This window comes from Pseudophryne corroboree, chromosome 3, assembly GCF_028390025.1.
Source record: "Pseudophryne corroboree isolate aPseCor3 chromosome 3, aPseCor3.hap2, whole genome shotgun sequence".
NCBI classification, from domain to species: Eukaryota; Metazoa; Chordata; class Amphibia; order Anura; family Myobatrachidae; genus Pseudophryne; species Pseudophryne corroboree.
In genome coordinates, this window is record NC_086446.1 from 44,748,984 (window position 1) to 44,888,239 (window position 139,256).

Below are 139,256 nucleotides of genomic sequence, written 5' to 3' on the forward strand. Positions count from 1 at the left end.
CAACCCTACAGAAGTGTTGTTTCCTTTATAGCAGCTTAATATATCAATATCGCCAAAAAAGTGCCCCCCCTCTCTGTTTTTTTACCCTGTTTCTGTAGTGCAGTGCAGGGGAGAGTCCTGGGAGCCTTCCTCGCAGCGGAGCTGTGCAGGAAAATGGCGCTGTGTGCTGAGGAGATAGGCCCCGCCCCCTATTTCGGCGGGCTCTTCTCCCGGTGTTTGTGAGACCTGGCAGGGGTTAAATACATCCATATAGCCCCAGGGGCTATATGTGATGTATTTTTAGCCAGAACAAGGTATTATCATTGCTGCCCAGGGCGCCCCCCCCCCCCAGCGCCCTGCACCCTCAGTGACCGCTGGTGTGAAGTGTGCTGACAACAATGGCGCACAGCTGCAGTGCTGTGCGCTACCTCATGAAGACTGAAAAGTCTTCTGCCGCCGGTTTCTGGACCTCTTCACTTTTCGGCATCTGCAAGGGGGTCGGCGGCGCGGCTCCGGGACCGGACTCCATGGCTGGGCCTGTGTTCGATCCCTCTGGAGCTAATGGTGTCCAGTAGCCTAAGAAGCCAATCCATCCTGCACGCAGGTGAGTTCACTTCTTCTCCCCTAAGTCCCTCGTTGCAGTGAGCCTGTTGCCAGCAGGACTCACTGAAAATAAAAAAATAAGAATTTACTCACCGGTAATTCTATTTCTCGTAGTCCGTAGTGGATGCTGGGAACTCCGTAAGGACCATGGGGAATAGCGGGCTCCGAAGGAGGCTGGGCACTCTAGAAAGATCTTAGACCACCTGGTGTGCACTGGCTCCTCCCACTATGACCCTCCTCCAAGCCTCAGTTAGGTACTGTGCCCGGACGAGCGTACACAATAAGGAAGGATTTTGAATCCCGGGTAAGACTCATACCAGCCACACCAATCACACCGTACAATTCGTGATATGAAACACAGTTAACAGTATGAAACAATAGAGCCTCTCAACAGATGGCTCAACAATAACCCGATTTAGTTAACAATAACTATGTACAAGTATTGCAGATAAACCGCACTTGGGATGGGCGCCCAGCATCCACTACGGACTACGAGAAATAGAATTACCGGTGAGTAAATTCTTATTTTCTCTAACGTCCTAGTGGATGCTGGGAACTCCGTAAGGACCATGGGGATTATACCAAAGCTCCCAAACGGGCGGGAGAGTGCGGATGACTCTGCAGCACTGAATGAGAGAACTCCAGGTCCTCCTCAGCCAGGGTATCAAATTTGTAGAATTTTGCAAACGTGTTTGCCCCTGACCAAGTAGCTGCTCGGCAAAGTTGTAAAGCCGAGACCCCTCGGGCAGCCGCCCAAGATGAGCCCACCTTCCTTGTGGAATGGGCATTGACAGATTTTGGCTGTGGCAGGCCTGCCACAGTATGTGCAAGCTGAATTGTACTACAAATCCAACGAGCAATAGTCTGCTTAGAAGCAGGAGCACCCAGCTTGTTAGGTGCATATAGGATAAACAGCGAGTCAGATTTTCTGACTCTAGCCGTTCTGGAAACATATATTTTCAGTGCCCTGACAACGTCTAGCAACTTGGGAGTCCTCCAAGTCCCTAGTAGCCTAGGCACCACAATAGGCTGGTTCAGGTGAAACGCTGACACCACCTTTGGGAGAAACTGGGGACGAGTCCTCAATTCTGCCCTATCCATATGGAAAATCAAATAAGGGCTTTTACAAGACAAAGCCGCCAACTTTGATACTCGCCTGGCAGAAGCCAAGGCCAATAACATAACCACCTTCCACGTGAGATATTTCAGATCCACGGTTTTTAGTGGTTCAAACCAATGTGATTTTAAGAAACTCAACACCACGTTGAGATCCCAAGGTGCCACAGGAGGCACAAACGGGGGCTGACTCTGCAGCACTCCTTTTATAAATGTCTGAACTTCAGGTACTGAAGCTAGTTCTTTTTGAAAGAAATTCGACAGAACCGAGATCTGTACCTTAATGGAACCCAATTTAAGGCCCATAGTCACTCCTGCTTGCAGGAAATGCAGAAATCGACCTAGTTGAAATTCCTCTGTTGGGGCCCTTTCGGCCTCACACCATGTAACATATTTTCGCCATATGCGGTGATAATGAGTTGCTGTAACCTCTTTCCTGGCTTTAGTAAGCGTAGGAATGACTTCCTCCGGAATGCCCTTTTCCTTCAGGATCCGGCGTTCAACCGCCATGCCGACAAACGCAGCCGCGGTAAGTCTTGGAACAGACAGGGCCCCTGCTGCCGCAGGTCCTGTCTGAGTGGCAGAGGCCATGGGTCCTCTGATATAAATTCTTGAAGTTCTGGGTACCAAGCTCTTCTTGGCCATCCACGAGTATCGTTCTTACTCCTCGCCTTCTTATTATTCTCAGTACCTTTGGTATGAGAGGCAGAGGGGAGAACACATAAACCGACTGGTACACCCACGGTGTTACCAGAGCGTCCATAGCTATCGCCTGAGGGTCCCTTGACCCGATGCAATATCTTTTATAGCTTTTTGTTGAGGCGGGACGCCATCATGTCCACCTGTGGCCTTTCCCAATGGTGTACAATCCTATTGGAAGACTTCTGGAGGAAGTCCCCATTCTCCCGGGTGGAGGTCGTGTCTGTTGAGAAGATCTGCTTCCCAGTTGTCCACTCCGGGAATGAACACTGCTGACAGTGCTAACACATGATTTTCCGCCTATCGGAGAATCCTTGTGGCTTCTGCCATCGCCATCCTGCTTCTTGTGCCGCCCCTGTTGGTTTACATGGGCGACTGCCGTGATGTTGTCTGATTGGATCAGTACCGGCTGGTTTTGAAGCAGAGGCCTTGCCGGCCTCAGGGCATTGTAAATGGCCCTCAGGTCCAGAATATTTATGTGTAGGGAAATAACCTGACTTGACCAAAGTCCCTGGAAATTTCTTCCCTGTGTGACTGCCTCCCAGCCTCAAAGGCTGGAATCCATGGTCACTAGGACCTAGTCCTGTATGCCGAACCTGCGGCCCTCTTGAAGATGGGCACTCTGCAGCCACCACAGTAGAGATACCCTGGTCCTTGGAGACAGGGTTATCAGCCTATGCATCGGAAGATGCGATCCGGACCACTTGTCCAACAGGTCCCTCTGAAAAGTTCTTGTATGGAACCTGCCTAATGGGATTGCTTCGTAGGAAGCTACCATTTTTCCCAGGACTCGCGTGCAATGATGCACCGTTACCTATTTTGGCTTCAGGAGGTCTCTGACTAGAGATGACAACTCCTTGGCTTTCTCCTTCGGGAGAAACACTATTTCTGGTTTATGTCCAGAACCATCCCCAGGAACAGTAGACGTGTCATAGGAACCAGCTGTGACTTTGGACTGTTTAGAATCCAACCATGCTGTTGTAGCACTTTCCAAAATAGTGCTACCCCGACTACCAACTGCTCCTTGGACCTCGCCCTTATAACGAGATTGTCCAAGTACGGGATAATTACAACTCCCTTTTTTTGAAGGAGTATCAACATTTCGGCCATTACCTTGATAAAACACCCTCGGTGCCATGTACAGTCCAAACGGCAGTGTCTGGACTTGGTAATGGTAATCCTGTACCACAAATCTGAGGTACTCCTGGCGAGGATGGTAAATGGGGACATGCAGGTAAGCATCCTTGATGTCCCAGGATACCATGTAATCCCCCTCGTCCAGGCTTGGAATAACCGCCCTGAGCGATTCCATCTTGAACTTGAATTTTTGTGTTCAAGGATTTTAAATATAAAATGGGTCACACCGAACCATGCGGTTTCGGTACCCCAACCCGTGTGGAATAGTAACCCCGTCCTTGTTGAAGTAGGGGCACCTTGAGTATTACCTGCTGGGAATACCGCTTATTAATTGCCTCTAGCACAGCCTCCCTGCCTGAGGGAGTTGTCAGCAAGGCATATTTTAGGAAACGGCTGGGGGGAGACATCTCGAATTCCAGCTTGTACCCCTGAAATACTACTTGAAAGAAACAGGGATCCACCTGTGAGCGAGCCCACTAATTGCTGAAATTTTTGAGACGGCCCCCCACCGTACCTGGCTACACCTGTGGAGCACCCGCGTCATGGTGTGGCCTCACAGGAGGCGGGGGAAGAATCTTGATTCTGGGAACAGGCTGACTGGTGCAGCTTTTTTCCCTCTACCCTTGTCTCTGTACAGAAAGGAAGCGCCATTTGTTTCTGAAGCCGAAAGGACTGTCTTGAGAGGACACAAAAGGGAGAGCGACCACAGGAGGGTCGTCACCCAGAGAAGGCTTACTTGGTGGCGCACTCTTTTTTATATATGAATCTGAGATATTATAAAATTAAAACTTAGCATTTATTACGATTAATTAAGAAAAAAGGTCAAATAAATATTCAATCAAAACAGGTTAGTCCAGATTGACTTTTAACGACACTGAGTCATAGCACGGCTGTTACGCGGTATGTACCTATCATATCATGTGAGTAAATAGGATCTCACAGTAGATAGATTAATGACATAACCTCGTATCTGCTAATGTGACCTTAATAGAATAAAAAATTACAAAATTACAGACGTTTCTTGTGATAATTTCGTAATATTAATCATTAACTATATAGCAAGAGCAGCCCATCCAAGGTTACTGCTAGCATATAATAGTTGTGGAAATGTGAAACAAAAAGTGAAAAATGTTGATTTAATGATTAATACGGGTAGCCAAAAGGTATCAGGAGATTTCTCTCAGTAAATATTAGAATCTCATACTGAAGGCTTATACCCGATAAACGGCAACTGTTAAATCTACTGTCGTGCATCCCCTTTAGTGGGAGGCGGTAGTAGTCCTCCAAGAGGGCAGGAATGGTACGGATGCACACTTCAAAATTCTATAGTATTTAGAATAACATATTAGTGCATCAAGGAATGGTCAATTTATAAACCGTATCCCAATTGATTGAGTAGTCTGATAAGTCGCACCTAATGTGTCAGATATTCATCAGTGGAAAGCAACATTGGCCTCTTCCCTTCATACAAGAAGACAGCTCTTATTCTTATACGTGTTCCTTTTCAGGCATACGACAATTGATATAGCAGAGGACAGAAATTGTTCTTCATATAATGTGATAATATCCCATGACAACATGCACATACAAATTAATTCATTATATATACGGCATAAAGATCACAGTCCCATAGTAATTTCATCAACCATGGTAACATGATATACATGAAAGGATCATCAGGCCGATAGCTGTCTAATATTCAATACCCACATGTAGCAGTATTTAGCATGAAACAACAATAAATATTATGTCTGACGATGACAACAATGTATCATAGTGTGGTGTACCTTGTTGCTAAGCAGTAGGCTGCTAAATCATGTGGGTGATTATAACGTGAAAGAAAAAGCACTTCCCGGTAATGACAGACTGGTTCCCCTTTCTGCTGTCGTCTCATGTGCAAATGAATGCAGTGAATGAGGCCGATGAGAGTTCGGGGTACATCTGATACCGGGATGGAAAAAAGAAGTGCGAGTAGCTTCTGCTGTCCCGAAAGGGGCCCCTACTTCCCTGTTATGCCACCACAGTGCAGGGACCGCAGGGGGACTATTCTGGATGAGAGAGCTGCTCTGAAATGAAGAGGCATGTATAAGCTACCATTCCTGTGTGCACGGACAGAAGCAGAGAGCCGCTCACGTGACCAGACGCCGGGTCGGGCTGAGGATTCCACGCCCCCGGAAACTGTATACGTCTGGTATGCCGATGACGTACGTTTCACTAAGGCTTGTTCACATCGGACTGTACCTTTGTCTGTGAGGAAACCTGAGGTAAAATTATTTCTTCCCAGCAGTTGCTGTGGATACGAGGTCCCAGAGACCATCCCCAAATAATTCCTCACCCTTATAAGGCTCTCTATGCGCTTTTTAAGTCAGCATCACCTGTCCAGTGACAGGTCTCTAATACCCTCCTGACAGAATGGACATTACATTTATTTTGGATGCCAGCCGGCAAAATATCCCTCTGTGCATCCCCCATATATAAGACGACGTCTTTAATATGTTTTTATGTTTGCCAACTAGTATCCCTGTTTGACAGGGTCACCGACCACGCTGCAGCAGCACTATCTGCAGGTCTCAGTCTAGTACCTGAGTGTGTAAATACAGACTTCAGGATAGCCTCCTGTTTTTTATCAACAGGTACCTATTAAAGTGGCCGTATCCTAAGACGGCAGTGCCACCTTTTTTGACAAACGTGTGAGCGCCTTATCCACCCTAGGGGATATCTCCCAGCGTAACTTATCCACCTGGCGGGAAAGGGTACGCCATCAGTAACTTTTTATAAATTACCAGTTTCTTAACGGGGGAACCCACGCTTTCACACACTTCATTTATTCATCTGATGGGGGAACAAAACACTGCCTGTTTTTTCTCCCCAAACCTAAAACCCATTTTTAGAGGTGCTTGGGTTAAAGTCAGAAATGTATAACACATTTTTTATTGCCGGGATCACGTCACGGATGTTCCTAGTGGATTGTGTATATGTCTCCACCTTGTCGACACTGGAGTCAGACTCCGTGTCGACATCTGTGTCTGCCATCTGAGAGAGCGGGCGTTTTTGAGCCCCTGATGGCCTTTGAGACGCCTGGGCAGGCGCGGGCTGCGAAGCCGGCTGTCCCACAGCTGTTACGTCATCCACCCTTTTATGTAAGGAGTTGACACTGTCGGTTAATACCTTTCACCTATCCATCCACTCTGGTGTCGGCCCCACAGGGGGCGACATCACATATATCGGCCTCTGTTCTGTCACCATATAAGCCTCCTCATTCAACATGTCGACACAGCCGTACCGACACACCGCAGACACACAGGGAATGCTCTAAACGAGGACAGGACCCACAAAAGCCCTTTGGGGGGACAGAGTAAGAGTATGCCAGCACACACCAGAGCGCTATATATATACAGGGACTAACTGAGTTATGTCCCTAATAGCTGCTTTTTATATAATATACTGTATACAGTGCCAATTTGAATGCCCCCCCTCTCTTTTCCCTCTTACTGTACTGTAGAATTGCAGGGAAGAGCCAGGGAGCTTCCTTCCAGCCGAGCTGTGAGGGAAAAATGGCGCCAGTGTGCTGAGGAGATAGGCTCCGCCCCTTTTTCGCGGCCTATTCTCCCGTTTTTTATGGAATTCTGGCAGGGGTATTTACCTCATATATAGCCCCTGGGGCCATATATTGAGGTATTTTAGCCAGCCAAGGTGTTTTTATTGCTGCCTCAGGGCGCCCCCCCCAGCGCCCTGCACCCTCAGTGACCGGAGTGTGAAGTGTGTGAGAGGAGCAATGGCGCACAGCTGCAGTGCTGTGCGCTACCTTGGTGAAGACAGAGTCTTCATGCCGCCGATTTTCCGGACCATCTTCTTGCTTCTGGCTCTGTAAGGGGGACGGCGGCGCGGCTCCGGGACCGAACATCAAGGCTGGGCCTGCGGTCGATCCCTCTGGAGCTGATGGTGTCCAGTAGCCTAAGAAGCCCAATCCGGCTGCAAGCAGGCGAGTTCGCTTCTTCTCCCCTTAGTCCCTCGCTGCAGTGAGCCTGTTGCCAGCAGGTCTCACTGAAAATAACAAATTCTAAGACTATAACTTTCTAAGAGCTCAGGAGAGCCCCTAGTGTGCATCCAACCTCGGCCAGGCACGAAATCTAACTGAGGCTTGGAGGAGGGTCATAGTGGGAGGAGCCAGTGCACACCAGGTGGTCTAAGATCTTTCTAGAGTGCCCAGCCTCCTTCGGAGCCCGCTATTCCCCATGGTCCTTACGGAGTTCCCAGCATCCACTAGGACGTTAGAGAAACCTAATAACTTTTTCTAAGCAGCTCTTTAGGAGAGCCACCTAGATTGCACCCTGCTCGGACGGGCACAAAAACCTAACTGAGGCTTGGAGGAGGGTCATAGGGGGAGGAGCCAGTGCACACCACCTAGTCCTAAAGCTTTTATTTTTGTGCCCTGTCTCCTGCGGAGCCGCTAATCCCCATGGTCCTGACGGAGTCCCAGCATCCACTAGGACGTCAGAGAAAACAGGTTAACCTGAACTCAACAAGCAGTCACATAATGATCTGCAAACCGTTAAGCAAAAATCAAGGAGGAAACAGCGCTGGGCGGGCGTCCAGTGGCCCCTGTGGAATCGGAGAAAGGGATTTATCGGTAAGTACCAAATTCCTGATTTCTCCTTTATCCACTAGGGGCCACTGGAGCGCAGTTACAATGGGGACATCCCAGAGCTCCCAAAACGGGAAGCCAGCGCCAGGAGAAGAACCACCTTCCAGGTGAGATATTTTATCACCACTGATTCCAGGGGCTCAAACAATGAAGACTGCAGAAAAGAGAGGACCAGATTGAGGTCCCATGGCGCTGTCGGAGGGCGGAAGGGAGGCTGTATTCGAAGAACCCCTTGAAAGAAAGTCTGAACTTCAGGCAGCAAGGCTAACTTTTTTTGGAAGAAAACCGAAAGAGCAGAGACCTGCACCTTTAGTGAACCCAGTCTTAGGCCTGCTGAAAAACTCGCCTGCAAAAAACGGAGAAGTCGGGCTAAGCTAAACACGGAAGGAGAAAATTCTCGATGTGCACACCAGGCTACATAAGCCTTCCAAATGCGGTAGTAGTGAGAAGATGTGACTGACTTTCTAGCCCGAAGCATAGTAGGGATAACTGTGCGAGGAATCCCCTTCCTTTTCAAGATGGCTTTCTCAACAACCACGCCGTCAAACGTAGCCTGCGTAAGTCTGGATAAAGAAAAGGACCCTGTTGTAGAAGATCGTCTCGTAGTTGCAGGGGCCAAGGCTCGGCCACTGACAACATGTGTAGGGTGGAGTACCAAACCCTGCGTGGCCAATCCGGAGCCACCAGGAGGACCAGAGCATTTTCTCTCTTGATGCGCTGCAGAACCCTCGGCAACAGCGGGAAAGGAGGAAAGAGGTAAACGAACCGGAAATTCCAAGGAGCCGTGAGGGCATCCACTCCCGCCGCCGCCGAGTCCCTTGTCCGAGAGTAATAAAGAGGCAACTGATGGTTTCGGCGGGACGCCATGAGGTCGATCTGTGGTTTTCCCCACCGGCGTACCAGTTGCCAAAACACCTGGGGATGTAGTGACCACTCTCCCGGTGCATGTCCTGTCGGCTTAGATAATCGGTTCCCAATTGTCCACTCCCGGAATGAATATCGCCGAGAAGGACAGAGCATACTTCTCCGCCCAGAGAAGGATGTTGGTGACCTCCCTCATCGCCGCACGGCTGCGAGTGCCGCCCTGACGGTTGATGTATGCCACCGTCGTGGCGTTGTCGGACTGAACTCTGACCGCTCGACCGCGCAGTAGGTGATGTGCCTGAAGCAAGGCATTGTACACCGCCCTTAGTTCGAGAATGTTTATGGGGAGAGCGGATTCGTGGATTGACCAGCGCCCCTGAAACCGATGTTCCAGGGTCACTGCCCCCCAGCCTCGCAGACTGGCGTCCGTGGTGAGGAGAGTCCAATCCCATACACCGAACCGTCTTCCTTCCAACAGATGTGTCGACTGGAGCCACCAGAGCAGCGACCACCGTGCCTTTGGAGATAGCGTCAACCGCTGATGAAGGAACAGATGAGATCCTGACCACTGATGTAGAAGACACAGCTGAAACGGTCGAGAGAGGAAGCAACCGTATGGAAGAGCTTCGAATGCTGCTACCATCTTTCCCAGAAGGCGAATGCACAGATACACTGACACCCGACGGTGCCGAAGAACCGACCTTACCAGTGTCTGCAGAGACAGGATCTTGTCCTGAGGAAGGAAAACCCTCTGACGGACCGTGTCGAGAATCATCCCCAGAAACAACAGCCGTTGTGAGGGGCATAAGTGAGACTTCGGGAAATTCAGGATCCACCCGTGTCGAATCAGAAGATCCTGCGTCATCCGGATATTCTGAAGTAACCGTTCTGCCGAGCTTGCTTTTATTAGCAGATCGTCCAGATAGGGAACAATCGTCACACCCTGCTTCCGAAGTAGGGCCATCATGACCGCCATGACCTTTGTGAACACTCTGGGAGCAGAAGAAAGACCGAAAGGAAGGGCCTGGGACTGTAAATGAGCGTCCTGTATTGTGAACCGGAGAAAAGCCTGATGAGGAGGCCAAATGGGAACATGTAAGTATGCATCCTTGATGTCTAAGGATGCCAGAAACTCGTTTTTTTCCAACCCCGCAATAACAGACTGGAGGGACTCCATCTTAAACTTGAATACCCTCAAATACGGATTGAGATCTTTCAAGTTCAGGATTGGCCTGACCGAGCCGTCCGGCTTCGGTACTAGAAACAGGCTTGAGTAATAGCCCTGTTTCCGATGATGAGAGGGAACAGGGATCACCACCCTTGCGGATAGAAGCTTCTGGACCGCTGCCTGTAAGGCAACCCCTCAATTGTCGGAAACTGGCAAACCCATGGTAAAAAAACGCTGGGGCGGTTGTTCCTGAAAATCGAGCTTGTAACCCCAAGTGATTAGATCCCGGACCCAAGCGTCTGGGCAGGACTGTACCCAGACCTCCTTGAAATCCCACAGACGAGCTCCCACCCTGTGATCTCCCAGGTGGGAGGGAAGCCCGTCATGCGGTGGTAGTGGCAGAGGACTTAACCTCTGGCTGGGCTGGGGCTGCGGAACCTCTACCCCTACCGCCGCCTCTACCTCTATGGCCACGGAAGGCAGAAGCTCCACCCCTGGCCTCGAAACCTGGAAGGGGCACGAAAGGATCAAAATGAGGGACCCCTATATGGTCTGCGAGTGGCTGGAGCAGCAGAAGGAAGATAAGTCGACTTACCACCGGTGGCCTGAGAGATCCAGGCATCCAGATCCTTACCAAACAGAACCTCACCCGTAAAGGGCAAAGCTTCTGCCGCCCTTTTGGATTCCGTATCCGCTTGCCACTGCCGGAGCCAGAGAGCTCTGTGGGCCGCAATTGCTAAAGCGGAAATTCTAGCTCCGAGAATACCTATGTCCTTGGACGCTTCGCAAAGATAAAGGGCTGATTCACGGATGTGTTCTGCCAACTCTATCAATTGATCCGCCGGCAATTCGTCACGAATTCCAGAGGACAAATGCTCCGCCCAAGCTTCGATCGCCTTGTTGACCCAACAACCTACCTGCGCCGGGCGATGTAATACCCCTGCCGCAGAGTAAATATTCTTTAAGGTAGATTCCAACTTCCTATTTGACGCCTCCTTAAGCGAAGTCGCTCCCGGAACCGGTAGGACCGTCTTTTTGGACACATGAGACACCGAAGGATCCACAATCGGAGAGGTCTCATAACGTGTCCTGCTATCTGCGGGAAAAGGATAGGAAGACAACAGTTTTCTTGATACCTGAAATTTTGAGTCTGGATGTTTCCAGGCTGCCGTTATGAGCGCATCCAGCTCCTACGAAACTGGAAAGGTCACCGGCAGGCATTGGTTGGTGCCAAACCTTGAAGGGCGTAAGGCGTCCTGCTCCGTCTCCTCCACCTGTAATACTGAGCGAACAGCAGTAATAAGAGCCTCTATACCCTGAGCTACTGGTTCAAAGTCCCCGTATACCTGATCGTCATCAGTATCCTGTATATCTACATCCTGTATATCCTGTACATCTAACCCCGCCTCATCTAATTGAGGCATATCATCGTCAAAGTCCTGCAACACAGAGGCTAGCAATCTCTTTTTAGAAGCCTGTTGAGGGGGCCTAAAAGGACGGAGCTTGGGAAGGGATTACCGCCCTAGAGAGCCCTTCTACTGACTTTGCCAATGATACAGCCCAAGCAGGTTCTGGCTCCGGTAACGGGACAGGCTGTCGGACCCGGGTCGCCTCCCTATCTTCCCGAGAGGCCTTCAGTTCCCCAGTCAGCAGGGACATAACCTCTGTGAGTTGTGTCGTCCATGCCGGGGTGCTCTGGGGTTCTGAGGAGGGCTGAGTAGATGGCTCTGACTCCTCACATAAAACATTAACCTGTTTTTGTGTTGCCTTGGAGCCTTTACTGGCCATGGCAGCACCTAACACTGTGACCCTCCCCCACAGGAAAACAGCAATAGGCAGAAGGGGAGGGAGGGGGGAAAGTAGGGAAAAATGCAGCCACAGCAGCCTGATCTGTCCTGCACGATACTGTGCAGTGAGAGGCTGTAAAAACGATCTAGGTGTCCCCCAGTGCCCCCCTTCCCCACTGTAACTGTCTCACTGTTCACAGGTCCGTGGCGCTCCTCCGTCCCGCGCTGCAGCAAAGGAAATGGCCGGCAGCACAGCGCGGGACTAAGCTCCGCCCCCCTCCACAAAGGCGCCAAATTTAAACATGCTTTGCGCCTCTTGCAGGATCCCCGTAGCGGCTCTGTGAGCCGCGCTGAGCGGGGATCCTAGCGGAGAGGGGGGCGAGCGGGCGGGCGGGAGCGCGAGACAAGTTTCTTTAAAATAAATAAATAAAAAATAACCAGAGTAACCTTCAAGCCCCCCTGCCACCTTTGATTAAACACTGTAGAGGGGGGAAGAGGGGGAAGGGGGAGAGGTAGCACACACTCAACTTTGCAGCGTGTGGTGGAGTGGCCCCGACACACGCCGCACGCAGCGGTGTCCGGCCACGTAAACTTACCGCTGCCGTGCTGCCGGAATCTTCTGCCGATGGAGCGGCCACAACACGCGCCGCACGCAGCGGTGTCCGGCCGGCTCCGGAGAGCTCAGTGTCTCCTTCAGCCGAGGCCCATCCCGAGCCACACGCAGCTGCGATGGGACCCCGCCGGCAGCCTCCCGCGGTGCAGACTGGCAGTGGCAGAGCTGCCAGTCTGTGTGTGCAAGTAAGAGAAAATAAAGAAAAAAAAACAAATTCTTCATAGAAGACCCAAGTGAACCAGCACCCTTGGGCACAAATTAAAGACTGGCTTGGACGGGAGATAGTAGGGGAGGAGCTAGCCACAGTGTTAGAATTTTAAAGTGCCAGCTCCCAATTACTGACTACTATTTCCCCATTGTAACTGCGCTCCAGTGGCCCCTAGTGGATGAAGGAGAAACAATAGTAATTGGTAGTAGGGATGGTGTAATGGTTAGAATTACTGCCTCACAGCACTGAGGTCATGGGTTCGATACCCACCACGGCCCTATATGTGTAGAGTTTGTATAATCTATACGTCAGGGCGGTAACCAAAGTAGTACATGTACCCAGACTGTCCGGCCCTGCACGCAATGCCGGTGAGAGCTGTAGCGATGCCCGCTGTTATGTAACAGGCGGCAGCACTGTCCGGCTAGTGAGCATGTGAAGGGAATTAGCCCCGCCCCCTGAAGGAGGAGTTCCCCTGGTCCATGCTCAAGACCTGTGCACAGTGTCGCAGCAACGCATGGGGAATATCAGTGGAGGTGCCCGCCACGAATCACACAGCGGGCAGGGAGACTATGGCTGGAGACATATGGTGGACAGCCAAACCTTGCAAGATCACGAGTTCCCCCAATATAATGATTGGCAGAGAGAGCTATATACTGTAGCTGTTATACCAATAATGGGCCGACAAATGTAGTCAGCACTCACTTCTGATGAAGGATTTATCAATCTGAAACGCGTTAAGCATTTGGTGGCGGTGACTTTTGTGGGGTGTCCATTCTTCAAATTTGCCCGTGGGAACGCTGGTGGAACCTATCCTAAAGGACAATCCAGGATGGTTTTGGAGGCTGGAAGAAGCCTTTGTGTGGTGATAAGCTTATGTTTTTATGTGAGTGTGATGTACTGAATAAATAGTTTTTTTCACTTTTGACAATATTACACTATGGTCCCTTTATCTCCATTTGTTTTTGAGATTCATCTACATCAGGAGGACTGTCTGTAAAGGATACTAAAAGAGGTGCTTTTGAAGAAAGATATATTAGCCAAAACCTTTATAAAGTGATTATCTTCTTAAAAAGGAAGTCAGATCTAGTAACTTTTTCCTGAGAAGATTTGGAGACTGTTTTTTGCACCAGTGTGGATTTGTTTTTTAAATGTTTATGTTACTTCTGGGGAGAAAGTGAGGCCTCCCGTTTTTTCCATAGGCTGCATCTAACTGTGGTTGCGCATAGGAAAGTGTATTTTATTCTGTATTATTTTCCCAGTGATTCCATTTCTCTGATATAGTGCAGGGAGGTAGTAGTGTAGGGTATAGAGGGGTAAGGTATGTAGTGTAGGGTATAGAGGGGTCAGTAATGTAGGGTGTAGAGGGGTAAGTAATTTAGTGTAGGGTATAGAGGGGTCAGGGATGTAGCGTAGAGTATAGAGAGGTTAGGGATGTAGTGTAGGGTATAGAGCAGCGTTTTTCAACCGCTGTTCCGCGGCACACTAGTGTGCCGCGGGCGGTTCTCAAATGTGCCGCCAGAGATGCCCATTGTCACCTCACTCGGGCAGCGCTGGGATCTCCTGAGTTGCCCCGACACAGCCCGGTTCGTGACCTGTAGAGATGCAGCGTGACTTCATAGGTCACGCACGTCTCCTTCCCCTCCGTCTGCCTCTGCCGAGTTACTTCCTGCTCATCGCTGCTGCTCCCTGCTCCCTGGCAGACACTCGCGCTGCTGGCGTTGGAATAGCTGCTGTAGGGGGTCAGTATTTTTATTTTATTACATTAGGGGCCAATATTTGTAATTGCTGTGGGGGTCAATAAGTATCATTAGTGTGGGGGCCAATGTGTGCCATTACTGTGGGGGCCAATGTGTGCCATTACTGTGAGGGTCAGTGCATTTGTTTTATTAATGTGGGGGCATAATGTGTAATTGCTGTGGGGGTCAATAAGTATCATTACTGTGGGGGCCAATGTGTGCCATTACTGTGGGGGCCAATGTGTGCCATTACTGTGAGGGCCAGTGCATTTGTTTTATTAATGTGGGGGCATAATGTGTAATTACTGTGGGGACAGAGTGTTTAAATGCTGTAGGGGAAATGTGTTTTATTACTGCAAGTGGGCCAGTGCATGTAATATATCTTGATATTTGTTATTATATATTTTTGATGGTGTGCCTCAGCATTTTGAAATCTTGTTTAGTGTGCCGCGACTTTAAAAAGGTTGAAAATCACTGGTATAGAGGGTCAGTAACGTAGGGTGTAGAGGGGTCAGTGATGTAGTGTAGGGTATAGAGGGTCAGTAATGTAGGGTGTAGAGGGGTCAGTAATGTAGTGTAGGGTATAAAGGGGTCAGTGATGTAGTGTAGGGTATAGAGGGGTTAGGGATAAAGCGTAGGGTGTAGAGGGGTCAGGGATGTAGCTTAGGGTATAGAGGGGTCAGAAATGTAGGGTGTAGAGGGGTCAGTAATGTAGTGTAGGGTATAGAGGGTCAGGGATGTAGCATAGGGTATAGAGGGGTCAGGGATGTAGTGTAGGGTATAGAGGGGTAAGGGATGTAACGTAGGGTATAGAGGGGTCAGGGATGTAGTGTAGGGTATAGAGGGGTCAGGGATGTAGTGTAGGGTATAGAGGGGTCAGGGATGTAGTGTAGGGTGTAGAGAGGTCAGTAATGTAGCGTAGGGTATAGAGGGGTCAGTGATGTAGTGTAGGGTATAGAGGGGTCAGTAATGTAGCGTAAGGTATAGAGGGGTCAGGGATGTAGCGTAGGGTATAGAGGGGTCAGGGATGTAGTGTAGGGTATAGAGGGGTCAGTGATGTAGTGTAAGGTATAGAGGGGTCAGGGATGTAGCGTAGGGTATAGAGGAGTCAGTAATGTAGTGTAGGGTATAGAGGGGTCAGTAATGTAGTGTAGGGTATAGAGGAGTCAGGGATGTAGTGTAGGGTATAGAGGGGTCAGGGATGTAGCGTAAGGTATAGAGGGGTCAGGGATGTATCGTAGGGTATAGAGGGGTCAGTGATGTAGCTTAGGGTATAGAGGGGTCAGAAATGTAGGGTGTAGAGGGGTCAGTAATGTAGTGTAGGGTATAGAGGGGTCAGGGATGTAGTGTAGGGTATAGAGGATTAAGGGATGTAGCGTAGGGTATAGAGGGGTCAGTGATGTAGCTTAGGGTATAGAGGGGTCAGAAATGTAGGCTGTAGAGGGGTCAGTAATGTAGTGTAGGGTATAGAGGGGTCAGGGATGTAGCGTAGGGTATAGAGGGGTCAGGGATGTAGCGTAGGGTATAGAGGGGTCAGGGATGTAGCGTAGGGTATAGAGGGGTCAGAAATGAACGTTATGGTAAGAACTTACCGTTGATAACGTGATTTCTCTTATGTCCACAGGTATCCACAGGATAACATTGGGATATTGTCGAGCGACAGCGAAAATGGCACCAACACGGTCACGAGCTTTCTGGCCTCCCAGGATGCATTGGGGCCTCCACTATATAGTCCCGCCCACTGACTCAGTCAGATCAGTTCTTTCCACAGCGATTATAGGCAGGAACATTAGGTAGAGACCTGTACAGGCGATAAGAACACACATGCACACCCTTCCATACAAGAAGGAAGAGGTTTTTAGTGTTTGTCTAGATCCTCAAATCAGATGCGTCCGGGTGGGATCCCTGTGGATACCTGTGGACATAAGAGAAATCACGTTATCAACGGTAAGTTCTTACCATAACGTTCATTTCTCTGGCTGGGTCCACAGGATTATCCACAGGATAACATTGGGATTCCCAAAGCCATTTTAGTGGTGGGGACGCTCCTGATTGCACAGGAGGACCTTTCGCCCGAAGTCTGCGTCATGAGAGGCAAAAGTATCCAAGGCATAATGTCTGATGAATGTGTTTATGGAAGACCATGTGGCTGCCTTACATATCTGTTCTACTGATGCACCCTGTTGTGCTGCCCAAGAAGGACCTACCTTACGTGTAGAGTGTGCAGAGACATTAGCCGGAATAGGGAGATCTGCATGAGAATGTCATGACTAAGGTTTTTGTGAACCCGGTGCTAGCGAAGTCTGCGCGGGCGACTGGAGGACTACACGAATACCACCACTGACCTGGTTTTGGAAGTGTTGTGGACTCGGGGTCTCTTCCGGTGACTGGGAAGAGGAACCGCGGCAGAGATGGCCGAATCCAGGTTCTCCTCATGCAGGATGAGGTCGGCAGACAGGAAGCACGTGTGGGCGCTGAAGGTCTCCTGAAAGACAGAACTGGAAAGGCGCTGATGAATCAGTGAAGAATAACAGGTACAACTGTGCTAAAGGGCACGGGGTGCTTGGGGACACTGAGGTGCTTGGAGACACTGAGGTGCTTGGAGACACTGAGGTGCTTGGAGACACTGAGGTACTTGGAGACACTGAGGTACTTGGAGACACTGAGGTACTTGGAGACACTGAGGTGCGTAGAGGCACTGAGGTGCGTAGAGGCACTGAGGTGCGTAGAGGCACTGAGGTGCGTAGAGACACTGAGGTACTTGGAGACACTGAGGTACTTGGAGACACTGAGGTACGTAGAGGCACTGAGGTGCGTAGAGGCACTGAGGTGCGTAGAGGCACTGAGGTGCGTGAAGACACTGGGGTGCGTAGAGACACTGGAGTGCGTAGAGACACTGGGGTGCTGAGGCACGGAGGCACGGAGGTGCTGGAAGCACGGAGGTACTGAGGCACGGAGGTGCTGAGGCACGGAGGCACGGAGGTGCTGAGGCACGGAGATGCTGAGTCACGGAGATGCTGGAAGCACGGAGGCACGGAGGTGCTGGAAGCACGGAGGTACTGAGGCACGGAGGTGCTGAGGCACGGAGATGCTGAGTCACGGAGGTGCTGGAAGCACGGAGGCACGGAGGTGCTGGAAGCACGGAGGTACTGAGGCACGGAGGTCCTGAGGCACGGAGGTACTGAGGTGCTGAGGCACGGAGATGCTGAGTCACGGAGGTGCTGGAAGCACGGAGGCACGGAGGTGTTGGAAGCACGGAAGTACTGAGCTCTGGAGATCCCAACTACAACAGTAGTAAAACTGAAACACGACAGCTGTGGTTTTCAGTGGAGAACATGGAATTCAGTACTGTGCCTTTAAGACGAAACATTGCAGCTGTGCCTTTACATTGAGACTCAGGGAAATGGTGAAATCAAATGGCAACACACAAGTAACCATACAGGAACAAGGGAACAGAGTTTCCACAGGAACTTAGGTACAATGGTTACCTTAAGGGAGCTCAGCATAAAGACTCTCACAAGGCTGTATGTGACACGAGGAACTGGCCCAGATTCCAACTCAGCCTCCTGATTTATACTTCCTGGTCCTTGATGATTGGTGGGCAGGATTAGGTGATGTCACTGTCATGTGACTACTCTAGCCAAGGCTGTGATGTAGAATGAGGCCTAGCAGGCCAAGAGAACACTGAAGCCTGGACTTCTGCAAAACACAGGATGCTTGCTTTTAGATTACTGAATTCAGCCTCACACAGGAGATCACCACAGGTGGAGCTGATTACCTCTCAGGCAGAGAACTCAGGAAACTCAGTGCTGACAAGCTGTTTAACTCCGTGAGTGAAAAGACACAGGATCCAGGACAGAAAGCAGGGGTAAGTCACCAAATATGAGAATTACAGTCAAGATTGTGACAGTATCCCCCTCTTCGAGGGTGGACTCCGGACACCCATCTAATCTTAGGGGAACTTGAGAAATTCATACAGAAGAATTTAGGACCTTCGTTGATGCCTCTTCTTCTTATGGGAACGTTTGGTTTTGACCAAGGACCGCGGGATCTCCTGTAAAGAAAAACCTTCCTTAGAAAACATGGAGGCTCCCAAGAAAGGAGTAGCATCATGGACTGGATCAAATTCAGAGTCTGAGTCCAAGTCTAATGGAAGATATGAATCTCCCATAGATACACAGTTTGCAGATGAAAATGAGGTGCACTGGAGATTTAAATTCTCTGGGCTAGGAGAGACTCCAACATGAGCAATTTTAATGGTCGGATTCTTACTGAAGGAGATTCTTAGATTATCCCTGGGAGGACAGCACAAACTTCCTTCTGCATTCCCTTTAGAGCCTGATTTCTTTACCGAGTCAGATTCCATAGGTTTAGGACCAAATTCTTTAACCACAGCATTACTAAAATTCTGTAAGTCATGGAACACAGGATCATTACTCTCAAAAAGCATGTTGGCCCACTCCAAAGCTCTTCCTCTGAATGCCAGGAACAGATATCGAGTAACGTTGGAAGGAGTTACTGCACCTAAAGGATCAGACTCCATCCGAGACAGAAATTGTTCAACCAAAGCGGCATATTGCAGTAAATCTCCATCGAAGTAAATAGGTGGTAAACCATCAGACGAAAGCTTAGAGGCTGAAACTGGAGAAATCTTTGACTGGACGAGTAGGACTGGATTGGATCCGGGGATGCTTGAATTGGCTGGAACCAAAGGAGACTGACCAGGCTGGTCCTGGAGTAACACTGGACCGGCTGGAACCGGAACGAACTGGCCAAGCTGGGCCTGGAGTATTGCTGGACCGGCTGGAACCGGGACGGACTGACCAGGCTGGGCCTGGAGTATTGCTGGACCGGCTGGAACCGGGACGGACTGAGTCCTTTCTTCACGGGGCTGAACCAAGGCAGGAGCCCCCACTTCACGGGGCTGGGCTGAGGCAAGAGCCCCCACTTCACGGGGCTGGGCTGAGGCAAGAGCCCCCACTTCACGGGGCTGGGCTGCGCTCTGAAGGCTCTCTGGCTGGGCAGCGCTCTGAAGGCTCTCTGGCTGGGCAGCGCTCTGAAGGCTCTCTGGCTGGGCAGCGCTCTGAAGGCTCTCTGGCTGGGCAGCGCTCTGAAGGCTCTCTGGCTGGGCAGCACTCTGTAGACCCTCTGGCTGGGCAGCACTCTGTAGACCCTCTGGCTGGGCAGCACTCTGTAGACCCTCTGGCTCTGGACCCTCGGATCCCCTTCCTGGGGCTGTACCCTCGGAACCCCCTCCTGGGGCTGGACCCTCTGAAGAACCCCCTCCTGGGGCTGTGCCCTCTGAAGAACCCCCTCCTGGGGCTGGACGCTCTGAACCCCTCACTGGGGCTGGACGCTCTGAACCCCTCACTGGGGCTGGACGCTCTGAACCCCTCACTGGGGCTGGACGCTCTGAAGAACCCCTTCTTGGGGCTGGACACTCTGAAGAACCCCTTCTTGGGGCTGGACACTCTGAAGACGCCCCCCCTGGGGCTGAAGACACGGACGCCCCCCCTGGGGCTGGACACTCTGAAGACGCCCCTCCTGGGGCTAGACACTTTGAAGACGCCCCTCCTGGGGCTGGACACTTTGAAGACGCCCCTCCTGGGGCTAGACACTCTGAAGACGCCCCTCCTGGGGCTGGACACTCTGAAGACGCCCCTCCTGGGGCTGGACACTCTGAAGACGCCCCTCCTGGGGCTGGACACTCTGAAGACGCCCCTCCTGGGGCTGGACACTCTGAAGACGCCCCTCCTGGGGCTGGACACTCTGAAGACGCCCCTCCTGGGGCTGGACACTCTGAAGACGCCCCTCCTGGGGCTGGACACTCTGAAGACGCCCCTCCTGGGGCTGAAGACACGGACGCCCCCCCTGGGGCTGGACACTCTGACTCCTCTGTGACTCTAAATGGCTTGAATATTCTTCTCTGGACACCCAACTTGGGATAAGGTCTTTTAATCACCGGACCCCAGTCATAAATTTGAGTCTCTTTCCGAGTAGCCATCTTGATACCCCCGTCAGCAGTAGCAGGATCGGCTACTGTGGATGACTTGTAGACATGAGCACTGTGATACTGCGATTTGTCACCATTCCCTGGCTTGCGAAGAATGCAGTCTTTAACAAAATGACCGGAATTTCCACAGTAAAGACAGAGGTGTAGCTCCCTACGCCGCTGACGTTCAGCTTCAGAGAGCTTGGGCCGTGGATAGCTCTGATGAACAACTTTTCCTTGCACAGAGGAAGAGACTCTATTAACTGGTTGGGACAAAACAGGATCAACAACGTTGGTAGTATTCCTGAGGAGATCAGGCATTACAGAGAGAATACTAGGCAAAAGTTCTTGTAACTGTAATAACATCTGGTAGAATATCTGCAGTTGGTCAGGAGTCTTAGAGCAGAAGGTCAGAGAATCTCTGGAGAAAGAATTCCGCTGCAGACACTGTGCTAATTGATGCTGAGTCGACTCCAGACCTTCCAAGCGTCCTGCAATATTGCTTAGGAGGTCCTGCGTCAGACAAACACTTTCGGCCGGGTCCATGGGGCCAGTTCCTACTGTCATGACTAAGGTTTTTGTGAACCCGGTGCTAGCGAAGTCTGCGCGGGCGACTGGAGGACTACACGAATACCACCACTGACCTGGTTTTGGAAGTGTTGTGGACTCGGGGTCTCTTCCGGTGACTGGGAAGAGGAACCGCGGCAGAGATGGCCGAATCCAGGTTCTCCTCATGCAGGATGAGGTCGGCAGACAGGAAGCACGTGTGGGCGCTGAAGGTCTCCTGAAAGACAGAACTGGAAAGGCGCTGATGAATCAGTGAAGAATAACAGGTACAACTGTGCTAAAGGGCACGGGGTGCTTGGGGACACTGAGGTGCTTGGAGACACTGAGGTGCTTGGAGACACTGAGGTGCTTGGAGACACTGAGGTACTTGGAGACACTGAGGTACTTGGAGACACTGAGGTACTTGGAGACACTGAGGTACTTGGAGACACTGAGGTGCGTAGAGGCACTGAGGTGCGTAGAGGCACTGAGGTGCTTAGAGGCACTGAGGTGCGTAGAGACACTGAGGTACTTGGAGACACTGAGGTACTTGGAGACACTGAGGTACGTAGAGGCACTGAGGTGCGTAGAGGCACTGAGGTGCGTAGAGGCACTGAGGTGCGTGAAGACACTGGGGTGCGTAGAGACACTGGAGTGCGTAGAGACACTGGGGTGCTGAGGCACGGAGGCACGGAGGTGCTGGAAGCACGGAGGTACTGAGGCACGGAGGTGCTGAGGCACGGAGGCACGGAGGTGCTGAGGCACGGAGATGCTGAGTCACGGAGATGCTGGAAGCACGGAGGCACGGAGGTGCTGGAAGCACGGAGGTACTGAGGCACGGAGGTGCTGAGGCACGGAGATGCTGAGTCACGGAGGTGCTGGAAGCACGGAGGCACGGAGGTGCTGGAAGCACGGAGGTACTGAGGCACGGAGGTCCTGAGGCACGGAGGTACTGAGGTGCTGAGGCACGGAGATGCTGAGTCACGGAGGTGCTGGAAGCACGGAGGCACGGAGGTGTTGGAAGCACGGAAGTACTGAGCTCTGGAGATCCCAACTACAACAGTAGTAAAACTGAAACACGACAGCTGTGGTTTTCAGTGGAGAACATGGAATTCAGTACTGTGCCTTTAAGACGAAACATTGCAGCTGTGCCTTTACATTGAGACTCAGGGAAATGGTGAAATCAAATGGCAACACACAAGTAACCATACAGGAACAAGGGAACAGAGTTTCCACAGGAACTTAGGTACAATGGTTACCTTAAGGGAGCTCAGCATAAAGACTCTCACAAGGCTGTATGTGACACGAGGAACTGGCCCAGATTCCAACTCAGCCTCCTGATTTATACTTCCTGGTCCTTGATGATTGGTGGGCAGGATTAGGTGATGTCACTGTCATGTGACTACTCTAGCCAAGGCTGTGATGTAGAATGAGGCCTAGCAGGCCAAGAGAACACTGAAGCCTGGACTTCTGCAAAACACAGGATGCTTGCTTTTAGATTACTGAATTCAGCCTCACACAGGAGATCACCACAGGTGGAGCTGATTACCTCTCAGGCAGAGAACTCAGGAAACTCAGTGCTGACAAGCTGTTTAACTCCGTGAGTGAAAAGACACAGGATCCAGGACAGAAAGCAGGGGTAAGTCACCAAATATGAGAATTACAGTCAAGATTGTGACAGAGAATAAGCTTCAGATATTACCATTCGGAGCCATCTCGCCAGCGTCTGTATACTAGCAGGCCAACCTCTCCTATGGAATCCGTAGAGGATGAAGAGTGAATCTGTTTTCCTGATGGCACTAGTACGATCTATGTAGATTTTTAAAGACCGGACCACGTCCAGTGACGCTTCTCCCGCAGATAGTCCCGATACCTGAAAAGCTGGGACTACAATCTCTTCATTCAGGTGAAACTTTGACACCACCTTTGGAAGATAACTAGATCTCGTTCTGAGAACTGCTCTGTCTGGAAAAAAAACTTAGGAAAGGAGACTTACATGATAATGCTCCTAAATCTGACACTCTTCTGGCTGACGCCATTGCCAGTAAAAAAAGAACTTTAACCGTTAACCACTTAAGATCTGCTCTCTCAAGTGGTTCAAACGAAGGACCCTGGAGAAATTTAAGAACTAAATTCAAATCCCAGGGAGCTGCAGGAGGAACAAATGGAGGTTGAATATGTACTACTCCTTGGAAAAAAATACATACATCCTGTAGGTCAGCAATCTTCTGCTGAAACCATACAGTCAACGCTGAGACTTGCACCCTCAAGGAAGCAACCTTCAACCCCTTATCCAATCCTGCCTGCAGAAAATCCAAAATTCTAGCTACTTTAAAGGCTCTTGGATTGTAATTTTTTCCAGAACACCAATGAATATAGGCTTGCCATATTCTATGATATACACGGTCCGAAGAAGGCTTTCTTGCTCTAAGCATGGTTTGGATTACTTGCTTTGAAAATCCTTTAGCCTCTAAGATAGAGGTTTCAACAGCCACGCCGTCAAAGACAGGCGATCCAGATGACTGTGACAACAAGGACCCTGCATTAACAGATATGGACGTTGAGGGAGCAGTATCGGTGCTTCCACGGATATTCTCCACAGATCTGTGTACCAATGCCTTCTTGGCCAAGCTGGAGCTATTAGAATGATTGCTCCTTTTGCCTGTTTTATCTTTCTCACTACTCTGGGTAACAGAGATATTGGAGGGAACAGATATGCCAGCTGAAACCTCCACTCTACTGACAGTGCGTCTACCAGGACTGCTCCTGGGTCCCTTGTTCTTGATCCGTACCTCGGAACTTTGTTGTTTAGACGAGATGCCATAAGGTCTATCTCCGGTAGACCCCATCTGTTCACCAGTGTCTGAAACACTTCTGGGTGTAGTGCCCATTCGGTTTCCTGAATGGTGTGCCGACTGAGAAAATCCGCTTCCCAATTTAGTACACCCGGGACAAATACTGCTGACAATGCTGGGAGATGGAGTTCTGCCCACTTTAGAATGGGAGTTACTTCCTCCATCAGACTCTCGCTGTGAGTCCCTCCTTGATGATTTAGGTATGCTACTGCCGTCGCATTGTCTGAGCGGATCTGGACTGGTCTTCCTTGTAGATTGTCCTTTGCCTGAACTAGGGCCAAGTAAATGGCTCTTATTTCTAACAGATTTATCGGCAGGCGACTTTCCCTTGCGGTCCATTTTCCCTGGAACCATAGGCTTCAGAGTACCGCCCCCCAACCTTGCAGGCTGGCATCTGTCGTCAGGACTTGCCACTCTTTTATCCAAAAGGGTCTCCCCTTGTTTAAATGGTCTGTCTGTAGCCACCATGCTAGAGACCTTTTTACATTTACTGGAATCTTTATCATCTGCTTCTTTATTGTTTGATGATTTCCGTTCCATTTGGTCAAAATGAGATGCTGCAATGGTCTGGAGTGGAATTGCGCATATTCCACCATGTCGAACGTTGATACCATCAGACCCAACAGTCGCATTGCTGCATGGACTGACATTGTCTGGGCTTGCAACGCTTCCTGAGCCATGACCTGCACCTTGACTATTTTCTTCTCTGGTAAGAGAACTCTCTGTAGGTCTGAATCCAATATGGCTCCCAAATGAACCATCCGCTGTGATGGATTCAGGGACGACTTCTCCCAATTTATGAGCCACCCGTGTCTCTGTAAACAAACTATCGTCTGTTGGAGATGGCTCAACAGTAAATCTTGCGACTGTGCTAAGATTAATAGGTCGTCTAGGTATGGGAATATCCTTATCCCTTGTCTGCGCAGACAAGCTGCCATAACCACCATGATCTTGGTAAACACCCTGGGTGCTGTAGCTAGCCCGAAGGGCAGAGCTTGGAACTGGAAGTGTTCCTTGAGGATGGCAAACCTGAGGTAACACTGATGTGATAGTGCTATAGGCACATGTAGGTAAGCATCCCGCACATCCAGAGATACCATATAGTCTCCCGGTTCCATAGCCAACATTATGGAGCGTAACGTCTCCATGTGGAACTTCGGGATCCATATGTAATTGTTCAACATCTTCAGATTTAGAATTGGTCGATATGACCCATTTGGTTTCTGGATTAGAAACAGATTGGAGTAATACCCCTGTCCCTTTTGTGATGGAGGTACTGGGACAATCACACCTGACTGCAGTAATTTTTGGACTGCTTCTTGCAGGGCATTGGCCTTCGACTCTATACGAGACGGGCTGGTGCAAAAAAATCTTTGAGGAGGCTGCCTCCTGAATGGGAACCCCCCACTGCTTCTTACCCCTGGATTTAAACTGGGGTTGTTTAGGCTCCTCTTTACCTTTCGCTTTGCTTTGCCAGCGAAATGAGCGAAATTTTAAACCCTTGGACTTAGGGTTGTAGGTAGCCGGAAATCTGACCTTCTTCGATTCAGCCTCTGACTCTAGGATATCCGATAAAGGTTTTCCAAATAATATATTACCCATGAAAGGCAATGCTTCCAATTCCTTCTTGGACACCGCATCTGCCTTCCAGGTCCGTAGCCAGACTGCTCTGCGAGCGACTACTGCCAGGGCTGAAGCTTTAGAAGCAACAGTGCCTACATCAATGGCTGCTTCTTCTAAATACTGGGCAGATTGTCTTAAACGGCAAAGACGATCCTCTTGCTCCCTAGTAGGAGAGGGGATGTCATTCTCTAGTTCCTCTATCCATTCGCCCATTGCCTTTGCTACCCAGGCCGAAGCCATAGCAGGTCTTACCACTGCACCCACAAGAGAAAAAATATTTTTCAATAGGCTCTCTACCCTCCAGTCTGTGACATCATTCAAAGAGGTAGATGACAGTGGCAAAGCAGATTTGTGCACGAGTCGCAGAACATGTGCATCTACTTTTGGAGGAACTTCTCTCTTCGAACAATCTCCAGCAGGAAATGGATAATAAGAATCCCATCTCCTAGGAATCTTATACTTTTTACCGGGCGCTGCCCAAGACTCATCCATCATTTCCGTCAACTCCTCTGACGCTGGAAATTCAGCTTTCACTGACTTTGTTCGTTTGAATACAGGTGCTTTTGCTTTTAACGCTGTCTTGGCTGGTTCTTCCAGAGAAAGCACAGCCTTTACTGCATTAATGAGTTCAGCTACATCATCTGAACTAAAGCTCTGCGACTGATCATCATACGGAGTTGAATCTATTGTTTCCGCATCATCATCCGATGTATCCTCTTGTGTAGTCTGCCATACAGACGTATCTGTTTTAGTCTTACCTACCCCTTGGTTGCTTGTAGAGGCTACTGGAACCAAACCATAGGAAGGGAGCTGCATGTATGGGTTCATAGTGTAACCTAACCCCTGAGGTGGTGCTACTGGAGCTAACCTGTCCGCTATTGAAGACAGAGTCTTTGCGAACATATTCCATGGTGGCTCTACTGGAGGTTGAACTAACTCCTGTTTTTTACTTCGCTGAAAAGCGAAACAGTTTGCACACAAACCCTCATAAGTGACCAATTGAATCATATCAATTACCCCTGACTTACAAGATAAGCATGTTAGGGCTGTAGGAGTGCTTGACAAATTCTCCTCATCACTTTTGCCGCTCACAGACATTTTTTCTGATATTGACTACACAATTTTGTGACTGAACCACACCCTATAATCAGTATATAGAGGTGAAATCAATCTGACCACAATGCACCTGATTTGAGGGTCAGAACAGGACTGACATTACACAGAAAAGTCAGCACACATACTAGCAGTCAGTCACATGTTAATGCATTAGACATTGTCATATGAGAATACAACCTCCATAATAACTTATACATAAGTAGGAAATTTGTACTTCTGTTTAACTGGTTCTTTTTCAACATAACATGCAGAAAACACAGTAATATACAGGTCTCATATGCAATAGGTACTAAAAATTAACAGTGCACACTAAGAAGTAGAAGGAATTTTTAGTACTGTATACCCTGCCTCCAGGGAGCGGGATACAGGGAGACTCACCACACTTCCATATCCAAGCAAAGACGCTCGAAAGACGCTGAGTGGATCCAGACGCTACTGGTGTACACTGCCGCTCTTGGTAACTGATAACGGACACGGACGCTCACCAACGGACACGGACGCTGAGCGACTCCACGTGCATGCAGACACTAAAGGCCTGCGACTCGGTCTGGGCGGGTTTATATCCAGTGTACACAACCGCAGCGTCTAAGCTGCGACCGAGTACCCTCGTGGTAGCGTCTGAGCCGGAAGTGAGGTCATTCAGTTCATGAAACGAGAGACCCGCGGGAACTGGCCATGAACTCGGAGGAGGGACGGCCAGGAGAGCGTCTGAAACCCCCTGTTGACTTAAACTCCCAGGATCGCGGCCTCACCTAGTCCTGGCGCCTATGATCCCCGGAGCGTAGCGCTGTCACACTCGAGATGTTCGGTGCATCAACACGCTGTTTGTAGTCTCCACCAAATCAGCGTAGCTGTGTCCTGACCCCTCTAGTAAGAGGAAGTCCATATACTCACTGTCTCCCCATGCTCCGGCCACAGCCTGGTACCGTCTGCTGGACCTGCTAGAACATCCGACACAGACGCCCGTCGAGACAGCACTGTACCGCGAAGGTAAGCGTTGTTGCGACCCGGTGGGGAGTTGTTGGAGCGACTCTTTCTAATACACGTTTAAGACGCTGTTAAGAGAAGTCGCTCAAACAAAAACAGTAAGTCTATAAAAATAAAGTAATGAAAACTTGAGGCTGCTTTCACAGCAGCCCTGTGACCATACGGCTTCCTGCCGCACCAAGCAAAAAACTGATCTGGCTGAGTCAGTGGGCGGGACTATATAGTGGAGGCCCCAATGCATCCTGGGAGGCCAGAAAGCTTGTGACCGTGTTGGTGCCATTTTCGCTGTCGCTCGACAATATCCCAATGTTATCCTGTGGATAATCCTGTGGACCCAGCCAGAGAAATGTAGGGTGTAGAGGGGTCAGTGATGTAGTGTAGGGTGTAGAGTGGTCAGTGATGTAGTGTAGGGTGTAGAGGGGTCAGGGATGTAGAGTAGGGTATAGAGGGGTCAGTAATGCAGTGATGGGGATAGAGGGGTCACTGTATGGTCTCCTCTCCCCTATATAATAATACCACATATCAGTGTGTGCCGGGAGCTTTGTTATTCCCCCTCATATATCACTGTACGTTCCCCTATACAATAATTTTACCACCTATCAGTGTGTGCCGGGGGCTGTGTTATTACCCCTCATATACCACTGTACAGTTCCCTCTCCCCTATATAATAATACCACATATCAGCGTGTGCCGGAGGCTATTTTATTCCCCTCATATATCACTGTACGGTCCCCTCCCCCCTATATAATAATAATACCACATATCAGTGTGTGCTGGGAGCTGTGTTATTTCCCTCATATATCACTGTACGGTCCCCTCCCCCCTATATAATAATAATACCACATATCAGTGTGTGCTAGGAGCTGTGTTATTCCCCTCATATATCACTGTACGGTCCCCGCTCCCCTATATAATAATACCACATATCAGTGTGTGCCGGGAGCTGTGTTATTCCCCTCATACATCACTGTACGGTCCCCTCTCCCCTATATAATAATACCACATATCAGTGTGTGCCGGGAGCTGTGTTATTCCCCCTCATATATCACTGTACGGTCCCCTCTCCCCTATATAATAATACCACATATCAGTGTGTGCCGGGGGCTGTGTTATTCCCCCTCATATATCACTGTACAGCCCCCTCTCCCCTATATAATACCACATATCAGTGTGTGCCGGAGGCTGTGTTATTCCCCTCATATATCACTGTACGGTCCCTTCTCCCCTATATAATAATACCACATATCAGTGTGTGCCGGGAGCTGTGTTATTCCCCCTCATATATCACTGTACGGTCCCCTCTCTCCTATATAATAATACCACATATCAGTGTGTGCTGGGAGCTGTGTTATTCCCCTCATATATCACTGTACGGTCACCTCTCCCCTATATAATAATACCACATATCAGTGTGTGCCGGGGGCTGTGTTATTCCCCCTCATATATCACTGTACGGTCCCCTCTCTCCTATATAATAATACCACATATCAGTGTGTGCTGGGAGCTGTGTTATTCCCCTCATATATCACTGTACGGTCACCTCTCCCCTATATAATAATACCACGTATCAGTGTGTGCTGGGAGCTGTGTTATTCCCCTCATATATCACTGTACGGTCACCTCTCCCCTATATAATAATACCACATATCAGTGTGTGCTGGGAGCTGTGTTATTCCCCTCATATATCACTGTACGGTCACCTCTCCCCTATATAATAATACCACGTATCAGTGTGTGCTGGGAGCTGTGTTATTCCCCTCATATATCACTGTACGGTCACCTCTCCCCTATATAATAATACCACATATCAGTGTGTGCTGGGAGCTGTGTTATTCCCCTCATATATCACTGTACGGTGCCCTCTCCCCTATATAATAATAATACCACATATCAGTGTGTGCAGGGAGCTGTGTTATTCCCCTCATATATCACTGTACGGTCCCCTCTCCCCTATATAATAATACCACATATCAATATGTGCTGGGAGCTGTGTTATTCCCCTCATATATCACTGTACGGTGCCCTCTCCCCTATATAATAATAATACCACATATCAGTGTGTGCAGGGAGCTGTGTTATTCCCCTCATATATCACTGTACGGACCCCTCTCCCCCACATAATAATAATAGCATATGGAATAAGTTACCTCTTAAAGAGAATCTCCTCAATGGCGGCTGAGGACTCCCTAACTCCGCCCCCTCTGCTAGAGGATATGGCACCCTATCATGTATTAGAGACTATAGGAAAATGGCCGCCGCACATATGAGGACACTGATAGTAGGTACTGTTGGTTACTCTAGTGATGTACTGTGTGATGCAGCTGCCGCTAATCTACATGACGTTCGGAGTATTATCTGCCGCCTGATTGGCTTCTCGGTTCGTCAATCACAGCACTGCACGGGATGGGGCTATAGCTATGGCCATAGTGAGAGTGGGTGGGAGGAGCCGTCGAGACAGGTGTGAGCTACGATTGGCCGATGTGGGGTGAGCGGGAGGGGACAGCTGCGGGGTGGGTGTGTCAGTAGGATAATAGGAGGCAGAGCAGCAGGGACAGTAACCATGGCTACAGAGTGACGCTGAAGAGGCCCCGCCCCTCCCCATAGTAACACTGGCTGTCATGTGACTAATGAGGGATATATAATAATCTCCTGACTGTATTAGTAACAGGTACTAATGTGCTGCTCTGTCCCCAATATGTCCCCCCGGGCAGTGTCCTGTGTTATTACATATCAGCTGTGGCTTATACTGCAGCCTGTGGTGTCACCTCACTGTACCACAGGGGGAGGGGCCTGTGGTGTCACCTCACTGTACCGCAGGGGGAGCGGCCTGTGGTGTCACCTCACTGTACCGCAGGAGGAGCGGCCTGTGGTGTCACTTTACTGTACCGCAGGGGGAGCGGCCTGTGGTGTCACCTCACTGTACCGCAGGGGGAGCGGCCTGTGGTGTCACCTCACTGTACCGCAGGGGGAGCAGCCAGTGGTGTCACCTTACTGTCCCGCAGGGGGAGTGGCCTGTGGTGTCACCTTACTGTACCACAGGGGGAATGGTCTGTGGTGTCACCTTAGTGTACCGCAGGGGGAGCAGCCAGTGGTGTCACCTGACTGTACCGCAGAGAGAGCGGCCTTTGGTGTCACCTTACTCTACCGCAGGGGTTGGGGCCTGTGGTGTCACCTTAGTGTACCACAGGGGGAGCAGTCAGTGGTGTCACCTAACTGTACTGCAGTGGGAGCGGCCTGCGGTGTCACCTCACTGTACCGCAGGAGGAGCAGCCTGCGGTGTCACCTCACTATACCGCAGGAGGAGCAGCCTGTGGTGTCACCTTACTGTACTGTCCCCTCTCTTCATCTTAGTGCCAACTCCTCTTCAGAGGGTACAAAACAAAGGGGTCATCTGGAAGTGAGGGCAATTTGGGCCACAGAAAGACGTCATCTGGCACTAGCAACACAACATGTAACTGTTATTGCCAGTGGACAGTCCTTTAGAAATTGAGGGAGTCATCACCCAGTGTCTGCATTTACTAGAATTGTATTGAACATCTCACATTCCGGTTGTCTTTATAGGAAGAGGCACTTAATATGAACGCGAATATATGCTTGCAAACTTCATACCTCCCAACTATCCCAATTCCAGTGGGACAGTCCCATTTTTCTGGGCCATTGTGTCACGCTGACGGGGGAGAGGTTGGAGAGGAGCAGCGGAGAATAGATGACAGGTGTATGCCCCTGTCTTCCACAGGCACTATGCCAATTCCGGGGAAAGCCTGGCGAAAATGGGGGAGCAGATCTCCGTCTTGGCATTCCGATAGAAACCACGCCCCATTGCCGCTAAGCCAGCCCCTTCCTTTCGGGAGGGAGCATTTGCATCCAAGCCTTCGCCTCATTGTGCATGCGCATGGCATCTATACACAGTGAAGGGAAGGCTTGGGGCAGGGCAGCATGTCTGTAAGTGCTGGGTATGCACCCATGTGTGACGGCAACAGTTGGGGGCAACCCAACCATGCCCCCTTATAGAAAGCGTAAGACCCCTGTTCACATTCTGACGCGCTGGCCTCAACCTAGCAGAAACACTAAAGAACCCATGATTATACTGCTATTCCATATAGAAATAGATTATTGCAAACTATACAACTGGTAGTTATGCCAAGAGTACGGGCCCAAAATATTAATCAAATGCGCTCTAAGCTTTCTTTTCTGTAAAAATAGGATTTTAATACTTACCGGTAAATCCTTTTCTCTTAGTCCATAGAGGATGCGGGGGATGCTTCAAGAACCATGGGGTATAGATGGGATCCGCAGGAGACATGGGCACTTTAAGACTATGAATGGGTGTGAACTGGCTCCTCCCTCTATGCCCCTCCTCCAGACTCCAGTTTAATTAATTGTGCCCAGGTAGATGGACATTTCGAGGAAAGAATTTATTGTTAAACCACGGTGAGCATCTTACCAGCTCACACCTCCAGTATGCCGCAGAACGTGGCATTCAATAGAACACCAGCCAACGGCATGAAGAATATGCAGCAATATGCTGACATAAAAAAACTATAAAACGAACCTGTGTGTAAACACAACCAATAACAGCATAACGCATGTCACGTCATGAATAACGTCAGCAACAGGCTGACTTAAACGCAACACACCATGTGTGTAACCATACCCAATAACTGCAGATACAGTACGCCACTGCTGTTATGTTGTCTGACTGAATCAAGATGGGCAGACCGCGAAGAAGATGTTCCGCTTGCCGAAGGCCGTTGTAAATGGCCCTTAATTCGAGAATGTTTATGTGCAGACAAGCTTCCTGGCTTGACCATTTTCCCCCTGTGTGACTGCTCCCCAGCCTCGGAGACTCGCATCCGTGGTCACCAGGATCCAATCCTGGATCCCGAACCTGCGTCCCTCTAGGAGGTGAGAACTGTGCAGCCACCACAGGAGAGAGATTCTGGTCCTGAAAGATAGGATTATTTTCTGGTGCAAGTGCAGGTGAGACCCGGACCACATGTCCAACTGGTCCCGCTAAAAAACCACTCTGGCATTCAACCTGCTCACCGAATGGCCTCGTAGGCCGCAACCATCTTTTTCATCAACGGAACTTATTGATGGATTGACACTGTTGCAGATCTGACCCGACTCTGAATCCTCAGAGCTTTTTCCACTGGAAGAAACAAACTCTCAACAGTTCTGTAACTAACATTATTCCCAACGCCGACAACCGCTTCGTTGGGATCCACAGTGATTCTGGCAAGTTCAGGAGCCAACCACTTTGTTGAAGAACTGTCAGGGAGAAAGCAACGTTTTGCACCACTTGGTTCTTGACCTCGCCGAACTCAGGAGAGCTTCCCAGTACAGAATATTAATGACACTTTTACTATCGAAGGAAAACCATCATACCGCCATCACTCCGGTGAATTGGTAATGACAATCCTGAATAGCAAACCCAGGTAAGCCTAATGTGGAAGAAACTGCACTTAGACCCTCTTTCTCCTTTTACAGATTGGAGATCCCTGCCCTGAGAGAATCCATCTTGTAGTTCAACTTCTTAAGTAGAAATTTTTGGGATTTTAGATATAGGATTGTTCTGACCGAGCCGTCCGGCCTCAGAAGCACGAAAAAGCTTAAAAAACAGCTCTTTTTTTTGTGTGTGACTGGGACAGCAGGACAATGACCTGATCCTGACCCAACTCTTGTATGGCGTTGCATACTACCTCCCCGTCCAGAGGAGAATCCGTAAGGTCTATTTGAAAAAACAGTGAGGGGAATCATCTGGAAACTCCAGTACGTCCCCCTTGGGACTCTATTCTCAAACTCACTGGTCCATGTCCGTACCAGGACTGACTGAAGAGTATTAGACGTGGTCCCACCGGTGTGGGCTCCTGCAAGATAGACCCAGCGTCATGCGGTGGATGTGGCAGAAACAGAGGATGATTTCTGCTTCTGCGAACTTGAAAAGGCTGCTGACCTCTTACCTTTTCACCTTCCTCTACCTGCAAATAAAGGGAAAACCGTATCCATCCGGTCGAAATGACTGCATCCTACAAAAATGCGCCACCAACCATTGTGCGGGAACATACAGTAGACTTACCAGTGGTATCTGCCGAGATTAACTTAGCAGGCCATCCCAAAACCAGGTTTCACCTTCACGGGAAGAGACTCCAGTTCTTCTCGGAGTCAGCCTCAGCATTCCATTGGTGAATCCACAACGTCCTCCTAGTCGAGACGCCATGGAATTGGCCCGCGAACCCAAGAGTCGTATATCTCTTGTAATCGCACGGCAGTATACTGCAATATGTAGACATGACTCAACTTAAGGAGTACCCTGCATATAACTACTCCCCCATGTGCATGTAATGCTAGTATAATCAGCGTACATGCAGACACATAATTAGAGTATTACATATTTTCCTGTATACGATCCTTTGTGACAGGGCCCCGTGCAGAACAGGGGGTGACTCTCACTTTATTCTATCCATGAAAAGGAATAACTTTACCTCAGCATTCATTATACATTTTTTTATATATATACACCTTTAAATGCACCTATACACACATATATCCATATATATATACATATATCCTTTTGTCAGGAACAGCAGGGTCCCTAGTGACGTTAATACGTTCTAATGTGTATGAAACATGTACCGAATGCCGATTTTGTGGATCTAATCAGGAAACATTATGGTCGACATAAGAAACATTATTCGAGTCGATCTCAGGGAGTAGTAACTGGGCAAAATAACATTTATGCGATCCCGAGGGGTCTGAGGGAAATCTATTCTATGAATGACTCCCTCCATAAATATTATCACGTCTGTGATCGTGCCACAGACCAATGTAACCTTACTATACATACATATCCATATAGGTATAGCTCTTTCTGATATGCATCACATTATCATGCCAATTTCCACCCAGTCAGATATTGTTGGTGATGACGGGGTCACCCCCCCACGTCTGTGTCTCCCATATAGTTTTCTCTTGGGAAAAATATACCTCTACTGACATGTTGACATTTATTTACATGTACCAAGTACCATTAGGAGTCGACAGCGCCAACATAGTCATTCCATTTGTGGCAGAGCACTCAGCCTCAGATATGCCGACACACGTGTACCAAACACCCACCGACATTACACTGGCTATCAGGGATAGACCCCAGTACATTCTGTCAGGGAAACACAGAAGGAATTTACCAGCTCATTTCCACAGCACTTATAATATAGTGTGCTTTTATGTTTAACTTATATTGCACTAAACAACTGTGCCCCCCCCCCCCCCCTCTCCCCACCTCGGTTTTCACTCTGATCTGTACAGCAGTGCTTTGGAAGGACCAGTGTCTCTGTGAGGAGAAAAAGGCACTGAAATGAGCTGTGAGGGGGAAGCCCCGCCCCCTTAATGGGGCGCTTCAGCCCCGCTATTACTTACATATATTTCTGCTGCGGGGTACACTGGGCTCCACAAGGATTGGACAATGGGGTGCAGAATAGGATCTTGATCCGAGGCACAAACAGGCTCAAAGCTTTGACTGTTGCCAGAATGCACAGCGCCGCCTCCTATATTACCCCGCCTCCCAGCACAGGAGCTCAGTTTTGTAATTTGGTGCTACAGTAAGCAGGCACTGAACAGAGGGGCTGCTTCAAGCAGCCCTAAGAAAAGCTTTTTATGAGGTAAAAAGTGAAGACTTCAAGGGCAGCAGCGGTAGTAAATGTCTTGTGACGTTCACTGCTGCAGCTCCAGCTCTCCCCAGCGGCGCTGTACACTCCCGAGCCCTTGTTGCCGGGTACCTACAGCGGAGGCTCCGGTTTTCTTCACGTTAGACACACACGGCTGGGGCTCTCCAGGATCGCGTGGCCGCGATTTGGGAGGTAATAAATGGGTCCCGCTTGCGGACCCGGTCTTTATCGCGATCCGGCGTGGTCAGTGGGAGGCGGGCTGCGCGCGCTGGCAGTAGACACTGTGGCAGTACAGGCGATCCCACTAGATCACCAGGGCATGGGCGCAGGTCAGGTTTTCTCTCTAAACCAATTGTTATATCGCCCACAGTACCCGGTGGTTTTTCCAGCAGAGGGGATAAGGCTTAGACCTGAAGCCCATCCCCCAGCCCCAGGGCGCCATTTCTAGCAAGTGTTGCCGCCCTGGAGCTGCATATCTGTCTTTTCCTCACTTCCTGTCAGTGTCTGTGGCGCCATTATCCCTCTGCTCACTGTTCCTGGGACTGCTTGGGCAAATTCTCCTATGTAAAGCTGCCTTGTTGTCAGCGCTGTGCCTTTACATGACACTTAAGTATTCTACCTGCCTTTTTAGACAGTGATAGTTAAGAAAGAGTGCACTTAGGCGGTAATTCCAAGTTGATCGCAGCAGGAAATTTTTTAGCAGTTGGGCAAAACCATGGTGGTCATTCCGAGTTGTTCGCTCGCAAGCTGCTTTTAGCAGCTTTGCACACGCTAAGCCGCTGCCTACTGGGAGTGAATCTTAGCTTCTTAAAATTGCGAACGAAAGATTCTCAAAATTGCGATTATACACCTCTTAGCAGTTTCAGAGTAGCTCGAGACTTACTCGGCATCTGCGATCAGTTCAGTGCTTGTCGTTCCTGGTTTGACGTCACAAACACACCCAGCGTTCGCCCAGACACTCCTCCGTTTCTCCAGCCACTCCCGCGTTTTTCCCAGAAACGGTAGCGTTTTTTCCCACACGCCCATAAAACGTCCAGTTTCCGCCCAGAAACACCCACTTCCTGTCAATCACACTACGATCGCCTGAACGAAGAAAAAGCCGTGAGTAAAATACCTAACTTCTTAGCAAATTTACTTGGCGCAGTCCGAACATTGCGCATGCGCACTAAGCGGAAAATCGCTGCGATGCGAAGAAATTTACAGAGAGAACAACTCGGAATGACCACCATGGTTTTGCCCAATTGCTAACAGAATTCCTGCTGCGATCAACTTGGAATTACCCCCTTAGTCAGGGTTTCCTAGTACAATTACCCTGTGATATACATCCAGTTCTTACTGTGTAGTGTTATATCTATTGACTATATAGCTGTGTAAGCTAGTACAGTACAGTATTATTGTTAGTAATAACCTCTGCATTGTACAAACTGTGACTTTCTGTGTGTGCATTTGATAGCTGAGTGGTGCCCATTTCGTGTCTTTCACTCAACCTGCTATCCCTATGGGGGTCATTCCGAGTTGTTCGCTTGTTGCCGATTTTCGCAACGGAGCGATTAAGGCAAAAATGTGCATGCGCATGGTACGCAGTGCGAATGCGCTAAGTATTTTAGCACAAAACTTAGTAGATTTACTCACGTCCGAACAAAGAATTTTCATCGTTGAAGTGATCGGAGTGTGATTGACAGGAAGTGGGTGTTTCTGGGCCGAAACTGTCCGTTTTCTGGGTGTGCGGAAAAATGCAGGTGTGTCAGGGAAAAACGCGGGAATGTCTGGAGAAACGGGGAAGTGGCTGGCGAACGCTGGGCGTGTGTGTGACCTCAAACCAGGAACGAAACGGCCTGAGCTGATCGCAATCTGGCCCTCATTCCGAGTTGTTCGCTCTGTAATTTTCTTTGCATCGCAGCGATTTTCCGCTAATTGTGCATGCGCAATGTTCGCACTGCGACTGCGCCAAGTAAATTTGCTATGCAGTTAGGTATTTTACGGCATTACGAGGTTTTTTCTTCGTTCTGGTGATCGTAATGTGATTGACAGGAAGTGGGTGTTTCTGGGCGGAAACTGGCCATTTTATGGGTGTGTGCGGAAAAAACGCTACCGTTTCTGGGAAAAACGCGGGAGTGTCTGAAAAAACGGGGGAGTGTCTGGGCGAACGCTGGGTGTGTTTGTGACGTCAAACCAGGAACGAAACTGACTGAACTGATCGCAGTTGCCGAGTAAGTGTGGAGCTACTCAGAAACTGCTAAGAAGTGTCTATTCGCAATTCCGCTAATCTTTCGTTCGCAATTTTACTATGCTAAGATTCACTCCCAGTAGGCGGCGGCTTAGCGTGTGCAAAGCTGCTAAAAGCAGCTAGCGAGCGAACAACTCAAAATGACCACCTCTGTGAGTAGGTCTGGAGCTACTCAGAAACTGCTAAGAATTTTCTATTCGCAATTCTGCTAATCTTTCGTTCGCTATTCTGCTAAGCTAAGATACACTCCCAGAGGGCGGCGGCCTAGCGTGTGCAATGCTGCTAAAATCTGCTAGTGAGCGAATAACTCGGAATGAGCCCCTATATTCTATAACTTGAGGGGGCTTGGTGCATCAGGTGTTATCTAATATAGGTTTTTCACAAAGATATACTGTATTACGTACTTTTCTCTGTGATTTAGTCACTATATCTCTCCTTTATCTCTGCTGGTGCTGACTACACTGCGCAGGGGTTTGGGTTTAGAGGTATAGTGCTGCTGATAATTGTACTGTGTTACCTCATACTGCAAGTTATATCATGTCTGCTTCTGAGGCTAACGGTTCTGGGGCTGAACACACTGCCGGTGTTGCTGACGCCACAGAGACATATGAGGAGAATATAGCAGCTGTGGGCTCTGGTTCTGGGGGATCCTTGCCCCCCCAGTGGGACTGTGGTAACAGAGGCACATACTGAACCTCCGTGGGCCGCTTTTTCCACGCTTCTGCATACGCTAGTTCATAAACTAACTCCCCCTATGGGACCCCCAATGCCGGTACAACCGTATATGTGGTCCCTGAAGCTAACCCGCCGTGGGCGGACAATTTATCTGCTCAATTAAAGACGTTGAACCAGTCCTTGACTACTAAAAAGTCTGACCAACGCTCGCCTAAGTCCAAGAGGTCCTCTAAACGAGCGCTTGTCTCCTCACAATCCACTGCTGTCACTGACACCTCGTCTGATGAAGACGGTAACATATACTGACCCCTCAGGTTATGACTCAGATACGGCTGATGGGGAGGGTAGTTCACATGTGGGTGTTCCTGATCTTGTGGAGGCTATTAAGTTAATTCTGCAGATTACGGATGATCCTGAGCCATCCGTCCCTCCTAAGAAACCAGATAGGTTCTAGCGTCAGAAGGTGGTTAAGCAAGTTTTACCTAACTCTGACCACCTAGTGGATATACGTCAGGAACCCTGGGAAAACCCGGGTACGAAGTTTGTGCCTCAAAAGAAGATGCTGGCTCGCTATCCCCTCGCGCCAGAGCTGTCTAAAAATTGGGAAACGCCTCCTCCAGTGGACTCACATGTGGCTAGGATGGTGGTTTCCTCAGCTCTACCTGTCCCTACCGTCACGTCTCTAAAAGAGCCTACGGATAAACGTGTGGAGGGTTGTCTGAAAGCGATTTACACCCTCACGGGTGCTGCACAAAGACCCACTATTGCAGCTACATGGGCTGCAGAGGCTATTGAAGCATGGGCCTTGGAGTTAGAAGCTGAAATCTCTTCTGACCATGCTAGACAATGCTTGTCATATACTGACACAGCTTCTCGCTATATTAAAGAGGCGGCTTCTGATGCCGGTATCCTAGCAGCCAAGGCCTCTACTACGTCAGTCCTGGCTCGCCGAATATTGTGTCTGAGATCCTTTTCTGTGGATCTGGACTCTAGAAAAACCCTGGAGGTACTCCCTTTCAAGGGAGATATTCTGTTTGGGGAGGACTTAAATAAGATTGTGGCTGACTTGGCTACTGCCAAAACTGCCTGTCTGCCTAATACCGCTCCTCCTGTGTCGAAGGCTAAAGGTACATCCTTTCGCCCCTTTCGTCCTTCAGGTAAAACAAATGGTCAGGCGTACCATAAGCAGGCCCGCACTTCCAAGCCTGGTAAGCCGAAGCCCAAAAGAGCCTGGGCTGCCCATCAGCCAGCTGCCAAGACCGATAAGCCTGCCGCATGACGGGGCGGGCCTCCCCCTGGGGGATCCCAGGGTGGGGGGCCGGCTTCTAGGGTATACCCAGGAATGGTTGAAGACCACTTCAGATGCCTGGGTACGGGAAGTCGTCACTCGAGGTTACGCCATAGCCTTCAAAAACCGACCCCCTCATCGATTTTGCCAGACAGACGTCCCTTTGGACCAGACCAAGGCAAAAACTCTACACTCGGTGGTACAGACCCTCCTGGATACAGGAGTCATCGTACAGGTGCCTCTTGCTCAGAGGGGTCGGGGGTACTATTCTCTGCTGTTTCTAGTCCCGAAACCGAATGGGTCCTCCCGGCCCATTCTCAACCTCAAGGCATTGAACAGGTATGGAAACCTTTCGCTCTATAGTTCTGGCCTTGGAACCTGGGGACTACATGGTCTCCCTGGACATACAGGATGCTTACCTGCATATTCCTATAGCGGTGTCACATCAACAATACCTGAGGTTCGCTATTGGCAACCTACTTTACCAGTTTCGGGCGTTACCTTTTGGCTTAACAACGGCTCCGCGAGTCTTCACCAAAATTATGGCGGTGATGACGGTGGTACTCCGCCGTCAAGGGGTCAGGATACTGCCGTCTCTGGACGACTTGTTAATCCTGGTAAATTCCCCAGATCTTCTCCTGCGTCATCTGGATATGACGGTCCGGTTTCTACAAGCCCACGGGTGGCTCATCAACTGGAAGAAATCCTCCCTGGTCCCTGCTCAGAGCATGGTGCACCTGGGAGCGTTGTTGGACACTCACAACCAGAGGTTGTTCTTGTCTCAGGAGAAAGTCCTGAAGATTCAGGACAAGATTCGTTGCTTCCTTTCTCGTCCGCAAGTGTCGATACATTCGACACTGGTATCAGCATTCGACATGGTTGAGTATGCTCAATTCCATTCTCGCCCCCTCCAGAGGCTGATTCTAGCCAAGTGGGACGGCCTGCCTCACCATATCAGATCTCAAATGATCTTTTTGACTCCGAAGGTCTGTCTGTCGCTACACTGGTGGCTCCGGGACCAACAATTATGCAGGGGTCGTCCCTTCTGGATATACAACTGGGTCCTGTTGACGACAGAGGCCAGTCTAAGAGGTTGGGGTGCGGTGCTGGAGCAACACTCCCTTCAGGGTCGGTGGACCAAGGAGGAATCTCTCCTCTCGATCAACATTCTGGAATTGCGGGCGGTCTTCAATGCTTTGAACCTGGCCCAGCATTTAATTCAGAACCGTCCTGTTTAAGTACAGTCGGACAACGCCACCACAGTGGCTTACATAAATCATCAAGGCGGCACTCTAAGCCGTTTGGCAATGAAGGAAGTCTCACGGATTCTTCGTTGGGCGGAACGCCATCTACCGGCTATATCGGCAATATTCATTCCGGGAGTCCTGAATTGGGAAGCGGACTTTCTCAGTCGTCAGGACGTGCATGCCGGCGAGTGGGGCCTCGATCCAGAAGTGTTTCAACTCCTCGTGGAAAAGTGGGGTCTTCCAGATGTGGATCTGATGGCGTCTCGACACAATCACAAGGTTCCGGTTTTCGGAGCAAGGACAAGGGATCCTCAAGCAGCATTCGTGGCTGCGCTGGCGGTACCGTGGAGGTTTCGGTTGCCGTATGTGTTCCCTCCAGTGTCACTCCTGCCCAGGGTAATTTGGAAGTTCAAGCAAGAAAAAGGAAATCTGCTTCTCATAGCTCCAGCGTGGCCCAGACGGCACTGGTTCTCAGACCTGCAGGGCCTATCGTCAGAGCGTCCAATTCTACTTCCACAACGCCCAGACCTCCTCGTTCAGGGCCCCTGTGTCTACCAGGACCTAGCCCGGCTGTCTTTGACGGCGTGGCTCTTGAAGCTTCCGTCTTAAGGGCTAAGGGTTTTTCTGAAGAGGTCATTAAAACTATGTTGCTGGCCCGGAAACCGGCTTCTGCTCGGATTTACCATAGGGTCTGGCATTCCTACTTTGTTTGGTGCGCATCTAACAATCATGACGCTTTCAAGTTTAGTACAGCCGAGCTTTTGGCTTTTCTGCAGAAAGGCCTAGAGTTGGGCCTGCGTCTGGCCTCCCTCAAGGTTCATATTTCTGCCTTGTCGGTGTGGTTTCAGAGAAAAATTGTGACTTTGCCTGATGTTCATACTTTCACTCAGGGTGTGTTGCGTATCCAACCTCCCTATGTCCCGCCTGTGGCTCCTTGGGACTTGTCGGTGGTTTTGGAGACGTTGCAGGAGCCTCCGTTTGAACCCCTTGGTTCAGCTGACCTTAAGTGGCTTTCCCTTAAGGTGGTGTTCTTGCTGGCTATTGCCTCTGCTAGAAGAGTATCGGATCTGGGTGCCTTGTCTTGTAGTTCCCCATATCTGATTTTTCACCGTGATCGGACGGTTCTTAGGACTTGTCCCGGATATTTACCTAAGGTGGTTTTTTCGTTTCACCTTAATCAGGGAATTGTGGTTCCGGCCTTTGTCTCTCCTGATTTGTCTCCCAAAGAGCGGTCTTTGGATGTGGTACGGGCTCTCCGTATCTATGTGAAGAGAACTGCTTCTATCCGAAAATCTGATTCTCTCTTTGTTTTGTTTGGATTTCACAAACGTGACTGGCCTGCTCACAAGCAGACCCTGGCCAGATGGATTAGAATGGTGATTGCACATGCTTATGTGAAGGCTGGTCTCTCTGCTCCTGATCACATTAAGGCCCATTCTACTCGGTCTGTTGGACCTTCTTGGGCGGCCCAACGTGGTGCGACCCTTGAACAATTGTGCAAGGCGGCTACATGGTCTTCCGGGAACACGTTCATAAGGTTCTATGCCTTCGATACTGCCGCTTCCCAGGATGCTTCCTTTGGACGCCGGGTTCTTGTGCCCACTACAGTCCGTCCCCTCCCATAAGGAACTGCTTTAGGATATCCCCATTGTCCAATCCTTGTGGAGCTCAGTGTACCCCGCAGCAGAAAACGAGTTTTATGATAAGAACTTACCTTTGTTAAAAAACTCTTTCTGCAATGTACACTGGGCTCCACAAGGCGCCCACCCTGACGCACTTAGCTTCTTTTGGTTGCTATGGCATTAGCCGCTGACACTTCTCTTGTCGTGATGTGGCTACTAACTGTTGTCGTCTTTTTTCCTGCTACTGCATTGGGCTGGTTAACTAAAAACTGAGCTCCTGTGCTGGGAGGCGGGGTGATATACGAGGCGGCGCTGTGCATCTTGGGAACAGTCAAAGCTTTGAGCCTGTTGGTGCCTCGGATCAAGATCCTATTCTACACCCCATTGTCATTTGTGGAGCCCAGTGTACCTCGCAGAAAGAGTTTTAACAAAGGTAAGTTCTTACCATAAAACTCATTTTATACTGGCGGGGGTTAAATATAGTGCCTAGACACTTATATACTCGATTGCCAGTCTCTGCTGAGAATTTATATGCTGCCCAGGGCGCCCCCCGCACCCTGCACCCTACAGTGCCTGTGTGTGTGGGAGCATAGCGCACAGCGTGGCCGTTGTGCGGTACCTCAAAGCCGTCCCTGAAGTCTTCTGATCTTCTTCTACTCACCCGTCTTCTGACTTCTGGCTCTGCAAGGGGGGTGACGGCGCGGCTCCGGGAACGAGCATCTAGGCGTACCTAGCGATCAGACCCTCTGGAGCTAATGGTGTCCAGAAGCCTAAGAAGCAGGGCCTTGAAACTCACAGAAGTAGGTCTGCTTCTCTCCCCTCAGTCCCACGATGCAGGGAGCCTGTTGCCAGCATGTCTCCCTGAAAATAAAAAACCTAACAAAAAAGTCTTTTTTAGAGAAACTCAGGAGAGCTCCCGTGTGTGTGACCAGTCTCACTGGTCTAAACTGGAGTCTGGAGGAGGGGCATAAAGGGAGGAGCCAGTTCACACCCCTTTTAAAGTCTTAAAGTGCCCATGTCTCCTGCGGATCCCGTCTATACCCTATGGTTCTTGAAGTGTCCCCAGCATCCTCAAGGACGTATGAGAAATATAATTTATTCCACAATCCATAGGGTGCCAAAATCTATATTCACTTACCAAATAATTTAGGTTAGTGTTGGCTCTGAATAGGGCATATAGTAAATGGGTTGGGTATGTGTGACCGGCGGTCGGTCAGGATACCTCCGCCGGTATCAAGGCAGCAGAACGCCGGCGGGGGGAGAGCGCAACAAGCCCCTTGTGGGCCCGATGGCAAACACAGGTCCTATCACCACTGTATCGGTGTCGTGGACACCCACAAGTGGGAATAGTCCCTGCTACTCGGCATGCCGACTGTGGGGAGTCTCAGGGGGCAGTGCTGTGATCGGCGGTCACATGACTACATCCTTAGTAAATTGTGGGGGGTTTATAATTTGGGAATTTACATACCGGACTATTTCCCTGAGATGTATGTATGGGGGGAGGGCATATATTAATATCTTATTAATCTTATCACATAAAAGCATAATAAGGTGATCTATCAGTACCTCCCAAATACCCCTTTAACATCTCCAATGTCGGATCCCAACTGGGAATTGGAAACGGGTCCTTACCAGGTGTGATCCAGCATTGGACCTTAACAGCAGGCTTTGGCAGGAACACTGGGCAGAGAAACGCGTTGAGTAATACAGAGGAGGGACTCCTGGAGTTTGTAGTCCCACTGGTGATGCTGATCTAGCCTGACCCAACACATCTCTCTACAAGGTTCAGGCACCTATTCTTGAATATTCACCGGCCCCCAGCATTGCCGCTCCTGCGGCATGCTGCACAGCGGTTTACGGAGGTATATGCACTGCCGCACTAACCCTGAAATACTCACCGGCTCCCAGCACTGCCGGTCTTGCTGTATACCATCTACTGGAGCACCTGCCGAGTTGGGCAGATGTTACCATCTTCAGTCCTGTGAGCCGCGGTCTCTGACAGTATTGCCCCAGCCGCATGACATCAGGCGGCAACACGGCATCTGCTGAATTGAGCTGACACCTTGTTCCCAAATCGTGAAGCGTGAGCCAGTGAATGAAATTCTTTTTACAAGATATACGGGCTGTGCATGCATCTAGTATTAACTGGAGAAGACCGATCACCAGCTACATGGACACAGCGTTGAGACTGACTGACTGTGTACTAAGAGTCTCCGCTTTCAACTACCAGTAGTGGTAACTATACCTGAGTATTCACTCATAATTTGACTACCAGAGCTTTTAGTAATATAGATTAATTGCTGACACAACAAGCGAACATTGTTTTTAATATAACTATTTATTATTGCAACTGTTTCTTAATTTTGTTTTTGTTGATTATTTTTTAATTTTATTTGTGCAATATACAGTTTTTTTATGTATGCAGTATTAAGCGCAACCTAGTACAATGTATATTTTGATACTCTCAATCGGAAGAGGCTTGCTACCTCTTCACTAGGTGGCTGCTGATCTGCTGTTGTTAATTTACACCTGGACACACAGCGCCTACAAACCTTAGTTTTTTAAAAGGGGCTCTGCCTGGAGTAATGCGTAAAGTGGGCTCTACCTGGAGTAATGCGTGAAAGGGGGCTCTACCTGGAGTAATGCGTAACAGGGGCTCTACCTGGAGTAATGCGTAACAGGGGCTCTACCTGGAGTAATGCGTAAAGGGGGCTCTACCAGGAGTAATGCGTAAAGGGGGCTCTACCTGGAGTAATGCGTAACAGGGGCTCTACCTGGAGTAATGCGTAACAGGGGCTCTACCTGGAGTAATGCGTAACATGGGCTCTACCTGGAGTAATGCGTAAAGGGGGCTCTACCAGGAGTAATGCGTAACAGGGGGCTCTACCTGGAGTAATGCGTAACAGGGGCTCTACCTGGAGTAATGCGTAAAGGGGGCTCTACCTGGAGTAATGCGTAACAGGGGCTCTACCTGGAGTAATGCGTAACAGGGGCTCTACCTGGAGTAATGCGTAAAGGGGGCTCTACCTGGAGTAATGCGTAACAGCGGCTCTACCTGGAGTAATGCGTAAAGGGGGCTCTACCTGGAGTAATGCGTAACAGGGGCTCTGCGTAACAGGGGCTCTACCTGGAGTAATGCGTAACAGGGGCTCTACCTGGAGTAATGCATAAAGGGGGCTCTACCAGGAGTAATGCGTAACAGGGAGCTCTACCTGGAGTAATGCGTAACAGGGGGCTCTACCTGGAGTAATGCGTAACAGGGGGCTCTACCTGGAGTAATGCGTAACAGGGGCTCTACCTGGAGTAATGCATAACAGGGGCTCTACCTGGAGTAATGCGTAACAGGGGCTCTGCGTAACAGGGGCTCTACCTGGAGTAATGCGTAACAGGGGCTCTACCTGGAGTAATGCGTAAAGGGGGCTCTACCAGGAGTAATGCGTAACAGGGGGCTCTACCTGGAGTAATGCGTAAAGGGGGCTCTACCTGGAGTAATGCGTAACAGGGGCTCTACCTGGAGTAATGCGTAACAGGGGCTCTACCTGGAGTAATGCGTAAAGGGGGCTCTACCTGGAGTAATGCGTAACAGCGGCTCTACCTGGAGTAATGCGTAAAGGGGGCTCTACCTGGAGTAATGCGTAACAGGGGCTCTGCGTAACAGGGGCTCTACCTGGAGTAATGCGTAACAGGGGCTCTACCTGGAGTAATGCGTAAAGGGGGCTCTACCAGGAGTAATGCGTAACAGGGAGCTCTACCTGGAGTAATGCGTAACAGGGGGCTCTACCTGGAGTAATGCGTAACAGGGGGCTCTACCTGGAGTAATGCGTAACAGGGGTTCTACCTGGAGTAATGCATAACAGGGGCTCTACCTGGAGTAATGCGTAACAGGGGCTCTGCGTAACAGGGGCTCTACCTGGAGTAATGCGTAACAGGGGCTCTACCTGGAGTAATGCGTAACAGGGGGCTCTACCTGGAGTAATGCGTAACAGGGGCTCTACCTGGAGTAATGCGTAACAGGGGCTCTACCTGGAGTAATGCGTAACAGGGGCTCTACCTGGAGTAATGCGTAACAGGGGCTCTACCTGGAGTAAGTGTAAAACGAGATTTATGGTAAGAACTTGCCGTTGTTAAATCTCTTTCTGCGAGGTACACTGGGCTCCACAGGGAATGAAATTGGGGTGTAGAGTAGGAACTTGATCCGAGCACCAACAGGCTAAAAGCTTTGACTGTTCCCAGAATGTATAGCGCCGCCTCCTCTACAACCCCTGCATTCACAGGAGAGAAATGCTACCAGTGGAGTACCCCAGGGATCTGTACTTGGACCAGTGCTTTTTAATATCTTTATTGGTGACATAGCAAATGGCATTAAAGGGAAAGCATGCCTTTTTACAGATGACACAAAGGTATGCAACAGGGTAGACACACCAGGTGGGGTAAAACAAATGATTGTGGATGTAGGTAGACTAGAGGAATGGTCAAGAGTCTGGCAATTACAGTTTAATGCCAAAAAATGCAAAATCATGCACTTGGGTCTCAAAAATCCTAAAGCTAAATATAGTATTAATGGCACTATACTGGAAACTACTGAGGAGGAAAGGGATCTAGGAGTCACTATTTCAGATGACTTAAAAGCAGGTAAGCAATGTAACAAGGCAATGAGGAAGGCCAGTCAGATGCTTGGCTGCATTGGGAGAGGAATCAGCAGCAGAAAGAAAGAAGTAATAATGCCACTGTATAGGTCATTGGTACGGCCTCATCTAGAATACTGTATTCAGTTCTGGAGGTCATATCTTCAAAAGGATATTAATTAGAGATGAGCGGATTCGGTTTTACTCGGTTTTACTCGGTTCTCAAAACGACATCTTATTGGCTCACGGATGTCACGTGTTTTGGATAGCCAATAAGATTCGGTTTTGAGAACCGAGTAAAACCGAATCCGCTCATCTCTAATATTAATACATTAGAAACTGTACAAAGGAGGGCAACTAAAATGGTGCATGGCCTACATCACAAAACATACCCAGAAAGACTAAGAAATCTCAATATGTATAGTTTGGAGCAGAGAAGGGAAAGGGGCGACATGATAGAAACTTTCAAATATATGAAGGGTTTTAACAAAGTCCAGGAGGGAAACATTCTCCAAATGAAGAGAAGCAATAGGACACGAGGACATGCACTGAGACTGGAGGGGGGGAGGTTCAGGGGAAATTTGCGGAAAAATTATTTCACAGAAAGGGAAGTGGAATAGCCTCCCATCAGAGGTGGTAGAGGCTAAGACAGTAGAGCAATTTAAACATGCATGGGATAGACATAAGGATATCCTTACAAAGAAATAAGGATCAAATAAGCTTAGAGATAAAAATAATATAAAAAAAAAAAAAGGGGCAGACTAGATGGACCAAGTGGTTCTTACCTGCTGACAAATTCTATGTTTCTATGTTTCTAACCCCGCCTCCGTGCACAGGAGCTCAGTTTTTGTTAACCAGTCCAATGCAGTAGCAGGCAAAAGAGACAACTGTTAGTAGCCACATACACCACACTCTCACGACAGGAGAAAGTGTCAGCGGCTAATGCCAAACCAACCCAAAGAAGCTAAGTGCGTCAGGGTGGGCGCCCTGTGAAGCCCAGTGTACCTCGCAGAAAGAGATTTAACAACGGTAAAGTTCTTACCATAAATCTCGTTTTCTGCTGCGGGGTACACTGGGCTCCACAGGGAATAACATCGGGGATGTCTTAAAGCAGTTCCTTATGGGAGGGGACGCACTGTAGCGTGCACAAGAACCCAGCGTCCAAAGGAAGCATCCTGGGAGGCGGAAGTATCGAAGGCATAGAACCTTATGAATGTGTTCACTGAGGACCACGTAGCCGCCTTGCACAATTGTTCAAGGGTCGCACCACGGCGGGCCGCCCAAGAAACTCCAACAGACCGAGTAGAATGGGCCTTAATAGTAGCAGGAGCTGGAATCCATCTGGCCAGGGTCTGCTTGTGAGCAGGCCAGCCATGTTTGTAAAAACCAAACAGTACAAAGAGAGAATCCGACTTCTGAAGGGAAGCAGTTCTCTTCACATAGATACGGAGAGCCCGTACCACATCCAAAGACCGCTCTTTGGAAGACAATTCAGGAGAGGCAAAGGCCGGAACCACAATCTCCTGATTAAGGTGGCAAGAAGACACCACCTTAGGTAAATACCCGGGATGTGTTCTAAGAACTGCCCGATCACGGTGAAAAATCATATATGGTGACCTACAAGACAAGGCACCCAAATCCGACACCCGTCTAGCAGAGGCAATAGTCAACAGAAACAACACTTAAGAGAAAGCCACTTAAGGTCTGCAGATTCAAGAGGCTCAAATGGAGACCCTTGCAACGCCTCCAGAACCACCGACAAGTCCCAAGGAGCCACAGGCGGGACATAAGGAGGTTGAATCCGCAACACACCCTGAGTGAACGTATGCACATCAGGTAAGGTTGCGATATTTCTCTGAAACCAAACCGACCAGGCAGAAATATGAACCTTGATGGAGGCCAGACGAAGGCCAAAGTCCAGGCCCTGTTGTATGAAGGCCAAAAGTTTGGCCGTACTAAACTTGTAAACGTCATGATTGTTAGATGCGCACCAAGTAAAGTAAACATTCCAGACCCTATGGTAAATCCGAGCAGAAGCCGGCTTACAGGCCTTCAACATGGTTTGAATGCTCGCCTCAGAAAATCCTTTGGCCCTCAAGAGGAAAGCTTCAAGAGCCACGCCGTCAAAGCCAACCGGGCTAAATCCTGATATACACAAGGGCCCTGAACGAGGAGATCTGGGTGCTGTGGAATTAGAAGGGGATGCTCTATCGAGAGACCCTGAAGGTCTGAGAACCAATGCCGTCTGGGCCACGCGGGAGTGATCAGAATTAGGATTCCCCCTTCTTGCTTGAACTTCCTTATTACTCTGGGCAGGAGTGACACCGGAGGGAACACGTACGGCAGCCAAAAGTTCCACGGAATTGCCAGAGCATCCACGAACGCTGCTTGAGGATCCCTTGTCAGGAATTGGTACTACTGTATTTTGTGATCACGCACCTTTCCCATGAAGCCATGCCCCTATATTGTTGGTGCACGCCTTAGGTGTACATTGTCCCTATTTTAAATATATGGGGATAGGGGCACCAATTCTGGCTCTGTTTGGGTAATCTAGTCATGTGGTATATTCCCCACTCACACATATGTTTTTAATAAATCCTTTCTAATATTAGGTTATATGGTATATTTTACTTTACACCCTCTACTTATTTATGATATGACTGCCTTCTGCATAATTAAATTAGTAACTGTTTTAGACTGCGGTTGGATTAATACACGTTTGCTCACCCGTGCTGCCTAACATAATCAAGGAGGTATAAATAGGACAGCCTGGAGCGACACCTCCTGACATAGGTGTAGGTTATTCTACATGGAAACGCGTTGAGCCTATATTGGACACTATGCAATACTGGACTTAATACCACTGACCACCTTAAATCCGGACCAACTTATACCTGAGAGGAGACAATAATTGGAGTCCTAGGAGATTACAATTCCACCTGCAGCTTGTGAACAACTGCCTTGCATCAGGAATATATGGGCGTATAGTTCAATATACCGGAGATTTTTTTATCCATATGTGGAATTATATTGGCATCACCTCATAGAGGGACTACATTTATCTAATCCTCCCACATATTATGAGGAATTTTAATTGCTTGGTACACAATATACCGGACAATAAGACATCAGAGTTTAGTGTTACTCTCCAGTAGTGTCCCTTTATCAGTAGATATTTATATATGTTTTTATATATTCGATGTATTAAAACTTAGTTAGATTCCAACCGTAGTCCATTCTTTTGTAAATTCATCCAGAAACTCCAAGCGCCGTTTTCTCCCCAATACCAAATATATTCTGATAGGAGCCTCACACACTCCCGAAACAACTGCTAATAGCTGCACCAAATTCAGTCTATTCTTTCTATTGGTACGGCTCTGATTATCATGCGTGTACTGGCAGTATTCACATATTTATCAAGGGGCCCAGATCATACACTCTTTAATGGGTAGCCAAGCCTCTGTGTTGGCTGGCCTCACCCCCTCTGGAGACATGGTCACACCCTTAAGCATGTGCCCCTACCACTACATTCCCCCCGTGGGTCCTTCATGCCCCACTCCAGCACTGCTTAAACGCATTGGTACTCTACTGATTTTCTCTCTCATTTTCATGCACAGCGATCAGTGAGTAAGATATCTCTATTGTATTTCGTTTCTTTGGTACCATGAATCAGAAATCATATTAAAAATTCTCAAGTTGAAGGTTTAAATATATCATTTTCTGAGCCATACTAATTTGTGTGTGTGAATATTACAGTAAAGTTGACACCTTGAAAAATACGTTGTATAAATTATTTTATTCATAGTAAGCTGATCACATTAAAGGTCATTGCACGGCATAATAGAAAGGTTTCACCGAATAAAATACAAAAACATTTATGTTCGTGTCCCACATTACTAAAAAGTTCACAAGATTTGGCACCGTTGTAGTCGTAACATTATAGTATAATAGGTGGGGAAGCATCAACATAACAGGAGAAACCTAGTAGCACAACACAATGATAACATAATTCTGCACAAAACATCTTATTAACACTTTTTTTAGATTTTTGCCGTTAACCCCACCAGCTTCACCTTACTCTATCACTTTCCTCTCTCTGCTGCTCCTTGGTAACACTACTGCACAGATCAACATCTTCACCTTCAGAGTTTTCCAAGGATGACCACGGGTAACGTACAACAAAAGGGAAAAGAAAGATGCACTTAGGAACGGACCAACAGCTAGAACTCACCGTTCTAAACCATAGGAGCTGTTATAATGTAAAAAGAAGAGGACGTGCTGACTACGGAGTCATTTGCTAGTGGAGTATTCTAAACTATGATTCCTAAACTACAGCAATGCGATGTGCATAAATGTCTCTAGTTTCACATTCACTTTACAAAAGCTACCATTACTTATCACATATATATATATACCCCACGACGGATACTTTCTCATTGACTGAAAATCTAAATAGTTCTTATCATTTGTTTGAATTACACAAATCCACCAGTGAAAAAAGCATGGTCTATAACAGGAGCATCCAAACTTTTTCCTTGGACGGCCATATATAAAAAATAAGATTTTACTTACCGATAAATCTATTTCTCGTAGTCCGTAGTGGATGCTGGGACTCCGTAAGGACCATGGGGGATATAGCGGCTCCGCAGGAGACAGGGCACAAAATAAAAGCTTAAGGATCAGGTGGTGTGCACTGGCTCCTCCCCCTATGACCCTCCTCCAAGCCTCAGTTAGGATACTGTGCCCGGACGAGCGTACATAATAAGGAAGGATATTGAATCCCGGGTAAGACTCATACCAGCCACACCAATCACACCGTACAACTTGTGATCTGAACCCAGTTAACAGTATGATAAACGCAAAGGAGCCTCTGAAAAGATGGCTCACAACAATAATAACCCGAATTTTTGTAACAATAACTATATACAAGTATTGCAGACAATCCGCACTAGGGATGGGCGCCCAGCATCCACTACGGACTACGAGAAATAGATTTATCGGTAAGTAAAATCTTATTTTCTCTGACGTCCTAGTGGATGCTGGGACTCCGTAAGGACCATGGGGATTATACCAAAGCTCCCAAACGGGCGGGAGAGTGCGGATGACTCTGCAGCACCGAATGAGAGAACTCCAGGTCCTCCTCAGCCAGGGTATCAAATTTGTAGAATTTAGCAAACGTGTTTGCCCCTGACCAAGTAGCTGCTCGGCAAAGTTGTAAAGCCGAGACCCCTCGGGCAGCCGCCCAAGATGAGCCCACCTTCCTTGTGGAATGGGCTTTTACTGATTTTGGCTGTGGCAATCCTGCCACAGAATGTGCAAGCTGAATTGTACTACAAATCCAACGAGCAATCGTCTGCTTAGAAGCAGGAGCACCCAGCTTGTTGGGTGCATACAGGATAAACAGCGAGTCAGATTTTCTGACTCCAGCCGTCCTGGAAACATATATTTTCAAGGCCCTGACAACGTCAAGCAACTTAGAGTCCACTAAGTCCCTGGTAGCCGCAGGTACCACAATAGGTTGGTTCATGTGAAATGCAGAAACCACCTTAGGTAGAAATTGAGGACGAGTCCTCAATTCCGCCCTGTCAGAATGAAATATCAAGTAAGGGCTTTTATATGATAAAGCCGCCAATTCTGACACACGCCTGGCTGAAGCCAAGGCTAACAGCATCGACACCTTCCATGTGAGATATTTTAAGTCCACAGTGGAAAGTGGTTCAAACCAATGTGACTTTAGAAAACTCAACACCACATTGAGATCCCAAGGTGCCACTGGAGGCACAAAAGGAGGCTGTATGTGCAGCACCCCTTTAACAAATGTCTGAACTTCAGGTACTGAAGCCAGTTCTTTCTGGAAGAAAATCGACAGGGCCGAAATTTGAACCTTAATGGACCCTAATTTTAGGCCCATAGACAGTCCTGTTTGCAGGAAATGAAGGAAACGACCCAGTTGAAATTCCTCTGTAGGGGCCTTCTTGGCCTCACACCACGCAACATATTTACGCCAAATGCGGTGATAATGTTTTGCGGTTACGTCCTTCCTGGCTTTGACCAGAGTAGGGATGACTTCTTCTGGAATGCCTTTTTCCCTCAGGATCCGGCGTTCAACCGCCATGCCGTCAAACGCAGCCGCGGTAAGTCTTGGAACAGACAAGGCCCCTGCAGTAGCAGGTCCTTTCTTAGAGGTAGAGGCCACGGTTCGTCCGTGAGCATCTCTTGAAGTTCCGGGTACCAAGTCCGTCTTGGCCAATCCGGAACCACGAGTATAGTTCTTACTCCTCTCCTTCTTATGATTCTCAGTACTTTTGGTATGAGAGGCAGAGGAGGGAACACATACACTGACTGGTACACCCACGGCGTTACCAGAGCGTCCACTGCTATTGCCTGAGGGTCCCTTGACCTGGCGCAATATCTGTCCCGTTTTTTGTTTAGACGTGACGCCATCATGTCCACCTTTGGTTTTTCCCAACGGTTTACAATCAGGTGGAAGACTTCTGGGTGAAGTCCCCACTCTCCCGGGTGAAGGTCGTGTCTGCTGAGGAAGTCTGCTTCCCAGTTGTCCACTCCCGGAATGAATACTGCTGACAGTGCTATCACATGATTTTCCGCCCAGCGAAGAATCCTTGCAGCTTCTGCCATTGCCCTCCTGCTTCTCGTGCCGCCCTGTCTGTTTACGTGGGCGACTGACGTGATGTTGTCCGATTGGATCAACACCGCCTGACCCTGAAGCAGAGGTTTTGCTTGACTTAGGGCATTGTAAATGGCCCTTAGTTCCAGAATGTTTATATGAAGAGACGTTTCCAAGCTTGACCACAGGCCCTGGAAATTCCTTCCCTGTGTGACTGCTCCCCAGCCTCTCAGGCTGGCATCCGTGGTTACCAGGATCCAATCCTGAATGCCAAATCTGCGGCCCTCTAGTAGATGAGCACTCTGCAGCCACCACAGGAGAGACACCCTTGTCCTTGGCGACAGGGTTATCCGCTGATGCATCTGCAGATGCGATCCGGACCATTTGTCCAGTAGATCCCACTGAAATGTTCTTGCATGGAATCTTCCGAATGGAATCGCTTCGTAAGAAGCCACCATTTTCCCCAGGACCCTCGTGCACTGATGCACTGAGACCTGTCCTGGTTTTAGGAGGTTCCTGACTAGCTCGGATAACTCCCTGGCCTTCTCCTCCGGGAGAAACACCTTCTTCTGGACTGTGTCCAGAATCATTCCTAGGAACAGTAGACGTGTCGTTGGAATCAGCTGCGATTTTGGAATATTTAGAATCCACCCGTGCTGACGTAACACTACCTGAGATAGTGCTACTCCGACTTCTAACTGTTCCCTGGATCTTGCCCTTATCAGGAGATCGTCCAAGTAAGGGATAATTGAAATGCCTTTTCTTCGTAGAAGAATCATCATTTCGGCCATTACCTTGGTAAAGACCCGAGGTGCCGTGGACAATCCAAACGGCAGCGTCTGAAACTGATAATGACAGTTTAGTACTACAAACCTGAGGTACCCTTGGTGAGAAGGGTATATCGGGACGTGGAGATAAGCATCTTTGATGTCCAGAGACACCATATAGTCCCCTTCTTCCAGGTTCGCTATCACTGCTCTGAGTGACTCCATCTTGAATTTGAACCTTTTTATGTAAGTGTTCAAGGATTTCAGATTTAAAATTGGTCTCACCGAGCCGTCCGGCTTCGGTACCACAAACAGCGTGGAATAATACCCCTTTCCTTGTTGCAGGAGGGGTACCTTGATTATCTCCTGCTGGGAATACAGCTTGTGAATGGCTTCTAGAACTGCCTCCCTGTCGGAGGGAGACTTTGGTAAAGCAGACTTCAGGAAACGATGAGGGGGAAACGCCTCGAATTCCAGTTTGTACCCCTGCGATACTACCTGTAGAATCCAGGGATCCACTTGCGAGTGAGCCCACTGCGCGTTGAAATTTTTGAGACGGGCCCCCACCATATCTGAGTCTGCTTGTAAAGCCCCAGCGTCATGCTGAAGACTTGGCAGAAACAGGGGAGGGCTTCTGCTCTTGGGAAGCGGCTGCATGGTGCAGTCTTTTTCCTCTTCCTCTGCCCCGGGGCAGAAAGGAGTGGCCTTTTGCTCGCTTGTACTTATGGGAACGAAAGGACTGAGATTGAAAAGACGGTGTCTTTTTCTGCTGATGTGGAGTGACCTGGGGTAAAAAGGTGGATTTTCCAGCCGTTGCCGTGGCCACCAGGTCCGATAGACCAGCCCCAAATAACTCCTCCCCTTTATACGGCAATACTTCCATGTGCCGTTTGGAATCCGCATCCCCTGACCACTGTCGCGTCCACAACGCTCTTCTGGCAGAGATGGACATAGCACTTACTCTTGATGCCAGGGTGCAAATATCCCTCTGTGCATCACGCATATATAATAATGCATCCTTTAAATGTTCTATAGTTAACAAAATATTGTCCCTATCCAGGGTATCAATATTCTCAGTCAGGGAATCCGACCATGCGACTCCAGCACTGCACATCCAGGCTGAGGCGATTGCTGGTCGCAGTATAACACCAGTATGTGTGTATATACTTTTTAGGATATTTTCCAGCCTTCTATCAGCTGGTTCTTTGAGGGTAGCCGTATCAGGAGACGGTAACGCTACTTGTTTAGATAAACGTGTGAGCGCCTTATCTACCCTAGGGGGTGTTTCCCAACGCGCCCTAACCTCTGGCGGGAAAGGATATAATGCTAATAATTTTTTAGAAATTAGCTGTTTTTTATCGGGAGAAACCCACGCTTTTTCACACACCTCATTTATTTCCTCTGACTCAGGAAAAAATATTGGTAGTTTTTTCTCACCCCACATAATACCCTTCTTTGTGGTACTTGTAGTGTCAGAAAGGTTCAATGCCTCTTTCATTGCCGTGATCATGTAACGTGTGGCCCTACTGGACATTACGTTTGTCTCGTCACCGTCGACACTAGACTCAGTATCTGTGTCAGGGTCTGTGTCGACCCACTGAGGTAACGGGCGTTTTAGCGCCCCTGACGGTGTCTGAGACGCCTGGACAGGCACTAACTGATTTGCCGGCTGTCTCATGTCGTCAACAGTTTTTTGCAAATTGCTGACATTATCACTTAATTGTTTAAATACAATCATCCAGTCAGGTGTCGACTCCCTAGGGGGTGACATCACCAACGCAGGCAACTGCTCCGCCTCCACATAATTTTCCTCCTCATACATGTCGACACACGCGTACCGACACACAGCACACACACACCGGGAATGCTCTGATAGAGGACAGGACCCCACTTAGCCCTTTGGAGAGACAGAGGGAGAGTCTGCCAGCACACACCCAGCGCTATATATATATACAGGGATAACCTTATATAAGTGTTATTCCCTTATAGCTGCTGTTAATTATTGTTATTTGCTGCCAACAATGCCCCCCCTTCTCTTTTTTACCCTGATTCTGAAGCAGGACTGCAGGGGAGAGTCAGGGAGCCGTCCTTCCAGCGGAGCTGTGAGGGAAAATGGCGCTTGTGTGCTGAGGAGATAGGCTCCGCCCCTTCACGACGTCCTTATCTCCCGCTTTTTTGTGTAAAATGGCAGGGGATTAAAATACATCCATATAGCCCAGGAGCTATATGTGATGTATTCTGTTTTGCCACCTAAGGTATTCTGTTATATTGCGTCTCAGGGCGCTCCCCCCCCAGCGCCCTGCACCCTCAGTGACCGGAGTGTGAAGTGTGCTGAGAGCAATGGCGCACAGCTGCGGTGCTGTGCGCTACCTTAGTCTGAAGACAGGATGTCTTCTGCCGCCGATTTCACCGGACCTCTTCGTCTCTTCTGGCTCTGTAAGGGGGACGGCGGCGCGGCTCCGGTGACCCATCCAGGCTGAACCTGTGATCGTCCCTCTGGAGCTAGTGTCCAGTAGCCTAAGAAACCCGATCCACTCTGCACTCAGGTGAGTCCGTTTCTTCTCCCCTTAGTCCCACGATGCAGTGAGCCTGTTGCCAGCAGTACTCACTGAAAATAAAAAAACCTAACTAAACTTTTATTCTAAGCAGCTCAGGAGAGCCACCTAGATTGCACCCTTCTCGGCCGGGCACAAAAATCTAACTGAGGCTTGGAGGAGGGTCATAGGGGGAGGAGCCAGTGCACACCACCTGATCCTTAAGCTTTTATTTTGTGCCCTGTCTCCTGCGGAGCCGCTATATCCCCCATGGTCCTTACGGAGTCCCAGCATCCACTAGGACGTCAGAGAAAATGCCTTTGAACAGAGGTTGAGTACTGGCCTTGAAAATGGGGAAAGCTTTGCAAAAGTCTAGAACTCTGGAATTGTTACTAGTTTTTTACTGATTAAAAAAAAAAAACACTGACATGACTGAACTTTCAGATAACCCCACCTTTACCCTGCATCAAGACCCTCCTGTAAAACATGAACAGTTGTGCCAATGTGAAGGTCAAAGTGGGGACCTTCATCCATTCACACCAGGCCACATAAGATTTCCATACTCTGTGATACCTTTTGGCTGATGCAGGCCACCTAACATTCATTGTGGTCTTTTTCAACTTATCTGAATACATTTTGGATCTGAGTAACCAAGCTGTCATAACTAGATGCGGTAATGCTGATTGTAGGAATCTCCCCTGGATTAAGGGACCAGGCCATGCAAGAGCCTGCCACCTGCACAGCAGATCCAAATTCCCAAACCCTTTATGGCCAGTCTAAAGCAACAAGAATGACGTACCCTTTACCTTTTCCATGACCTTCTGCAGCATGGTAAATGAGGGGATAATCCCAAAAGACCATCACTACCTCAACTAATACCAACTCCGGATCTCTTATCCTGGTACAGTAATGTCTTACTTTGAAGTTCAATGTGGACACTATCATATTAATATCTGGTTGAACCCATTTGTCCACTATCTGTTGGAAAACATCCGGATGGAGTGATCATTCCCCCAAATGTAGGTTCTGTCTGCTGAGATAGTCCAATGCCCAATGCTCACCTCGGGAAAATACAAAGCGGCGAGAGACCGCACATTCCTCTCCACTCATAGGATGATCCTTGATGTCTCTGTGGCCTGGGCAATCTTGGTATCCCCTGATGGTTCAAATATGCTATTATAATAGCAATGTCTAAATTAACTTAGACTGTCTGACCCTTTATGTAGACTTGAGGAACTGGTCTATGTAAAGGGAATTTCGGGCACTGAAGACCAGCCTAAAGTTTCAGAACATGGATATGGAGTAAGGACTCTTCGAGAAACCACCTGCCCTGAAACATGTAATGTCATTCTGACATTACAAAAGAATGACCTGTTAGGTTGCTACAACAGTGAACAGAATGAAATACAGATTACAGATGAAGATGGGACCTGTATCTTCTGCATAAAATCTTTATCTGTAACTTCTGAGAGTGAAATTGGGCAAAATGATTTGCCTGATAAGTGAAGACCATCTTGCCCAATGCCTTTATGCAATAAAGTACCAACACGTCTCTATTTCAGGAGCTATGTTACCATTTTTTTGTAGGAAGGGAATCTTGTTTCTAGAAGGAAAACCCCTCATGAGTCTGATTTTGAACAGTTTGCCCAGGAAAATCCAGAACTAGACTTGATTATTTAATTTTAAACAATATATTACCCAACCATGGGAAACCAACTCTTCGTTCTGTTAATCTGACATGATCTAACAGAATCTCTGGAGTAACTACTTTTATTAAACCTTAGCAAGGCCTCCATCACCTTGGTAAAGACTCTGAATGCAGTGGCCCAAAAGACCCGTCTGGCTTCTGACCAAGGAAAAGGTTTCAATAAAATATCACACCTCTCTGCCGGCAGGCACTGGGACAATTCCTGCTGAAACTTCTAAATTGCCTCTTGTAAAGCCAGACACTTTCTTGGATCAAGTGAACTGGTAGAAGATCTATAATATAAACCTATGTAACTATACCTCTTACCAAGTCTCTGAAGTGGATTCTAACCACTTGTCCATGAAACATAACAGATGAGCTTTTACCAAGGGCTTCTCCTGATGGGCTACCTTCTCACGATGTCTAATATCTGTGTGTTGGTCTGCGGCCGGTTTGGCTGTCTGACTAAACTGGCATGCCGCAACTTCGGTATACTAAAGTTCAGGGCTTGAAAAGAACATAATTGATCAGCTAAAGGCTCCATAGAAAAATGGAGGGAAAGAACTCACCCACTCACCCCCTATTAGCCAAAGAGGAAAGAATAAAACGTAAAAATCTCCCAAATTCTTAACAAGCTGGAGTACTACTCAGAACACTAGCTTTACTCATCACAAAAAAAAAACTTAGGCACCAAAAACTGGTGTCGGTAGGACAGGTTGCATATGAGGAGGAGGAGCTTGAGTCCCTTGATTGGAGCTGGTTGTACCCCTGTCCCAACTTATTAAATCTTCTTTACTTGCTGCAAATAAGACCACAGTCAAAACAAATTAATTCCTTGGCTTTGGCCAAAATGTTGTGAAGAGATATAACAGATACCGACATCTAACAGAATAAGTAGATTGCAATAACATCCATACATGTACATTCTGTTCCAGTCTTACGTCGATGGCGAAAATTTCCCCTATGTCTGTGTATGGCAACGACTTGAATTTTGAATTGTCCTCTATATTGAATAGGTGAGGATAATATACCTTTGAGAATACACTCCGTACTTTAATTGCAAATTATAATATCAATGCTTTTCATAATATATAGATTGCTGGAATCCTCTTTCATATCGGTGAGCTCATTGATATTGTTTTCATTTTGTGTGAATTTTCAAATGTCTAACCAGATCAGATCTATGTGTAAAACATTTCCCACACTCAGAGCATGGAAATGGTCTCTCTCCTGAGTGATTTCTCTGATGTCTAACAAGAGCTGATTTACGTGTAAAACATTTCCCACACTCAGAGCATGGAAATGGCCTCTCACCTGTGTGAGTTCTCCGATGTGTAACAAGAGCTGATTTACGCGTAAAACATTTCCCACACTCAGCACATGGAAATGGTCTCTCACCTGTGTGAGTTCTCCGATGTTTAACAAGATATGATTTCTGTGTAAAACATCTCCCACACTCAGAGCATAAAAATGGCTTCTCACCTGTGTGCCTTCTCTGATGTATCACAAGATCGGATTTCTGTGTAAAACATTTCCCACACTCAGAGCATGGAAATGGCCTCTCACCTGTGTGACGTCTCTGATGTGCAGCAAGATCTGATTTCTGTGTAAAACATTTCCCACACTCAGAACATGGAAATGGCCTCTCACCTGTGTGAGTTATCTGATGTCTAACAAGATCTGATTTCTTTTTAAAACATTTCCTACACTCAGAACATGGAAATGGCTTCTCACCAGTGTGACTTCTTTCATGTATGACAAGAAATGATTTATATGTAAAACATTTTCCACACACAGAACATGAAAATGGCTTCTCACCTGTGTGACTTCTCTTATGTATGACAAGAAGTGATTTATATGTAAAACATTTCCCACACTCAGAGCATGAAAATGGTCTCTTATCTCTGTGATTTTTCAGATGTGTAACAAGATTCGACTTCTGTGTAAAACATTTCCCACATTCAGAGCATGGAAATGGCTTCTCGCCTGTGTGAATTCTCTGATGTTCAATAAAATTTGCTTTATATTTAAAACATTTCCCACACTCAGAGCATGAAAATAGTGTCTTACTTGTGCGATTCTCCTGTGTAACAAAGACTGACTGATTATTACAGGATTTAACAAATTCAGAAGAGGGAAAGACTGTAGAATCTGTAGGAGCTGTACTATGTGTAGCAACATCTGAATTAATGTTACACTCCTCATGGTTAGCGGGAACAGATGATATATCGGCACTGTGAGGTACTGGATGTATAATTGGGGTAATGGAGTATTCTCCTCCAGAATACCATGAGATGTTCTCTTCTAATTTCAAATCTGGAAACATAGTTAGATGTCTCTCCGAGGTATTCCTGCCTCTCTGTCCATCTGCTGGAAGATAAATATATGTAAATAATTGTTTCTTTTTTATTATTATATATAATACAACTGCTGAACAGGTAAAACTTTAGCTTAACATGTAACAACACATCACGCAGCACAGTGCACAGACCTAAATACAGACACTGGCATGTAACACTTCTCTGGGCTGGTAACACATAGTGACATGATGTGAGGAGGAGAGCAGGAGTATAATAGGGGCTGAAGGCTCCTGATGTATGAGATACACCAGAGAGTGGTGGGAGGAGACTGGTCAGATCTCTGGGCTGGTAACACACAGTGACATGATGTGAGGGGGAGAGTAGGAGAATAATAGGGGCTAATGGCTCCTGATGTATGAGATACACCAGAGAGTGTGGGGAGGAGACTGGTCAGATCTCTGGGCTGGTAACACACAGTGACATGATGTGAGGTGGGGAGCAGGAGTATAATAGGGGCTGACGTTTCCTGACTCCCACACTGGGCAGATACATTTACCACATTAGTTTGATATGACAGAGGAGGGTGTAGGGGAAGAGACTTCTGTAGTGACTCAGCAAGGAGAATATGTAACTCTTTTCTGTAATAAGGATTATTACTCACCTGTGCGGATATCTGTAGGAATTTCCTCCTCCTTACACAACTGATCACCTCTCGCATACATCTCTTCTTCTCTCTCTACATATTCTTCCTTTATATCAGTCACATACGTCTCTTCTTCCTCTGTATCTTCTGCAATATTAACTGTCACATACGTCTCTTCTTCTCTCTTTATATCTTCTGCCTTTTTATCAGTCAGATCTTCACCCTAAGTAACCCACAAAAAGAAGATTTTGGTACTTACCGATAAATCCATTTCTCTGAATCCTCTAGGGGACACTGGAGTCCTATACAGTAGGGGTGTGAAGCCTTGAACCGGAGGTGTGGCACTATCTAAAATTAGCATTGTCTGCACAGCCGGCTCCTCCCCCTTCACATCCCTCCTCCCTCAGTTTGAAAACTTTGACTGAGAGAATAGGACATGACACTATAGCACATGGCGAGGAACCGAACCGTACAACATATCAAACAGCGCCCAAGAACTCTTGACCGAATAAGGAACACCGTTTATACGAACTGTTTAAAACAAGAACTTAGAACACAGCAGGTTGACAGCACCGAGGCGGGCGTCCAGTGTCCCCTAGAGGATTCAGAGAAATGGATTTATCGGTAAGTACCAAAATCCTCTTTTCTCTTTCATCCACTAGGGGACACTGGAGTCCTATACAGTAGGGGACGTCCCAAAGTTTACCCCCAGGGTGGGAGTGCTGTCGGTGGCCTGCAAAACTAAACGTCCGAACTTAGATTCTCCGGACGCAAAAGTATCAAACTTGTAAATTTTCGCAAACGTGTGGGCTGAAGACCACGTTGCCGCTCTGCAAAGTTGAGTAGTGGAAGCACCCCTGGCAGCCGCCCACGAGGCACCCACTGAACGGGTAGTATGAGCACCCGTCTGAACCGGAACCTGTTTGCCACAGGAAATATAAGCTTGCCGAATGGCAAGTCTGATCCATCTAGCCAAAGACTGCTTTGAAGCTGGCCAACCCTTCTTTGGCCCATCATAAAGAACAAACAAATGGTCCGACTTTCTGAAGGACGACGTAACCTGTACGTACACCCGTAAGGCTCGGACAACATCCAAGGCCACGTCCTCATCTGTGAGACCCTGGAAAGATGGAACCACTATTGGCTGGTTTACATGAAAGTATTTAGTGTGGAACCGCACTAGTCTGACAATTGTACTAAAGTATAGAGAATAAAGATTATAAAGTGAATTTGGCTCAGCTCTACAAGTTTTTTCATTATTTTCTGCAAGTACCCATTTGCAATATTCCATATTTATTTGTCATTACTTTTCAGTGCCTCACACAATTACTTGCTTACACTTTTTTTCTGAACTTTGCTCTGTTTATTTTCTATCTGAAGACTTACATCTTGCATACACATATATATTTTCACAACTTTCCCCATACATACATATTTTTTCATTTCAATCCTTTTCCAGTTCTTTTTCCCACGTGTCCCTTTTTTCTCACTATCTCCCAACTGCACACATACACTCCTATCTGGAAATACCATTTCAGACCATTCTCTTTCATTAGATGTGAAGTACAGAAAGCAGAGTGTGGTTTCCCCATTCAATTATACCTCCTTTACATTGGCCCACGGCCATACTACCCTGAATACGCCTGATCTTGTCCGATCTCGGAAGCTAAGCAGGCATGGCCTGGTTAGTACTAGGAAGGGGAACCTCCTGAGAATACCAGGTGCAGTGGGCCTTCTTTCAAGGAAAATACCCATTCTCCACACTCTTGCTTCTGGAAAATCCTATTGAATCAATTTTTCCTCTGATTTATGTACGGTACAGATAGTAGCAGTGACTTCCCCCCCCCAATCTTTCCATTTCATTTTCTTTCTTTCATCCCAACAACGGCCCACGGCCATACTACCCTGAATACGCCCGATCCTGTCCGATCTCGGAAGCTAAGCAGGCATGGCCTGGTCAGTATCCGGAAGGGAAACCTCCTGAGAATACCAGGTGCAGTGGGCCTTTTTTCCTCCTGGAAAAACCTATTGAATCAATTTTTCCCCTGATTTATGTACGGTACAGATAGTAGCAGTGACTTTTTTCCTCCCCATTCGTTCCATTTCATTATCTTTCATCCCAACAACGGCCCACGGCCATACTACCCTGAATACGCCCGATCCTGTCCGATCTCGGAAGCTAAGCAGGCATGGCCTGGTCAGTATCCGGAAGGGAAACCTCCTGAGAATACCAGGTGCAGTGGGCCTTTTTTCCTCCTGGAAAAACCTATTGAATCAATTTTTCCCCTGATTTATGTACGGTACAGATAGTAGCAGTGACCTTTTTCCTCCCCATTCTTTCCATTTGATTATCTTTCATCCCAACAACGGCCCACGGCCATACTACCCTGAATACGCCCGATCCTGTCCGATCTCGGAAGCTAAGCAGGCATGGCCTGGTCAGTATCCGGAAGGGAAACCTCCTGAGAATACCAGGTGCAGTGGGCCTTTTTTCCTAAAGGAAACCTTCAACATATCTCAATATAATTATTGTTCTTCTTACCTCTTTGGTACTCCAATCTTGAGATTAATATTGTAACCACGCCACCAGTCACACTCATATTTTGGGCATGCTCAGTGATGATCTTTTTGGATGCCTCTAATGCCGATTGGTACTACACGGCATCCACATATATATATACATATATAGATATATAACACATCATTTTCTTTCGATATTTTCACCTTTTTCAACTATCTTGTACCTCATATGTTAAAAAGGTCAACAAGTTCTTCATTAGTCAACATTTTTTCCATTATAGATATTGTTTTATATATATATAGAATTTTTTTACTTTCAAGAAATAATTAAAGGTTAAGTTTTATTCTAATTCCTTTCTCTACACACATTCTGATCATTACCAATGAGTGCTCCCAAACAAGGCTTTTTTGTCTTTCCTCTCCTTTTTTATTGTGGTTTACATGAAACCCTGAAACTACCTTCCGAAGGAAGTCCGCTGTTGTACGGAGTTCCGCCCTATCCTCATGAAAAACTAAGAAAGGACTCTTACAGGACAAGGCTCCCAACTCTGAAACCCGCCTAGCTGAAGCCAAGGCAAGCAATAACGTGACCTTCCAAGAGAGATATTTCAGGTCTGTTCTTGTCAACGGCTCAAACGTCGGCGACTTCAAATATTCTAACACCAAATTTAAGTCCCATGGTGCCGTGGGAGGACGAAAAGAACCCCCTGTAAAAATGTTTTAATCTCTGGCAAGGATGCTAGCCGCTGTTGAAAAAGGATGGAGAGAGCCGAAATTTGAACCTTCAGAGAGCCCAGTCTGAGTCCTCCCTCTAGACCGGCCTGAAGGAAAAGTAACAGTCGAGATAAGTGGAAGTTCGTCGAATTCCATCCCCGTCCCTGACACCAAGCCATGTACCGTCTCCAAATCCTGTAGTAGTGCCTGGCTGTGACCGGCTTCCTAGCGGCAATCATTGTAGGAATGGCCGTTCTTGGAATTCCTCTGTTTCTTAAGATCCGGGTTTCAATAGCCACGCCGTCAAACGCAGCCTGTTCAGGTCGGGGTGTAGAAACGGTCCCTGAGATAGCAGGTCCTCTCTCTGAGGTAACCTCCAAGGATCTTCCGCAAGTAACCCCCGCAGGTCGGTGTACCAACTCCTGCGGGGCCAATCTGGTGCGATTAGAATCGCCCACACTCGTTCCCGCTTCACCCTTTTCAGAACCCTGGGTATGAGTGGGAATAGTGGAAACCCTCCTGTAACGTCAAGGAAGTGTTAATGCGTCCACTCCTTCTGCTGCTGGATCTCGAGTCCTTGACACATATCTGGGCAGCTGATGGTTTTGCCGAGACGCCATTAGGTCCACCTGAGGCCGACCCCATCGTCTCACCACCATGTCGAAAATCCGTGGATGTAGGCACCACTCTCCCGGATGCATGTCCTAGCGACTGAGGTAATCTGCTTCCCAGTTTCCACACCTGAAATGAACACTGCCGAGAGGATGATGTTTCGTCTTTCTGCCCACAACAAGATCTTTGTGGCTTCCTTTAACGCCATCCTGCTTTTTGTTCCTCCTTGACGGTTTATGTAAGCCGTCGTCGTGGCATTGTCCGACTGAATCCTGATGTGTTGATTCATGACTATGTCTTCTGCCAAGCGAAGCGCATTGTAAACTGCTCTCAGTTCGAGGATATTTATGGGTAGTCTGCTCTCCTGTAACGTCCACCGTCCTTGAAACAGATGGTCCTCTAGGACGGCTCCCCAACCTCTGAGACTGGCGTCCGTTGTCAGAATCCTCCAATCCCAAATGCTGAATTTCTTGCCGGCTGCAAGGTTCTTGTGTAACGACCACCATATCAAGGAGATTCGTACCTGCGGTTGAAGTCTGAGCAATGAGGTTTATTTGGAATGGTCGGGAATGAAGTCTGCCGTACTGGAGAGCTTTGAACGATGCCACCATCTTCCCGAGAAGTTGCACACAGAGGTGCAGAGAAACAGTTTGCGTCCTCAGTACCTGAGCCACTAATCTCTGTAGGTTCTGGACCTTGTTCTCTGGCAGGAACACACGTAATAGTACCTTGTCCAAGATGAGACCGAGGAATTGAATCTGTTGAGTCGGTATGAGGTTGGACTTTTGGAAATTGATAATCCATCCATGTTGAATTAAAAATTGATGGGATGTCTGAACATCCCTGAGCAGTCGATCTTGAGATGGTGCTTTGATCAGTAAATCGTCCAGATAAGGTATAATAGTGACCCCCAACAGTCTCAGTCCTGCAACCATGATTGCCATGATCTTTGTGAAGATTCTTGGGGCTGATGATAGACCAAACGGAAAGGCCCAGAATTGGTAGTGATCCGCCAGCAGTGCGAACCTTAAGTAAGCCTGATGAGGAGTCCAGATTGGAATATGCAGATGGGTGTGGTTCGTTTTATCGACAGTGCCTAGGTCGACAATGTTTAGGTCGACCACTATAGGTCGACAGTCACTAGGTCGACATGGATGGAAGGTCGACAGGGTTTCTAGGTCGACATGTGCTAGGTCGACAGGTCTAAAGGTCGACATGATTTATTTTTTTTTGGTGTCGTTTTCTTCGTAAAGTGACCGGGATCCCAAATTAGCGCACCGCGTCCCCTCGCATGGCTCGCTTCACTCGCCATGCTTCGGGCATGGTGCCTTCGCTCCGCTACCGCTTCGCTCGGCACACTTTACCGTTCCAATCGTAGTCCACATGGATCGTTAAGTATGAAAAAATGTAATTTAAAAAAAAAAAAAAAAACTCATGTCGACCTTTAGACCTGTCGACCTAGCACATGTCGACCTAGAAACCCTGTCGACCTTCCATCCATGTTGACCTAGTGACTGTTGACCTATAGTGGTCGACCTAAACATTGCCGACCTAGGCACTGTCGATCTTCAGACCGGATCCCTATGCAGATATGCATCTTTTATGTCCATGGATACCATGAACTCACCCTGTTCTAGGCCTGCAATGACCGATTGGATTGAATCCATCTTGAATTTGTAGACCCTTAAAAACTGGTTGAAAACTTTTAAATTGAGTATTGGTCTGACCGTCCCGTCTGGCTTTGGCACGACAAAAAGATTTGAATAGAACCCCGTTCCTCTCTGAGAAGTGGGAACCGGAATAATGACCTCTGCCTGTAGCAACTTTTGAATTGCTGCCCGTAGTGCCCTTGCTTTTTGAGGGCACTGAGGCATTCCTGTCGTAAAAAACTGACTGTGAAGTCTCTGTTGAAATTCCAGTTTGTATCCCTGAGAGATTAAGCTGTTCACCCAAAGTTCTGGTGAGGTTTTGGCCCAGATGTCCTGAAAACCTTCCAGTCGGCCGCCCACCAAGGGGGACCCCAGGTGAGCTGGGAGGCCGTCATGCCACGGTCTTGTCAGTAGGTTTATCCTGCTTTCTGGTTGCTGCCTGTGAGCGGCCACTACCTCTGCCTCCACGTGCGTGTGTACCGAAACCCCTTCCTCGGGCTCGAAAGGACTGTGATCGAAATGAAGTAAACGCAGGTCCCGAATAACCTCTCCTAGTCTGTGGAGCGGTTCTCGTATGAGGAGTAGGCAGAAAAGTGGACTTCCCCGCTGTAGCCTGCGAAATCCACTTGTCTAATTCTGGTCCGAACAGCATTTCCCCCCCAAAGGGGATGGATTCTACTGCCTTTTTGGTCTCAGAGTCTCCCTGCCATTCTCTGAGCCATAAAATCCGTCTAGCCGATATGGCCGATGCAGATATGCGCGATGCTATTCTGCTAATATCCTTAGAAGCTTGGCATAAGTACGATGCAGATTCCTGAATATGTTCCGCCAGTTGGGTAATCTCTTCTAAGCTAATTTCCTCCTCAATAGCTTGTACAATACGGCCGGACCATGCACCCATGGCCTTGTTGACACAAGCACAGACGATCGCAGGTCTCTGCGCTGCACCAGCTGCCACAAAAATTGACTTTAACGCAGTGTCAACCTTACGGTCTGACGCATCCTTTAGAGTAGTTATGTTAGGAATTGGTAAAATTGTCTTTTTTGACAACCATCCTGGTGAAGCATCCACTACCGGCGGAGTCTCCCACTTGTCCATTACACCCTTAGGTAGGGGATAAGTTACCTGAAACCGTTTCGGAAATTGAAACCGTTTGTCAGGCTGTTTCCAAGCTTCCGCTATCTGAGATTGGAGGGATTTGGGAATGGGAAACACTGCTGAACGCGGCTTCTGGGATTCGAACAAATCGAAATCCTCCGGCTCCCGTATCTCCTCATCTTTAAAGCTTAGGATCTCTTTTACCGAGTCTAGACCTGAGATTGCCGAGTCCTCTTCTGGAAAGTCGGCGTCTAGGTTAGGTTCAATGAACTCACCTTCCTCCGTATCAAGAAGAAAACCCTCTTCCTCTTCTGATTCTGGTATCATAGGGAGAGTTCTTTTAACAGCCTTGCGCACACTTGTCTCTGCGTGTGCGGGCGGCGTTAACCTGATGATAAATTTCTCCATCGTCTTTGAGAATCTCGCAGCTCATTCTGATTGCTGCTTGCGCGATTCTGCCATCTCCTTGGAGATTTTATTAGCAAGGTTGTCTTCCCATGCCTTAGCCAGAGCACTGCTCCCAGGTGGAGCGTCCTTGTCTAAGCAGGAGTCGCACACCCCAGAGCTGCCAACCCGCGTGCCCTTCTTGTTACATTTCGTACAAACATAACAGGTCTTGGAGGTCTTGGTTGCCTTAGACATGTTGTTTTGAAAACCCTGTACCAGGGTAGCCCGCCGCGCTTTCACCCTTTAAACTAGGAATAGAAAGACTGGGAGATGACGGAAGCGAAGGTATTGGATCCGGCTGGAATTACCTGTCCTTTTCGTATATAAAAAGGAGCAGGCCAATATCTTTACTTAATTAAACAAAAAAAACAAAAAACAATAAAACACCAGCCGACTCGCAATCCTCACACACCAACTGTAAATCAGCTGCGATGTTAGAGTTGGTATTCGCTTGCTTCCGTGAATTTTCTGCAGGATCTTTGAAACAGAAGTCCCTTGAAAATATAATTGTTAAAGTTTGATTACTTTTCAGGAGATCCTCATTTATTGTATATATATTGTACCCCAGCAGAGGGAGCTGTTACCTCACGATCCCAATGCTCCATTATACTATGCACTATGCAGGTAGTACAGCAGAGGGAGCTAATTCTTTAATAAGTAACCTTCTGCTATTTACTTTACTGGGGGGAGGAGGAGGACCCATCCCTTATCACATTCTGGCGCCATACTTATTATATATGGCCCTCACTAAATGTGTAATATTCTATGGTCTGTCCCATATATATTTCTATTACATTTAGTTTGTTTTTAATTTTGCACTTGCTGCCTTGTTTGTTTGGTCCCCTCCTGCTGCCAGCTGGCTGGCGCGCGCCGAGTTGCTATCGGCGCTTGTGCTTTCCCCTCTACTATATAGCGCGCTCCGGACCCGCTGGCCGGCGCGCGCCTGGACAGTCCCGTAGCGGCGCCTGTGCTCCACTTCGGCTGACCGATTCGTGCACTGGCCGGCGCGCGTCTGCTGTGTAGTGCGCCTCTCTGCCGTCGCTCCCTGCTCACAGGGAGGAAGGGCTGAGTCCCGCGCCGCACTCTGTCACGCGCCCGCCGCTGTAGTCTGCAAGAAGGAAGTTTATTAAGGAGGCAGCAGTGATATGAAATAAGGAATCCAAGAAAAAGAAAAAAAGAAATGTTTTTATATGAATTAACCTAGTCTAAGCTATTTCTTCCTTCACCAGTACTCACTGTTAGGAGGACTCTGGAGGATCTCCTGTGGAGAGAGGCAGGTCCCTTCAATAGGGATCTTTGTCTCTCCAATAGATATGTGGCTTTGTCTCCCTTTTATTAGGTGGACGCAGCACACTTCGTTAGATTTTAGTCAGGAGCTCAGTGCTCCATGTGCTGTACCTCCAGCACAATTTTTCAAACTGAGGGCGGAGGGATGTGAAGGGGGAGGAGCCGGCTGTGCAGACAATGCTAATTTTAGATTGTGCCTCACCTCCGGTTCAAGGCTTCACACCCTACTGTATAGGACTCCAGTGTCCCCTAGTGGATGAAAGAGAAACAATAAAATGATTCTTTAATAATGTCTGATGTGATTACTTGTGATTAAGTAGTATACACTTTCACTGTATAAGTCACACACGGCCGGATTCTGATTTGGGAATAAAGAGCCAGGAACTGTGCACCTGGGTAAGTCTATGCTGCACTGCAGTTGGGGTAGATTTAAAATGAGCTGAGAGATTTAGATTAAGGTGGGGTGCGTACAAACTGAAATCTAAATTGCAGAGTAAAAATAAAGTCTTCCAACATTTGTGGGCTACATGCAAAAGTAGCCAGTATTTACCCTGCATGCAAACACAATGTATATATTTGCCTCCCCTTGCATTACAACATGGTTTTTCCAGGTAGTTACTTACTCTTATTGTATTCCTAAATAAGAATCAGGCTCACAGTTTCACTAGAGATAATACAGTGACAGTCACTTTGGAATATTATGGAGACTCTAATTCTCACCTACCTGATCCTCCTGTGGGATCCTGTGATTCTCCTCTGTACAATCCTGGGAATACAGAGGACGGGGACATCTCTCTGGGGTATCTCTGTTACTGGGCCCATCTGTAGGAGACACACAGTGACTGAGTACAGTGTATATATGTGATTATCAGATGATGTGTGTGTGGCCGGAGCCCCCCTGGCCAATAGCAGCCGCGACACTGGAGGGGTTAACCCTCCATGCCTGGCACCATTTAAATGGACAATGGGCGCTTGGCAACATTTTTAAAAGGAACACTTGGCTCTAGGCACCATGCACTGTACATGACTAAATGTATGTTCAATAATGTGTCTTAATATGTTATATTGCTGCGCTGTGCGCAGTTGGAGAATTATGGACGGCACGGTTATAGAACTGCAGGGACATGACACTTATGAGAAAAGTATGAGGTATTTGGTTTCTAAAAGGCCTTGAGAATTGTTTTTAGACATTTTAGCACAGAAAGTCATATGTTAATTGTCCTAGCTCCAGCAAGGGAGAGGTGTCAAGTGGCAGGCTTTTGGTGGGCAAATATTGTCTTTGAGATACAAACTAAGGTTCGGAAAGAAGACTGTTTGTGCTTTCAGCATCTCCTGTTGGGTGATAAGCCAAAAACTGGTTCTGCATGGAGATGTGAAAGACAGGAGTGGATGCTAAATCAGATTTTGGGGGTAATTCCAAGTTGATTGCAGCAGGAATTTTTTTTAACAGTTGGGCAAAACCATGTGCACTGCAGGGGGGGGCAGATAAAACATTTGCAAAGAGAGTTAGATTTGGGTGGGTTATTTTGTTTCTGTGCAGGGTAAATACTGGCTGATTTATTTTTACACTGCAATTTAGATTGCAGATTGAACTCACCACACCCAAATCTCTCTCTCTCTGCACATGTTATATCTGCCCCCCCTGCAGTGCACATGGTTTTGCCCAACTGCTAAAAAAATAAGAATTTACTCACCGGTAATTCTATTTCTCGTAGTCCGTAGTGGATGCTGGGGACTCCGTAAGGACCATGGGGAATAGACGGCTCCGCAGGAGACTGGGCACATCTAAAGAAAGACTTAGGACTATCTGGTGTGCACTGGCTCCTCCCCCTATGACCCTCCTCCAAGCCTCAGTTAGGACACTGTGCCCGGAAGAGCTGACACAATAAGGAAGGATTTTGAATCCCGGGTAAGACTCATACCAGCCACACCAATCACACCGTATAACTCGTGATAGGAACCCCGGTTAACAGTATGATAACAACGGAGCCTCTGAACAGATGGCTCGCAATAACAACCCGATTTCTCTGACGTCCTAGTGGATGCTGGGGACTCCGTAAGGACCATGGGGAATAGACGGGCTCCGCAGGCGACTGGGCACTCTAAAGAAAGATTTAGGACTACCTGGTGTGCACTGGCTCCTCCCCTATGACCCTCCTCCAAGCCTCAGTTAGATTTCTGTGCCCGGCTGAGCTGGATGCACACTAGGGGCTCTCCTGAGCTCCTAGGAAGAAAGTATATGTTAGGTTTTTTATTTTCAGTGAGACCTGCTGGCAACAGGCTCACTGCACCGAGGGACTAAGGGGAGAAGAAGCGAACCTACCTAAGTGGTGGTAGCTTGGGCTTCTTAGGCTACTGGACACCATTAGCTCCAGAGGGATCGAACACAGGACCCGACCTCGTTGTCCGTTCCCGGAGCCGCGCCGCCGTCCCCCTTACAGAGCCAGAAGCAAGAAGGTCCGGAAAATCGGCGGCTGAAGACTTCTGTCTTCTCCAAGGTAGCGCACAGCACTGCAGCTGTGCGCCATTGCTCCTCATGCATACCACACACTGCGGTCACTGATGGGTGCAGGGCGCTGGGGGGGGCGCCCTGAGCAGCAATATTAACACCTTGGCTGGCGAACTGACACCATATATAGCCCCAGGGGCTATATAGGTGTTTATTAACCCCTGCCAGAACTTTTACAATAGCGGGAGAAAGCCCGCCGAAAAAGGAGCGGAGCCATCTCCCTCAGCACACTGGCGCCATTTTCCCTCACAGCTCTGCTGGAGGGATCGCTCCCTTGCTCTCCCCTGCAGTCCTGCACTACAGGAAAGGGTTAAAAAGAGAGGGGGGGCACAAATTAGGCGCAGTATAAATATATTATGCAGCTATAAGGGGAAAACACGTTTTATAGGTGATATCCCTGTGATATATAGCGCTCTGGTGTGTGCTGGCATACTCTCCCTCTGTCTCCCCAAAGGGCTTTGTGGGGTCCTGTCCTCTGTAAGAGCATTCCCTGTGTGTCTGCTGTGTGTCGGTACTGCTGTGTCGACATGTATGAGGAGGAAAATTATGTGGAGGCGGAGCAAATGCCTGTGAATGTGATGTCACCCCCTGCGGGGTCGACACCTGTGTGGTTGGACTTATGGAAGGAATTGCGTGGAAGTGTCAACTCCTTACACAAAAGGTTTGACGACATAGGACAGCCGGCTACACAGCTTGTGCCTGTTCCAGCGTCTCAAAGGTCATCAGGGGCTTTAAAACGCCCGCTACCTCAGGTGACAGATACAGACGTCGACACGGATACCGACTCCAGTGTCGACGACGATGAGACTAGTGTACCCTCCAATAGGTCCACCCGTTACATGATTGAGGCAATGAAAAATGTTTTACACATTTCTGATAATACCCCAGGTACCACAAAAAAGGGTATTATGTTTGGTGAGAAAAAAACTACCTGTAGTTTTTCCTGCATCTGAGAAATTGATATGAGGTGTGTGAGGAAGCGTGGACTTCCCCAGATAAGAAATTGATAATTTCTAAGCAGCGTACCCTTTTCCGCCAGAGGATAGGTCACGTTGGGAAACACCCCCTAGGGTAGATAAAGCGGTTACACGCTTATTAAAAAAGGTGGCACTACCGTCTCCGGATACGGCCGCCCTGAAGGACCTGCTGATAGAAAGCAAAAAAAAAAAAATACCCTTAAAGCTATATACACACACACGGGCATTATATTGAGACCTGCTATTGCCTCGGCATGGATGTGCAGTGCGGCAGCTGCGTGGTCAGATTCCCTGTCGGATAATATTTATACTATAGATAGGGACAATATTTTGCTGAAAATAGAGCATATAAAAGACGCTGTCTTATACATGCGTGATGCACAGAGGGATATTTGCCGACTGGCATCACATATAAGCGCTATGTAAAACCATTGCCGCCAGGCGGGGGTTATGGACTCGGCAATGGTCGGGCGATGCCGATGCAAAACGGCACATGGAAGTTTGCCCTATAAGGGGGTGGAACTGTTTGGGGATGGTCTTTCAGACCTCGTTTCCACAAGCTACCCCACAGCAAAAGAAAGCACTGTATTATCAGGTACAATCCCTTCGGCCCCAGAAAAGTAGAGGGCTAGAGGCTCATCCACGTCCAGTAACTTGGAATCCTCCAAATCCCTAGTAGCCGCAGGCACCACAATAGGCTGGTTCAAGTGAAAACCTGATACCACCTTCGGGAGAAACTGAGGACGAGTCCTCAACTCTGCCCTATCCATATGGAAAATCAGACAAGGGCTCCCACAGGACAAAGCCGCCAATTCTGACACACGCCTGGCCGAAGCCAGGGCCAACAGCATGACCACTTTCCACATGAGATACCTCAAATGCACAGTCTCAAGTGGCTCAAACCAATGCGATTTCAGGAACTCCAAAACCACATTGAGATCCCAAGGTGCCACTGGGGGCACAAAAGGAGGCTGAATATGCAGAACTCCTTTGACAAAAGTCTGAACTTCAGGCAGTGAAGCCAGTTCTTTCTGGAAGAAAATCGACAGAGCCGAAATCTGGACCTTAATGGACCCCAATTTGAGGCCCAACGTCACCCCTGCTTGCAGGAAATGCAGGAATCGACCCAGTTGAAATTCCTCCGTTGGGGCCTTCCTGGCCTCACACCAAGCAACATATTTTCGCCAAATGTGGTGATAATGTTTTGCAGTGACATCCTTCCTGGCTTTGATCAGGGTAGGGATGACTTCCTCCGGAATGCCTTTTTCCTTCAGGATCCGGTGTTCAACCGCCATGCCGTCAAACGCAGCCGCGGTAAGTCTTGGAACAGGTAGGGCCCCTGCTGCAGCAGGTCTTGTCTGAGCGGCAGAGGCCAAGGGTCCTCTGCAAGCATCTCTTGAAGTTCCGGGTACCAAGCTCTTCTTGGCCAATCCGGAACCACGAGTATAGTTTTCACTCCTCGCCTTCGTATTATTCTCAGTACTTTGGGAATGAGAGGCAGAGGAGGAAACACATAAACCGACTGGTACACCCACGGTGTTACTAGAGCGTCCACAGCGATCGCCTGAGGGTCCCTTGACCTGGCACAATATCTTTTTAGCTTTTTGTTGAGGTGGGACGCCATCATGTCCACCTGTGGTCTTTCCCAACGGTTTACCAGCATTTGGAAGACTTCTGGATGAAGTCCCCATTCTCCCGGGTGGAGGTCGTGCCTGCTGAGAAAGTCTGCTTCCCAGTTGTCCACTCCCGGAATGAACACTGCTGTCAGTGCTAACACGTGATTTTCCGCCCATCGGAGAATCCTTGTGGCCTCTGCCACTGCCCTCCTGCTTCTTGTGCCGGCCTGTCTGTTTACATGGGCGACCGCCGTGATGTTGTCTGATTGGATCAGTACCGGCTGGTTCTAAAGCAGGGGCCTTGCTTGGCTTAGGGCATTGTAAATGGCCCTTAGCTCCAGAATATTTATGTGAAGTGAAATCTCCTGATTTGACCACAGTCCCTGGAAATTTCTTCCCTGTGTGACTGCACCCCAGCCCCGAAGGCTGGCATCCGTGGTCACCAGGACCCAGTCCTGTATTCCGAATCTGCGGCCCTCTAGTAGATGAGCCCTCTGCAGCCACCACCGCAGCGACACCATGGTCCTTGCCGACAGGGTTATCCGCTGCTGCATCTGGAGATGGGACCCGGACCATTTGTCCAACAGGTCCCACTGGAAAATCCTTGCGTGGAACCTTCCGAATGGAATCGCTTCGTACGAAGTCACCATTTTTCCCAGGACTCGTGTGCATTGATGTACCGACACCTGTCCTGGTTTTAGGAGGTTTCTGACTAGAGATGACAACTCCTCGGCTTTTTCCACTGGAAGAAACACTTTTTTCTGGTCTGTGTCCAGAATCATTCCCAGGAACAGAAGACGTGTCGTCGGGACCAGCTGTGACTTTGGAATATTGAGAATCCAGCCGTGCTGTTGCAGCACTTCCCGAGAAAGTGCTACCCCCACTACCAACTGTTCCTTGGACCTCGCCTTTATCAGGAGCTCGTCCAAGTACGGGATAATTAAAACTCCCTTCTTGCGAAGGAGTATCATCATTTCGGCCATTACCGTGGTAAAGACCCTCGGTGCCGTGGATAACCCAAACGGCAGCGTCTGGAACTGACAGTGACAGTCCTGTACCACAAATCTGAGGTACTCCTGGTGAGGAGGGTAAATGGGGACATGCAGGTACGCATCCTTGATGTCCAGGGAGACCATGTAATCCCCCTCGTCCAGGCTCGCAATAACCGCCCTGAGCGATTCCATCTTGAACTTGAATCTTTTGATATAAGTGTTCAAGGATTTTAAATTTAAGATGGGTCTCACCGAACCGTCCGGTTTCGGTACCACAAACATTGTGGAATAGTAACCCTTTCCTTGTTGAAGGAGGGGTACCTTGACAATCACTTGCTGTGAATACAGTTTTTGAATAGCCACCAACACTGCCTCCCTGGCAGAGGGAGTTGCCGGTAAGGCAGATTTTAGGAAACGGCGGGGGGGAGACGTCTTGAATTCCAGCCTGTACCCCTGAGATACTACTTGAAGGACCCAGGGATCCACCTGTGAGAGAGCCCACTGTGCGCTGAAATTTCTGAGACGGGCCCCCACCGTACCCGGGTCCGCCTGAGCAGCCCCAGCGTCATGCTGTGGACTTACCGGAGGCAGGGGAGGACTTCTGCTCTTGGGAACTAGCTGTGTGCAGCAGCTTTTTCCCTCTACCTTTGCCTCTCGGCAGAAAGGATGAGCCTCTAGCCCTCTTGCTTTTCTGGGGCCGAAAGGACTGTACCTGATAATACGGTGCTTTCTTTTGCTGTGGGGTAGCCTGTGGCAAAAAAGTCGATTTCCCAGCAGTAGCTGTGGAAACGAGGTCTGAAAGACCATCCCCAAACAGTTCCACCCCCTTATAGGGCAAAACTTCCATGTGCCGTTTCGAGTCGGCATCGCCAGACCATTGCCGAGTCCATAACCCCCTTCTGGCGGCAATGGACATAGCGCTTATTCTTGATGCCAGCCAGCAAATATCCCTCTGTGCATCACGCATGTATAAGACGGCGTCTTTTATATGCTCTATCGTCAGCAAAATATTGTCCCTATCCATGGTATCAATATTATCCGACAGGGAATCTGACCACGCAGCTGCAGCACTGCACATCCATGCCGATGCAATAGCTGGTCTCAATATAATGCCCGTGTGTGCGTATATAGCTTTTAGGGTAGTTTTCTGCTTTCTATCAGCAGGTTCCTTTAGGGCGGCCGTATCCGGAGACGGTAGTGCCACCTTTTTTGATAAACGTGTCAGCGCTTTATCTACCCTAGGGGGTGTTTCCCAACGTGACCTATCCTCTGGCGGGAAAGGGTACGCTGCCAATAACCGTTTAGAAATTATCAATTTCTTATCGGGGGAAGTCCACGCTTCCTCACACACCTCATTTAATTCCTCAGATGCAGGAAAAACTACTGGTAGTTTTTTCTCACCAAACTTAATACCTTTTTTGTGGTACCTGGGGTATTATCAGAAATGTGTAATACATTTTTCATTGCCTCAATCATGTAACGGGTGGACCTATTGGAGGGTACACTAGTCTCATCGTCGTCGACACTGGAGTCGGTATCCGTGTCGACATCTGTGTCTGCCATCTGAGGTAGCGGGCGTTTTAAAGCCCGTGATGACATTTGAGACGCTGGAACAGGCACAAGCTGACTAGCCGGCTGTCCTATGTCGTCAAACCTTTTATGTAAGGAGTTGACACTGTCACGTAATTCCTTCCATAAGTCCATCCACACAGGTGTCGACCCCGCAGGGGGTGACATCACATTCACAGGCATTTGCTCCGCCTCCACGTCATTTTCCTCATCATACATGTCGACACAGCAGTACCGACACACAGCACACACACAGGGAATGCTCTGACAGAGGACAGGACCCCACAAAGCCCTTTGGGGAGACAGAGGGAGAGTATGCCAGCACACACCAGAGCGCTATATACCACAGGGATATCACCTATAAAGAGTGTTTTCCCTTATAGCTGCATTATATTACTATACTGCGCCTAATTCTGTGCCCCCCCCCCCTCTCTTTTTTACCCTTTCTGTAGTGCAGGACTGCAGGGGAGAGCCAGGGAGCGATCCTTCCAGCGGAGCTGTGAGGGAAAATGGCGCCAGTGTGCTGAGGGAGATGGCTCCGCCCCTTTCTCGGCGGGCTTTCTCCCGCTATTTTAATAATTCTGGCAGGGGTATTTTTACACCTATATAGCCCCTGGGGCTATATATGGTGTCAGTTTGCCAGCCAAGGTGTTATTTACTGCTGCTCAGGGCGCCCCCCCCAGCGCCCTGCACCCATCAGTGACCGGAGTGTGTGGTGTACATGAGGAGCAATGGCGCACAGCTGCAGTGCTGTGCGCTACCTTGGAGAAGACAGAAGTCTTCAGCCGCCGATTTTCCGGACCTTCTTGCTTCTGGCTCTGTAAGGGGGACGGCGGCGCGGCTCCGGGAACGGACGACGAGGTCGGGTCCTGTGTGCGATCCCTCTGGAGCTAATGGTGTCCAGTAGCCTAAGAAGCCCAAGCTACCACCACTTAGGTAGGTTCGCTTCTTCTCCCCTTAGTCCCTCGATGCAGTGAGCCTGTTGCCAGCAGGTCTCACTGTAAAATAAAAAACCTAAACTATACTTTCTTTCTAGGAGCTCAAGAGAGCCCCTAGTGTGCATCCAGCTCGGCCGGGCACAGAAATCTAACTGAGGCATGGAGGAGGGTCATAGGGGGAGGAGCCAGTGCACACCAGATAGTCCTAAATCTTTCTTTAGATGTGCCCAGTCTCCTGCGGAGCCGTCTATTCCCCATGGTCCTTACGGAGTCCCCAGCATCCACTAGGACGTCAGAGAAATTTCCTGCTGCGATCAACTTGGAATTACCCCCTGTGTTTTACGAATGCAAAGTAGGGCATCTTTCCAGTAGGTTTTCGTGTGATAACAATTTGGTTTAATATTTACTAGGCTGCATTATCTAGGATGCAGAGTTATGTTTAAACGACAAGAACGTTGTCTATGGGTGAGAGGGTGAGTGCAATTTAAATTCTAATTATATTCACATTTGAGAAAGAGACAGGGATATGATAATCATATTGTGTTTGGTTAAGCACACTGGTTTGGTTTATGTATGAAAAGGAGCAGAAATTTGCTTTATCCAATTGTTAAACTCTTTTGAAATGTAACATGTATTTATTTATATTTTTTGTGAGATAGAATGAAGGTGGGACCACCCCCTATAGTACTGTATGTTGGTTTTAGATAAAAAGGAGGCCTGCGAGCCTCAGAGTGTATTATACCATCTTCTTTCTGGTGTGAACATCTTGCTGTGTTGCTGTTCCACTGGAAACAGGGAGGGTCCTTTTAAGGACTTTATTTGAGCGAATAAACAACTTTTGACTCAAGACGACCGCTTCATCTTGTGACCAGCAGGGATACATGAAACGTAGCCCCGTTCTCTGGCTGTCCAGGGTAACCCTAGTGTCTTCAAGCTCCGCCTTCCGCCAGCTACCATGCAGAGGCCTGGTCAAGCGACCAGTGGGGATCAATCAACGCCACACAGCTGTGGTAAGATGCCACGGGAGCAAGGAGTCTGGTGGTGGCAGCATTGTACCTGCTGACTGCGCAGTGGGTGGAGTCAGTAACAGTAAGCGTGAATCCCTTAATTGGCCAGGTCCTGTGTGACCTAAACCCGTTCCGTGACCGTGGGACACAAGTCAGTGAGGGCTTGGGAAGCATCTGGTCACGGTGTGTATATAGGTAGCCCCCATACCTGCTCCCCTTATACAATAAATGACAGTCTCCTCTTACCCAGTGATGTGAGGGGCCGGTGATTCTCCATCATCACGTCCTTGTACAGACCCCTGTGTTCCTCTATATACTCCCCCTCCTGCATGGAGAGATAGACAGTGACATCCTGACACCTTATAGGAACCTGACACACACAATGATACAGTCATCACCCAGATACATCCCCTGGTGTTACTGTATAATGTCCCATTCCCAGCAATCACCTCTCCAGTCATCACCCGGACACGTCCCCTGGTGTTACTGTATAATGTCCCATTCCCAGCAGTCACCTCTCCAGTCATCACCCAGACACATCCCCTGGTGTTACTGTATAATGTCCCATTCCCAGCAGTCACCTCTCCAGTCATCACCCAGACACGTCCCCTGGTGTTACTGTATAATGTCTCTTTCCCAGCAGTCACCTCTCCAGTCATCACCCAGACACGTCCCCTGGTGTTACTGTACAATGTCCCATTCCCAGCAGTCACCTCTCCAGTCATCACCCAGACACGTCCCCTGGTGTTACTGTATAATGTCTCTTTCCCAGCAGTCACCTCCCCAGTCATCACCCAGACACGTCCCCTGGTGTTACTGTATAATGTCCCATTCCCAGCAGTCACCTCTCCAGTCATCACCCGGACACATCCCCTGGTGTTACTGTACAATGTCCCATTCCCAGCAGTCACCTCTCCAGTCATCACCCAGACACATCCCCTGGTGTTACTGTATAATGTCCCATTCCCAGCAGTCACCTCTCCAGTCATCACCCAGACACATTCCCTTGTGGTACTGTATAATGTCCCATTCCCAGCAGTCACCTCTCCAGTCATCACCCAGACACGTCCCCTGGTGTTAATGTATAATGTCCCATTCCCAGCAGTCTCCTCTCCAGTCATCACCCAGACACGTCCCCTGGTGTTATTGTATAATGTCCCATTCCCAGCAGTCACCTCTCCAGTCATCACCCGGACACGTCCCCTGGTGTTACTGTATAATGTCCGATTCCCAGCAGTCACCTCTCCAGTCATCACCCAGACACGTCCCCTGGTGTTATTGTATAATGTCACCAATCCCAGCAGTCACCTCTCCAGTCATCACCCGGACACGTCCCCTGGTGTTACTGTATAATGTCCGATTCCCAGCAGTCACTGCTCCAGTCATCACCCAGACACGTCCCCTGGTGTTACTGTATAATGCCCCATTCCCAGCAGTCACCTCTCCAGTCATCACCCAGACACATCCCCTGGTGTTACTGTATAATGTCCGATTCCCAGCAGTCACCTCTCCAGTCATCACCCAGACACGTCCCCTGGTGTTATTGTATAATGTGCCATTCCCAGCAGTCACCTCTCCAGTCATCACCCGGACACGTCCCCTGGTGTTACTGTATAATGTCCGATTCCCAGCAGTCACTGCTCCAGTCATCACCCAGACACGTCCCCTGGTGTTTGTGTATTGTCGAAGTCGAAAATATTACAGCCATACACATCACGAACTAACTCCACACAGATGGCCTCAGAGCGCGTACTTGTTCTGCCGTGCGTGCACATATTCGCAAGTTGCGTATGACCGCTCACGCGGTCCTGCGTATTAGTGCGTGGTATGAATCATTACGGTAGCATTTGTATTCGCACGGAAAAGCCACAAAGACATATCTCATATTTAATCCATATAGTGCAAAATGTACACATAGCCCACATGCACCACACTAGCAAGCTATACTTGTTTAAAAGGTACAATAACAAAAGGATTCACCTTTACAGGATATGAGGGGACAGCATTAAGTTAGGAGGTGGTGTTTGGTATCCATTAAAAGCAACATTCTGGTAGGAGTTTGCAGAAGATAGCATGCTCCACTGTATTTACTGTACTCTGATATTCGGAGGGAACCCAGTGGAGACCATCAGCACGTGCACCTGGACCAGGCATCGCCCACCTATTCAAACCAACCTATGACCCCTCCTGTACTGTAAATGACCAGCCCTTTGACCTATAGGTGAAGAGATTACAGTTTCTATTGTATTATGTTTTAGCCAAATTTATAAAAAGCCAAGCTACCTGGCTGGTCTCTCTCTCTCTGAAGGTCATCTTGCTTGATTGACTGAGCACCGGGTCCGTGTGGCGCTAGCGAAACAAACGTATGTACTATTAATTGTAGCCTCTTTTCTCTTATTGTGATTGTATTGTTATTGCAACCCCCTTTTTGCAATTATATGTTTGTGGGTCGGATCCCAGCATTTTAAATACAATTGGTGTTGTCTCTCTTTACTGCTAAGGTTTAAAGTGTATTTCAGCCACACGTGTAGCTGCATTGTGCTTACAGCGTGTCGGTGTGTGTGTACGCTCAGTGAGTAAAAATAGGATTTTAATACCTACCGGTAAATACTTTTCTCCTAGTCCGTAGAGGATGCTGGGGACTCCAAAAGGACCATAGGGTAGACGGGATCCGCAGGAGCTTGGGCACACTATAAAGACTTAAACTGGGTGTGAATTAGCTCCTCCCTCTATGCCCCTCCTCCAGACCTCAGTAACAGGAACAGTGCCCAGGAGAGACGGACATTTCGAGGAAAGGATTTTTGTTTAAACTAAGGCGAGAAACATACCAGCTCACATCACAACATACCGTACAACTGGAATAGAACGAAACCAGATAACCGTATGAACTAACAACAGCAACAAGCTGAAGAAAACGAATACACAATCCGTGTGTAAACAAGTACAACCAGTAATAATACAACTGCAAGAAACAGTCCGCACTGGGATGGGCGTCCAGCATCCTCTACGGACTAGGAGAAAAGGATTTACCAGTAGGTATTAAAATCCTATTTTCCCTTACGTCTTAGAGGATGCTGGGGACTCCAAAAGGAATATGGGGTCTATACCAAAGCTCCAGAACGGGCGGGAGAGTGCGGACGACTCTGCTGCACCGATTGGGCAAACATGAGGTCCTCCTCAGCCAGGGTATCAAACCTGTAAAACTTAGCAAAAGTGTTTTAACCCGACCACGTAGCTGCTCCGCAAAGCTGAAGTGCCGAGACTCCTCGGGCAGCTGCCCAAGATGAGCCCACTTTCCTGGTAGAATGGGCCTTTACTGACTTCGGCAATGGTAGCCCAGCCGAAGAATGAGCTTGCTGAATCGTATTACAAGTCCAGCGAGCAATAGTCTGCTTAGAAGTAGGATTTCCAATCTTGTTGGAATCATTTAGGACAAACAAAGCCTCTGTTTTCCTGGTAAGAGCCGTTCTGGCTACGTAAATTTTCAAGGCATTTACAACATCAAGAGACCTTGGAACCGCCACAGCATCCGTAGCTACAGGCACCACAATAGGTTGGTTCATGTGAAAAGAAGAAACCACCTTCGGCAGAAATTGTTGACGAGTCCTCAATTCCGATCTATCCAAAGGGAATATCAAATAAGGGCTCGTGTCAGACAAGGCCGCCAATTCAGACACTCGCCTGGCTGACGCCAGAGCCAAAAGCATGACCACTTTCCAAGTGAGAAACCTTAACTCAACCTTACGCAAAGGTTCAAACCAAGGAGACATAAGGAACTGCAAGACCACTTCAAGATCCCACGGCGCCACCGGCGGCACAAATGGAGGTTGTATATGCAACACACCCTTCACAAAGGTCTGAACCTCAGGCAGGACGGCCAATTCTTTCTGAAAGAAAATAGATAAAGCCGAAATGTGCACTTTTATGGAACCCAATTTCAGGCCTGCATCTATGCCTGCCTGCAAAAAATGGAGAAGCCGACCAAAGTGAAACTCCTCCGCCGGAGCTGCTCTAGTCTCACACCATGGAGTATTTCCTCCAAATACTGTGATAATGTTTTGCCGTAACCTACTTTCTAGCTTTAAGGAGAGTGGGGATGACCTCCCCGGGAATACCCTTCCGAGCTAAGATTTGGCGCTCAACTTCCACGCCGTCAAACGCAGCCGCAGTAAGTACGGAAACACGCAGGGCCCAGAGGAAGCGGCCAGGGATCTTCCACTAGTAATTCTTGAAGATCTGGATACCAGGCCCTCCATGGCCAATATGGAACGATGAGTATCGCCTGAACCCTTGCTCGTCGAACGATCCTCAGCACCTTTGGAATGAGAGGAAGCGGAGGGAACACATACACCGACTGAAACACCCACGGAGTCACCAGGGCGTCCACTGCACTGGCTTGGGGGTCCCTTGACCTGGAACAATACCTCGGAAGCTTCTTGTTGAGGCGAGACGCCATCATGTCTATCACAGGAATTCCCCAACGCTTTGTCACTGTTGCAAATACCTCTTGATGAAGAGCCCACTCTCCCGAGGGAGATCGTGTCTGCTGAGGAAGTCTGCTTCCCAGTTGTCCACTCCCGGGAGGAAGACTGCTGACAGAGCACTCACGTGCTGTTCCGCCCAGCGTAGTATTCTTGTGGCCTCGTCCATAGCCACCCTGCTCCTTGTTCCGCCTTGGCGGTTTATGTACACCACCACTGTTATTTTGTCCGACTGGATCAGGACAGGGAGACCCTGAAGAAGGTTCTTTGCTTGTAGCAGGCCGTTGTAAATGGCTCTCAACTCGAGAACATTTATGTGGAGACAAGATTCCTGGTTTGACCATTTTCCCTGGAAATTTCTTCCTCGCGTGACTGCGCCCCAGCCTAGGAGACTTGCATCTGTTGTCAGCAGGACCCAGTCCTGGATTCCAAAACGGCGTCCCTCTAGAAGGTGAGAGCTTTGCAGCCACCACAGGAGCGAAATCCTGGCCCTGGAAGATAGACTTATTTTCCGGTGCATGTGCAGGTGAGACCCGGATCATTTTTTCAGCAGATCCCATTGAAACACCCAGGCATGAAACCTGCCAAACGGAATGGCTTCGTAAAGCCGCAACCATCTTCCCTAGCGCTCGAGTGCATTGATGAATCAACACACTTGTCGGCCTCAGAAGCTCCCTGACCATTGTCTGTATTTCCAGAGCTTTGTCCTCCGGAAGAAACAATCTCTGTAGTTCCGTGACTAGGATCATGCCCAAGAAGGGCAGCCGAGTGGTTGGGATCAACTGAGACTTTGGCAAATTTAGTATCCAACCATGATGTCGCAGAACCGACAGGGAGAGATCCACATTTCTTAACAACTCTTCCTTGGACCTCGCCTTTATCAGGAGATCGTCCAAGTACGGGATAACTGTGACCCCTTGCTTGCGAAGGAGGACCATCATCTCCGCCATTACCTTGGTGAAAACCCTCGGGGCCGTGGAAAGGCCAAACGGCAACGCCTGAAATTGGTAATGACAATCCTGCACCGCAAACCTCAGGAAAGCTTGATGAGGAGGGAATATCGGGATGTGTAAGTAAGCATCCTTTACGTCTACAGACGCCATAAAATCCCCCCATTCAAGGCTGGAGATCACAGCTCGAAGAGACTCCATCTTGAACTTGAACGTTTTCAAATATGGGTTGAGGGATTTTAGGTTCAGAATCGGTCTGACCGAACCGTCCGGCTGCGGCACCACAAAGAGGCTCCAATAGAACCCTTTCCCCCGATCTGACGAGGGAACCGGCACCACGACCCTCTGTTGAAACAACTTTTGTATCGCATCCCTCACCACCTCTCTTTCGGGAAGAGAAGTTGGCAAAGCCGACATGAAAAACCGGTTGGGGGGCATCTCCTGAAACTCCAGTCTGTACCCTTGGGACACTATGTCTAAGACCCAAGGATCCAGGGCCGAACGAACCCCGACCTGTTTGAAGAATTGGAGACGGACCCCCACCGGTAGGGACTCCCCAAGGGGAGCCCCAACGTCATGCGGTGGACTTGGTAGAGGCAGGGGAGGACTTTTGGTCCTGGGTGCCTGACACTGCAGGCGACTTCCTTCCCCTACCTCTACCCTTTGAAGCGAGGAAGGACGAGCCCTTTTGTACTTATTAGGCCGAAAGGACTGCAACTGCTGATAAGGTGTCTTTTTCCGTTGTGGTGGAACATATGGAAGAAAAGATGACTTACCCGCAGTAGTGGTCGACACCAGGTCAGCCAGGCCGTCACCGAACAAGACACTACCTTTAAAAGGGAGAGCTTCCATATTCTTCTTGAAGTCGGCATCAGCATTCCATTGGTGAATCCACAGCGCCCTCCTGGCCGAAATCGCCACGGCATTGGCTCTTGATCCTCAGAGGCCAACATCCCTCGCCACATCCTTTAGGTAATCTGCAGCGTCCTTAATATAACCAAGAGTCAAAAGAATATTATCTTTATCAAGAGCATCCATATCAGAAGCCAAATTTTCAGCCCACTTTGCAATAGCACTACTCACCCATACCGACGCCACAGCAGGTCTGAGCAATGCACCAGTATTGACGAAAATGGACTTCAATGTCGTCTCCAGCTTGCGATCCGCAGGATCCTTGAGGGCAGCCGTGTCAGGAGCTGGAAGCGCCACTTTCTTGGACAATCGCGCAAGAGCTTTATCCACATTTGGAGACGACTCCCATTTGTCCCTATCGTCAGAGGGAAAAGGATATGCCATCAAAATTCGCTTGGGAATCTGCCACCTTTTTTCAGGGGACTCCCAAGCCTTTTCACAAAGTTCATTCATTTCATGAGAGGGGGGAAACTTTACCTCAGGTCTTTTCCCCCTAAATAAACAAACTTGTGTCAGGAACGGTAGGATCCTCAGATATACGTAAAACATCTTTAATGGCTATAATCATGTACTGAATACTCTTGACAACCCATGGATGCAAAGAAGCCTCATTCAAATCGACATCGGAGTCAGAGTCCGTGTCGGTACCTGTATCTGCCATCTGGTTAGAAGCACGCTTCTGTGACCCTGAGACTGTTTGTACCTGAGACAATGCGTCCTCTACCGACTGTCTCCATGTTTGTGTCTGAGAATCAGATTTATCCAGTCTCTTAGATAATAAAGCCACATTTGTATTCAGTGTACTCAGCGTAGTCATCCAATCAGCAGTCGGCTGTGCCAACAGACACATACTTAAATCTTTCTCTGCAGCCCCCATAACTTCCTCCGGGGAGGAACACCAAGGCTGAGACACGTCGACACCTCGTGCCGACACACTCACACTTACACAGTCTACAAGCACGGGGACAGCCCCACAGAGAAGCCCTTAGGGAGACCACAGAGAGAGTATGCCAGCTCACACCCCAGCGCCCATATACTAACAGAAGTTAGTAATATGCTCAGTGCCGACAATATAACTTGAAAAGCACCAAATTTAAGTGCCCCCACCCCCGTTTTCCCTCCCCAAGTACTTGCGGGAGCTCGGAGGTCCGGGCAGCGTCTCTGCAGCGCTGTAGGAGTAGGAGAAAAAAGGGCGCTGGTGAGCAATGTGCGGCTAAGCCCCGCCCCCTTCCCGGCGCGCTGTAGCCCGCTAAAATTTGAAATTGCAAAGTGGCGGGGGTACTCTATACAGTGATCGGACACCGTATAGCCTTCTTTAACCACCAAAAAACCTCAGTAACTGCTGCCCAGTGCGCTCCCCACTAGCTCCCTGCACCCTGTGAGAGCCGTTGGTGAAGTGTGTGGGAACATGGAGCGCAGCGCTACCGCTGCGCTGTACCTCCGTTACTGAAGTCTTTTGCTGTCACTGAAGTCTTCGGATCTTCTCATACTCACCCGGCTTCTTTCTTCTGGCTTCTGTGAGGGGGGTGACGGCGTGGCTCCGGGAACAAGCAGCTAGGCGCACCAAGTGATCGAACCCTCTGGAGCTAATGGTGTCCAGTAGCCTAAGAAGCAGAGCCTTTAACTCACAGAAGTAGGTCTGCTTCTCTCCCCTCACTCCCACGATGCAGGAAGCCTGTAGCCAGCAGGTCTTCCTGAAAATAATAAACCTAACAAAAGTCTTTCCAGAGAAACTCTGTAGAGCACCCCTAGTGTGTGTCCAGTCAGTCCTGGGCACAAAGTCTAACGGAGGTCTGGAGGAGGGGCATAGAGGGAGGAGTCAGTTCACACCCAGTTTAAGTCTTTACAGTGTGCCCAAGCTCCTGCGGATCCCATCTATACCCCATGGTCCGTTTTGGAGTCCCCAGCATCCTCTAGGACGTAAGAGAAAGGTACGTGGGTTAAAGATTACATCCAGCAGCCACAGCTGCTCGAATTTCAGTGTAAAAGGTATTGCTTTTTCTGTCCTGTATGTAAATCAGCTTTTACATTATAATGTCCCATTACCAGCAGTCACCTCTCCAGTCATCACCCAGACACGTCCCCTGGTGTTACTGTATATTGCCCCATTCCCAGCAGTCACCTCTCCAGTCATCACCCGGACACGTCCCCTGGTGTTACTGTATAATGTCCCATTCCCAGCAGTCACCGCTCCAGTCATCACCCAGACACGTCCCCTGGTGTTACTGTATAATGTCCCATTCCCAGCAGTCACCTCTCCAGTCATCACCCGGACACGTCCCCTGGTGTTAGTGTATAATGTCCCATTACCAGCAGTCACCTCTCCAGTCATCACCCAGACACATCCCCTGCTGTTACTGTATAATGCTCCATTCCCAGCAGTCACCTCTCCACTCATCACCCGGACACATCCCCTGCTGTTACTGTATAATGCCCCATTACCAGCAGTCACCTCTCCAGTCATCACCCGGACACATCCCCTGCTGTTACTGTATAATGCCCCATTCCCAGCAGTCAACTCTCCAGTCATCACCCGGACACGTCCCCTGGTGTTACTGTATAACGCCCCATGGTGTTACTGTATAATGTCCCATTCCCAGCAGTCACCTCTCCAGTCCTCACCCAGACACGTCCCCTGGTGTTACTGTATATTGCCCCATTCCCAGCAGTCACCTCTCCAGTCATCACCCGGACACGTCCCCTGGTGTTACTGTATAATGTCCCATTCCCAGCAGTCACCGCTCCAGTCATCACCCAGACACGTCCCCTGGTGTTACTGTATAATGTCCCATTCCCAGCAGTCACCTCTCCAGTCATCACCCGGACACGTCCCCTGGTGTTAGTGTATAATATCCCATTACCAGCAGTCACCTCTCCAGTCATCACCCAGACATGACACCTGATGTTACTGTATATTGCCCCAGTCCCAGCAGTCACCTCTCCAGTCATCACCCAGACACATCCCCCGCTGTTACTGTATAATGCCCCATTCCCAGCAGTCACCTCTCCACTCATCACCCGGACACATCCCCTGCTGTTACTGTATAATGCCCCATTCCCAGCAGTCACCTCTCCACTCATCACCCGGACACGTCCCCTGGTGTTACTGTATAACGCCCCATGGTGTTACTGTATAATGTCCCATTCCCAGCAGTCACCTCTCCAGTCATCACCCAGTCACGTCTCCTGGTGTTGCTGTATAATGTCCCATTCCCAGCAGTCACCTCTCCAGTCATCACCCAGACACGTCACTTGGTGTTACTGTATGATGACCCATTCCCAGCAGTTACCTCTCCAGTCATCACCCAGACACGTCCCCTGGTGTTACTGTATAATGTCCCATTCCCAGCAGTCACCTCTCCAGTCATCACCCAGACACATCCCCTGGTGTTACTGTATAATGTCCCATTCCCAGCAGTCACCTCTCCAGTTGGCAGCTGAATGATCTTGTTGGTGAGTTCCAGGATCATTTGGTCATTTTGTCTCTCATGTATCAGTGAGTGAGGTGGAGGCACAGTGATGGAGTCACAGCCGATGGGTGTCAAACGGTCACTGGATATCTTCTTCACTACTGTATAATCCTGTATATTGGGACAACATTGAAATATAAATTAAAAGTTTGCCAATTTGGATTAACTCTTTTTAGAGAATAATAAGAATTTACTTACCGATAATTCTATTTCTCATAGTCCGTAGTGGATGCTGGGACTCCGTAAGGACCATGGGGAATAGCGGCTCCGCAGGAGACTGGGCACAAAAGTAAAAGCTTGAACTAGCTGGTGTGCACTGGCTCCTCCCCCTATGACCCTCCTCCAAGCCTCAGTTAGGATACTGTGCCCGGACGAGCGTACATAATAAGGAAGGATATTGAATCCCGTGTAAGACTCATACCAGCCACACCAATCACACCGTACAACCTGTGATCTGAACCCAGTTAACAGTATGATAAACGAAGGAGCCTCTGAAAAGATGGCTCACAACAATAATAACCCGAATTTTGTAACAATAACTATATACAAGTGTGGCCGGAGAGACCAACCAGCCACACGTGTAATGGCGGCTGCGGCACTGAAGGTGTTAACCCTTGTGCCTGGCGCCATATTAAGGGACAATGGGCGCTGGGCGTCACTGTTAAACGTACTTACGGCGCTGGGTACGGACTGTTTAAAAGTTTGTTTAATGATGTGTTTTAACATGTCATATGTAGTGCTCTATGCACAATTGCAGGAATGCATGTTTAACTGTATTTTATATTCAAGATGTGGTCATCTGTATATTTAAAGAGGAAAATGCACTTACTATTATAGATGTCTGAATAATCATGTCTTATCCTTTGGGAATGGGACAGGGCCCTTAGCATGCCACTTCCTATCAGAGAGGTGTGAAGGACAATACCTTTTGATGTGTAAGTTCTTTAGAGAGAGATGCTAATCACTGGGTTTATGGGCTTGGAACTTGTTTCATGTACCTGATTTAATTGACATGCGAGCGACCTATGCAGGAAGGAAGACTGTTTGTATTGTAGCCTTCCTGTTGTGGTCTCAGACACTGGGTTTGCCTGGAGATGTGAATGAGACAGAAACATTGTGTTTTGAAGCTATGTGATAAATTTATCAATAGTGAATGTTAATCTGATACCAAACGCCTGTGTCAGAGGAAGGAGGATATTGTTTTATTGCACTTATATCCTTGTAAAATGTGATTTATTGGTATTTTGTAAAATAACCTGATTGGTTGGAGAAGACAGGGAGGGCTTACCTCCCTGTGATACTGTGTGGAAAACTGACATAAAAAGGAGACCTGCGTGCCTCCATGTTGTAGTTGTAACATCTTCTTCTGCTGAAAACATCTAATTGTATGCTGTTGCCCCTAGCAATAGGGAGGAGCCTTTTTAAAGGTTATTTGAGCAATAAACATCTTTGCCTCAAGAAGACTGCTTCATCTTGTGACCTACAGGGTTAGGCCAAACCTAGCCCCGTTCTCCGGCTGTCCAGGGAAGCACCTGACGTCTCCAAGCTCCGCCTTCCGCCAGCTACCGGTAGAGGCCTAGCAAGTGGCTAGTGGGGATTCGTCGACACCACACAGGTGTGGTAAAGCAGTGCGTCGGCACATACAGAGCAGAACCGTGGTTCCAAACGCCACGGCAGGTTAGGAGTTTGGTGGTGGCAGCGAGAACCCGCCCACAGCGCAGTGGGTGGAGTCAGTAACAGGCGGTTACTGACGGTAAGCGGGAATCCCCTATGTGGTCCGGCCTCGTGCGGCTTGACCTTCCATTCTGTGCGCAGTCAACGGGACGCGGAAGCTGCGAGTGCTTCCGTACGGTATCGTCCTGTCACAACAAGTATTGCAGACAATCCGCACTTGGGATGGGCGCCCAGCATCCACTACGGACTATGAGAAATAGAATTATCGGTAAGTAAATTCTTATTTTCTCTAACGTCCTAAGTGGATGCTGGGACTCCGTAAGGACCATGGGGATTATACCAAAGCTCCCAAACGGGCGGGAGAGATGCGGATGACTCTGCAGCACCGAATGAGAGAACTCCAGGTCCTCCTCAGCCAGGGTATCAAATTTGTAGAATTTAGCAAACGTGTTTGCCCCTGACCAAGTAGCTGCTCGGCAAAGTTGTAAAGCCGAGACCCCTCGGGCAGCCGCCCAAGATGAGCCCACTTTCCGTGTGGAATGGGCTTTTACAGATTTTGGCTGTGGCAGGCCTGCCACAGAATGTGCAAGCTGAATTGTACTACAAATCCAACGAGCAATCGTCTGCTTAGAAGCAGGAGCACCCAGCTTGTTGGGTGCATACAGGATAAACAGCGAGTCAGATTTCCTGACTCCAGCCGTCCTGGAAATATATATTTTCAGGGCCCTGACTACGTCCAGTAACTTGGAGTCCTCCAAGTCCCTAGTAGCCGCAGGCACCACAATAGGCTGGTTCACGTGAAACGCTGAAACCACCTTTGGGAGAAATTGAGGACGAGTCCTCAATTCTGCCCTATCCGTGTGAAAAATCAGGTAAGGGCTTTTATAAGATAAAGCCGCCAATTCTGAGACACGCCTGGCTGAAGCCAGGGCTAACAGCATTACCACCTTCCATGTGAGATATTTTAATTCCACAGTGGTGAGTGGTTCAAACCAATGTGATTTTAGGAACCCCAAAACCACATTGAGATCCCAAGGTGCCACCGGGGGCACAAAAGGAGGCTGTATATGCAGTACCCCTTTGACAAACGTCTGGACTTCAGGCACTGAAGCCAGTTCTTTTTGGAAGAAAATCGACAGGGCCGAAATTTGAACCTTAATGGACCCTAATTTTAGGCCCATAGACAGTCCTGTTTGCAGGAAATGTAGGAAGCGACCCAGTTGAAATTCCTCTGTAGGGGCCTCTTTGGCCTCACACCACGCAACATATTTTCGCCAAATGCGGTGATAATGTTTTGCGGTTACATCCTTCCTGGCCTTTATCAGGGTAGGGATGACTTCTTCTGGAATGCCTTTTTCCTTCAGGATCCGGCGTTCAACCGCCATGCCGTCAAACGCAGCCGCGGTAAGTCTTGGAACAGACAAGGTCCCTGCTGGAGCAGGTCCTTTCTTAGAGGTAGAGGCCACGGGTCCTCCGTGAGCATCTCTTGAAGTGTCGGGTACCAAGTCCTTCTTGGCCAATCCGGAACCACGAGTATAGTTCTTACTCCTCTCCTTTTTATGATTCTCAGTACTTTTGGTATGAGAGGCAGAGGAGGGAACACATACACTGACTGGTACACCCATGGTGTTACCAGAGCGTCCACCGCTATTGCCTGAGGGTCCCTTGACCTGGCGCAATATCTGTCTAGTTTTTTGTTGAGACGGGACGCCATCATGTCCACCTTTGGTTTTTCCCAACGGTTTACCATCTCCTGGAAGACTTCTGGATGAAGTCCCCACTCCCCCGGGTGAAGGTCGTGTCTGCTGAGGAAGTCCGCTTCCCAGTTGTCCACTCCCGGAATGAACACTGCTGACAGTGCTATCACATGATTCTCCGCCCAGCGAAGAATCCTTGCAGCTTCTGCCATCGCCCTCCTGCTTCTCGTGCCGCCCTGTCTGTTTACGTGGGCGACTGACGTGATGTTGTCCGATTGGATCAATACCGCCTGACCCTGAAGCAGGGGTTTTGCTTGACTTAGGGCATTGTAAATGGCCCTTAGTTCCAGAATGTTTATATGAAGAGATGTTTCCATGCTTGACCACAAGCCCTGGAAATTTTGTCCCTGTGTGACTGCTCCCCAGCCTCTCAGGCTGGCATCTGTGGTCACCAGGATCCAATCCTGAATGCCGAATCTGCGGCCCTCTAGTAGATGAGCACTCTGCAGCCACCACAGAAGAGACACCCTTGTCCTTGGCGACAGGGTTATCCGCTGATGCATCTGAAGATGCGATCCGGACCATTTGTCCAGAAGATCCCACTGAAACGTTCTTGCGTGGAATCTTCCGAATGGAATCGCTTCGTAAGAAGCCACCATTTTTCCCAGGACCCTCGTGCACTGATGCACTGACACCTGGCCTGGTTTTAGGAGATTCCTGACTAGCTCGGATAACTCCCTGGCCTTCTCCTCTGGGAGAAACACCTTTTTCTGGACTGTGTCCAGAATCATTCCTAGGAACAGGAGACGTGTCGTTGGAATCAGCTGCGATTTTGGAATATTTAGAATCCACCCATGCTGACGTAACACTAACTGAGATAGTGCTACTCCGACTTCTAACTGTTCCCTGGACCTTGCCCTTATCAGGAGATCGTCCAAGTAAGGGATAATTAACACGCCTTTTCTTCGAAGAAGAATCATCATTTCGGCCATTACCTTGGTAAAGACCCGAGGTGCCGTGGACAACCCAAACGGCAGCGTCTGAAACTGATAATGACAGTTTTGTACTACAAACCTGAGGTACCCTTGGTGAGAAGGGTAGATTGGGACGTGGAGATAAGCATCTTTGATGTCCAGAGACACCATATAGTCCCCTTCTTCCAGGTTTGCTATCACTGCTCTGAGTGACTCCATCTTGAATTTGAACCTCTTTATGTAAGTGTTCAAGGATTTTAGATTTAAAATTGGTCTCACCGAGCCGTCCGGCTTCGGTACCACAAACAGCGTGGAATAATACCCCTTTCCCTGTTGTAGGAGAGGTACCTTGATTATCACCTGCTGGGAATACAGCTTGTAAATGGCTTCCAAAACTGCCTCCCTGTCGGAGGGAGACTTTGGTAGAGCAGACTTCAGGAACCGGCGAGGGGGAGACGTCTCGAATTCCAGTTTGTACCCCTGTGATACTACCTGCAGAATCCAACGGTCCACTTGCGAGTGAGCCCACTGCGCGTTGAAATGTTTGAGACGGGCCCCCACCGTGTCCGAGTCCGCATGTAAAGCCCCAGCGTCATGCTGAAGACTTGGCAGAAGCAGAGGAGGGCTTCTGCTCCTGGGAAGAGGCTGCCTGGTGCAGTCTTTTTCCTCTTCCTCTGCCCCGGGGCAGAAATGAGTGGCCTTTTGCCCGCTTGTACTTATGGGAACGAAAGGACTGAGTTTGAAAAGACGGTGTCTTTTTCTGCTGAGAGGTGACCTGGGGCAAAAAGGTGGGCTTTCCGGCCGTTGCCGTGGCCACCAGGTCCGAAAGACCGGCCCCAAATAACTCCTCCCCTTTATACGGCAATACTTCCATATGTCGTTTGGAATCCGCATCCCCTGACCACTGTCGCGTCCATAACGCTCTTCTGGCGGAAATGTACATAGCACTCACTCTTGATGCCAGGGTGCAAATATCCCTCTGTGCATCACGCATATATAGTAATGCATCCTTCAATTGCTCTATAGTTAGTAATATACTGTCCCTATCCAGGGTATCAATATTTTCAGTCAGGGAATCCGACCACGCCACTCCAGCACTGCACATCCAGGCTGAGGCGATTGCTGGTCGCAGTATAACACCAGTATGTGTGTATATACCCTTCAGGATATTTTCCAGCCTTCTATCCGCTGGTTCTTTGAGGGCGGCCGTATCAGAAGACGGTAACGCTACTTGTTTAGATAAACGTGTGAGCGCTTTATCTACTCTAGGGGGTGTTTCCCAACGCGCCCTAACCTCTGGCGGGAAAGGGTATAGTGCCAATAATTTATTAGAAATTAGCACTTTTTTATCGGGGGAAACCCACGCTTTATCACACACCTCGTTTAATTCATCTGACTCAGGAAAAGCTACTGGTAGTTTTTTCACTCCCCACATAATACCCTTCTTTGTGGTACTTGTAGTGTCAGAAATGTTCAATGCCTCCTTCATTGCCGTGATCATGTAACGTGTGGCCCTACTGGACATTACGTTTGTCTCCTCACCGTCGACACTGGACTCAGTATCCGTGTCTGGGTCTGTGTCGACCCACTGAGGTAACGGGCGTTTTATCGCCCCTGACGGTGTCTGAGACGCCTGGACAGGCATTAATTGATTTGTCGGCTGTCTCATGTCGTCAACAGTTTTTTGTAAAGTGCTGACATTGTCACGTAGTTCTTTAAATACAATCATCCAGTCAGGTGTCGACTCCCTAGGGGGTGACATCACTAACACAGGCAATTGCTCTGCTTCCACATCATTTTCCTCCTCATACATGTCGACACAATCGTACCGACACCCAGCACACACACAGGGAATGCTCTGATAGAGGACAGGACCCCACTAGCCCTTTGGGGAGACAGAGGGAGAGTTTGCCAGCACACACCAGAGCGCTATATATATATATAGGGATAACCTTATATAAGTGTTACTCCCTTTTATAGCTGCTGTTATAATTTAGCTGCCAATAGTGCCCCCCCTCTCTCGTTTTTACCCTGATTCTGTAGGGACTGCAGGGGAGAGTCAGGGAGCCGTCCTTCCAGCGGAACTGTGAGGGAAAATGGCGCTTGTGTGCTGAGGAGATAGGCTCCGCCCCTTCACGACGGCCTTATCTCCCGCTTTTTTCTGGAAAACTGGCAGGGGTTAAATACATTCATATAGCCCAGGAGCTATATGTGATGTATTTCTTTTGCCATCCTAAGGTATTTCTGATTTTTATTGCGTCTCAGGGCGCTCCCCCCCAGCGCCCTGCACCCTCAGTGACCGGAGTGTGAAGTGTGCTGAGAGCAATGGCGCACAGCTGCAGTGCTGTGCGCTACCTTAGTTGAAGGCAGGAACGTCTTCTGCCGCCGATTTCACCGGACCTCTTCGTTCTTCTGGCTCTGTAAGGGGGCCGGCGGCGCGGCTCCGGGACCCATCCAGGCTGAACCTGTGATCGTCCCTCTGGAGCTAATGTCCAGTAGCCTAAGAAACCCAATCCACTCTGCACGCAGGTGAGTTCGTTTCTTCTCCCTTTAGTCCCACGATGCAGTGAGCCTGTTGCCAGCAGGACTCACTGAAAATAAAAAACCTAAAATAAACTTTTACTCTAAGCAGCTCAGGAGAGCCACCTAGCATGCACCCTTCTCGTTCGGGCACAAAAATCTAACTGAGGCTTGGAGGAGGGTCATAGGGGGAGGAGCCAGTGCACACCAGCTAGTTCAAGCTTTTACTTTTGTGCCCAGTCTCCTGCGGAGCCGCTATTCCCCATGGTCCTTACGGAGTCCCAGCATCCACTTAGGACGTTAGAGAAAATGCAAAATGTCCCTGTATATATTACTATAGATATACATGATGTCACTGTGACACTTTTACATCCCCTCACCTCCCAGTCATGTCCCTGTATTATTACAATAGATATATGATGTCACTGTGACACTCCCAGATCCCCATACCTCCTCAGTCATGTCCCTGTATTATTACTATAGATATAGGTGATATCACTGTGACACTCGCAGATCCTCTCACCTCCCCAGTCATGTCCCTGTAGTATTACTATAGATATAAGAGACTTCACTGTGACACTTCCAGATCCACTCACCTCCCTGTATTATTACTATAGGTATAAGTGATGTCACTGTCACACTCCCAAATCCCCTCACCTTCCCAGTCATGTCCCTGTATTATTATTACTATAGATATAAGTGATGTCACCGCTGCGCTTTAAGGTCCCCTCACCTCCCCAGTCAGCACGTAGATGATCTCCAGAGTTAGATTTAGTATCCTGTCGGTCATGTGACTCCGGTCCTTGTCCATCTTCAGTGACTCAGCAATTTATACAGGACGCGTTTCACAATCACGTGATGACTAAACTAAGACTCTGTGGATCCACACTGCGTATTTATCTAGGAATAAATATAATTATTAAAAAAAAATTTGAAATAACATCACATTGTACACTTTCAAATATCTTTAATACGGCTTCAATTAACATCAACACTTTCCTTAGGGTTCTTCAGGGTAACCGTCCTTTTCCGTCTCAGCAAATGAAGATATCAACATACAGTATGGAAGAAAACAGAAGCACAAGATCTTAGTGTAATATAGTTGTTATCCTTTGTTTTAAGCCGTATTACGTAATGATCGTATTCCTGTTTTGTTCCATATGCTGAAATCTCCATTTGACAGAAAAGGAGGGTTACCCTAAATAAAGGGGAGTGTTGAACTGTTTTAATATTTGATTTGTGTGGCAAAAGGTGTGAGCTCCCTTTTCTTTTGTCGTGATAAGGCTGCTAAAGGCTGAGTATTAATCAGCTGACATTCGGATATAAGAAAAAGGAGTTATGGTAGACTTAACATGGTTAACTCTCTTTCTGCGAGGTGCTCTGGGTTCCACAGGAAATACATGGGGGTGTAGAGTGGATCTTGATCCAGAGGCACCAACAGGCTAAAGCTTTAGGCTGTCCCAGGATGCATTGGGGCCTCCTATATAACCCCGCCTCCAGGCAGTGTGAGCTCAGTTTTGTTAACCAGTCCAATGCAGAAGCAGGTAATAGAGATGGTAGACGTTAGTCACATAGAACCACGTTCTCACGACAGGAGAAGGGACCAGCGGCTAATGCCATACAAACCCATAGAAGCTATGTGCATCAGGGTGGGTGCCCTGTGGAACCCAATGTACCTCACAGAAAGAGAGTTAACAATGGTAAGTCTACCACAACTCATCTTTTCTGCAGCGGGGTACATTGTGTTCCACAGGGAAAGATCGGGGATGTCCTAAAGCAGTTCCTCATGGGAGGGGACGCGCCTTAGCGGGTAAGAGAACCCGGCGTCCAAAGGAAGCATCCTCAGAGGCGGAAGTATCAAAGGCATAGAACCTAATGAACGTGTTCACTGAGGACCACGTGGCAGCCTTGCACAATTGTTCTGCGTGCGTCACAGCGGGCCGCCCAAGAAGGTCCAACAGACCGAGTAGAATGGGCCTTGATAGAAGCAGGAGCTGGGAGGCCAGCCTGCGCATAAGCTTGTGCAATCACTATTCTAATCCATCTGGCCAAGGGTTGCTCATTCGCAGGCCAGTCACGTTTGTGCGTTTATGGAAACCAAACAGTACAAAATGGGTATCTGACCTCCTGATAGAGGCAGTCCTCTCCACATATATACGGACAGCCCTTACCACATCCAAAGACCGCTCCTTGGGGGACAAGTCAGAAGAGTTGAAGGGGGTCATTGCGAGTTGATTGCTAGCTGCCGTTGTTCGCAGCGCAGCGATCAGGTTAAAAATCATAATTTCTGCGCATGCGTATGCACCGCAATACGCACGCATGACGTAGGGGTACAAAGAGCAGTGTAGTTTTGCACAGGTTCTAGCGACGATTCCATTCGCACTGGTGGACGCAAGAAAATTGACATGAAGTGGGCGTTTCTGGGTGGCAACTGACCGTTTCAGGGAGTGTTTGGAAAAACACAGGCGTGTCTGAAGAAATGCAGGCGTGGCTGGGCATTCGCTGGGCGGGGGTCTGACGTCAAATCCAGACACGAATAGGCTGAAGTGATCGCAAGCGCTGAGTAGGTTCAGAGCTACTCAGAAACTGCACAAACTGTATTTGCTGAGCACGGCTGCACACGCGTTAGCACTCCTGCAATGCGAAAATACACTCCCCAGTGGGCGGCGACTATGCGTTTGCACGGCTGGTAAAAACAGCTAGCGAGCGATCAACTCAGAATGACCCCCAAAGGCCGGAACCACAATCTCTTGGTTAAGGTGAAAAGATGACACCACTTTATGTAAGTAACCTGGGCGAGTTCTCAAAACTGCCCGGTCACAATGGAATATTAGAAAGGTGCTTTATCCTGTCGTCCACCCTAAGTCCAACACCCTTCTAGCAGAGGCAATAGCCAGCAGAAACAGGACCTTGGCGTTGAGACATTTAAGGTCCACTGACTCAAGAGGTTCAAATGGAGACTCTTGCAGGGCATTCAGGACAACAGACTTATCCCATGGAGCCACAGGAGGGATATAGGGAGGCTGAATCCGTAACACACCCTGAGTGAAAGTATGAACGTCCGGTATAGACTAAATTTTTCTCTGAAACCACACCGACAAGGCAGATATGTGAACCTTGAGGGAGGCAAGACGAAGGCCTAAGTCCAGGCCTTGTTGCAGGAAAGCCACAATTCTGGATGTTTTGAATCTGTACGCATCATAGTTCTTACCAGCACACTAGGTGAAGTAAGAATTCCAGACACTATAATAGATCCGAGCAGACGTCGGCTTACGGGCTTTCAACATAGTTTGAATGACCGCCTAAGAGAATCCTTTGGCTCTCAGGAGTGATGCTTCAAGCGTAACGCCGTCAAAGCTAGTCTGGCCAAGTCTGGATAAAGACAAGGGCCCTGAACGAGTAGGTCTGGTCGTTGAGGAAGTAGAAGATAACGCTCAGTCGATAGACGCTGCAGGTCTGAGAACCAATGCCGTCTGGACCACACCGGAGTGACTAGAAGTAGTATTCCTCCTTCTTGATTGAACTTTCACAGAACCCTGGTGTCAGCATCCGGAGTCTTACCTCCGGATCTGGTCCATGCGGCATTCCTGTAAGCTGGTTGGTGTGGCTGAAGCGGATAGGAGCTGCAGCAGCAAGGTCCTCCGGTGCAGCTGCCGGGCGTCTGAAGGCTGGGATCAGGGTCCTAGGGAGCGGAGCATGGCAGCTGGAGGTGTCTGTTTTCAAGTGGCCTGTTGCTGGAGTGCGGCGTCTGGGAGGCTGAGGCCAGAGGTAGTGGCTGTGTGCTGGTTCCACATGTGTCCTCTGGGCAGGGAGCCACCATGTTGGAGACCAAGCCAAGCCAATAGGTATCCCAGTTCGTGTCCAGCCAATCCAATGCAGTCTTCCCTTATAAAAAAGGGGTTGATGCTTAGCTATAGTGCCAGTGCTTCAAGTTACTTGCTGCAGTAAGGTGCTCAAGTTCTGTGCTCCAAGGTTAACCCCTGGTATCCTGGTTCTGTGGAGGCCGTCTGGTGGTCAGTTCTGTTATTGCAGTCCTTTCCTTCCAGTCCACCTGCTCTTGCGGTTTAACTGCTGGGTCCTCTATCTGGTACAGGGTCTCCGTTTACTGTCAGTGCTCACAGCGATACTTTCTTCAACATCGTTCTTCAAGTCATCTAGTTATTCAGTCTTATTCAGCATTGTTTATATGTATCTACAAGGAGAAAAAGTATGACTCTAGTTTGGGCGCACTCTTATTATTGTTTACTTTTCAATTATGATCAAATGAGAAATGATAATGACATCTTAAGCTTGTACTCTACACCTCATTAGAAAACTCGAAACTGGATATATACTGCACGTATGACCATGTATGAAAATTGTATCAGGAAGGAACACCATTAAATGTTACAAAATAATGTGTGGAATGTTCAGATCCTTAATTATACCTGGATAATTGCATAATGGAGGGTGGCTACATCACAAGCAACCTCCGTCTGCCAAGAATCTGTACAAACTTGGTTTGTATTAATACAACCCTGAATAGGGTAGGGTTAGTGAATGAGAGAGCCCACACACTATGTGCTGATATCTGGTAGTTAGCCACTGTCTTAGATTGGTAAACTTATTAAGGATTAGGAAAAATAAGATTTTACTTACCGATAAATCTATTTCTCGGAGTCCGTAGTGGATGCTGGGGTTCCTGAAAGGACCATGGGAATAGCGGCTCCGCAGGAGACAGGGCACAAAAAGTAAAGCTTTTCCGATCAGGTGGTGTGCACTGGCTCCTCCCCCTATGACCCTCCTCCAGACTCCAGTTAGGTACTGTGCCCGGACGAGCGTACACAATAAGGGAGGATTTTGAATCCCGGGTAAGACTCATACCAGCCACACCAATCACACCGTACAACTTGTGATCTAAACCCAGTTAACAGTATGATAACAGCGGAGCCTCTGAAAGATGGCTTCCTTTAACAATAACCCGAATTAGTTAACAATAACTATGTACAACTTATGCAGATAATCCGCACTTGGGATGGGCGCCCAGCATCCACTACGGACTCCGAGAAATAGATTTATCGGTAAGTAAAATCTTATTTTCTCTATCGTCCTAGTGGATGCTGGGGTTCCTGAAAGGACCATGGGGATTATACCAAAGCTCCCAAACGGGCGGGAGAGTGCGGATGACTCTGCAGCACCGAATGAGAGAACTCCAGGTCCTCCTTAGCCAGAGTATCAAATTTGTAAAATTTTACAAACGTGTTCTCCCCTGACCACGTAGCTGCTCGGCAAAGTTGTAATGCCGAGACCCCTCGGGCAGCCGCCCAAGATGAGCCCACCTTCCTTGTGGAGTGGGCCTTTACAGATTTAGGCTGTGGCAAGCCTGCCACAGAATGTGCAAGTTGGATTGTGCTACAGATCCAACGAGCAATCGTCTGCTTAGACGCAGGAGCACCCATCTTGTTGGGTGCATACAATATAAACAACGAGTCAGATTTTCTGACTCCAGCTGTCCTTGCAATATATATTTTTAATGCTCTGACAACGTCCAGTAACTTGGAGTCCTCCAAGTCACTTGTAGCCGCAGGCACTACAATAGGCTGGTTCAGATGAAATGCTGACACCACCTTAGGGAGAAAATGCGGACGAGTTCGCAGTTCTGCCCTGTCCGAATGGAAAATCAGATATGGGCTTTTGTAAGATAAAGCTGCCAATTCTGACACTCTCCTGGCAGAAGCCAGGGCTAGAAGCATGGTCACTTTCCATGTGAGATATTTCAAATCCACCTTTTTTAGTGGTTCAAACCAATGAGATTTTAGGAAGTCCAAAACCACATTTAGATCCCACGGTGCCACTGGAGGCACCACAGGAGGCTGTATATGCAGCACTCCCTTAACAAAGGTCTGGACTTCAGGGACTGAAGCCAATTCTTTTTGAAAGAAAATCGACAGGGCCGAAATTTGAACCTTAATAGATCCCAATTTGAGACCCATTGACAATCCTGATTGCAGGAAATGTAGGAATCGACCCAGTTGAAATTCCTCCGTCGGAGCACTCCGATCTTCGCACCACGCAACATATTTTCGCCAAATTCGGTGATAATGTTGCACGGTTACTTCCTTCCTTGCTTTAATCAAAGTAGGAATGACTTCTTCCGGCATGCCTCTTTCCTTCAGGATCCGGCGTTCAACCGCCATGCCGTCAAACGCAGCCGCGGTAAGTCTTGAAACAGACAGGGACCCTGCTGAAGCAAGTCCCTCCTTAGAGGTAGAGGCCACGGATCTTCCGTGATCATCTCTTGAAGTTCCGGGTACCAAGTCCTCCTTGGCCAATCCGGAACCACTAGTATCGTTCTTACGCCTCTTTGCCGTATAATTCTCAATACTTTTGGTATGAGAGGCAGAGGAGGAAACACATACACCGACTGGTACACCCAAGGCGTTACCAGCGCGTCCACAGCTATTGCCTGCGGATCTCTTGACCTGGCGCAATACCTGTCCAGTTTTTTGTTGAGGCGAGACGCCATCATGTCCACCATTGGTCTTTCCCAACGGGTTACCAGCATGTGGAAGACTTCTGGATGAAGTCCCCACTCTCCCGGGTGAAGATCGTGTCTGCTGAGGAAGTCTGCTTCCCAGTTGTCCACTCCCGGGATGAACACTGCTGACAGTGCTATCACATGATTCTCTGCCCAGCGAAGAATCCTTGCAGCTTCTGCCATTGCCCTCCTGCTTCTTGTGCCGCCCTGTCTGTTCACATGGGCGACTGCCGTGATGTTGTCCGACTGGATCAATACCGGTTTTCCCTGAAGCAGAGGTTCTGCCTGGTTTAGAGCATTGTATATTGCTCTTAGTTCCAGAATGTTTATGTGAAGAGACGTTTCCAGGCTCGTCCATACTCCCTGGAAGTTTCTTCCTTGTGTGACTGCTCCCCAGCCTCTCAGGCTGGCGTCCGTGGTCACCAGGATCCAATCCTGTATGCCGAATCTGCGGCCCTCCAATAGATGAGCACTCTGCAACCACCACAGAAGAGACACCCTTGTCCTTGGAGACAGGGTTATCCGTAGGTGCATCTGAAGATGCGACCCTGACCATTTGTCCAACAGATCCCTTTGGAAAATTCTTGCGTGGAATCTGCCGAATGGAATCGCTTCGTAAGAAGCCACCATTTTTCCCAGGACTCTTGTGCATTGATGTACAGACACCTTTCCTGGTTTTAGGAGGTTCCTGACAAGCTCGGATAACTCCTTGGCTTTTTCCTCCGGGAGAAAAACCTTTTTCTGAACCGTGTCCAGAATCATCCCTAGGAACAGCAGACGAGTTGTCGGCATTAACTGGGATTTTGGAATATTCAGAATCCACCCGTGCTGTTTTAGCACTTCTTGAGACAGTGCTAATCCCATCTCTAGCTGTTCTCTGGACCTCGCCCTTATTAGGAGATCGTCCAAGTATGGGATAATTAATACGCCTTTTCTTCGAAGAAGAATCATCATCTCGGCCATTACCTTTGTAAAGATCCGAGGTGCCGTGGACAATCCGAACGGCAGCGTCTGAAACTGATAGTGACAGTTTTGTACAACGAACCTGAGGTACCCCTGGTGTGAGGGGTAAATTGGAACGTGGAGATACGCATCCTTGATGTCCAAGGATACCATAAAGTTCCCCTCTTCCAGGTTCGCTATCACTGCTCTGAGTGACTCCATTTTGAACTTGAACTTCTTTATGTACAGGTTCAAGGACTTCAGATTTAGAATAGGCCTTACCGAGCCATCCGGCTTCGGTACCACAAAAAGAGTGGAATAATACCCCTTCCCTTGTTGCAGAAGAGGTACCTTGACTATCACCTGCTGAGAGTACAGCTTGTGAATGGCTTCCAACACCGTCTCCCTTTCGGAGGGGGACGTTGGTAAAGCAGACCTCAGGAAACGGCGAGGTGGATCTGTCTCTAATTCCAACCTGTATCCCTGAGATATTATCTGCAGGATCCAGGGATCTACTTGCGAGTGAGCCCACTGCGCGCTGTAATTTTTGAGACGACCGCCCACCGTCCCCGAGTCCGCTTGAGAAGCCCCAGCGTCATGCTGAGGCTTTTGTAGAAGCCGGGGAGGGCTTCTGATCCTGGGAAGGAGCTGCGTGTTGCTGTCTCTTCCCTCGACCTTTGCCTCGTGGCAAATATGAATAGCCCTTTGCTCTCTTATTTTTAAAGGAACGAAAGGGCTGCGGTTGAAAAGTCGGTGCCTTTTTCTGTTGGGGAGTGACTTGAGGTAGAAAGGTGGATTTCCCGGCTGTAGCCGTGGCCACCAAATCTGATAGACCGACTCCAAATAACTCCTCCCCCTTATACGGCAAAACTTCCATATGCCGTTTTGAATCCGCATCGCCTGTCCACTGTCGCGTCCATAAAGCTCTTCTGGCCGAAATGGACATAGCACTTACCCGTGATGCCAGTGTGCATATATCCCTCTGTGCATCACGCATATAAAGAAATGCATCCTTTATTTGTTCTAACGACAGTAGAATATTGTCCCTGTCCAGGGTATCAATATTTTCAATCAGGGATTCTGACCAAACTACCCCCGCACTGCCCATCCAGGCAGTTGCTACAGCTGGTCGTAGTATAACACCTGCATGTGTGTATATACTTTTTTGGATATTTTCCATCCTCCTATCTGATGGATCTTTAAGTGCGGCCGTCTCAGGAGAGGGTAACGCCACTTGTTTAGATAAGCGTGTTAGCGCCTTGTCCACCCTAGGAGGTGTTTCCCAGCGCTCCCTAACCTCTGGCGGGAAAGGGTATAATGCCAATAATTTCTTTGAAATTATCAGCTTTTTATCAGGGGCAACCCACGCTTCATTACACACGTCATTTAGTTCTTCTGATTCAGGAAAAACTATAGGTAGTTTTTTCATACCCCACATAATACCCTGTTTAGTGGTACCTGTAGTATCAGCTAAATGTAACGCCTCCTTCATTGCCAAAATCATATAACGTGTGGCCCTACTGGAAAATACGGTTGATTCGTCACCGTCACCACTGGAGTCATCGCCTGTGTCTGGGTCTGTGTCGACCGACTGAGGCAAAGGGCGTTTCACAGCCCCTGACGGTGTTTGAGTCGCCTGGACAGGCACTAATTGATTGTCCGGCCGTCTCATGTCGTCAAACGACTGCTTTAGCGTGTTGACACTATCCCGTAGTTCCATAAATAAAGGCATCCATTCTGGTGTCGACCCCCTAGGAGGTGACATCCCCATATTTGGCAATTGCTCCGCCTCCACACCAATATCGTCCTCATACATGTCGACACACACGTACCGACACACAGCAGACACACAGGGAATGCTCCTAATGAAGACAGGACCCACTAGCCCTTTGGGGAGACAGAGGGAGAGTTTGCCAGCACACACCAAAAGCGCTATATATATATCAGGGATAGCCTTATAATAAGTGCTCCCCTATAGCTGCTTTGTTATATAAAAATATCGCCATAAATTTGCCCCCCCTCTCTGTTTTACCCTGTTTCTGTAGTGCAGTGCAGGGGAGAGACCTGGGAGCCGTCCTGACCAGCGGAGCTGTGAGAGGAAATGGCGCCGTGTGCTGAGGAGATAGGCCCCGCCCCTTTTCCGGCGGGCTCGTCTCCCGCTATTTTGAGAAATCAGGCAGGGGTTAAATATCTCCATATAGCCTCTAGGGCTATATGTGAGGTATTTTTAGCCTTTATAGGTACTCATTTTGCCTCCCAGGGCGCCCCCCTCCCAGCGCCCTGCACCCTCAGTGACTGCCGTGTGAAGTGTGCTGAGAGGAAAATGGCGCACAGCTGCAGTGCTGTGCGCTACCTTTAGAAGACTGCAGGAGTCTTCAGCCGCCGATTCTGGACCTCTTCTGTCTTCAGCATCTGCAAGGGGGCCGGCGGCGCGGCTCCGGTGACCATCCAGGCTGTACCTGTGATCGTCCCTCTGGAGCTTGATGTCCAGTAGCCAAGAAGCCAATCCATCCTGCACGCAGGTGAGTTGACTCCTTCTCCCCTCAGTCCCTCGCTGCAGTGATCCTGTTGCCAGCAGGAATCACTGTAACATAAAAAACCTAGCTAAACTTTCTCTAAGCAGCTCTTTAGGAGAGCCACCTAGATTGCACCCTTCTCGGCCGGGCACAAAAATCTAACTGGAGTCTGGAGGAGGGTCATAGGGGGAGGAGCCAGTGCACACCACCTGATCGGAAAAGCTTTACTTTTTGTGCCCTGTCTCCTGCGGAGCCGCTATTCCCATGGTCCTTTCAGGAACCCCAGCATCCACTAGGACGATAGAGAAATAGTAGGAATCAGTAAAGTAGTGATACTGCTGTTGGCGTTATTGCCCTAGGTAGATCTTCCTACTTCACCGGGTATTCCCTAGTAGTCACCCGTCTAGGTACTGACCCAGCCCACCTCCGTTTAGCTTCCAAGATCGGACGAGATTGGGCGTGAACGGAGGGGTATGGTCGTAGAGAGAAATTGCCCTACATCGCTAATGAGAGTGCACCGAAGCGGAAGGATGGATTCCTTCTCGGGAGAGAATATGATAAGAATGTATAGATAATAAGATGTGAATCTGCTGTCCCCGTTAGACTGGCGGGACGTGTCCCGTAGGGGACTAGTCCGCCTGAATCGTGGATGAGAGTTCACGGAAGGAAGGAAAGTGAGAATGTAGAAAAAGAATTACAAAGTCATATAGGACACATATTTGGACGTTCTTAATTTCTTGCGGTCACCTGTTGGATTTCAATTAGATATGCGTCTTGGTGATGATAAGCAGTATCGTACAAATGATACAATTAAGAAGAAAAGCATAAGGTGCCGAGAGATAAACACACTAAATATTCACTTATGACAGTGGAAAAGTATGAATTTTTTAAACAGTGGTGGGCACACGGTATTTACCTAGAAAATGTGTGTATTTTTTGTTTGAAAAATAAATATACACACAGAATTGATTGAGTATGCACTCCTATGAGAGGGTATTGCAGGTAGTGTTCCTGCTTGGAATACCTGCTAGTCTTGCAGGAAAATAAGTTGTTTTAATATACACACAGACTTGTTTATATATACACACCTATGAGAGGGTATTGCAGGTGGTGTTCCTGCTTGTTAGAAAAATCCTGTGTTTTCTTTAAAAAAGGTCTGATTGTGTGCCTGCTGGAACAGCAGGAAGACAAATTGTTTGAATATGCACACCTATAGTGGGGTATTGCAGGTAATGTTCCTGCTAACCAAAAAAAATTGAAACAAAAATAGTTAAAGAATACATATTAAGTATCACATATTCAGATGTCAGACATAGGAGGTGCCCCTTAGAAGACACACCTGTTGTAGGGAATAAGATATCTACTATTTCAATGACAGATGGGCAAAAAATGCCCTAAACGAGATAAAAAGAATATTGGATATCACCCATTCCTGATGTCAGACATGAGAGGTGCCCCTTGGAAAAACGCGTTTCACCCGGTAACGGGCTTGTTCACTTTCATTCTGAGCAGCTGCTCAGAATGAAAGTGAACAAGCCCGTTACCGGGTGAAACGCGTTTTTCCAAGGGGCACCTCTCATGTCTGACATCAGGAATGGGTGATATCCAATATTCTTTTTATCTCGTTTAGGGCATTTTTTGCCCATCTGTCATTGAAATAGTAGATATCTTATTCCCTACAACAGGTGTGTCTTCTAAGGGGCACCTCCTATGTCTGACATCTGAATATGTGATACTTAATATGTATTCTTTAACTATTTTTGTTTCAATTTTTTTTGGTTAGCAGGAACATTACCTGCAATACCCCACTATAGGTGTGCATATTCAAACAATTTGTCTTCCTGCTGTTCCAGCAGGCACACAATCAGACCTTTTTTAAAAAAAACACAGGATTTTTCTAACAAGCAGGAACACCACCTGCAATACCCTCTCATAGGTGTGTATATATAAACAAGTCTGTGTGTATATTAAAACAACTTATTTTCCTGCAAGACTAGCAGGTATTCCAAGCAGGAACACTACCTGCAATACCCTCTCATAGGAGTGCATACTCAATCAATTCTGTGTGTATATTTATTTTTCAAACAAAAAATACACACATTTTCTAGGTAAATACCGTGTGCCCACCACTGTTTAAAAAATTCATACTTTTCCACTGTCATAAGTGAATATTTAGTGTGTTTATCTCTCAGCACCTTATGCTTTTCTTCTTAATTGTATCATTTGTACGATACTGCTTATCATCACCAAGACGCATATCTAATTGAAATCCAACAGGTGACCGCAAGAAATTAAGAACGTCCAAATATGTGTCCTATATGACTTTGTAATTCTTTTTCTACATTCTCACTTTCCTTCCTTCCGTGAACTCTCATCCACGATTCAGGCGGACTAGTCCCCTACGGGACACGTCCCGCCAGTCTAACGGGGACAGCAGATTCACATCTTATTATCTATACATTCTTATCATATTCTCTCCCGAGAAGGAATCCATCCTTCCGCTTCGGTGCACTCTCATTGGCGATGTAGGGCAATTTCTCTCTACGACCATACCCCTCCGTTCACGCCCAATCTCGTCCGATCTTGGAAGCTAAACGGAGGTGGGCTGGGTCAGTACCTAGACGGGTGACTACTAGGGAATACCCGGTGAAGTAGGAAGATCTACCTAGGGCAATAACGCCAACAGCAGTATCACTACTTTACTGATTCCTACTATTTTCCTAATCCTTAATAAGTTTACCAATCTAAGACAGTGGCTAACTACCAGATATCAGCACATAGCGTGTGGGCTCTCTCATTCACTAACCCTACCCTATTCAGGGTTGTATTAATACAAACCAAGTTTGTACAGATTCTTGGCAGACGGAGGTTGCTTGTGATGTAGCCACCCTCCATTATGCAATTATCCAGGTATAATTAAGGATCTGAACATTCCACACATTATTTTGTAACATTTAATGGTGTTCCTTCCTGATACAATTTTCATACATGGTCATACGTGCAGTATATATCCAGTTTCGAGTTTTCTAATGAGGTGTAGAGTACAAGCTTAAGATGTCATTATCATTTCTCATTTGATCATAATTGAAAAGTAAACAATAATAAGAGTGCGCCCAAACTAGAGTCATACTTTTTCTCCTTGTAGATACATATGTACTTCCTTTTTATGACCCTGGGCGCACCGCCATACGGACAGATAGGGATTTCCAATATATGATCGTCCATTTCTGGCTTCTATATCATTCCCTGTATTTTTGAATCTATTTCTGTGCAAGATCAACAACCTGTGTTTATTCAGCATTGTTCACAAGTCATCTCTTCATTCATTGTATTTCAGCATCGTTTACAAATCACAAGTCATCACCTCATTCAGTGTATTTCAGCATCGTTTACAAGTCACTTCTCCATTCAGTATTCTTCAGCACCATCTACAAGTCACGAACATTTCGGTGGCGCCATGGATATAGCTTATCTAGACTTTAGTAAGGCTTTTGACACAGTTCCACATCGCAGACTGCTAAATAAACTTGAAAGTTTGGGATTGGATATTAGGATTATTGAATGGATAAGATCTTGGTTGAAGGATAGAAAACAAGAGAGTTGTGGTAAATGGAGTGCATTCACAGGAGGGAAATGTTACCAGTGGAGTACCCCAGGGATCTGTACTTGGACCAGTGCTTTTTAATATCTTTATTGGTGACATTGCAAATGGCATTAAAGGGAAAGTATGTCTTGTTACAGATGACACAAAGGTATGCAACAGGGTAGGACACACCAGGTGGGGTAAAACAAATGATTGAGGATCTAGGTAGACTAGAGGAATGGTCAAGAGTGTGGCAATTACAGTTTAATGCCCAAAAATGCAAAATCATGCACTTGGGTCTCAAAAATCCTAAAGCTAAATACAGTATTAATGGCACTATACTGGAAACTACTGAGGAGGAAATGGATCTAGGAGTCACTATTTCAGATGACTTAAAAGCAGGTAAGCAATGTAACAAGGCAATGAGGAAGGCTAGTCAGATGCTTGGGGCTGCATTGGGAGAGGAATCAGCAGCAGAAAGAAAGAAAATAAGAATTTACTTACCGATAATTCTATTTCTCGGAGTCCGTAGTGGATGCTGGGGTTCCTGAAAGGACCATGGGGAATAGCGGCTCCGCAGGAGACAGGGCACAAAAGTAAAGCTTTCCGATCAGGTGGTGTGCACTGGCTCCTCCCCCTATGACCCTCCTCCAAGCCAGTTAGGTACTGTGCCCGGACGAGCGTACACAATAAGGGAGGAATTTTGAATCCCGGGTAAGACTCATACCAGCCACACCAATCACACCGTACAACTTGTGATCTAAACCCAGTTAACAGTATGATAACAGCGGAGCCTCTGAAAAGATGGCTCACAACAATAATAACCCGATTTTTGTAACTATGTACAAGTATTGCAGATAATCCGCACTTGGGATGGGCGCCCAGCATCCACTACGGACTCCGAGAAATAGAATTATCGGTAAGTAAATTCTTATTTTCTCTATCGTCCTAGTGGATGCTGGGGTTCCTGAAAGGACCATGGGGATTATACCAAAGCTCCCAAACGGGCGGGAGAGTGCGGATGACTCTGCAGCACCGAATGAGAGAACTCCAGGTCCTCCTTAGCCAGGGTATCAAATTTGTAGAATTTAGCAAACGTGTTTGCCCCTGACCAAGTAGCTGCTCGGCAAAGTTGTAAAGCCGAGACCCCTCGGGCAGCCGCCCAAGATGAGCCCACCTTCCTTGTGGAATGGGCATTTACATATTTTGGCTGTGGCAGGCCTGCCACAGAATGTGCAAGCTGAATTGTATTACACATCCAACTAGCAATAGTCTGCTTAGAAGCAAGAGCACCCAGTTTGTTGGGTGCATACAGGATAACAGCAAGTCAGTTTTCCTGACTCCAGCCGTCCTGGAACATATTTTCAGGGCCCTGACACATCTAGCAACTTGGAGTCCTCCAAGTCCCTAGTAGGTGCAAGGCACCACAATAAGCTGGTTCAGGTGAAACACTGACACCACCTTAGGGAGAGAACTGGGGACGAGTCCGCAGCTCTGCCCTGTCCGAATGGACAAACAGATATGGGCTTTTTTGAGAAAAAAACCACCAATTTGACACTCGCCTGGTCCAGGCCAGGGCCAAGAGCATGGTCACTTTTCATGTGAGATGCTTCAAATCCACAGATTTGACTGGTTTTAAACCAATGTGATTTGAGGAATCCCAGAACTACGTTGAGATCCCACAGTGCCACTGGAGGCACAAAAGGGGGTTGTATATGCAATACTCCCTTGACAAACTTCTGGACTTCAGGAACTGAAGCCAATTCTTTCTGGAAGAAAATCGACAGGGCCGAAATTTGAACCTTAATGGACCCCAATTTGAGGCCCATAGACACTCCTGTTTGCAGGAAATGCAGGAAACGACCGAGTTGAAATTTCTTTGTGGGGCCTTCCTGGCCTCACACCACGCAACATATTTTCGCCACATGTGGTGATAATGTTGTGCGGTCACCTCCTTTCTGGCTTTGACCAGGGTAGGAATGACCTCTTCCGGAATGCCTTTTTCCCTTAGGATCCGGCTTTCCACCGCCATGCCGACAAACGCAGCTGCGGTAAGTCTTGGAACAGACATGGTACTTGCTGAAGCAAGTCCCTTCTTAGCGGCAGAGGCCATAAGACCTCTGTAAGCATCTCTTGAAGTTCCGGGTACCAAGTCCTTCTTGGCCAATCCGGAGCCATGAGTATAGTTCTTACTCCTCTACGTCTTATAATTCTCAGCACCTTAGGTATGAGAAGCAGAGGAGGGAACACATACACCGACTGGTACACCCACGGTGTTACCAGAACGTCCACAGCTATTGCCTGAGGGTCTCTTGACCTGGCGCAATACCTGTCCCGTTTTTTGTTCAGACGGGACGCCATCATGTCCACCTTTGGTATTTCCCAACGGTTTACAATCATGTGGAAAAAACTTCCCGATGAAGTTTCCACTCTCCCGGGTGGAGGTCGTGCTGAGGAAGTCTGTTTCCCAGTTTCCATTCCCGGGATGAAACACTGCTGACAGTGCTATCACATGATTTTCCGCCCAGCGAAAAGTCCTTGCAGTTTTTGCCATTGCCCTCCTGCTTCTTGTGTCGCCCTGTCTGTTTACGTGGGCGACTGCCGTGATGTTTTTCCCACTTGATCAATACCGGCTGACCTTGAAGCAGAGGTCTTGCAAAGCTTAGAGCATTATAAATTTACCCTTAGCTCCAGTATATTTATGTGGAGAAAAGTCTCCAGACTTGATCACACTCCCTGGAAATTTTTTTCCTTGTGTGACTGCTCCCCAGCCTCTCGGGCTGGGCTCCGTGGTCACCAGCATCCAATCCTGAATGCCGAATCTGCGGCCCTCTAGAAGATGAGCACTCTATAACCACCACAGGAGAGACACCCTTGTCCTTGGATATAGGGTTATCCGCTGATGCATCTGAAGATGCGATCCGGACCATTTGTCCAGCAGATCCCACTGAAAAATTCTTGCGTGAAATCTGCCGAATGGAATTGCTTCGTAGGAAGCCACCATTTTTACCAGGATCCTTGTGCAATGATGCACTGTTTTTAGGAGGTTCCTGACTAGCTCGGATAACTCCCTGGCTTTCTCTTCCGGGAGAAACACCTTTTTCTGGACTGTGTCCAGAATCATCCCTAGGCACAGCAGACGTGTCGTCGGGATCAGCTGCGATTTTGGAATATTTAGAATCCACCCGTGCTGTTGTAGCAGTATCCGAGATAGTGCTACTCCGACCTCCAACTGTTCCCTGGACTATGCCCTTATCAGGAGATCGTCCAAGTAAGGGATAATTAAGACGCCTTTTCTTCGAAGAAGAATCATTATTTCGGCCATTACCTTGGTAAAGACCCGGGGTGCCGTGGACAATCCAAACGGCAGCGTCTGAAACTGATAGTGACAGTTCTGCACCACGAACCTGAGGTACCCTTAGTGAGAAGGGCAAATTTGGGACATAGAGGTAAGCATCCCTGATGTCCCGGGACACTATATAGTCCCCTTCTTCCTGGTTCGTTATCACTGCTCTGAGTGACTCCATCTTGATTTGAACCTTTGTAAGTGTTCAAAAAAAATTTTTTAGAATAAGTCTCACCTAGCCTTCTGGCTTCAGTACCACAATATAGTGTGGAATAATACCCCTTTTCTTGTAGTAGGAGGGGTAATTTAATTATCACCTGCTGGAATACAGCTTGTGAATTTTTTCCCATACTGCCTCCTTGTCGGAGGGAGACCTTGGTAAAGCAGACTTCAGGAGCCTGCGAAGGGGAAACGTCTCGACATTCCAATCTGTACCCCTGGGATACTACTTGTAGGATCCAGGGGTCCTGTACGGTCTCAGCGCCATGCTGAGAACTTGTCAGAAGCGGTGGAACGCTTCTGTTCCTGGGAATGGGCTGCCTGCTGCAGTCTTCTTCCCTTTCCTCTATCCCTGGGCAGATATGATCTTATAGGGACGAAAGGACTGAGGCTGAAAAGACGGTGTCTTTTTCTGCAGAGATGTGACTTAGGGTAAAAACGGCGGATTTTCCAGCAGTTGCCGTGGCCACCAGGTCCGATGGACCGACCCCAAATAACTCCTCTTCCTTTATACGGCAATACACCTTTGTGCCGTTTGGAATCTGCATCACCTGACCACTGTCGTGTCCATAACATCTTCTGGCAGATATGGACATCGCATTTACTCTTGATGCCAGAGTGCAAATATCCCTCTGTGCATCTCGCATATATAGAAATGCATCCTTTAAATGCTCTATAGTCAATAAAATACTGTCCCTGTCAAGGGTATCAATATTTTTAGTCAGGGAATCCGACCAAGCCACCCAGCTCTGCACATCCAGGCTGAGGCGATCGCTGGTCGCAGTATAACACCAGTATGTGTGTATATACTTTTTATGATATTTTCCAGCCTCCTGTCAGCTGGTCCTTGAGGACGGCCCTATCTATAGACGGTACCGCCACTTGTTTTGATAAGCGTGTGAGCGCCTTATCCACCCTAAGGGGTGTTTCCCAACGCGCCCTAACTTCTGGCGGGAAAGGGTATACCGCCCATAATTTTCTATCGGGGGGAACCCACGCATCATCACACACTTTATTTAATTTATCTGATTCAGGAAAAACTACGGTAGTTTTTTCACATCCCACATAATACCCTCTTTTGTGGTACTTGTAGTATCAGAAATATGTAACACCTCCTTCATTGCCTTTAACGTCTGGCCCTAATAAGGAATACGTTTGTTTATTCACCGTCGACACTGGATTCAGTGTCCCTGTCTGTGTCTGTGTCGACCGACTAAAGTAAACGGGCGTTTTAAAAACCCCTGACGGTGTTTTTGAGACGTCTGGACCGGTACTAATTGTTTGTCGGCCGTCTCATGTCGTCAACCGACCTTGCAGCGTGTTGACATTATCACGTAATTTCCTAAATAAGCCATCCATTCCGGTGTCGACTCCCTAGAGAGTGACATCACCATTACAGGCAATTGCTCCGCCTCCACACCAATATCGTCCTCATACATGTCGACACACACGTACCGACACACAGCAGACACACAGGGAATGCTCTTAACGAAGACAGGACCCCACTAGCCCTTTGGGGAGACAGAGGGAGAGTTTGCCAGCACACACCAAAAGCGCTATATATGACAGGGATAGCCTTATAATAAGTGCTCCCTGTATAGCTGCTTTTATAATATAATTTTTGCCACTATTTTGCCCCCCCTCTCTTGTTTTACCCTGTTTCTGTAGTGCAGTGCAGGGGAGAGATCTGGGAGCCGTCCTGACCAGCGGAGCTGTGTAAGGAAAATGGCGCTGTGTGCTGAGGAGATAGGCCCCGCCCCTTTTCCGGCGGGCTCGTCTCCCGCTCTTTAGTGTATTCAGGCAGGGGTTAAATATCTCCATATAGCCCCGGAGGCTATATGTGAGGTATTTTTTAGCCAAATAGGTTTTCATTTGCCTCCCAGGGCGCTCCCCTCCCAGCGCCCTGCACCCTCAGTGACTGCCGTGTGAAGTGTGCTGAGAGGAAAATGGCGCACAGCTGCAGTGCTGTGCGCTACCTTTAGAAGACTGAGGAGTCTTCTGCCGCCGATTCTGGACCTCTTCATGTTTCAGCATCTGCAAGGGGGCCGGCGGCGAGGCTCCGGTGACCATCCAGGCTGTACCTGTGATCGTCCCTCTGGAGCTGATGTCCAGTAGCCAAGAAGCCAATCCATCCTGCACGCAGGTGAGTTCACTTCTTCTCCCCTAAGTCCCTCGTTGCAGTGATCCTGTTGCCAGCAGGACTCACTGTAAAATAAAAAACCTAAGCTAAACTTTCTCTAAGCAGCTCTTTAGGAGAGCCACCTAGATTGCACCCTTCTCGGCCGGGCACAAAAATCTAACTGGCTTGGAGGAGGGTCATAGGGGGAGGAGCCAGTGCACACCACCTGATCGGAAAGCTTTACTTTTGTGCCCTGTCTCCTGCGGAGCCGCTATTCCCCATGGTCCTTTCAGGAACCCCAGCATCCACTAGGACGATAGAGAAATAAGTAATAATGCCACTGTATAGGTCATTGGTACGACCTCATCTAGAATACTGTATTCAGTTCTGGAGGCCATATCTTCAAAAGGATATTAATACATTAGAAACTGTACAAAGGAGGGCAACTAAAATGGTGCATAGCCTACATCACAAAACATACCCAGAAAGACTAAGAAATCTCAATATGTATAGTTTGGAGCAGAGAAGGGAAAGGGGGGACATGATAGAAACTTTCAAATATATGAAGGGTTTTAACAAAGTCCAGGAGGGAAACATTCTCCAAATGAAGAGAAGCAATAGGACACGAGGACATGCACTGAGACTGGAGGGGGGGAGGTTCAGGGGAAATTTGCGGAAAAATTATTTCACAGAAAGGGTAGTGGACAAGTGGAATAGCCTCCCATCAGAGGGGGTAGAGGCTAAGACAGTAGAGCAATTTAAACATGCATGGGATAGACATAAGGATATCCTTACAAAGAAATAAGGATCAAATAAGGTTAGTGATAAAAAATAATATAAAAAATAAAAATAAAATAAGGGGCAGACTAGATGGGCCAAGTGGTTCTTATCTGCCGACAAATTCTATGTTTCTATGTTCTTCAGAACTCACTCTGACTTATCTCCTAGTTGTGGTGTATTACTGAAGTCTCATTAAAACTAAATTAATCTTTCTTCAGTGTATCGTTCTCAGTCATTGTCCTCATTGCCTACCCCTCTTCACCTTCAGGCCTACTCTTCAATCCATGAGTAAGAACTATATTCAGCCACCTCATTTCCTTCCTTTGCCGAAAGCTGCTCCCTTAGTCAATTGTCAGTCATCAGATCCTCAACTCATGTCGAGCGTGACACCTGGGCAGGAGTGACACTGGAGGGAGGACATAAGGCTGCCGAAAGATCCATGGAATGGCCAGTGCATCCACGAATGCTGCTTGAGGATCCCTGGTCCTTGATTCAAAGACCAGAACTTTGTGATTGTGTCGAGATGCCATCAGGTCTACATCTGGTAGGCCCCACGTGTCCACTAGGAGTTGAAAGACTTCCGGATGAAGACTCCACTCTCCGGTGTGTACGTCCTGGCGACTGAGGAAGTCTGCTTCCCAGTTTAGGACTCCCAGAATGAACACTGCCGTTATTTCTGGCAGACGGCGTTCCATCCATAGAAGAATCTTTGACACTTCCATCATTGCCGTGCGGCTTCAAGTGCTGCCTTGATGGTTAATGTATGCCCCCGTGGTGGCATTGTATGACCGTACTTGAACAGGACTGTTCTGTACCAGAGGCAGGGCGAAGGGTAACGCACTGAACACCGCCCGCAGTTCTAGAATGTTTAATCAGGAGGAGGGACTCCTTCTTGGTCCAACGACACTGGAAAGAGTGTTGCTCCAACACCGCACCCCATCCCCGCAGACTGGCATCCGTTGTCAGCAGGACCAAGTCAGGGATCCAGAAGGAACGGCCCCTGCTCAATTGCTGGACCCGGAGCCACCAGGTTAGCGAATGACGAACCTCCGGAGTCAAAGTAATTATGTGAGATCTGATCCGATGAGGTAGGCTGTCCCACTTGGAAAGGAGTAGCCTCTACAGGGGGTGGGAATGAAATAGAGCATACTCTACCATGTTGAATGCAGACACCATCAGGCCAAGTACTTGCATCTTATCCTGTCCTGAAGCTTCAAGACTTTTCCCGGAGAAAGGAACAGACGTTGACTGTGTCCAGAAGTGCCCCCAGGTGCACCATGCTCTGAGCTGGGACCAGCGAGGATTTCGTCCAATTGATGAGCCACCTGTGGGCTTGTAGGAAGCTTACCGTCAGTTGTAGATGACTGAGGAGGACATTGTGGGAGTTTGCCAGGATCAGCAAGTCATCCAGAGACGGCAGGATCCTGACTCCCTGGCGACAGAGCTGTGCCGTCATTACAGCCATGATCTTCATGAAGATCAGAAGAGCTGTAGCCAGTCCGAATGGCAGAGCCTGGAACTGATACTTGAGGTTGCCAATAGCAAACCGCAGATGCTGCTGATGTGACTTGGCAATAGGTATATGCAGGTATGCATCCTGTATATCCAGGGATACCATATAGTCTCCAGTATCCATCGCTAGCACAATTGAGCGCAACGTTTCCATCCTGAATTTTGACACACTCATACCCCTTTCACATCGCACAAATAACCTGGTATCGACACGGGTCAGTGTGCGATGTGAAAGCTCCTATGCTGAATTAGCACGTCACCTGACCCGGTAATTCAACCCGGTAAAATAGAAGGGTTATTACCGGGTTGAATACCGGGTCAGGTGCAGTGTGAATGGGAGCCGTTCCGATGCGACACGGCTCCCATTCACAGCATAGATGAGCTCATCTCCCAGCGCCGCCTCCACCCCCATCCCTGCTGCTGCTGCGCCCCCCGCTGCTATGGCAACCGACCTGGTGTATTGCCGGGTCGGAAAGCAAGCAAAGGAGCGCAAATGCCGGATCCCACCCAGTAAGGACACGTTTCTCTTACCGGGTGGGATCCGGCATTAGCGATCAGAAAGCAGCATTACAAACTTGTTTAGTGATTGGAGGTTGAGTATAGGCTGGAATGACCCATTAGGTTTCGGTACTAGAAACAGGGTTGAGTAGTAACTACTGCCCCTTTGGGACAGAGGTACCGGCACTACCACTCTTGTATCCAGGAGAGAACTCACAAACTGCTACAGAGAACAGGCCGCAGGAGTATGCAATGCCTCTTGGGAGGTGATGGAGATGCGGCACTGAATGTCATTCTGACATATACTGTAACAGTGCTGCATCCCTTGAAGTCTTCTTTGAAAGACTATCATCTGCCTTCTCTCTTACCTGCTCCTACATTGGACTTGTTAATGAAACTGAGCTCACAGTGCGTGGAGGCGGGGTTACAGAGGACGTCCCAATGCATCCTGGGACAGCCTAAAGCTAAAATTTAGCCTGTTTGTGCCTCTGGATCAAGATCCACTCTACACCCCGATGTACTTCTTGTGGAGCCCAGTGTACCCCGCAGCAGAAACAATATGTAATTGGCAGTAGGGACGGTGTAATGGTTAGCGTTACTGCCTCACAGCGCTGAGGTAATGGGTTTGACTCCCACCATGGCTCGAACTGTGTGGAGTTTGTATATTCTCCCCGTCAGGGCTACAACTAAAGTAGTACATGTACCCAGACTGTCCGGCTCTGCACGCGGTGCCGGTGAGAGCTGTAGCGACGTCGCTGTGTTATATAACAGGCGGCAGCACTGTCCGGCTAGTGAGCATGTAAAGCTCTGTCTGGTCCAGGTACGGATAGTCAGACGATGCCCAGAGATGGGGGCGGGGTAGTGCTGCTTTCAATTATGCTGCAAACTGCAAAAAAAGACTATCCATCTGCCTCAACGCGTCTTTGCCTGCTGACTGGCAGCCTGGGGTGCCTGACAGGAGCAGTGGGAGAGGCCAGTGCATGGAGGAGAGGAGGAGCAGCAGCATGGTGGCCAGCCACACCTGGCCTCCCGTCTTTTCCATAGGCTGCATCTAACTGTGGTTGCGCATAGGAACATTTATTTTATTCTGTATTATTTTCCCACTGATATAGTGCAGGGAGCTAGTACGGTGATGTTTACAGTGTAGGGTATAGAGGGGTCAGGGATGTAGCGTAGGGTATAGAGGGGTCAGGGATGTAGCATAGGGTATAGAGGGGTCAGGGATGTAATGTAGGGTATAGAGGGGTCAGGGATGTAATGTAGGGTATAGAGGGGTCAGGGATGTAGTGTAGGGTATAGAGAGGTCAGGGAAGTAGTGTAGGGTATAGAGGGGTCAGGGATGTAGTGTAGGGTATAGAGGGGTCAGGGATGTAGTGTAGGGTATAGAGGGGTCAGTAATGTAGTGTAGGGTATAGAGGGGTCAGGGATGTAGTGTAGGGTATAGAGGGGTCAGGGATGTAGTGTGGGGTATAGAGGGGTCAGGGTAGTAGTGTAGGGTATAGAGGGCTCAGGGATGTAGTGTAGGGTATAGAGGGGTCAGGGATGTAATGTAGGGTATAGAGGGGTCAGGGATGTAGTGTAGGGTATAGAGGGGTCAGGGATGTAATGTAGGGTATAGAGGGGTCAGGGATGTAGTGTAGGGTATAGAGGGGTCAGGGATGTAATGTAGGGTATAGAGGGGTCAGGGATGTAGTGTAGGGTATAGAGGGGTCAGGGATGTAGTGTAGGGTATAGAGGGGTCAGGGATGTAGTGTGGGGTATAGAGGGGTCAGGGATGTAATGTAGGGTACAGAGGGGTCAGGGATGTTGTGTAGGGTATAAAGGGGTCAGGGATGTAATGTAGGGTATAGAGGGCTCAGGGATGTAGTGTAGGGTATAGAGGGGTCAGGGATGTAGTGTAGGGTATAGAGGGGTCAGGGATGTAGTGTAGGGCATAGAGGGGTCAGGGATGTAATGTAGGGTATAGAGGGCTCAGGGATGTAGTGTAGGGTATAGAGGGGTCAGGGATGTAGTGTAGGGTATAGAGGGGTCAGGGATGTAGTGTGGGGTATAGAGGGGTCAGGGAAGTAATGTAGGGTACAGAGGGGTCAGGGATGTTGTGTAGGGTATAAAGGGGTCAGGGATGTAATGTAGGGTATAGAGAGTTCAGGGATGTAGTGTAGGGCATAGAGGGGTCAGGGATGTAATGTAGGGTATAGAGGGCTCAGGGATGTAATGTAGGGTATAGAGGGCTCAGGGATGTAGTGTAGGGTATAGAGGGGTCAGGGATGTAGTGTAGGGCATAGAGGGGTCAGGGATGTAATGTAGGGTATAGAGGGCTCAGGGATGTAGTGTAGGGTATAGAGGGGTCAGGGATGTAGTGTAGGGCATAGAGGGGTCAGGGATGTAATGTAGGGTATAGAGGGCTCAGGGATGTAGTGTAGGGTATAGAGGGCTCAGGGATGTAGTGTAGGGTATAGAGGGGTCAGGGATGTAGTGTGGGGTATAGAGGGGTCAGGGATGTAATGTAGGGTACAGAGGGGTCAGGGATGTTGTGTAGGGTATAAAGGGGTCAGGGATGTAATGTAGGGTATAGAGAGTTCAGGGATGTAGTGTAGGGCATAGAGGGGTCAGGGATGTAATGTAGGGTATAGAGGGCTCAGGGATGTAATGTAGGGTATAGAGGGGTCAGGGATGTAGTGTAGGGTATAGAGGGGTCATTGATGTAATGTTGTAGGGTATAGAGAGGGTCACTGCATGGTCCCCCACTCTGCCCTGTATCATAATGCCAAATATCAGTGTGTGCCAGGGGCTGTGTTATTCTCCCCTCATATATCACTGTCTGGTCCCTTCTCCCCTATATAATAATCATATATAATAAGTTACCTCTTGTAGTAATGAGGCTCTCCAAAATGACGGCTGAGGACTCCCTAAGTCCGCCCCCTCTGTAGCAGGATATGACGTTCTAATATCTTGCGCGACTACAGGAAAATGGCCGCCGCACATATGAGGTAGTTTATTTGGTTACTCTAGTGATGACCTGTGTGATGCTGCTACCGCTGTCTACATGACGTCCGTCGTATCTACAGGCACCTGATTGGCTGCCCGGTGCGTCAATCACAGCTCTAAAACAGATGGGGCGATATCTGTAGTCATAGTGAGAGTGGATGGGAGGAACCGGTGGAACAGCTTTGAGATGCGATTGGCTGATGTGGGGTGAGTGGGAGGGGACAGCAGCGGGGTGGGCGTGTCAGTGGATAATAGGAGGTAGAGCAGCAGGGACAGTAACCATGGCTACAGAGAGACGCTGAGGAGGCCCCGCCCCTCCCCATAGTAACACTGGCTGTCATGTGACTAATGAGGGATATATAATAATCTCCTGACTGTATTAGTAACAGGTAGTAATGTGCTGCTCTGTCCCCAATATGTCCCCCCCGGGCAGTGTCCTGTGTTATTATATATCAGCTATGGCTTATACTGCAGCTTGTGGTGTCACCTCACTGTACCGCAGGAGGAGCAGCCTGTGGTGTCACCTCACTGTACCGCAGGGGGAGCGGCCTGTGGTGTCACCTCACTGTACCGCAGGAGGCGCAGCCAGTGGTGTCACCTCACTGTACCGCAGGGGGAGCGGCCTGTGGTGTCACCTTACTGTACCGCAGGGGGAGCGGCCTGTGGTGTCACCTTACTGTACCGCAGAGGGAGAAGCCTGTTGTGTCACCTTACTATACCACAGGGGGAGCAGCTTGTGTCATCACCTTACTGTACCGCAGGGGGAGCAGCCTGTGGTGTCACCTCACTGTGCCTCGGGGAGCGGCACGTGGTGTCACCTCATTGTACTGCAAGGGGAGCGGCCTGTGATGTCACCTTACTGTACCACAGGGGGAACGGCCTGTGGTATCACCTTGCTGTATCACAGAAGGAGCAGCCTGTGGTGTCACCTTTACTGTACTGCAGAGGGAGTGGCCTGTGGTGTCACCTTTACTGTACTGCAGAGGGAGTGGCTTGTGACATCACCTTACTGTACCGCAGGGGGCGCAGCCTGTGGTGTCACCTTATCGTACAGCACTGGGAACTGCCTGTGATGTCACATTATTGTACCACAGGGGGAGCAGCCTGTGGTGTCTCCTTATTTTACTGCAGGGGTGTCACATCACTACAATGCAAGACAAGCAAGCCCGGGTCTATATTACTTTAATGCAGTGAGAGCAGCCTGCTGTGTCACATTACTATACTACAAGTGGAGCAGACTCTGCTGTCATGTTATTATTATAATGCAAGTTATTAGGCAGAGGAAGCAGACTCTGGTGTGTTACTGTAATGGAGATGGGGCAAGCTTTGGCGTCAAGTTACTAGAATGCCAGGGGAGCAGCCTGTGGTGTCACATTACTATAATGCAGGGGAAGCAGCCTGTGGTGTCACGTTACTATAATGCAGGGGAAGCAGCCTGTGGTGTCACGTTACTATAATGCAGGGGAAGCAGCCTGTGGTGTTATGTTACTATAATGCATGGGGAGTAGCCTGTGGTGTCACAATACTATAATGCAGGAGGAGCAGACTCTGGTGTCTCTCATGCTGAAACATATGTATCAACGATGTAACTGGCCAATCACCGGCCAGATGTGTTGAAGGACAGAATCAGCCAATCGGGGGTGATTAACGTTGGTATGCGCCAATTGGTAGTGCCTGTTAGCATTTTCGTTGGAGGAAAGTCTATTCACATTTGATGGACAGCAATTTTGACCAATAAGGAAAAGTCCCAGATTTCTGTATATGACACCTGTCAGCGTAGTGGTCAGTAATGAGGTTAGTATTGTGGTGGAGATCACTCATAGTATAGTAGTGTGTTATAATAATGGGACAGATCAATGGACTGGACTGAGTAGTATGTGTGTTACCAAATATATATTGTCAGATCTGGTTATTCCTAATTCCATATACTGGTCATCACAATTATATATATTTCTCATAATAATAATGTAGATGAGAAGGACACACCCCTACAGGGACAGGTTACTCAGGGAGGGGCACAGAGTAAATGTGGGGGCAGTTATAATGTGAGAAGTTACATACAGGACTATATCCCGGAGATGTATGTATGGTGGGGGATGATGACGACAACATATTAATATCTTATTACATAAAAGCAATATAAGGTGATCTATCAGTACCTCCCGTATATAGGTACAGTGAGATATAACTGGGAGTATCTGGGATCAGCAGCTACAGGTACAAGATCCAGAAGTGATCACTGTGCTCTTCTAAACAGCACACGTATAATATTGCAGCTGTCGAACAGGCCGGTTCTGCGTAGGCACGGCGGCCGCATTGCGCAGGCGCGCCGTTGCCTGGCGCCACCACCGCTAACGACAAAAGCAGTCGCAGCATGACGACCGCAAGAAGATTGACAGGAAGAAGGCGTTCCGGGGCGTCAATTGTCCGTTTTCCGGGAGTGGTTCGGCGAACGCAGGCGTGTCCAGGCGTTTGGAGGGCGGATATCTGACGTCAATTCCGGGACCTTCATCGCTGGAATGATCGCACAGGATAAGTAACTCATACCCTGCTCTTCTTTTACAGGAAACTTTTTTTGCATAGCAGGGCTGCACAAGCGTTCGCAGCCCTGCTATGCAAATATACACTCCCCCATAGGCGGCGTCTAGTTGATCGCACGGGCGGCAAAAAGTTGTTACGTGCGATCAACTCGGAATGCCCCCCATAGTCAGCCGTGATCATCGGCCATTTGAGATTGCAACATTTTGAGAAAAAAAACAGTAATTTAACAAACTACCGTGGTTTTTCAATTTGAACTCACCGATGCAATTCGTATTGCCGTCAGTATTTTACGTGAGAGATTAGTAAATCACTGCCGGACATCACACAATAAAGCCCGGCCAGATCAGTGAGATCCATACATGGCTTCATTGTGTACCGTATTTAAATAGTTAAAACGTTAAAAAAAAATGTGTGGGGTCCCCCTCCTATGCATAACGAGCCCCAGGCTCTTTGAGCCGGTCCTGGTTGTTAAAAATACCAGGGAAAATTTGCACAGGGGTTCCCCAGTATTTTTATGACCAGAACCGGGCTCTTGGACCAGTCCTGGTTCCAAAAATACCGGGGATAAGAGGTAGGGGTCTTCCCCATATTTTTTGAAACCAGCACTGGTCTCCACTAGCCAAGGAGGTGATGCCGCAGCCGGGGAACACTTTTAGACAGGTCACCGTGCCTGCAGCATCACTCCCCCCCAACAAGTCACCCCTGGCCGGGGTTCCCTGGTGGAGTGGGGATCCCCTACAATAAAGATGTTGCCCCGTCCAGGCACCCAATGGCCAGAGATGAAGCCCGGGGCTATGGCCACCACCCCTGGGCTGTGGGTGGCTACTTCACATCTTTTTGTGTAAAAGAAAAAGAGAAAAGAATATTATCTTTTGTTGTTGAACTACAAGTCCCAGCCAGCCTCCCCACATGCTAGTACTTGGAGAACCACAAGTACCAGCATGTGGAAAATGAATGGGTCCGCTGGTACCTGTAGTTCCACAACAAAAGAAAAACCCCAAAAAAACAAAATACACACTGTGATAGTAAAAGTTTATTTAAACACTCACACATACTTACCTAGTGTCCCACTCAGCACCTCAGTCCCTTTGTCCATGTAGAATCCATTATGGTACGTACCTGTAAAAAAATCAAAAAACTACAATATACTCACCTAGAATCCAGTGTAGATCGGTCCTCTTTGTTCCAAGTAGGCATCCACAGGGTTTACACATGGATCCCCTTTCCCCGAATGCCAGGACCCCCTGTGACTCCTGTCACTGGAGGACCCAGCAGCCAATCAAGGAGCGCCACATCATATCGCTCTCCTGATTGGCTGTGCGCCTGGCCTGTCAATCAGGCGGAGCGTATAGGCTATAATGGAGGATAGAGGTCCTCCATCAGAGTCAATAGTGGGAAAATTGCGGTCTGCTGTAGATGAGTTACCAGCTATGAGCAGAAATCCTGTTGCATTTTTTTTACGTAATTGTCACAAATATGTGGTGTATATATAGGCCCTGTTGGATAGATTTAGAACAAGTTTTCAGAGCAGCGGTAGGCTACATGCCAGCAGCAGAAGAAAATATATGCAAGCGACGAAAGGAAAAGTATGTAGGGCAAGTGAAGAAAGAAAAAGTATGTAGGGCAAGTGAAGAAAGAAAAGTATGTAGGATAATAGATGGATCATAAAGAGAGAGGTGGGCCTTGTGGGATACTGCAGAGAATGGATTGTATGACAACACCGAAAGGGAGGGTCCACATCATACACAGCAACAGGTGAATAAAGCAATTGAACAATTGAAAGCAGCAGTTGCCTCATCTCCACCCCTAGGACTACCTGACTATAGAAGAAGTGTCACAACTGAGGGTTTAGGCTGACGGGAGGAAGCCTCAGTTGTAGGGGCTGAGATGAAGTTAAACCTGGGAGGTTTAATCAGACCCCTGGACATGTAAGTGCAGATTGATTACCCGAAGGTGTGACCATGACAACCAGTTTAAAATTCAAAATAAAAGTTTATTTAACAGACTCCGTGAAATGACAAGCAGCATTCAAAGTAAATCAAAGACAGTGGCAAATAACACAGTTCCTGGATCACATAACCATAGGAGGTATCTCAGAGCACTGGTAGGTATAGAAAGTCCTTTTATGGAATCACCTTACCAGGCCTGGTTGTAGTAGTGGAGATAGCCGAGGAACATGCCAGTAGTTGTAACAGGTGAATCTGTAACTTGAGTATGCTGCTGTATCAGCTGGATGGAACCAGCCAGGTGGTAAGACACGGAGTGGATGCTGAGTGGAATCAGCCGGGTGATGAAACACAGAGTGGATGCTGAATGGAATCAGCCAGGTACAAAAGTCACGGAGTGGATGCTGGATGGAACCAGCCAGGTGATGAACACAGAGTGAATGATGTGAGATGCTAGGGAGTGTAGAAACTGAATAACTGATAAATGATTACCGGTGGTAGTGGATACTGCTGGTAAGATAGGATCCGCTGGATCAGCACCGGTGTTTAGTAGAAGCTGAAATCTGTTGAAAGCTGGCTGCTGGAAACAGATTGTAGATAGCTGGAAACTTGGACAGCCACGGAAGACTGCAGAGTCAGGCTGCACCGCAAGATGGAAAGCAGGTGCGGGTCTCTTTGTGGATGCTGGAGACAGGAACTGGAACCTGGAGAAACAAACCACAGGAGAGAGAGACTGGAACAAGGTATGACATTCAAAGCACTGACATCTATCTGGCCTAGACACAGGATACTTATACCTGCTGCTATGCAGGCATTGGCTAGGCAATTATGCAGATTCCAGAGACGGTGGATTGGAGGAATTGGAGCATGTGATCAAATCCAACATGGCTGCGCCCATGCTGGAACCTGGAGGGAAAAATGGTTTGAAATGAAATGTGCAAACATAGTGATAATGGCGGCGCCGGCCGCGGAGGACAGGAGACGCCAGATGACTGTTATATGCTGAGTCACTTGGAGGGCAGCAGAGGCCACGGCAGGCAAGATACACTATACTGAGAACCTGCAGCAATAACACAGTAACGGCGGCAGAGGACGGGAGACGCCATGTTGGATTCAAACATGGCGCCGCTGTGATAGTGTCTCAGAATCACAGCAGGGATGTGCAGAGTGTTGACACAGATGAGATCCGGATTTGGAACGCTGGGCCAGTCTCAGAAGGCACCTAAACGGCAGGTAATGGCGTCCAGATACCCGGATCGTGACAAGGAGGCCATGCATGGGAGTCCTCACTCAAAAATATGGACTAAGGCAAAGACCAGTGGCCTACCACTTAAGCAAGCTTGACAACATTACTTAAGGAGCACCCTCCCTGCATCAGAGCAGTGGCAGCAGCAGCAGTCCTAGAAGAGGACAAGAGCACGGCTATAGTGCAGAATCATGAACTTATCATCCAAGTACCGCATGCAGGTACAGAGAAGCTTCAACAAGCAAGAACCAAACACCTGTCAGCAGTAAGGCTGACCAAGTATTAAGTAGCACTGCTAAGTGCAACAACATGACCATCAGAAGATGTACTACCCTCAGCCCAACAACCCTTTTTCGAGCTTAATAAATAAAGGTGTTGAATCTCAAGATTCAAAAGGAGGGAGAAACAGATTATCTTCCCTATTCATGGATCAGCAAGATGATGATTATGAGGACCAGGAAGGTGGTCCAGGAGAAGAAGAAGATAGAGACAGATCATCATGGATGCAGGACCAGAGGGATGGTCCAGAAGAGGAAGAGAATAATTCTAATAATCAAAATTTCTTTCTTTCTCTCATGATTGTGTGGCTTTAATGGAACAAGAAACTTAACCTTTGCCACATGTTACAGATATAGCCCTACCCAATGTTCAGCATGAGCTACAGTTGTGCTCATAAGTGTGCATACCCTAGCAGAATTTGTGATTTTCTGGCCATTTGACAGAGAATATGAATGATAACTCACAAACTTTTCTTTCACTCATGGTTAGTGGTTGGGTGAAGCCATTTATTGTCAAACATCTGTGTTTACTTTTTTTTAAATCATAATGACAACAGAAACTACCCAAATGACCCTGATCAAAAGTTTACATAACCTGGAGATTTTGGCCTGCTAACATACACACAAGTTGACACAAACGGGTTTGAATGGCTACTAAAGGTAACCATCCTCACCTGTGATCTGTTTGCTTGTAATCAGTGTGTGTGTATAAAAGGTCAGTGAGTTTCTGGACTCCTGAAAGACCCTTGCATCTTTCATCCAGTGCTGCACTGACGTGTCTGGCTTCTGAGTCATGGGGAAAGCAAAAGAATTGTCAAAGTATCTGCGGAAAAAGGTAATTGAACTGTATAAAACAGGAAAGGGATATAAACAGATATCCAAGCAATTGAGAATGCCAATCAGCAGTGTTCAAACTCTAATTAAGAAGTGGAAAATGAGGTATTCTGTGGAAACCAAATCTCGGTCAGGTAGACCAACAAAAATTTGCCAGGAAAATTGTTCGGAATGCAAAGAAAAATCCACAAATAACTTCAGCTGAAATACAGGACTCTCTGAAAAAAAAGTGGTGTGGTTGTTTCAAGATGCACAATAAGGAGGCATTTGAAGAAAAATGGGCTGCATGGTCGAGTCGCCAGAAGAAAGCCATTACTACACAAATGCCACAAAGCATCCCGCTTACAATGTTCCAAACAGCACAGAGACAAGCCTCAATACTTCTGGAACAAAGTCATTTGGAGTGATGAGACCAAAATTTAACTTTTTGGCCACAACCATAAACGTTACATTTGGAGAGGAGTCAAAAAGGCCTATGATGAAAGGTACACCATTCCTACTGTGAAACACAGAGGTGGCTCGCTGATGTTTTGGGGATGTGTGAGCTGCATAGGCACTGGAAACTTGGCCATAATTGATGGCAAGATGAATGCAGCATGTTATCAGAAAACACTGGAGGAATATTTGCACTCATCAGCCCGGAAGCTGCGCATGGGACGTACTTGAACGTTTCAACATGACAATGATCCAAAACACAGGGCCAAGTCGGCCTGTCATTGGCTTCAGCAAAATAAAGTGAAGGTTCTGGAGTGGCCATCTCAGTCTCCTGACCTCAATATCATTGAGCCACTCTGGGGAGATCTGAAACGTGCAGTTCATGCAAGACAGCTCAAGTATTTTCAGGAACTGGAGGCTTTTTGCCAAGAAGAATGGGCAGTGTTACCATCTGAGAAAATAAAGAGCCTCATCCACAACTACCACAAAAGACTTCAAGCTGTCATTGATGTTAAAGGGGGCAATACACGATATTAAGAACTGGGGTATGTAAACTTTTGATCAGGGTCATTTGGGTAGTTTCTGTTGTCATTATGATTTAAAAAGAGTGAACACAGTTGTTTGACAATAAATGGCTTCACCCAACCACTAACCATGAGTGAAAGAAAAGTTTGTGAGTTATCATTCATATTCTCTGACAAATGGCCAGAAATACACAAATTCTGCTAGGGTATGTAAACTTATGAGCACAACTGTATATGTGGATGGATCAAGGTACTATGAGGATGGGATTCCTTATACAAGATATGCAGTAACCACTGAACATGAAGTTGTGGATTCAGGATCTTTACCACCACAGCACAAGATTGTGGGCCAGATATGGAAAAGCAGAGGCTTCAAAACATCAAGTGGCGAAGACATACAACATGCTTCACTAATCAGAGCTCGGCAAGGGCCACACAAAGTTGCAGCAATTAAAATCCAGGCACACGCAAGAAACGATACTCCTGAAACAAGAGGCAACAATCTGGCAAGATGCTGAAGCCAAGAGGGCAGCAAAATGCCCCCAGCAGGAAAGGGAAGCCTATACAGTAACCAGTCCAGTGCCAGACCAGATGCCTCATTATGCTACGCTGATTGAACTTCAGAACCAAGCAGGAGAGAGTGAGAAAGTAGCCTGTGAAAAAAAATAGCAACCAAACAACCAGTGAAGGTAGAAATCTACACCACAGACAGAAGAAAAAAAGAAGTAAAGCCTCAAATGCCTGATCTACAGGATTTGAAGAAATTTCAGGAACAAGCAGGTCCTGAAGAAAAAGCATCATGACAGAGAAGAGGAGCCAGACAGGAAGAAGAAACTGGCTTATGGAAATCAGACGAGAAGTTTTACTTACCCAGAAGCTTATATTCACCTATGTGTCAAGTCAGCCATGGACTCACACACCTGGGAAAGGATCAAATGGGAAATGTAGTTAATGAAGGATGGATAGCTCCAGAATTTTATCCAGCTGCAACCAAGTTTGTACAAGCCTGCTGGCTATTATGTGGAAATTACAGAAGGTTAAGACAACCCTGGGAGCAATCCCCAAAAGTTATTTTCCATTTCAAAGACTGCAAATTGACTATATTTAGCTGCCAAATATGTACTGGTAGTCACAGAGATTTTTAGTTATTGGCCAATGGCAAAAGCTATAGCAAGATCAATAGCTAGAAAATTAATTTTAGAAGTTATTTGCAGATATGGAGTACCAGAAGTTATAGTATCAGATAGCGGTACTCATTTCATTGAAGAAATAATGTAGCACACAATGCATGATCTGGGAATACAACAGGCATTCCATGTGTTGTATCACACACAGGCTAGTGAGGAGATTGGGTGTATCAGGAAAAGACACGTGAGAAAGTCACTTGAGCCCAGATTTGATGGTCCATATCAAGTGTTGCTGACCACCCCCACATCTGTGAAGTTGAAAGAGAGAGGAAAGCTTGAGTACTGCAAACTTGCCCAAGTTAAGTTTGAACAGTAAAATACGCAAACATGCAGAGGCTAATTGGGCCTAAACCAGACAGGACACTATGGTTCATTATATCAGGGACATCAGTACTCATTATAGTATACCCCTCATAAGAGAGGGCAGGGGCTGGCATGTCCACCAATCCAAAGGTACATACCAGTTTTTAGTGTCAGGAATCTGCATTCTCCATCGCATCACTACTGTGGAACTACAGGTTCCAGCATTTCAGTTCTGTTCCAGTTTTCAGTCTACTGCAGCCTGGAGTACACAGTGCTTCAGCTAACCCACAGCTGATCCGAACACCTAATCCAGCAGGGTGTGTCCTCACAGAGATGCAACATCCAATCTTCACAGACCAAGGGGTATAAACTCCAGTTCCTGGCTCAGTCTCATCGCCTTGGACAACACGTCACATTCTGTGAACAGGCGGCTCCTGTTTGCAGTCCTTTGTCTGCAGAGATACCCCTGTGTATTGGACCTGTGGAACTACAGGTTCCAGTTCCGTTCCAGTCTTCAATTCTTTGTTTCCAGCAATCTCCTTTTTCTGGCATCTCCAAGTTGTTTCCCTGTTCCAGTGTTCCTGTGGAACTACAAGTAGCAGCAACCACTCCAGCTCTACTGCGAGTCACATTCAGTGTGCAAGTTCCTGTGTTCCAGTCTCCAGTGTTCCAGTTTGCTACAAACTTCAGCCACAGTCTGCTACACCAATCTGCAGTAAGAGACTTTCCTCAGGTGTTTTCTCAGTTCTCAGCCTCTTCACCTAATTACCAGCATTCCACACTGTGCATTGCCTTTAGCACTTAACATCTTGCTGTGTTAGGACTGTCTCCTGCTAGGGCCTTGCTTGGCTTAAAGACGTATGCTTCTACAGAGACTGTGTGCTTTGATGGCTATTCGTTATATACCAGAGTTTTGTTTGCTGCATCTGATTTCATTATTGCCTTATCATTTATATCAAGTTTCAAGTTCATCTTCATTGCTTATTTGTTACCAGTGACTTTTGAAATATTCATTTATCGGATTAAGTTATTATTCATTGTTCCTGTCATCGGTTATCCCTGTGTGATAATAAATATCAAGCGCACATGCGCGGAACTTTTTGTCCGTTTCCCAGTTTCCTCTATCACTCCTACACTGACCCACTAGTGCCCCCCTCCGGGGACATACTAAATCAGAATCCTGACATTTTAGTATGTAAGAAGTGTGGTGTAAGAACCACTAGATCTTGTGTTAAGCAAGTTAAAGTAAAGATTATGAAATCTCTGGGGTTTCAAAGATACAAGTTAGTTAAGAAATGCTGGGCTCACATGGGCCCATATCTGGAAAAGGAGGGGAATGGATATTTGTCCCTATTACATATGAGTGTATGGGGTTTCTAGATTTCTTTGGGTCAAATACATACAGAGTAGAATATCTTGCAGAATTATTAGATAATATTGCTGAGGTCTATGATGACACTTTCAGATATGTAGGAAGAGAACTCCAAGAATGTGTTATACGTTTGTCACTAATGAAACAGATAATGCACAAGAAGTGGTTCAGAGATAAAATGGAAGATGAGAAGCAGGCAAGAAATAGAAGATGAAAATCTAACTCTCTCTGCAAATGGTATATCTACCACACCTGCAGTGCACATGGTTTTGCCCAACTGCTAACAAATTTGCTGCTGCGATCAACTCTGAATTACCCCCATGGTGTTGCCCATTTGCTAAAAAATTTGCTGCTGTAATCATTTCTGAATTGGGCCCATAGAGAAGAAAAAAGCTCATGAGTTTTAATAAGTGGAGAGTGTATTACTGAGGCTGCAATGTTCACAGATGGATGAGTTGCAGAGACAGTGAAGGATGTAGTAGCCATAGAGAAGATACCATGGAGTGAGATTAGAAAGAATAATTTGTGGCATACAGCAATTTTGGATTAAAAGTATATAAATTTAGGATAGCACATAAGGAAATGGCAAATTTTATAGTGAAATTACCTGCATCAGGTGTTGTTCAACTATTTGATTAATTGCTATGTAAAAAAGGATTTTAATTACCTACCATTAAATCCTTTTCTCGTAGTCCGTAGAGGATGCTGGGGTCCATATTAGTGTCATGGGGTATAGACGGTTCAACCAGGAGCCATGGGCACTTTAATAGTGTGGGCTAGCTCCTCCCTCTATGCCCCTCCTACCAGACTCAGTCTAGAAACTGTGCCCGATGAGATGGACAACTTCGAGAGAAGGACTTTACACAGATAGTGGCGAGATTCACAAAAGCTCACACACACACAGAAGGCAAACCAAGCTAGCAAGCTTGAAAACTGAGCAACTGCTGAACAGGAATACTTAACCAAGTAAAAAAACAGTACTGAATCAAGTAACCACTGCAGGATCACAAAGCGATGGGCGGGCACCCAGCATCCTCTTCGGATAACAAGAAAAGGATTTACTGGTAGGTAATTAAAATCCTATTTTCTCTTACATCCTAGAGGATGCTGGGGTCCATATTAGTACCATGGGGATGTAGCAAAGCTCCCAGAACGGGAGGGAGAGCACGGAGGCTCCTGCAGAACTGATTGATCAAACCTTAGGTCTTCAGTGGCCAAAGTATCGAACTTGTAGAACTTAGCAAACATGTTCGACCAGCCCAAGTAGCCGCTAGGCAAAGCTGTAAAGCTGAGACACCCCGGGCAGCCGCACAGGAAGAACCCACCTTACAAGTAGAGTGGGCCTTAACAGATTTGGGACATGGCAATCCTGACGTAGAATATGCATGCTGGATAGTGACCCTGATCCAGAGAGAGATCGTCTGCTTAGACGCAGAACACCCAATTTTCTTGAGATTATACAGGACAAACAGAGTCCGATTCTCTGTGATGACCAGTCCTCTTCACATAGATTTTCAGAGCCCTTTCAACATCCAAGGACTTGGACGAAACTGAGGAGTCAGTAGCCACTGGCACCACAATAGGTTGGTTGATATGACACAACCTTAGGAAGGACTGTTGACGAGTCCTGAGTTCCGCCCTATCTTCATGGAAGACCAGATAGGGACTTTTACAGGACAAAGCCCCCAATTCCGACAAACGTCGCGCAGAAGCTAAGGCCAACAAAGTGACAGCCTTCCACGTGAGAAACTTGACTTCAGCCTCCTGAGGAGGCTCAAACAAATCTGATTGCAGGAAATGCAACACCACATCAAGATCCCAGGGTGCCGTTGGTGCCACAAAGGGAGGCTGGATGTGCAGAACCCCTTTCAGAAAGGTCTGAACCTCAGGGGGGCAGCCAATTGTTTCTGGAAGAAAATGGATAAAGCCGAAATCTGGACCTTGAGGGATCCCAATCTCAGGCCCATATCCACACCTGCTTCCCGGAATAGGAGAAACTGTCCAAGTTGAAACTCCACCACAGGAAACTTCTTGGACTCACACAAAGACACATACTTTTTCCAAGAAACTGCTGATGTGTCCGGAGCTCAGCTCTATCTTCATAGAAGATTAAGTAGGGGCCCCCCAACTCCGACACACGTCTAGCAGAAGCTAAGGCCAACAAAGTGACAGCCTTCCATGTGAGAAACTTGACCTCAACCTCCTGTAGAGGCTCGAACCAATCTGACTGGAGGAACTGTAACACCACATTAAGATCCCAGGGTGCCATAGGTGGCACAAAGGGAGGCTGGATGTGCAGAACCCCTTTCAAGAAAGTCTGAACCTCAGGGAGGGAAGTCAGTTGTTTCTGGTAGAAAATGGATAAGACCGAAATCTGGACCTTTATGGATCCCAAACTCAGGCCCATATCCACACCTGCTTGCAGGAAGAGGAGAAACCGTCCCAGTTGAAACTCCACCGTAGGAAACTTCTTGGATTCACACTAAGATACATACTTTTTCCAAATACGATGGTAATGTTTAGACGTTACTCCTTTCCTAGCCTGTATCAGGGTAGGAATAACCTTGTTCAGAATGCCCTTCCGAGCTAAGATCTGGCGTTCAACCTCCATGCCATCAAACGTAGACGTGGTAAGTCTTGATAAGTGAACAGTCCCTGTTGTAGAAGGTCCTTCCGAAGAGGAAGAGGCCTCGGGTCTTCCAGCAGTAGATCCAGAAGATCCGCGTACCAAGCCCTTCTTGGCCAGTCCAGAGCAAAGAGGATTGCCTGAACTCTTGTTCTCTTTACGAGTTTTAGAATCTTTGGAATGAGTGGAAGTGGAGGAAACATGTACACTGACTGGAACACCCACGGAGTTACCAGGGCGTCCACCGCCACTGCTTATGGGCCTCTTAAGCTGGAACAGTACCTCTAGTTGAGACGGGAGGCCATCATATCTATTTGAGGTACACCCCACAGATTTGTCACCTCCGTGAACACCTACGGATGGAAGCCCCACTCTCCTGGATGGAGATTGTGTCTGCTGAGGAAGTCCGCTTCCCAGTTGTCCAGTCCCGGAAATGAATATTGCTGACAGCGCCAACGTGTCCCTTTCTGCCCAGGGGAGGATTCTTTTAACCTCTGACATTGCAGCTCTGCTCTTCATTCTGCCCTGTCGGTTTATGTAGGCCACCGTCGTTACATTTTCAGAGTGCACCTGAATGGCCCTATCTTGTAGAAAATGTGCCGCTTGTAGAAGACCGTTGTACACGGCCCTTAGTTCCAGAATGTTGATTGGAAGAACGGATTTCAGACTTGACCACCTTTCTTGGAAGGTTTCCCCTTCGGTGACTGCGCCCCAACCTCTAAGACTTGCATCCGTGGTTAGAAGGTTCCAGTTCTGAATCCCGAACCTGCGGCCCTCTAGAAGGTGAGGCAATTGTAGCCACCACAGGAATGAAATCCTGGCTTTTGGCGACAGAAGTATCCTCTGGTGCATGTGCAGATGAGACCCCGACCACTTGTCCAGGAGATCCAGTTGGAAGTACTGTGCATGAAATCATCTTCCCCAGAAGGCGAATGCACTGATGAACCAATACCCGGGTAGGCTTCAAGACATCCTGGACCATAGTTTGGATCACCAATGCTTTCTCCACCGGTAGAAATACCCTCTTGCACTTCCGTGTCGAGGATCATCCCCAGGAAAGACAATCTCCTTGTCTGCTCCAAATGTGAGAAGATTCAGGATCCATCCATGTTCCCTGAGCAGTCGAGTTGTGAGAGCAATGGACTGCAAAAACCTCTCCCTGGAAGATGCCTTTATCAGCAGATCAGCCAGATAAGCAATTATATTTACCCCCTGCTTGCGGAGGAGAATCTTCATCTCTGCCACTACCTTGGTGAATACCCTTGGTGCTGTGGAGAGGCCGAACGGCACTGCCTGGAACTGATAGTGACAGTCCAACAGCACAAATCTGAGATAAGGCTGGTGTGGTGGCAAAATAGGAATGTGGAGGTATGCATCCTTGATGTCTAAGGACACCAGAAACTCTCCCTCCTCCAGCCCTGAGATCATCGCTCTCAGAGACTCCATTTTGAACTTGAATTCTCTTAAATAAGGGTTTAGTGACTTCAGATTCAAAATTGGCCTGACCGAATCATCCGGTTTCGGTACCACAAATAGGTTTGAATAGTAACCCTGGTTTACAAGATGAGGTGGAACTGGAACAATTACATCTGACCTTCCCAATTTTTTAAATGACTTCCTGAAGGATAGCCCTTTCTGGCAAGCCTGATTTGAAAAACCTGTGGGTTGGGAGCTCTTGAAACTCCAGTTTGTACCCCTGGGACACAACATCCTGTACCCAGGGATCCAGACCGGACGACACCCAGACGTGACTGAAACGTCTGAGCCTCGCTCCCACCTGCCCGTTCTCCAGGCAGGGAGATCCACCGTCATGCTGAGGATTTTGAGGACACAGAGGCAGGTTTCTGGTCTTGGGAACCTGCAGGTGACAGTTTTTTTTTTTTTGCTTGCCCACCTCTAAAGAAAGTGGTAGGAGTCTTGGAATTTTTAGCTTTTGCAGACCGAAAGGACTGCATAGAGGACACAGAAAAAAGTTTCTTCGTCGTCTGAGAGGCCGCTGGAAAAAAGGTTGACCTACCAACGGTTGCCGTGGAAATCCACGCATCCAATGCTTCCCCAAATAGAGCCTGACCTGTGACGGGCAGGTTCTCCACACTTCTCCTGGATTTCGCGTCTGCAGACCATGGGCGTAGCCAGAGTCCCCTGCGTGCTGAGATAGCCATGGACGACGTCCTTGCAGTCAGATTACCCAGGTCCTTGATGGCCTCCACCATGATACCCGCAGAATCCTGTATGTTACGTAAAAACAATTCAATGTCACTTCTATCCATAGAATCTAAGTCCTCTAGTAATGTGCCTGACCACTTTACTATGGCTTTAGAAATCCATGCACAGGCAATAGTGGGCCTTAACGCCACTCCTGAAGCACTGTATATGGATTTGAACGTAGTTTCAATCTTGCAGTCTGCCGGTTCTTTCAAAGCGGTAGACCCAGGGACAGGTAAAACCACCTTTTTAGACAGTCTAGATACAGAAGCGTCTACTATAGGTGGGTTTTCCCACTTTTTCCTATCATCCTCAGTGAAAGGAAAAGCCACAAGAACCCTCTTTGGGATCTGAAATTTTTTCTCTGTATTTTCCCAGGATTTTTCAAATAATGCATTTAATTCCTTAGACGCAGGGAAGGTAAGGGATACTTTCTTATTGTCCGTAAAGTAAGGCTCCTCTACCTGCTCAGGTGGTTTGTCAGTAATGTGTAACACATCCCTAATAGCCTCAATCATGAGTTGCACCCCTCTTGCCAGGGAAGCCGCAAACCCGCATATCTGCATCACCCTCTGCCATGTTGGAATCGGTGTTCGTGTCGACTTGCATAATCTGAGCAAGCGCACGTTTCTTGGGGCATGCACCAGGGAATTTTGAGGTAGTGGGGACAGAACCAGACAAAATCTCCACAGATTGTTTTAAAATCTGTGATTCAGTCTCATTGTGCAATCCTAGTAGAAATCTGGGATATCATTCCCTTAATTGAAGCCACCCACTGGGGCTCGGATTCGGAAGGCTGATACAAAATATTACATTCCTGTGTTCATGGAATGGATTCCTCTGAAGATACATATTCTGCCGCACAAGACACAGAGTCCCTGGACATGGTTATGTGAGAAAGTTGCATACACACAAACACAGGAAAATGTCAGTTTCCCCCAAGTACCTTCAGAGAAACACAGAGCTTGGAACCAGCACACACAGCACCTCAGTAGGCAGTTATAGAATAATTGCCTGGCGCTGTGTACCCTTAATAGAACTACACAGTTAATAGACAGTCCCCCCCCCCCCCCTCTACAACCCCCTTGGTACCGTACAGGATAGCTGACATCGTGGAGGGTCAGCGTCTCAGAGTGCGGATCTGCAGGGAGAAAATAGCGCTGGTGAGCTGCTGGGTCCGCTCTGAGAAGCTCCGCCCCCAAACATGGTGCATCTTCACGCACTTTGAATATCTATACTGGCCTGAGGTAATGGTGCTAGCAGCGATACTGCAGCCCCCGATCAGTTGTAAGGGTATTGCGCTGGCCTAGGGCGCCCCTCACAGCGCCACACCTGTACCGCTGAGCTTTCCGGAGCGGTGTTAGTACTGTGCTCCAACCCTGTAGCTGCCATACACACCGGCTCCCCGGTGACACACTCACCACCGCGATCTTCTGGCTCTGTTAGGGGGTGGCGGCATGCTGCGGGAGTGAACGATCACCCTCAAGAGTTCAGTGTCCTGTCAGTGGAGATAGTGGCCATTAACCTCAGAGGGTTGGACATTACTCCCCTCCTCCCCCCCCCTAAGTCCCACGAAGCAGGGAGGCTGTTGCCTAACTCTAATAAAACAACAAAACTAGAAAAGCTCCTCCGGGCACATTTTCTAAACTGAGTCTGGTAGGAGGGACATAGAGGGAGGAGCCAGTCCACACTATTAAACTCTTACAATACCCATGGCTCCTGGTGGATCAGTCTATACCCCATGGTACTAATATGGACCCCAGGCATCCTCTAAGAGAAATATTCTTAGTTATTTCCACATTCACAGGAATAAATGCAAAAAGAGATTTTGTTACAGATATACATTACAATATTTGTGAAACACAGAAAGCATGTATATCTAGTTGGAAGTAAATTGTTAAGTTTTAGCATTGACCAAACAGGGAGCTCGCAGACAACAGGTGTTTGTAGTTGGGAGTTAATGAACTAATTTGTAGCCTCACAGCAGTCCTGTGGTCAGGCCCGACAATGTAGGAAACAAATGGGACACCCATACCGGACCCATAGGGTCAGAGGGCCCTTGCGAATCAGGGAAACAAAATACGGAGCAGTAGCACCTATTAGTACCTTTTAAATTGATCCTGCCCAGCTGCCAATTAACTTAAAAAATAAAAGTTATGATAAAACTTACCCTTGTTAATGCTTTTTCTTCTAGGTCCATGGGCATCCACAGGGTTAACACTGGGGTATGATTGGTGGAGACCAGGATCAGGCACCAAAAAGCAAAGCTTTGAGCCTCTCAGGATGTACTGGGTCCCTTTCCCTCATAAACTCATTGCAACTCTATTGGTTAACACTCATCAATCGGCGGGTGTGGATCATCAAATCGACAGTGTCTAGGTCGACAATGTTTAGGTCGACAGTCACTAGGTCAACAGGGTTGGAATGTCGACAGGGTTTCTAGGTCAAAAGGTCGACATGTTTTTTGTGTGTGTCGTTTTCTGCGCACAGTGACCGGGAAGCCGAATTAGTGCACAGTGTCTCCTCGCATGGCTCGCTTCC

General features: G+C 48.2%; 1 protein-coding gene and 6 pseudogenes across 1 annotated transcript; 5 read left to right on the forward strand and 2 right to left on the reverse strand.

Moving 5' to 3' along the window:
* Positions 1-57,201: 57,201 nt before the first annotated feature.
* On the reverse strand, positions 57,202-121,386 carry LOC135054671 (gastrula zinc finger protein XlCGF26.1-like). The gene is made up of 7 exons (XM_063957918.1): positions 121,096-121,386; positions 96,932-97,098; positions 89,286-89,444; positions 79,767-79,845; positions 70,637-70,734; positions 61,603-61,807; positions 57,202-61,011 (listed from the first exon to the last, which is right to left on the reverse strand). Exons 2-7 carry the CDS (start codon positions 97,007-97,009, stop codon positions 59,783-59,785), a joined length of 1,848 nt encoding a protein of 615 aa, XP_063813988.1. The 5' UTR covers positions 97,010-97,098; positions 121,096-121,386; the 3' UTR covers positions 57,202-59,782.
* On the forward strand, positions 63,200-63,317 carry LOC134894781 (5S ribosomal RNA; annotated as a pseudogene).
* LOC134896478 (5S ribosomal RNA) lies at positions 63,472-63,589 on the forward strand (annotated as a pseudogene).
* Positions 63,713-63,830, forward strand: LOC134896479 (5S ribosomal RNA; annotated as a pseudogene).
* Positions 63,954-64,071, forward strand: LOC134896480 (5S ribosomal RNA; annotated as a pseudogene).
* Positions 106,540-106,658, reverse strand: LOC134897822 (5S ribosomal RNA; annotated as a pseudogene).
* On the forward strand, positions 108,713-108,831 carry LOC134897823 (5S ribosomal RNA; annotated as a pseudogene).
* Positions 121,387-139,256: the final 17,870 nt, after the last annotated feature.

Excerpts from the sequence above, each read along its gene's own strand:
- LOC135054671 (XM_063957918.1), bottom strand. The coding sequence starts at position 97,009 with ATGGACAAGGACCGGAGTCACATGACCGACAGGATACTAAATCTAACT. Across the intron at positions 70,735-79,766 it reads CCGGCCCCTCACATCACTGG|ATGGGCCCAGTAACAGAGAT; the intron begins GTAAGAGGAGAC and ends TGTCTCCTACAG. Across the intron at positions 61,012-61,602 it reads TCCTACAGATATCCGCACAG|CAGATGGACAGAGAGGCAGG; the intron begins GTGAGTAATAAT and ends TTTATCTTCCAG.